Source organism: Xenopus tropicalis, chromosome 2 (assembly GCF_000004195.4).
Source record: "Xenopus tropicalis strain Nigerian chromosome 2, UCB_Xtro_10.0, whole genome shotgun sequence".
NCBI classification, from domain to species: domain Eukaryota; kingdom Metazoa; phylum Chordata; class Amphibia; order Anura; family Pipidae; genus Xenopus; species Xenopus tropicalis.
In genome coordinates, this window is record NC_030678.2 from 75,683,403 (window position 1) to 75,809,536 (window position 126,134).

Consider the following 126,134-nt stretch of genomic DNA (forward strand, 5'->3'; position numbering starts at 1 on the left):
CTCTATATATGTAGCAGTAAAATTATCAGATGGAATAGTTTGTTTACAAGTAAGAATGGCTGGCGTTTAACAGCTTTGTCCTTGATCAAGGGTTTGTTAAAATCACAGTGATTTTAATCTGTTATTTTGTTCCAAGGATCATATTCTATTTTCATACTCTGTACACTGTATTATCCAGGCATCTTTGCTGAGTATCAAATCAGCCTAAATTGATCTCCACATACCAAGAAAGCACAGTACCTATACACCTTTGTGTTCCCATGCTAGAAGCACCAGTTAATATATAACTGGGCCTTTGGTAGATATGGAACACTAGGTTTCCCTGTGGCGGTACAGCTGCATTTCTAACATAACATTCCACCCAAAGCCTCCCAAAGCACTGATTTATGAGGCCGATGCACCCTTTTTAAGAAGAGACATGAAAGGGAAGTGATTTTAGACTCCCTCTTTCTGCTTTTGACCATTGCATTTTTATTGTGTAACTGTATAACATGTAATGTTATATTGTAAGTCATATTACTGTCTTTTTCATCCACTCAAAATATTGGGGTGTATTTATTTATTTAAGACTTTTTCCTCTACGCGCAACAGTAATTTTTCCATTGCATCTCATTTATGCATTTTAGTAAACATGAAATCTAATTGAAAGAGAAAAGCTAAAGTGATTTACGCTGCATCTACAATGTGGTGGGAGCTTGGGAAGTGTCCGCAGTACTAATTTCTTGCGCTTAAATATGTCATCTGGAAGCTGAATATGCATAATTTTGTATGCTTTAGCAATAGTAATTTTTTGCATTAAAAGAGGACTATTGTTTTTGGAGAGTTTAGGCTTTGCTGCCAAGAAAAGTACCTTCTACTAAGTGGCCTTTATTCTGCTTTCATTTCAACAGATAGTCTCCCAAAATACACCCTTTCAGGGCTTTAGGTTAGAAAATGTGATCTGTTATGTTATGATATGATTATTTTTCTGGATTATAAAACACAATGTGAGAAAGTGATTCATTTTAAATACTTATCATCTCACCAGTATGATTTATTGTTTTTGCAGATTATCAGAGTGAGTATTATGGCCCTGGCAGCAACTATGACTTTTTCCCACAAGGACCCCCATCATCTCAAGCTCAGACTCCTGTAGATTTGCCATTTGTTCCTTCTTCTGGGCCTGCAGGAACTCCACTTGGTGCAATGGATCACCCAATCCCTGGACACCACCCATCTAGTGACGCTCAGAGGTTTACTGACATAATGTCCCACCCACCAGGAGACTCTCCAAGCCCAGAGCCCAATCTACCAGGTTCCATGCACTCTATGTCTGCAGAAGTGTTTGGTCAAAGTCCCCCCTTTTCTTCTCTATCGGTCAATGGAGCAGCAGGTTATGGCAACCATTTGTCACACCCGCCAGAAATGAACGAAACTGCAGTGTGGTAGCCTAAGTTGGACAAAAACAGAAACAAAAAATCAGAAAGGACTGGGTGCAATGGGCTACCATGTCAACGTTTCCTATGAAAATAACGTGGTGTACAGAACTGGTAAATAAAATTATATTCTGTCCTAAAGGTGTGTACAGTTTTGGATGGAAAAAAAATAATTTGCAAGAATATGCCATAATATGGATTCAAAGAAAAAAATATTTTCTAAGATGACAGAAAAATCAAACTGGTGACGCTGTAAAGTAGAGTTTTGTCATGCTAGGGGATGGAAAAGAATAGCCTGGTAGGTGGTACACAGGACACAATATAAATCTGCTTTCATTGTACACACAGTACACCTAAGTGCAAGTGATAATCTTGAAGGACTCCATAGGAAAAAAAATACCTTATCAAGAATTGCCTAGAATGTTGAGTCTGTCTAGAATGTTGAGCTTTCTCTTCCTTGGAGAAATGTACTGTAGCCAGACTGTTTTAGCTTCAGACACGCACCTGTATATTCAGGTGCGACACAACATTTGCCAAAATAACAAAATACAACAATGTAAACCCCTCAGCATCAACTATTCTACCTTCACAAAGCTACTCACACGAAAAAATAAAATCCTCATTATGAAGGTCTGTTGGAAGACCTGGAAGGAGACTTGAAACAAAAAATAGATTCTACCTTCACTAACAATGAAATAAAATGACTATGGAACTATAAGCAGTCAACTGTTTACGTCTGACGTCAAATTCAGGAGCCTAATGTTTTAGTAATAATCCTGTTTTAGAAACCTCTTTGTTCAAAAAAAAAAAAAAAATAGGCAAAACACTTTTGAGCAATTAACCAAATGATCCATTCTTCTTCTCAGTTTGGTTTTCTGTGGGTGTAACTGGACAGATTGGGCAAGGCTGTTTTTGGTACAATGTGCTAGTTTGTAAAGGTGTTGTTTACAGAAGGCCGTGAAAAAGTGAAGAAAAAAAAATATGAGGTGCCAAATATAACTTTAATAGCACAAAAAATACTCCAAGGTGCATTAGCACTGGATACCATAGAGATTGTTCCAAGCGTGTTACACAGTTGCAAATGTTTGCTATACTTTTTAGTCCTGTCGAACATTCATTGACTTGTTAAAGATTTACATAGACCCAAACAGGTTTTATTTTTGTGTCTGTAAAGAAATAAAATCCAAAATATTTAAATTTTATGATTAAATATGCAGCCCAGAGCTGCTTTTTTCCCCCTTTATATATGAAATTTCTCATACGTCTTTTATTGTTCAAATAAATCCTAAGCTTGTGTGACCTCCAGTGCATATTAGACCATTCACTGTATGAAAGGAAAAACATGTTGACTAATTTGTGAATTTTTAATAAAATAGAAAATTCTGATGTTTAGATAATTTGTATTTAATGATGTTTTTTTTTTCTTTTCAATTTTGTAATTTTTTTTTCAGGTCGTAAATGAATATGTTTAATTTAATTCTCTTTAGAAGAAGTCCTGGTCATGACAATTTTCTGTCATTGAAGATTTTTTTTTACAGTGAACAAATTTATAGATCTTCATTGGCACATTCATTTGGATATTAAACATATAACAAATACCATTATGACCTATAACAAACATTATTTCATGGTTTATTCCATTTAGGGTCTCAGTGCCCATTGCAGTGTATGTATTGTATGTGTGTTTTTGTGGGAATATATACACACACATTTATCTTAAAAAGATACATTTACTTAAAACATGCATATATATATATGTATATATGTGTTTTTGAAGATGCTGTATAGAAAGTGTCAACTGTTTTTTCCATTTATAAATAATTGTGGGATTTTTATATTTAAAACAGGGTGTATATACATTCCATTGTATCTAGGTTATAAAGAGAATGGATTGATTTGTTAATATTTTTATGAAAATAATATATGGATATGGGTCAGATTTCAACTTACACAACTAAATACATTATAGATCCTGTTGCAGTAAATGTACCCCAAAAATAACAAGTGGTTATATAGTCTCTAAAACACCGAAAAAAGTAATTAGGGCAGTGTAGTTGGAGGAATTTTTGTGCAGTCTGTAAGGGTAATTAGAATGATGTACTTGGAGGGGTGAGGAGGCTACACCTAGAGGGATTGTGGCATTGTCTGTATTTGTACTATGTTGCAGAGGAGGGATTTTAGCTCAGTCTGGGTTGTGAGATTTCTTGCATTCTGTACTGCTGAAGTCTGAGGAATTTCAGCATATAGAAAAGGTTTTGGTATACAAATTGGGGTACGTGGGGGGGGTTTGCACAGTGTGTTAAAATTGAAAAGGGAGTACTAAAATAATGCAGGCTAATGGATATTTGTACTGTCTGTAATGATGAGTATGGTGGTGCCAAGGCCTACTGCATAGACTCTGTAAGGAAAAACAGTTTGGGCCCCTGTGTAACTGAAATGCCAGGACCTGTTTTGGATCACAGACCTCGTGAAGAGGACATTTACAAAGAATGTTATTTGCACATTCTGCATTTTAACATTGACAGACTTTTAGTAATCTTTTAGTAAAATCTTTAGGCTTCTGGTAGTTTCAGTACAGCAGTGAGCATTTAGTAGGATTATAGTCTTAATTATAACAGCATGTTACACCCAGAATTTACTAGTGATAATTTACAGAGGTGTTGGGGCTGCCATGGAACTGCTGCCTTTACCAGGCACAGGCCCAGAGCTGAGAATCACTCCTTTACTCTTCAGCTTACAGAATATAGAATAACATCTAGCATACAAGCAAGATACATACTGAAGATATCTGCTGCTCTTTGTAATGTGCCATTTTATGACCTTACTCATTCTTTCATTTTTTTCTGGCCTTTGTACTATTTATTCTTATGCAAAGCAGAGACAAGACAGCTGCATTTCCATGGACACCTCTAAATAAACCTTGTGGTGTAGATGTTAGAGAAGCCTGACTGGTTGTCAGGAGATTAGCTTGGGTTTGGCTGGCACATTGTATATAGGCAGAAGGAAAGGCAGACAGGGGAAAGCCACAGCAAGTCCACTGATCAATCTGACAGCTGAAATGCAGGCAGGAGGAGGGAGAGAGTTGCAGGCTTGATCTAGCTCCAGTTTAACCAGCAGAGAGCCAAGAGCAATCATAATAGTTTGTGACTTCCGGCAGATAATGAATTAGTATCATCCTCACATGAATAGGGAAGCCTCATTTAAAGGCAGGACTTTCTATTGCTTATAATTTACTCTTGTGTTATTAGTAAAAACAACTTGAAAAATGTGGGTATACTATTTTTTTTATAATGATGATGGCATTATGTGCAGTATAACTGCCATGCTCGCCTGTGGAGTATTCAATTTCTCAAACTAAACTTACATTTGGCCTTGTGAAATATTTTTATTATGGATTAGTATTATAGTATTTCAACAGATGAAACACGATTTAATGGTGAACTACAGCATATGTTGAACCATTAAGTTAAGCACATTTATGCAACAGAAATATTATCTGATTTCTTTTCTATAACTGGCCCAGAAACCTTTCAGTTTTTAAAATTTTTGCTGATATAATATCACTGTATCTCATTAACTCTTTTAGTGCCAGCTACTGTAGAATCTACGGTGCTGACATAAAAGTACCATTGTTTTGATGTCATATATTTTAGGGATGTATTTTTTTCCATCTATGTCATGTTGCATGTTTACTGACAAAGAGAAGTGGCACAGGAATGGTTAAGCATGCAGATATCTGTTTTGAGTGGCCTGTTCTACCATGCATATATATTTTTAAATATATATATATCTAACCAAATAACACCAGCACTTAAAAATTGCAATAAGAATCTTATATCAGAGCATTGCAAAAATATCTGTTTTCTGCTGTTTCAATATAAAAAAATTATATCAATCCTTGGCCTAATACCTTTACATGGTCATGAAAACCTTGCGGCGGCGCGATTTCGGGAAATCGCACCGCCGCGTGTGCCATCCCGCCGGCGACTTACATGTTTGCCGGTGGGATGGCAGGTGAAGGCAACTCGGGGAGATTAGTCGCCCGCGAACAGGGAGATTTGTCGCGGGCGACTAATCTCCTCGTGTGCCAGAGCCCTTACCTGGGTGGGTGCCTGAGCTGAGAAACAACATAAACAATGCAGAAGAATGGCATTCACGGCTGTATGTGCCGTTCTTCTGCATTTTTATATATATATATATATATATATATAGCCCAAATATAGGAACCGCTCACTCAGGTCTTATGAAACTTGAAAATCAATTTATTAAGGTGAACAAACGACTAACTTGACAAAGGCTGGCACCCCAGCCGAAACGTTAGTCGTTTGTTCACCTTAATAAATTGATTTTCAAGTTTCATAAGACCTGAGTGAGCGGTTCCTATATTTGGGCTATTATCTACATACTGACTTTTTGAGGTATCTGCACCCAGGCAAAATATTTTTGATTTAACGTGAGTGCCGGCTTCCTATGATCAATATATATATATATATATATATGTGTGTATATATATATATATATATATACTGTATATATCCACAACACAGAAGTGCAGACCAATCAATGTTAATAACAGCTGCCTGTGTGCAAGAAAAAATAAGCAAATAAAGTTTTACAGGTCTTTAACTAAATCAAAAATATTTTTCTAATCATATTTTAAGTCAAATGTTTTAGTCACTACAGCATGACCTTTTTTCAACTGCCTGTGTATTCACAAAAAAAAAAAAATATATATCTATATATATATATATAGATATATATATACTGTTTTTTTCATAAAATGTAAAAGGAGTTACATGACCATCTAAGGCACAAGTCTACAGGCTTTTATAAAGATTATGAGACTCCAAGGTGACTTAGTTTTCTTTCAAGTAGGGGGTAAATTGTTCCTTATTGGTCAGATGTTTTAATGTGTAAAGTAACATCATAAAGTCACAGTTGTAATGAGGCCATAATAAGGCATCATTTATAGTATATACGTTACAGGTTATTCATGACTTTTATGTAATAAATGTAAATAATGATGTAGGCATCAGCCCATAGTATTTTAATATATACACCAACATGGTTATTGTTCAATGTTGCCTCTATGCTCTATGGTGAGTACACACAAGTTATGAAAAACGCACACACAATACACATAAAATTCACTACTTGTCAAAGCCACCCACTGTGCTGCACATACAGTCTTTACAAAAGTACATACAAATAGTTGGGTGCATGGCTTGCAAATTGTTTTCAGCACACACAGAATTTATACACAAATAACATTGTGTGTGTGGAGATTACATAGTAATAATAATAGTTACTAAATAATAATAATAGCAATAAAAAACATGGAATGCAATTTAATTTGTATATTACTAATAATACACCTTGCTGTAAGTCCCTGAATTAGCAGTCTGCTTTATTAGGAGGCCATAACACTTGCTTATGCACATCCCTGTTTTACACCATGCCCTGTGGCTGTACGTCATAATATTTCACTTCCTACCCTTTCTTTTCCTTTGAAGAGACCAGGTCTAAAGTTGCTAAGCATCATGTCTGTTGCAGGGAGCAAGTGGTAATTAATGATATACCTCTGCCCTCTGTAGGACAATAGGCAGCAGTGAAGCAGGCAGCTTGCAACGCTGTCTTGGTTTCAATACTCAGTTAAGCAAATTACATTGCTGTTCCTTTCCAGACCATGTCTTAATGTAAAATGAAGTGGGACAGGAAGCCAAGTGCATAAAATACACAGTGCCTACTACTTTAACCCCATTTGGGGTACAGGTGTCTGTTGTCAATGGACTAATGGCAATTTACATTTTTATTTCTAACATTTTGTCTAATAACTTGTTATAAAAGAGAGAGAAGCACTGAACATTTCTAAGGGTGTTCTGCAAAAATAAAGTGAATTATTTTAGCATTTTCTGTTATACATGGGACTTCTCTCTCTGTAAAAGTAATCTTAAGGTGTAGCATGTTAATGTTCTTAATTCTTTATTATTAAATTATCTAAGTACCAACATCTTCTGCAGAGATGTGTATAAGGGGACTTCATTTACATACAAACTGAGACAGTAAGTAACAAAAGCCTTGGCTGCAAATGCTAAGTACAATCTAAATGTTAATTTGCATTTTACTGAAATATAAATGCTATTAATTTTGAATAAATAAATATAATAAGGAACACCTAGAAACATATTTACTGCATTTTACAAGCACACTAAAAAATGTGTGTATGTAGCTGTACCATTCACATTTATACATGCACAGTAATAGTGGTAATACTGCTAATGTTTGGTGTGGCAGCAGCACCTCTAGTGGTTATAAAGAGATAATGCTGTTGCCATGATTCATGTCGAATTGTCAGACGTAGCAAGGATGGCTGTACATGGATAAAGCTACTGTCAACAATGGGCCATTGAAATGCCTTCACTCTCAACCTCTTCTGCTTTAACTTTTTGCAGTAGCTGCAGAGACAGTACCTAGTTTTCTTCATGGTGGGAGGAGAGAGTGGTTACTATAATCAGGTGCCTCTGGCTACGGAAGATGTATTCAGAGTAAAAGTCAGCAACATTTGGTATAGGCCCACTCAGTTCATAGGAATGTTACAGATGTATGAAAATGAATCATAATTTTCCAGCTACTACAGTAACTTTGACTCCTATATTTCATCCTAACTGGCTTCTGGATGGGACCTCATCCATTATTAATTAACATATGATAAAGCTCCTTCCGTTGGTAAGAAAATTATCCTTCCCCCACTGCACAAATTCAGACTAATAATATGCTTTATCCGTCCTTTCCACTGAAATGGGGCACAAGACAGGGATGCCAGCTGTCACCTTTTCTTTTCTTCCTAGCCATAGAGTCATTTGCAGAAACAATTCACAACACAACCAACATTGTGGGTCTCACAGTGGGCAAGCTCTGCAAAAAGGCTTTACTGTATGCAGATAATATGTCAGTGTACCTTGATAACCGTGGCTCTGCTCCAACCAGCCTTTTAGAGATGATTAATCATGACGGAAAATATTCCGGTGTCTGGGTGAATTGACCACCAATCTACCATACTTTGGGTTAGATCCTTGAGCAAAGGGAAACCCCCCCATCACCAACTTGTCCCTTTTGCTGACTCATTGCTATTAGTGATGAACGAATCTGTCCCGTTTTGCTTCGCCGAAAAAAAAAAAATAGTCGTAAAAAAATAGTCGCGGGCAACAATTTTTTTTGACGTGTGATATTTTCGCCGTTTTGCGAATTTTTCGCCATTTCGCAAATCTTTTGAAAGATTCGTGAAACGGCGAAAATGTTGCACGTCAAAAAAAATGGACGCCTGCGAATATTTTTTTGTCGCACGGCTATTCTTTTGTCGCCCGTGGCTATTCTTTTGTCGCGCAATCTTTGGATGCTCGCCGAATTTTTCCGCGCAAATTTTTTCATCCGTTTCGCGAAACAATCCGCCAATGGTGAAACGCGGAAATTTGCCTCAAATCCATGCCTGGCGAAACATTTCGCCCATCACTAATTGCTATACCTGGCTATTTATAATACATCTGTCACAGAATACAGGACTATCAATATTTACCCAATGCTTTCTGACATGAAAGACATATTTGTGCAATGGGCTCAGCTTATTCTATCACTATAAGGTAGAGTTAATTTACTGCAAATGAAATACCCAAATTTCTGTTCTGCGGCCATATTCATCCCATATTCATCAGATAAGAGCCTGTCAATTGTAAAGCAAAACTACATACATCAGTGGGAAGTGGTCCTGGTGGCACGGAAAATAATTTAAATAAGGGACTAATACTGCGGTCCGGCTAAAATAATTTGTCTGCTTGCAAAACCAAAATGGCATTGGGCCAACCACAGAGTCTTCTGAATGATTTACAACAACACCCCACTGACTCCAAGCTGGAGGACAGCACCTACACCCTGTCAAGGGAATTGATACAACTACACCACCAACTGCAGACCACTACAGATTTGCTTGAGGACATAGAAAACAGGCAGAGGGGATCAAATAGTAGTGGGCCTTTCCAAACACAGTAAAGAAATATCACCTGAAACGTTTGTGGAAAAATGGGTAAAAGAGCTTTTAAGCCCTGACATCTTCTCAGCCCAGTTTGTTGTTAAGTGTGCCCACCAGGTCTCGACAAGGCAGGGCACTCCAAAGTGCTCTCGTGAGCATGCACACTGATTTTAAGGCCAGCGAACACAACAGATAGTGGTGCACACAAAGAATTTTGTTCACCTATTCTGATCTGAGCACACTTTTTAAAAATGTGCACACTAGTTTAAGATTTATTTTTACGCACATAGCTGAGAATGAATTAGAGGGAACATTTATGGGTGCCACCATGTCCATTTTTACCATTAAACTCAAGGAACAGTAAATTATGTTACTCAGACGCAAATAATTCTCTCACCCTCTCTATTATTCAACAGCAGTGCAGAAGAAGAGAAACTCTTACACTGGGGTCCATGACCTGGGCATCACATACTATTTTGTTTTTAGCTAAATTGTGAGTGGTTGAGGGTGACAAGTTGCTTTTTCTTTGACTGGCCTGAGTAGCTATAGGAGTGGCTAGATCAGTGTCACAGAGGTAACCTTCATGCCTAGGCCCAGTGAGTATAGCCTTTAATACAATGCTCACTTATGTTTACAAAGTCATTCCCAGGTTAAATGTATTTAGGGACCAAACCCCCACTAAGTGCCTAAAAACCATGCACTTTAATTAGCCTGATGACAATGGCTACACCAGGCTGGCACACATTGACTTGCGGGCTCCAGGTACACCCTGACCACAGGACCTAGTCCTTCACCCAACCCATCTATGCCCAGCTGGCGCCCCTTCCCAACCCATTGACACTACACTACATTATGAGAGGGTGGGGGGGGGACTATGTTTGGGATGTTTTGTTACCCTTATCTCTTCTTTCTTTATTTTTGTTTGTCATAATGGAACCAGGTATTACTGTTTTTGGCTGCACATGTGGTACTATTCTGTCTGTATATTATGGGGGAGCTGCCCTGGTACCTGAGGCCCACAAAACCACTTAATATGGCTCCTCCCAATTATCTAATGACATGCTACTGTATTTAGCTAACCCTAACAGAGCCATTGATTCTGCACTATGTTATTCCTGTCCCAGTTCTTGTATGTCCTGCAAAATTCACCATAACACCTCTGAGTTCATATTTTAAAGGGGTTGTAAGCCCAGCCATGATGCTGTCCCAGAGCACCCCCTAGTTTTGCTATAGAAGTTGCCAAAAAACACAATTATAAATACTATAAAATTATTCTACTGATAAAAAAAAACTTCATTAAATGACACTGAAATCAGACATGAGGATTAGGACAGATTTGCTCAGTCCTGTGAGCAAAGTACTTAAAGGAACAGTAACACCATAAAAAGAAAGTGTATAAAAGTAATTAGAATGTAATGTACTGCTGCCCTGCAATGGTACAACTGGTGTATTTGCCTCAGAAAGTTTATATAAACAAAGCTGTGTAGCCATGGGGGCAGCCATTCAAAGGAGAAAAGGCACAGGCACATAGCAGGTAATAGATAAAATACTATTGTATTCTACCAAGCTTATCTGTTATCTGCTATGTAACCTGTGCCTTTTCTCCTTTTCTCCATCTTGAATGGCTGCCCCCATGGCTACACAGAAGATTATTTATGTAACTATAGTAGGGTTACTGTAGCAAACACACAACTTTTACCAGTGCATAGCAACAGAACATTATATTTTAATTATATTAACAAACTTTAATTTTTTGGTGTTTGTCACTGGGCGTGTGCAGGTTCAGTAGCCAGACAGATCTTGAGTGGAAATTGTGCTTTATTTTTTATCACATGCAGAAAAAAAACAGTTTTTTCAATGGTGCAATACCAACTTGTACCAGCAGGGGGTCAAGCACACTCCTGGAGCTCTATAACTACCTCTTACAAAGGCTTAACACAGACTCCCAAAAGAAACCAGTCTGCAGCTTTTATAGCCTCCAAACTGCTCTATGCTGCCCCCGGTGGTCAGCATCTACTCTATAAATATTCATTCAGAGAGGCTGCCCACCCCTTTAGGAAGTGGCTTCTCTGAGAGCTCCAGGTAAGTGCTTTATTCAACTTTACTTTATACATGCAATTGCAATGTTATGTATAGAAACAAAGTAGTTTTATGCACTCACTTTTATATACACTTATGGTAAACCTAGCTTTCTATAAGCAGTAGTTTCAGCACCATTTAAAACATACTTCCAGCACAGCTGAGGCACATGTTCCAAACAAAGTAGGCCTCAGTTTGTTACCCAAAGCTAATACTGTTGCACAGTTTGTACTTTCCACACATATATACCACATATATATACAGATTATACACATAGCTATTTACACAAATAATAAATTACTGAATTAATGAATTACTGGCCAGTAAAATTAACATTTAAAGACAGACAAACAAACAAAACATTTTTAGCTTAATTCACTCCTTCACATATCCCCCTCCTTAAGAAGAAGGTTACCTTCTTCAAGAAAAAATAAGGGAATTTTTCAGTACTGAGTTTCCTTAAGACAGCTTATTTTTCCTTTTCAGTTTCTGCACCATATCTAGATAAATAGTCAGCATTATGGTGTTGACTACCCGGCCGATGGTGAATTGTAAACCTAAATGGCTGCATTGCAAGGTACCATCTTGTAACTCTTGCATTTTTATCCTTCATTCTGTTTATCCATATAAGTGGGTGGTGATCAGTCACTAAGGAAAACTCTTGGCCTAGAAGATAACATCTTAATGACTCTAGTGCCCACTTTATTGCTAAACATTCTTTTTCAATCACACTATACCTAGTTTCTCTAGGAAATAGTTTGCGGCTTATGTAGAGCACAGGGTGCTCTTCTCCATCAATTTCTTGGCTCAGCACAGCACCTAAACCATTCTCAGATGCATCAGTTTGTACTATGAACTTTTGCTCAAACTTAGGACTCTTGAGAACTGGTTCCGTACAGAGCATGTTTTTAAGCTTCTGAAAAGCTTCTTCACATTGTGGACTCCATATAACCTGGTCTTTGCAATTCTTTTTAGTAAGATCAGTTAAAGGAGCAGCAATTTCAGAGAAATTTGGCAGGAACCTTCTATAATAGCCAACCAAACCTAAGAAAGAACGTACCTCTTTCTTTGTATTTGGTGGAAGAATTTCAGCAATGGCTCTAATTTTGGTTGTGTCAGGCTTTACCTCTCCATTTCCTAGAATATAACCCAAATATCTAGTTTCTGTAAAAGCTAGAGCACACTTTTTTGGGTTGATTGTAAGACCAGCAGACTTTATGAGAGACAGTACAGTATCTAGATGCTGAAGGTGACTTTGCCAATCTGAGCTGAATATCACCACATCATCTAAGTAGGCTGCACAGTAGGCATCATGCCCTCTAAGGATGCGGTCCATAAGACGCTGAAAAGTTGCAGGAGCCCCATGAAGACCAAATGGCATGGTTACAAATTGGAAGAGCCCCTGGCTTGTTGCAAAAGCTGTTTTCTCTCTTGACTCTGGATCTAAAGGTATTTGCCAGTAACCTTTTGACAGGTCAATGGTAGAGATAAATTTAGCTCCACCCAGCTGGTCAATTAACTCATCAATGCGTGGCATTGGGTATGAGTCAAATTTAGATATGAGATTTATTTTCCTAAAATCAACACAAAAACGAATAGAACCATCTTTTTTCGGAACCAACACCACTGGTGAACACCAGTTACTTACAGAAGGTTCAATTACACCAAGTTCTAACATCTGCACAACCTCCTGTTTAACAATTTGTTTGTATTTTCCAGGGGTCCTATAGGGTTGCTGACGAATAGGTTTGGCATCAACCGTGTCAATGACATGCTCAATAAGATTAGTTCTTCCGGGTGTTGTAACAAAAATATCACTGTATTTGTCAAGTAACGTGCACAATTCTTTCTGTTCATCTAGAATTAGCTCAGAAGATAAATTAATTTTACAGGCTTCAGAGCTCTCTTTGTCCAGTCTCTGATATGCTTCCTCAGCCATATCAGGTGAACATTCCTGCAATACCATCAAGGAAATATTTTCTTTCCTCTCCTTCCACTTTCTAAGGAGATTTACATGATATATCTTTTTGTTCCTTCTACCTGGAATCTGTATTTCATAATCTACTGGACCCACTTGTCTTAAGATTTGAAAGGGACCCTGCCACTTAGCCATTAATTTGTTCTGCTGACTGGGAAGTAAAAGTAGGACTTTTTCCCCTGGTTTAAATGTTTGTTCCCTTGAACGTTTGTTATACCAGGTACTTTGATTAACCTGAGCATCAGCTAAATTTTGCTGTGCCATCTCTGACATTTTGGACAATTTCTGTCTCATACAATCAATGTAATCAATGACACTCTGAGGACTGTGCTCATCACTTACCCAGTTTTCACGAATTACATCAAGGATACCCCTAGGTTGCCTTCCATAAAGTAATTCAAAAGGTGAATAACCAGTAGAGGCTTGGGGGACCTCTCTATAGGCAAAAAGAAGGTAGGGTAACCACCTATCCCAATGTTTAGGGTCATCCTCCACAAATTTTTTAAGCATACGCTTTAAAGTCTGGTTCATCCTCTCTACTAAACCATCTGTTTGGGGATGATAAGGAGAAGTTCTTAGTGCTTTTACTCCAAGTAGTACATACAGCTCCTTCAAAAGACTTGAGGTAAAATTTGTTCCCTGGTCAGTTAAGATTTCCTTGGGAATACCAAGAGAGCTGAATATTTTAATAAGAGTATCTGCCACAGTTTTGGCTGTAATGTTTCTTAGGGGTATGGCCTCAGGGTATCTAGTTGCGTAATCACAAACAACAAGTATATACTGATTACCCTTACTACTCTTTTCTAGGGGACCTACTATATCCATTGCTACCCTGTCAAAAGCTTTACCCACAGCTGGGATTGGGATAAGGGGAGCTTTGTCACTTTGCTTAACCGGTGCAGTTTTCTGACATACAGGACAAGAACTGCAGTATTCAGCGACTTGTTGATGAATACCTGGCCAAAAAAATCTGTATAAAATTCTATTCAGGGTTTTCTCTCTACCCATATGACCAGACCATGGTGTTTCATGTGCTAAACGAATTATTTCCTCTCTAAACATTTTTGGAACCATCACTTGCTCTTGTGTTACTCCCAATTTTTTGTTTTGTCTTACCCTCATAAGGATACGATTTTGTAAAACATAGCAAGGCTGTTCATCAGATATTTCAGAATTACTTACAACCTTTTTAAATAATGGCAGCAGACTGCTGTCTTTTCTCTGAGCTTTTTCAATGTCAATGTCCCAATTGGCTGTAGCAGGAAAGTCTTTTTTGGGCTCACTGTGTTCAGTTTTCCATTGAGCCTTTAAAAGTCTTTTTTCCCTTTTAGTCTTACCAGGCTTACCTTGTCCTTTAAACAAATCTGAAGAAAAAGGAAAAAGTTTCTCCCAGGTTCCTTCACTGGCATCAGCCTTCTTTGCTTGTGCCCGCGTAGTCACTGCTACCACAGGTCGCTCAGTTTTCTGACGTGGCAACAAACTTAGAAAATTAGGAAAGTCTCTCCCAATAATCAATGGATAAGGCAACTTGGAAACCAGTCCTGTAATCACTCTGTGGACAGTCTTTCCAATTTTAACTTGTATTTTGGCTAAGGCATGTTTTCTCTTGTCTCCATGGACACATGTTATAGTGGTGTTTCCCAAAGTATGAAGATTTCTCAGCAGTCCAGCTTTAAGAAGTGTCTGGGGACTTCCACTATCCAGTAGGGCTTGTATTTTCTGGCCATTTACACATGCTTCAACTAGGAAACCACCATTGTCTCCAACAACATTAGAAGGGTTACATTTGCTTTGTGTTTTACGGCAAAATCTCGCAATATGTCCAACTCTCCCACAGTTGTGGCATTTTGGATCTCCACGGTCTTGAGGATTTACTCTGAGCTGCGGCTCTTTTTGCAGAAGGGGTTTGTTTCGCACAGTAATTCTTTGCTCAGCTTCCCTTCTGGCTAGCAAAAAGTCCTCTGCTAGAGAAATGGCTTTTGTACTTGTTTCAGGACGATGCTCCTGTACCCATAACTTTACTTTATCAGGTAGGATTTCAATAAATTGCTCCAGTGCAATCATTTCAAGGATTTGCTCACCAGTTTTCCTTTCTGGCTGGATCCATTTTAAGAGCAGTTCATGCAGCTGGGCATATGCCTCACGAGGACCATCAAAGTTGCTGTACCTGTAGGCTCTGAATCTTTGTCTGAAGGTTTCAACATTTAGCTCATACCGGTGAAATATGGCATCTTTTACATAGTCATAATCCTGAGCATCTCTGGCATTTAAACTGCTGTATGCTTTTTGTGCTTTGCCAGTTAAATACGGAGCAAGGCGTACCACCCATTGGTCTTTGGGCCAAAGGCATGTTTTGGCAACTCTTTCAAACATGGTGATATAGGATTCAATATCATCCTCAGCAGTCAATTTAGTCAGACGGAGATCTTTAAGACTTGTAGTCTCTTGAGGTTTTGGACTCTGCTCTTTCCAGGCTTGAAGTATTTCTGCAAGCTGCTTGTGCTGCATCTGTTGTAGCCTGAGCATTTCCTCACGGTGCTCCCGTACCTCTTGTTGAAATCTCCTTTGCTCCTCCTCTCGCCTTTTAGCTTCATCTTGCCGCCATCTTTGCTCCTCCACCTTATGCTTCTGGTCTGATTCTATTTGCTTCAGAACCATCCATTTCAGAAGTTCATCTAAACCTGAAGGAGGTGAAGATGCAGAAGTCTCTGGCTCTGGCTGCTCTTCCTGTTCTGTTATAAAAACCTTTGCAATATGTGTCTTTGGTTTCACTGTAGGCTCAGCAGTAGTTATCCCTGTGGCACCAGTCAGAAGTTCTGCTTCACTAGTTATTTCCTCCTTTTCCTCAGGGAAATCATGTGAAGGGCCTCTGGAAGAAGGATCATCTTCCTGCTTGGACATTCTGACTTTCCTTGCAGGTTTCTTCCACTCGCCTAGCAGTTTTACTCCCGCTTGTGACCTTGTATTCACTTTTGCACCTGGTTTTTTCTTCTGGGTAATTTTTGGGGATTCTCTCCAGGCTTTCTTTTTCCACATCTGTTACCCTGGCACTGCCTTTTGCAGCACTTTACTATCCCACTGCTGCCACCATAATGTCACTGGGCGTGTGCAGGTTCAGTAGCCAGACAGATCTTGAGTGGAAATTGTGCTTTATTTTTTATCACATGCAGAAAAAAAACAGTTTTTTCAATGGTGCAATACCAACTTGTACCAGCAGGGGGTCAAGCACACTCCTGGAGCTCTATAACTACCTCTTACAAAGGCTTAACACAGACTCCCAAAAGAAACCAGTCTGCAGCTTTTATAGCCTCCAAACTGCTCTATGCTGCCCCCGGTGGTCAGCATCTACTCTATAAATATTCATTCAGAGAGGCTGCCCACCCCTTTAGGAAGTGGCTTCTCTGAGAGCTCCAGGTAAGTGCTTTATTCAACTTTACTTTATACATGCAATTGCAATGTTATGTATAGAAACAAAGTAGTTTTATGCACTCACTTTTATATACACTTATGGTAAACCTAGCTTTCTATAAGCAGTAGTTTCAGCACCATTTAAAACATACTTCCAGCACAGCTGAGGCACATGTTCCAAACAAAGTAGGCCTCAGTTTGTTACCCAAAGCTAATACTGTTGCACAGTTTGTACTTTCCACACATATATACCACATATATATACAGATTATACACATAGCTATTTACACAAATAATAAATTACTGAATTAATGAATTACTGGCCAGTAAAATTAACATTTAAAGACAGACAAACAAACAAAACATTTTTAGCTTAATTCACTCCTTCACAGTGTTACTGTTCCTTTAAGCCAGATTTACACAGATCAGATGGGATTCTCATTGGAGGATTTTTCTCATTTTAAAGCAGTTGCTGGATGTGGAGATTTGGGGAAAAAATTTTATTGTGCAATATTGCTTTAAGAAAACAACCCTGATGTTGCTGGACTACAGCTTCCAGCATGCCTCAGCCTTCATTATATGTTACATTATTCTAGAATTTGTAGTCCAGCAACAACTAAGTAAAGTTTGGTTCAGCAGTGCAGTGCAGCAGGGTTTATATCCCCTTTAAGCATGTTGACTTCATAATTTGAAAATTCCTATGGGCAAGGGGCCATCCATATACTGGGTTTAAAGCTTACAGGCTTCCACCACATGTGGAGGTCTGGCTCTTCCTAACTTCAGGGTGTATTTTATGGGCAGCCAACTGGCCACACTGGTGGCTTGTTCCCAAATTAGACAACCCCTCTACAACAGTCCAGGGCTCTTTGGAAGCCTTGCCTTAATTATTATATATAGGACCCTTTTCATTTTATATAACTACTACCCCAATGCTTAGGGGCTGATTTACTAACCCACAAATCCGACCCGAATTGGAAAAGTTCCAACTTGAAAACGAACATTTTGCGACTTTTTCGTATGTTTTGCGATTTTTTCGGCGTCTTTACGAATTTTTCGTTACCAATACGATTTTTGCGTAAAAACGCGAGTTTTTCGTAGCCATTACGAAAGTTGCGTAAAATCTTGCGATTTTTCGTAGCGTTAAAACTTGCGCAAAAAGTTGCGCTTTTTTCGTAGCGTTAAAACTTACGCGAAACTTCGCACCTTTTAAGTTTTAACGCTACGAAAAAGGCGCAACTTTTCGCGTAAGTTTTAACGCTACGGAAAAAGCGCAAGATTTTACGCAACTTTCGTAAAGGCTACGAAAAACTCGCGTTTTTACGCAAAAATCGTATTGGTAACGAAAAATTCGTAAAGACGCCGAAAAAATCGCAAAAGATACGAAAAAATCGCAAAATACCGATCTTTACGAAAAAAACGCAATCGGACTCATTTCGACCCGTTCGTGGGTTAGTAAATGTGCCCCTTAGAGTTGTTCGGGCATTTCAAAAAGCCCTTAAACATGTGCAGAAGGTATGCCACTGTGGGGGAATGGGTCTCTCCCACATTTTAATGTGGTTCCAGATATTAACTGTTGTGCTACCTAGAGGGGCGGGGGGTTGGTTCAAAATCTTATGATATAATTGAAAATGGGGATATAAAGCAGTTTCAAACCCTCAGACAACATAGCCAATTGCCTCAGTTTTGTTCTTTAGATATCTTCAAGGCACACATTCAATTTCCCACTAGGCCAATCGAATAAGTGGACTTTGCCTTTGAGGTATATCTGCATAGAGTGGACCTCTGCAAACCGATGTCCTGGTTCTACACCATCTTTTGGCAAGCCTGCCATGATCCTCTAGCCAAAGTACAAGAAAAATGGTTCAGGAATATATTGGGCCTTAATGAGGAACTGTGGGTAGATGTGCTAAAGCAGGTCCCTGATATTACTATGTCAGTGTGGGACAGATTCATAAAAGTAAAGTTACTTCTGATTAGTGTGTAAAGTGCTGTCCGGATGTGGGTTCTTACATTCATGTATTCTGGGACTGTTTCCTCATCCAGTGTTTCTGGGAAGAAGTGCTGCAGTTTGTCCCATGTTAAGTTCCCAGTGGTATTTTTACTGGGTGTAGCCGATGTGTCAAACTTTGTTCCCTCCAGCACCTCTATTATGCTAAAAAAGCTATTTTACTTGACTTAAAGTATACAGATCCTTCATCCCTCACCTTTTGGCAGTCATTGGTGACTATTTCCCCCCAGCCAAAAACTAACATACATGGGTCTGGGTCCTGTGGCTTGCAATGCAGGATTGATAGGTACTTTACTGGCTTGTATGGCAACCTACCTTTCCTTTTCTAAATTTCATCTTCATCTTTTTGTAGGGTGAAGACACACAGAGCTACTAGTAGCAGCTACTTGTCGTGGCTACAGAAATAGACAATGCTAATAATTTACTGATAATCATCTCTACGTGTGTTTTAGCAGAGGCAATTCTCAGCATTGTCTATGGCAGGGTATTTTCAGGCACTTAGTAGCCATGACAAATAGCTGCTACTAAGTAGCTTTGTGTGTCTTCACCCTTAAAGTTTAAAAATGCAAACCGATGGACTGATGGAAGGAGGTATTGAGGCACCTACTGCCATGTACTATATCATCCAAACATAAACTTATCCAGATGTTCTCCATTTCTATCTCCATTGTGATCTCCATATCCATATCTCTATAAACCCAACACAGGATAACAGATGTACTTGGTGTATGGTTCTATGTTGTCTCTACCTGCCCCAAACTTAACAGTTACTGGACCCATATCTTTGCACTCATTTCTAAAATTATGGTGCCCAAACTACAGCCTAACCCAGCCATGGCACTGCTAAAACTTGACCAGTACATTCTACGTAAAGTCAAACTTTATTACAGATACAGGCCCACCCCACCCACTTTAGAGGACTGGAATCCATCAATAAAGACTTGCACCAAGACAAAGCTACCTACATTTCTAGAGGTTCTACAAACAAGTTTATAAATGTGTAGTTACTGTGGGTTCTTAACCCTGATGCTAACAGTCCCCATATTCTATGATATGTAAGTGGCTTACTGAGATAGTGCTAGAGGTGAAGTAATCTTTACAGACAATCAACCCCATTCCCCTCTTTTTTCTCTTCTAATGAAGTTCCTAAACCTGACTGTTTTACCAACCTGACTGTCCCTTCTCACCCTGTCAGTTATAGCTTCTAATGCTAACGGCCTTCTGCTGCACAAATATGGCAGCCCCCTCATAGAGGAACATGGGAGATCAGATAGGTAATGTAAGACCATCAGGACATTCTTTTATGAAAAACATTATAAAGCACATGCAAATACATTGTTATGATAGATGTAAAAGAAAAGGCTACTTTCTAGTGACAGTATCTCAAAAAGTTTGATTTGTGGCATTGGTATCTCTTTAATGGAGGGAACGCTACTTATTGATTGGTGTTCTAGACTTCTCTCTTACGTTTCAATTTCTGCATCCTTTAAAGAGCTAATGCTGCTCTTCTCCACAAGGGATCTTTTGGTTCAGCCCCCCTCCAACTGTTTTCTTAAGTTCAACACTTTCTTTTTCTTTTGAATTCTCCCTAGTGTTGGTGTATACCACAGCCACCTTTACCCACAAATGCAAATATGCAGCTATCTCCAAGTTTTACCACATCACAGGGTAGCCCTTTTGAAATAAAAAATAACATAAGTGGTATAAAGGTGATACCTTTATTGGCTAACTAAGATAACCATAGCAAGCTTTCAGAACATTTAAGTTCCCTTTTCTAGCTTGAAAAATGAACTAAAATGTTCTGAAAGGTATAACTTTTGATATTTTTTAATTCAAAATGGTTACCCTATAACATTTTGGCTAGCACGGTACATCAACTTTTCCTACAAGTTTTACCACTGCACCTATTTTAGGAAAAGTGAAGCAGCCTAATTAGTTATGGCTACTGCCGAGAAATGCCACTAACTAATGCATTCAATTGTAACTGGCTCCTGCAAATAAAATCAAAACAAATATGCAGCTTCTCTTTCAAGTATTGCCACAGAAGATGACAATGACAACCCAAACAACATATAGAATATGACTGTTATATGCTATTTTCCTTACTATTGCAGACAGGGAGAAAGAAAGAAAGAAATTTGCTTATAGGAACAATAATATTGAGAGAGAAATATATATTTTTAGCACTTATATTGCAGTGTCACCCACTGTAACCTACAGCACTTATATTTGCCTATTTGTGTCTGTAAGTTACCCTCCCATCTAGATTGTAAGCTTTACGGGGCAGGGACCTCTATCCTCTTGTCTCTTTGTATTTATTGTTATACCTTGTATTTATCTATTATTATTTTAATAACCCCGTTTGTATTAATCTATTCTACTGTACAGTGCTGCATACTGTATAAATAAAGATATACATACATACATACATTTAATTTTTTACCTCCTGGTGCCATGAATTTCTTCTTGCGTTTTAAAAGGAACATCTTAATACAACAAGAAAATAATGACATGCATTTGTTGAGCAAACATTCTCCATGTTAATTTCTGTATGAAACGGTTGCTTAATTCTGAGAACAGGCTGCTGTGTTGGTTCTACTGTGCTTCATAGTGGGGTTTTAATACAAGAAATTAAGGTGATAAACCCAGGGCCGGATTTGTAATCTGGGCGGCCCGGTGCTGCCCCCTGTCCGCCGCCAACACCCCCTCCCGCACACATGCGCGAACGGTGCCCGCACCGCCCCCCACGCATGCGCAAACTCGCACGCGCGGGTCTTTACAATCGCATACGGAGCAGTGGGGGAGAGGTCTCCATTGCTCCGTATGCAAGAAAAACTTTAATATTTTGGTGCGGCGGGCAGCATGCCGCCCCCCAATTTGTGCCGCCCTAGGCCCGGGCCTTTGTGGCCTTTCCACAAATCCGGGCCTGGATAAACCAAGGCTTCCACAATTTTCCCTAGGCCATAATATACTAGCTTGTGCCAAAAGTTTGAAAGGCTCAGGAAGCCAGTACAAGCCATAATCTGCTGGATGGAGCTCTGGTCTGTTGAGCCCTGTCTACTGGAATGGCTTCTTTGAATGGGCCAATGCATCATTTTAAATAGTGCCAGGAATAAAATAAGTATTAGGAAGGCAGGGAGAGAGAGTTGTACTCATGCTGGGGAATCCAGGGCCCAGGGAGGTCCGTTATAACCCTGGCCCACAGGCTTTTTCCCCAGGTGTCCCAGTAGGCCAGTGACTCAGAGTAGGCTCAGTGTCAAATGTGGGTATAAAGGCTTCCCTGCCAGCATCTACTTTAGAACAGGAAACCAAGGCAGGGTATTGTAGTAGTAGTAACCCTTTTCCATAGTCTGGAGTACTATAGTAGAGTGACCCTTTTACTTAAGTCCCCCATTATTTTGCACAATCATTTAAATTTGGGTACTTAAATTTGTGCTTCTGAATTAACATCACAGATAAAAATGCTCTTTCTCGGATGTATTGAAGGAACAGTAATACCGAATATGAAAGTTGTTAAAAGTAATTCAAATATAATGTACTGCTGCCCTGTACTGGTAAATCTGGTGTACTATAGTTTATATAAATAAGATGCTGTTTAGCCATGGGGACAGACATTCAAATAAAAATGAGAAAAGGCACAGATTACAAAGCAGATATCAGATAAGCTCTGTAGAATACAATGGTGTTTGTTGGCTCTCATCCATATTGATATTTTTAAGAATATTAAGGCATTTTGTGCAAAAAACCTACTATGCTTTGTATTTAAACAAAACAGAAAATGTTTCTCCGTATATTATAATATATTTGGGCTGGCCAACTGCATTAGTCTGTCTTCACCTCCATGGAAATTGGGATGGAAAGTAACATGGCTAAATATGGCAGCACCAACCCCACTGTACTGCTCTGTATTAGGCCACTAGTTTCAGGGAAACTGTCAGGTTGATAGGTTCGGGAGGGGGCACTGCTTCACCGAATTAAAATAAAAAAATAATTATGCCACCAAGAAAAACATGCTCTACAATTTGTGGCCAGTTTACCAAAGTTGACCTTTGATTATATTGGTAAATCTTGCCTATGTAATGTAAATCTCACTATTATGTAATGTGACCACTCTGCTTGTTCTCAACAGGTAAGGAAAATGGGGCAAAATATAATTTTTTTTATATGGTAAAGTGCACTGCTATAATAATCTCTGCAAAAGATATGAAATATACAGTATCTGTGCAGAATTATAGCAGAAACAGCTACACTAAAGCATTGCAACCCCTATACTTTCTGATTTTCTCCTGCTGTGATTTGCATCTCCCTGTTGTTACACTGCAGTGCAAGGAATCTTGGTATGAAGGCTCCTATGAATGCCTTGGGGTTGGAGCAATGTGCAGGCTCCTTGCCCAGAGCCGTAGGGTAAGGGCTGTGGCACACAGGGAGACTAGTTGCCCGCAACAAATCTCCCTTGTCGCAGGCGACTAATCTCCCCGAGATCTTCCGCCTTGAGGGGAAATCGCAGCGCCGTGTATGCCATCCCACCAGCTTTTTACATACTCACTGGTGGGATGTTATTTCGGGGAGATTAGTCGCCCGCGACAAGGGAGATTTGTCGCTGGCAACTAATCTCCTTGTGTGCCACAGCCCTAAGAACAAAGCCAAAAGTGAGCAGGCCCGGATTTGTGGCGAGGCCACAAAGACTCGGGCCTTGGGCCGCACAAATTTGGGGGAGGCACACTGCCCAGCCGCGCCGAAATTTTGCTCCCATGCGGAGCCCGCTCGAATGCGCATGTACGTGTTCACGGGGGCAGGGGCAAATAGAGGCGGCCTTGGAGAGCCTGGATAAGAAATCCGCTCTGAAAGTGAGGTGATGTCACCCTACACTGACAAGCAAGCAGCAAGAAATTCAGGAGAAAGAGGGTAAAATTAAGTTTTATTAATTGCAACAACAGAAACTAGGGTACTTCTGTGTCTGTGTAGATAAAAGATAAAAACCCCTTTATATTCTACAGGGCTTATCTGTTATCTGCTAGGTAACATGTCCCTTTAAGGCTAATGTCCCACGGGAGATTAAAGGTGGCCATACACGGGCTGATTCTAGCTGCCGATATCGGTCCCTTAGACCGATTCGGCAGTTAATCGGGCTGTGTAGGGGCACCAACGACAGGCCTGCCCGACCGATATCTGGCCTGAAATCGGCCAGATATCGATCGGGCAGGTTAAAAAATTTAGTCGGATCGGGGACCGCATTGGCTCGTTGATGCGGTCCCCGATCCGACTTCCCCTATACCCGTTGTTCTAATTCGATCGTTTCGCCCCAGGGCCAAACAACCGAATTAGTCTGGATTCACCCAATATCACCCACCCGTAGGTGGGGGATAACGGGAGAAGATCCACTCGCTTGGGATCTGATGGTGTATGGCCACCTTTAGTAGCTGTGATTTTTAAAAAGTAAGTTCCAACAACAAATCCCTCCTTTTAACAAACGATTGCTAGAGATTTCAACAACGGAGCCATTCTATTTCCCACAAATCCAGGTGTCATATTCCCTGCCCACAATTAGAAATTACATTCTGTGCAATGGGGAGATCGTAGTGACTTCCTACTTAGTGGGTTTTATCAGTGATTCCAATAGTTTTGAATGACAATGCATTTTTTGTAAAACCGCTTGAAAAATGGTCTCATAGCAATTGGGAGTGATAAGCAGTTTGAAGTAGTCCCCTATTTACAGAATAAATCAACCAATCACAGTGTATTAGAGTTAATTGGATGACAGTTTAGATTGTAAAAAAAAGTGTTATAACAATGCAGTTTAGAAATCTGCCAAGATACCATAAGATAGTATTAAAAAATGTATTTACAAAATGTATATATATGTATATATTGAAGTAAAGCTTAATTTATTTATCACTATTTCTTGTTGTCCTTTATCAGGAAAATAGCACCATATAGGTAAAGCAAATGCATAGGAGATATTTATAAGAAATATATAATTAATTAGTGGAAAGTAACAAATATTTAAGTACATATTAAATATATCATATATATCACATATAAGTCCAATTTTTAAAGAGTACATAATTAGAGTATCCAAAAAGACTTAAAGTTAGAAGTATCAGTAAATAGTTATCGGACTATGTAAGTACTCTAAGCACTCAATTCTTTATACATAACAGGATACATCGTAGTCAAAATTTAAACCTTCTGGTTTGCGTGTGTGTAGGTAAAAAATCCATTTGGTTTCCTTTTTGATAAGGGCATTAATAATATTACCTCCTCTAGGACTAGGGAAGATTCTATCAATGCCTATGACAGAAACCCACCCTTACACCGCCAGCTGTCTACATGGACTTCTCATTGTCCATGCCATTAGATTGAAGACCGGAGGGTCTGGATAGTGACAGGCCCCTGATGGAGAAGCTCTGAAAATTCAACTGCAGCAGAGGACAAGTCGCTGATTCTCCCAACATTGGGAACCAACAGTGTGCAATTAGGATTATCACTACTTGTTCCACCACAACCCTCCTCAGAAGAGTTTTGAGTGGGAGGAATACATATCCCATCTAGCTTCTAGAGTTGTTATTGCATATGTTACCTCCTGTCGTTTGGAGTCTTGTCATGAATCTGCAGACTTTTCTGTTGGCCAAAGTCGCAAAGAGATCTATCTCCAGCATCCCCCAACAACTGGTAATAAACTGGAATGCAGTGTTGTTCAACTGACACTCTCCAGGATGCAAGTGTGCTCAGCTCAAAAAAATCTGTGCACACGTTTTATTTGGTCAGAAGATAAACCGCTGATAAGCTGATCAAGTTTTTCTCTGCCCATTCCATAAGTGGTAATAATTAATCTAGCAGAATGATACTCCTAGTACCTCCCTGTCTCTTTATGTAATGGACTGCCGTAACATTGTCCATTCTGCAAAGTAGGGCTTGTCCCCTGAAATGTGGAGCAAAAGCCTGTATTGCTTGCCACAATGCTCTTATTCCACATTCGATGGGAGAGCCGAAGTTCCACCTGAGCACATTCTGAGAGCACCCCAGCCCAGGGCTGATGCATCAGTAGTTAGAATCTTCCAAGACACCTTCCTTTTTGCATATGTCTTGACAAGATTTTCTGAATTTAACACCACATCAATTATTGTTGAAGCTGACTCTGTATTAAAAAAGTCTGTAGAACATATAACTTATCCCAACACTGTAAGAAAGAGATCTGCCAACCAGCTTCTCAGCAACAGCCCCCTTCTGGCCACCACAGACAGCACTGTGGATCTAGCCACCAGTCTCACCAAGGCCATAGATGCTTCAGAAAAGAATTCTGCTTCTAACTTCAACTCAGAGTAGCTACAACGTGTGACCTTTCCACATGATTGACTAATGCCTCCTCAATATTGGAACGCCATAACCTCATTGCCCTGGACACCAATGTCATAGCCACCACTGGTCTAAAAGCCACAGCTCCTGCTAGGAATGTATTTCTTAAAGCTGAATCTATTCTCCTCTCCATCGGGTCCTAGAAGGAGGCGCCATCCTCCACAGCATTTCTTGCTTGATAAGAAATCGCTACATCAACCTTGAACCTTGTACTTCCCAACCTTGAATCTCCAAATCCTCAAAATGATACCTCCTTTCAAACTTGGGAGATATAGAAATCTTTATTTCAGGCTTCCTCCATTCAGTAGAAATCATCTCCTTTCAATCTCATGGAATTGACAAAAATGTTTTTTGGCTCTCTTCCAAACATTTGCCTTTGAATCCACTGCTTCTTTCAACCTTAGGTGTCGAATAAGTGAACGATGAAATCCAGATTCACACAAATGCTCATTTTCAGACTCCTGTGAAAAACATTTAATGGCTCCAAAAAAAATTTCTTCCTCCTCAGACACCACTGACCTCCTGAATAGTAACCTTATTAGAGGAAGCAGAATTCAGAAAGGAAGATACAGAGTTTTTTCCATGAAGGGCACAGTAACTTGAAAGCTGAAAAAGTCAGCCATGTGCACCAAATCCCAGAACAGATAGTAGGTAATAATGTCACGTGTCCGACATCACAGCGCCCCACCACCTATGTGCCATATGGTTGCACCCAAGCAACCACATGTGCGAAGAGGAACTGAACTACAACAACCATCTCTTTATCTCTTTGTATTAGCCTTAACAGGCATCACCAGCCCTGGCCACATAACAGGGCTCCCAATTGTCCGCACCTAAATGTGGGGGTAAGAAGGGACTTCAGAGGTAGAAAGAGAGAGAGAACTGGCTCCAGCAGTGTGCAAGTGAAACCCAGATGAGTCAAAAAGAAAATCTCTGATGTCACAACACCTCTCCTAACCGCACAGGACAAAAAAAAAGACAGCTAGCAGTGTAAGGGGGGTTGCTTACATACAGTTTTAATTATGGGGGTGGAGTGGGGTGCCTGTCCTAGCCAATGGGGATCAGGATTTAACCCATGGTGTATGCTGTTTGGAGGAGTTCAGGAAAGAGGAGTTTCTGAGGCTCTAAAAAATATCCCAAAACTACTCAGCACACAGAAATACAAAATGCTATGCAGACATGCATGTACAGTACACGGGAAAAAAACATAGGGTAACACAAAATGTTTTCAGTCCTTGGCATCCTGTAGTGCACTCTATAAGCCATAACACTTGCAGAGGCCCTGGCGCATGGCCATATATGGTACACAAAAGACACGGTAGCGTACACAGTACACCAGAAATGTAGATGCATTATATTCCTGCGCATCTAAACCTGTACAACAGTTAGGGCTTTGGCACAATGGGAGAGCTCTCGCCCGCGACAATGTAATTCGCCGGTGGGATGGCATACGCGGCGCCGTGATTTCCCCGAAATCGCGGAAGTTGCCTTAAAGGAGACATATCCTATAAAAATGATGAATGTACCAGGGAATTATACTCCTCTAGATATAGAAGGAATGTGCTTAAAAAGTTGTGTTTCTGACTGATTTATTGAGAAATTCGCCCAAACCCCACTAGCCCCGCCCATCTGTGCCACTTCCTGCTGGCTGAATTCTCTGGATGAGCTGGGGAGCCGGCGGCCCTCCGTACCCTGCACTGTAGGATAGGAACCAATCAGCAGCTAGGCTGACCTGATAGGGAACTGAAGCCTGTCTGTGCTTGTGTGAGTGCAAGGTTGTGATTGGCTCTCCCCCTCCTACTGTGCTTCTGGCAGGGACCGTTAGGACACGCCCACTCTCCATTTCAAACTCAGACAGAGAAGTGAGAGGATCTATAGGGAGCTCCAATTAAGGGGCCATTGTTACAGATAGGGTTAATGTTTAGCCCAAAGGGAAACCAGCACCGGACATTATTCATAATTGCCTACAAAATTAGCCATTTTTCCCATTTATCCAATATGTCTCCTTTAAGAGGAAACTTTCGCGATTTTAGGGAAATCGTGGTGCCACGTATGCCATTGTACCGGCAAATTACATTGTCACCGGTGGGATGGCATTTTGGGGAGATTAGTTGCCCGCGACAAGGGAGATTTGTCGCAGGCGACTAATCTCCCCTTGTGCCAAAGCCTTTATACATAAATAGACAAATTTGTGTGTTCGCTACTTCAATAAGGGCAAAGACACACTGGGCAATTAGTTGCGGCGACTAATCTCTGGGCGTCTTAAAAATCGCGGTGACTAATTCGTGCCATGCAATTGTTTTCTAGGTCCGATTAGTCTCAATAAACAGTCGCGGCGACAAATCTGCACACTAGTCGCTGCAATTCGCTGCTTGCAGGATATACCGTACTCGGATTAGTCGCCAAGATTACACGCCAGCTCACATAATAGTCACCGCGACTTCTTAAAAAGTTCGTGTGCGTTCGACCCTTCAGCTAATTTTTACAAGGCGACAAAATAACTAAACAGCGTCTACACATATTTAAAGGTTACATCAAAGTTTGACTAGTAAGTACAGTTGAGGGCCAGAAATTGTTCACAAATTCCGACAGGAAGGACAACGGAAATCACTGAGTATATGTGCCACCGTAACAACATAAGAAGTGTTCTCCTGTGTATCCTACAAAAAACAAAAACGCCGTAGCGGAAGTCGCGCAGCACCGGCTAATGACGTCATTGTGAAAGGGGTGTATTACTTTGCTTGGCTGTTCGAAAATGGCAGCCTCCTTGTCGCAGGAGTTAGCTAATTTGTTAAACCCGCAGCCAAAGTTTAGGGATCCCGAGGACGATCAGGACGAAGGTATGTGAATATAGTTGTTTGTGCGACGTGTTCCTCCTAGAGGGCTCAGCATAAAGGCGCTGATGTGTGAGAACAGCTCTGTTACATAACCACGTGTGTTTTGTGTCGGCATCTCGATTGGTTTGCATGCTGAAGGAGCTGCCCGTAGTACTAGAAACTCCTATTAGGTAGGTGAGTGGAATTCCAAAGATGCCAAAGCTATTCACAAACATGGTGGTTGGGCACTGACCGAGTATGGCACACAGGCAGCATTGGACAGGCAGAGTGCTGCCTGTGTCTGCCATACTCTGCCTGTCCTATGCTGCCTGTTAAGCAAAATGCTGAAACTTAACCATAACAGTCGTAGTCCCTAAACCCAGGGATCCCCAACCTTTTATACCTGTAAGCCACATTTAAATGGAATACGTGTTGGGGAGCAACGCAAGCATGAAAAAAGGGTTTCTGGGGGTGCAAATAAGAGTTATAATTGCCTATTTGGTAGCTCCTATGTGGACTGGTAGCCTATAGAAGGCTCTGTTTGGTTTTACACTGGGTGTTATGCAACCAAAACTTGCCGCCCCAACCCTTCTGTTAAATTTGGTATTTAGGGCATATTCAAATGTAATGATGTCAGTGCTGGTTATACAATCTAAACCAAAGGTAAAATATTTCCTTCTAATTGTAATTAATTTTTGTTCTTAAACAGCCACTGTTGCCCGAGTCATTGACAGATTTGAAGAAGATGGAAACGAGGATGATGTACCAATGGTTAGCCAGCTCCGCAGAACTTCTGCAACACTTGTGGATACAGACAAACGATACTTGGGGAAAGCAACATCCCGAAAGGATTTGCAAGCAGATTTTGAAGGAGAGTTATCTGATGAAGATTCTGGTATGAACCTAATCAGTGATAATTTCCCAGCCTTACCACCCAGATACATTAACCCTGTATATTGATCTATGCTTTTGGCCCTTTTAAAACTGCATCAGACAAGTTCTGTGTAGAATGATCTAAATATTTTTGTTTAGTTGAGCAGCATGATGTGTTGCTGCCCCTGTTGTTACTAGGAATACACCAAATGCAGAATTAATCTTGGAATTGGATAAATGTAGTTGAATCGTAATCAAACCTTTCAGCTTTTAAGTCATGTGACTTAAAGCTTGAAACAACTAAATATACAGATTATTCACCCTTGACAAAAGCTGGCCATACACGAAAGATTTTAGTCGTATGAAGAACATTCAGATATCAATCATATATTTTAATGCTACAATCTAAAACCAACATTCAGATTTTAATTGTTGGATTAAAGTCAGAAAAATAACAAATCCGATGTTCTGGCCATTAATTGACAGAGAACAATTGTACAAATGTTATGTCCAGGAAATAGTAGTGACCCATGGAAACTTTTTATCCTAAAAATGATATTCTTGCTAAAACATATAGTATGTATTTATACCAGGGGTGGGCAAACTACGGCCCGCGGGCTACATCCGGCCCGCTGGCCTTTTTAATCCGGCCCGCCGACTCCGGGTCCCTTTAAATAATTTCTGGGCCCTGATTGGTTGCACTTCGTGCGTGCTCGTGCGCAGGGGGCGCAACCATAAAAAAGGATGCAGCGGGGAGCCGGGGAACAGACGCAGCGGAACGATGGATGGAGCTGCAGGTCGGAGAGATGGAGGATGCTGGTGGGGGGGAGCTGGTGGGAGGACGTTGGCCCGGCCTGGCCCGCCTGTGAGTAAATGTGGCCCCCGAGCCATAAACTTTGCCCACCCCTGATTTATACTAACAGGTAGCTATGATCAAGTTAGTTTCAAGCATTGGAGTAAGCAATGGCTTTTAAAGGATGAAACTTTGGCAAACATACATAAATTTCCTCTGTGGGTGTGTGTATTCTGTGTATACATCATAGGTCACACATGGAAATCATCGGATAGGCAATACATGCAAAGATATTATTATCTGACAGAAATTTTCAAATCCTCATGATACAAAAATTGTTGGGATGATTATTCAGAGCCCACACACGGTCCAAAAATTGTACGATTATATTGGTGCGTGTATGGCCAGTTTAAGAGGCCCCTGTGTCTAAAATGGAATGTGTATGGGAGCACTTACAAATATTTGTGTATACCCTGCCTGTCTTGCTACATATAATTTAGCTTTTGCCTTTTCTGGTTTACCTTTGAATGCATTTTAATCTCATCATACATCTTACTTACTTCTTCATATTGATAGATGGTGATGAGGCATCTTTGGATGAGGAACTGGAAAGTGCTGGTGAGTCAGATGATAGTGAAGAGGAAAGTGGAACCGACGGTGAGGAAGACCTTGAAGTAGATGATTCTAGCCAGAGTCTAGATGAGGAGAGTGATCAAGAACCAGCTGCAGATGAGGATTCACAAAAACAAGATTCAGGCAATTCAGGATTAGAAGATGATGGAGAAGTTTTGACATTTTCTAAAGAAAAAGTATCCAAAGACTTTGAAAAGGGCCAAGCTATTAAAAACCAAATTGGTAAGTAAAGAACATCTTGCTCTCCATACATGTGTGAGTGTTAATAGCATGATTTTGATTACGTCCAGTAATGTAAAGGCATGAGGCAGGGTGGCTTATAATTGGCCCCTAAAACTGGACACCTTTTAAAATATGCTCAATGTGTATTGTAGTGCTCCAGCACTTCCACCTAGTTAGTAAGCAGGCCCGGATTTGTGGAGAGGCCACAAAGGCCCATGCGCACGCAAACCCCTCTCCCCCTGTATCGCGCATGCATGCGCACTGGGGGGGGGGGGGGCGTGCGATGGGGGGCGGCCAATTTGGAAATCCGGCCCTGTTAGTAAGCACTTTGTAGTACAGGTATGGGACCCATTATCCAGAATGCCTGTATAGGGACTACCATCCTAGGGCCAAGTCAATATGTACATTTAATTTATTAGTTGAAAGTTGCTAGATTTTATTTTATGCCTGTAAGTTATTACATTTTAATCTAAGTTTTGAGTAATTACTGCCCTAGTACTGTACATGTTTTTTTTTTGTAAAGTGCATTTGTTTGGGAAAATCTTAAGAGGTTCATTGGTAGCTAGGTCCAAGGTTAGTGATAATAATCATTATCGCTATCCTTGGACCTGGGGCCAGTGCCCTTTACTAAAAAATGCAAGGGCTTGGGATAGTCCTGTTGCCAACACCATGTCACCATCTTTATGAACAAGTGCATGCACAGTACAGAAAAATCTACAATTCTTACTATGCTGCACATACACATGGTCCTTAACCAACACAAGGGACCCAGGACTTTAAAGGGGTTCTGCCATGATTATTATGGTGTAGTTTTTATTTCTAAATTACTCTATTTAAATAATTCACTCTACCATTTTAAATTTTATTCTCAACCAACAATTTTATTTTTTTAAGTTGTAATATTGGTGTGTAGGCAGCCTGATTTTGAGCTTTCAGAAAGAACTAGTGCTACACATTAGAACTGCTTTCATATAACCTATTGTTTCTCCTACTCCCATGTAACTGGAGGAGTCCAAAGCCGGACTTGGATTCCTTACTATTGAGTGCTATTCTGATATCTACTGGGAGCTGCTATCTTGCTACCTTCTCATTGTTCTGCCGATCACCTACTGGGAGGGAATACAGCGCAGCAGTAGGGTGTGACTGAAGTTTATCAGAGCACAAATCACATGGCTGTGGCACCCTGGGAAATAAAGAATATGGCTACCCCTAAGTGAAATTTCAAAATTAAATGTTAAAAAAAAAAAAATCTGTTTTGTTTCTGGAAAAATAGACTTCAATGCAGGATTCTAAAAAGCTCTATTAACTGATGCATTTTGAAAAAAACATGTTTTGCCATGACAGTATTCCTTTAAAGAGGATGTCAGTGCAGCACTGGAATACCCCAGGCAAAGTAGTTTACAACAAAGAGAAGCAGCGATCTAAGGTCCAAGTAAAATGATCATAATCACTGGTGCGAGGCTAACAAATAGGAATAACCCCAGTGATATACACTTTACTTGTTTGTTAAATGGATACTACTGTCAGAATAAGAACTTTCTACTTTAGTTGAAGAAAATTATTTTGTTCTTTTACTTAGGAAAATTGATTGTTAAATGCCATTAATCTAAGAGCATTACTGCTAATCAGCATTGCTGCTAAATAGCTGTTAATGAGGTACCTGCGCAACTTATTTTCTTAAGGTTTTTTGCTTTAGAAAATATTGTATAAATTCAAATATATACTGTGCCATTTAAAAATGGCACATTATTCACTAAACACCCCCAATTAAAAAAAACTACTGCCCTCCATCAGCCCTCTCACCTCTTCCACCTGCACAGTCAATTTAATAGAAAAGTGCCCCTGTTTGAACAACTAAAATTAAAATGCAGTGCAGCGTGGTGGAGATTGCAGGCGACTGCCATTTTTATTTCAGTTATTCAAATAGGGGCACTTTTCTATGGAATAGACTTTGAGAGGTGAGAGGGCCAATGGAGGGCAGTTGAGTGGGGCTTTTCTACTAGGGTTGCCACTTGTTTGGTTTTCGGTAGGGCTGTCCAGGTCAAAACTGATTTTCGAAGATTTCCCGATTGCAGCGTAACTGCCCTGCCCAGTGATGTCCTGGGCAGGAGAGGTGGCAACCTAATTTTCTACCCAGGGGGGTTTAGTTCTCCTGTAAACATAGCTTATTAGGAGTCATAAGTGCAGTTTCAAGCCAGTTTTTATTACCAACAATGTTTTTCGCACAATTCCAGCAGTATAATACCAGTTGCGTCCGATGTCTTTGGTGTCTGGATGCTATCCTTTCCATAATTTGAGACAGAATCTGATTCTTTTGGCTAATATAATAATGATTATAATATTATAAAGGTGTCTGGAAGAGGGAATATGAATAATGGTAACCCCTTTGATCCTTTATAGTGGCAAGCATGTGCCCCTACATTGGGTGAGAGTTCATAAACTGACTTGATCCTTGGGGAGATAAGAAATGAAACCCAGCTGCTCCTACACCCAAGTAATTTATGGCTCTGTAACTGGCACATACTGAGAGTTTATTTTGGAAAGTCCATACCTTTAAAAGACAAAACACCACGTATAATCCTTAATGCCATGGTATGTCCTGTTAGGCATATGTTGCACTGTGACATTTGAAGTCATCCATCATTTGTAGCTGGCTATAAAATATGTTTGGATTATTTCTTGTAGAACATAATGCCCTGCTAGCCGTACAGAAATGAAAATAACCAATTTTTTAGACAGCAGCAATTTCAGTCTTCCTGTGTGACATACATAGTACCATTATATTAAATAATATTAGCAGATTTTAATGTTGCCTATATAAAGTAATACTAGTCCTCATAAGCAATAAAAACAGTTTGTCCAGGTCCTGTAATACATACAAAAGTGAACAGAAAATGCTTCCTGCTGATTGGTTGTCATAGGTGATTGGACCTGTAAAACACTTGACACCTTTTTTTATTATACAACGCTATTAAAAGGATTTCCTCCAACAGTGTAAAGTAATTAAATATTGTTAGTGATATACAGTATATTTAGATTAATAGCAATGCTAGGGCCTATTTTATCTTCTTAGATTTCCCTGTGCAGCTGATTTTGTACGGGAATTGGGCATTTTAGATCCATAACTCTCATTTACAAATGCTACTACTTTGTTCACGTGAAATATTTAGGAATTGCTCAGGGTTATAGAGTTAAATGTAAGTTACTTAAAAGGTAATCTTTTTTTATAAGTTCGTTTGAAGGTGTCTTTGGAAGGTAATTGTTTTAAAGAATAAAATCATTAATTTTCTGTAGCCAACACATCCTGGGAGGTTTGACAAGTAATCCTGCTGGCTCGCCATACATAATGCACAGCCCTATGGTTCAGACACACTCTCTTTAATTACGTGATTTCTAATTTTGGCGAGTGCCCAGATGTGACTGTCTTTTAAAGCCATAGGAGATCATCTGAATTTCTTTTGCTAAAATGTTCTCCACTAAATGTAATAATAAATTTTATAAGAAATTTGTTGCATGCTAGTTGACAATGTAGTTTTTGAAAACTTTGGGAGAATTTGTAATTACATTGACAAAGCTTTTTTGATTACAGTAGTGCCCATCCCACCTATAATATAGGCAGTTATTTGTCTCTAAATATTGTCTCCTTCTTAAACTACGATAGTTTGTGTCCCTACCAAGTAGACCACCTTGCATTATGCCTATTTCCTTTTGCCTCCGCAGTAAAACATTGACCATGTCCATTTTGTATTACCATGGCTGTTTAACAAACACTCCCCCTTTTACATGAAATGTGAACATCAGAAGTGATGAATCTCTAGATGCAGGAGTATTTTATAATTTCATTACATGTTGTGCCCCCCCATCATGTCACAGTCTGACCCCAAGCATTTCCTTGACAGGGGGCAGGTAAGATCAAGAATTGTCCTGCAAAAAGTGAGACAGTTGGGATGTATGCTCTTGTCTAGCTGTCTATAATATCTCTTCCTCCAAAACATTCTTTTCAATATTAACTAGTGAAATAATGTACTATTTATTAGTTTTCTGTTTTGTCATCTCTTTTCAGCTATTTGGGACCAGCTTTTGGAGGGACGAATAAAAATTCAAAAAGCTCTTCTCTTGGCTAATCAACTCCCACAATCCAGTGCTTTTGAAACATTTAAGAAGGAAGGTGGTACAGAGTTCTTCAAAGCCCAAAAAAACAGTAAGAATAATTTGCTGTGTATATATCTTCTATATATCTATGATTCCCAGTAGAATTTTCAGATGCTACTATTTTTTTAGACTTGCCTGCTTGTTTGGTCGTGCATAGAACAGAATATTCTGCTTATATCTGAAGCACTAGAGTGCGTGATGATCTAGCTCTTTTGAATAGTGTTTACAAAGTACAGCATCCGTTATCTGGAAACATCCTGAATTACAGGATGACCAGATATTTAAACATGATTTCCTTTTTCTCTGCAATAATTAAACAGTACAGGGATGGGATCCCTTATCCAGAAACCCATTATCCAGACAATTCCGAATTACAGAAAGGCCATCACTACATTATAAGCAAATTATTTTTAATTTTATAAAACGATTTCCCTTTTCTCTATAATAATCAAACAGAACCTTGTACTTGATCCCAACTAAGATCTAATTAATCCTTATTGGGGAGCAAAACAAGCCTATTGGGTTTACTGAATATTTAAATGATTTTTAGCAGACTTAAGTTATGGAGATTCAAATTACGGAAATATCCCCTATCTGGAAAACTCCAGGTCCTGAGCATTCTGGATAACAGGTCCCATACCTGTACAATGTACTTGAGCTTAACTAAAGGTGGCCATACACGCACCGATAATATCGTACGAAACCTCGTTTCGTACGATATTCGGTGCGTGTATGGTATGCCGGCGAGTCGACCGATATTGCAGGAAGCTGCTGATATCGGCCGACTCGCCGATCGGACCAGTTTGAAAATTTTGATCGGGCGCCATAGAAGGCGCCTGACCAAAATCTCCCTTCAGCGCTGAATCGGCAGAAGGAGGTAGAAATCCTATAGTTTCTACCTTCTTACCTACCGATTCGGCCCTGAATGGTGTGTGGCGGATCTGACGATGTTTCGTGCGACCGATGGTCGCATGAAACATCGTCAGATCGCCACGTGTATGGCCAGCTTTAGATATAGAAAATCCTTAAAGGAGAAGGAAAGGTAAAAACTAAGTAAGCTTTATCAGAAAGGTCTCTGTAAATACAGCCATAAGCACTCACAGAAACGCTGCACTGAGTTCCCTGTCAAAAGATTAGTTGTGTCTGTTTTCCTGTGCCAGAGACACACAGCTCTTTGCTTTCTGCTCTTTCCTGCTCCCCCCTCCCTCAAGAATGCTAAGAACTCAGAGCCAATCAGCAGGAAGCTAACTCATAGTCTTACTAATTTAGCATGTTCACTTGGTCTGGGTGTGGTGAGTGAGGCATTATGGGAACTTTCTTTACACAGCTCAGCGTTTTTTCTTCCTGTTTGGCTTCTGATCATCTGAACAGGAGAAATATGGGGAGACTTAAGGGCACTATTGAGACAACTGAAGGTATGCCTGCAGCTTGAGATTAACTCTTTATTAGCCTTTCTTTCTCCTTTAATGGAGGCTTTCTTAAGGTAGACTCAGGTATGGGGGTCCAAATTATGGAAAGACCCCTTATCCAGAAGACCCCAGCCCAAATATTCTGGATAACAGGTCCCATACCTGTACCTTAATAATAATTTGTAGGTTTTTTTTATAATGAATGCAGCAGTTTGCTTAACCTCCAGTCATCACTGAGAATAAGTTGCCCTTGGTTTTATGCACATAAGCCAGGCACTTAAATGGGACATCTGTACATTTAGGTTGTTGTAACAGCATAAACATATGTTAAAACAGCAACTAAATGTAGCATAACCCGGATGCACAGAAAGTGCCCTCTTGTATAGAAGCTATAGGAAAAGAAATTAAAGCCTTAAAATGTGAAATGATGCAAAAAGAAAGATGTTTTTACATTTTGCATTTTATCTGCTAAAACTGCCATTTTATATGAGAGCTGCAGAGACAACCACTTAAAGGAACAGTAACACCAAAAAATGAAAGTGTTTTAAAGTAATTAAAATATAATGTACAGTTGCCGTGCGCTGGTAAAACTGGTAAGTTTGCAACAGAAACGCTACTATAGTTTATATAAATGAGCTGCTGTGTCAACACGGGGGCAGCCATTAAAGCTGGGAAAAAGGAGAAAAGGCACAGGCACAGGCACATAGCAGATAACAGATAAGCTTTGTGGAATATAATGGGGTTTTATCTGTTATCTGCTAAGTAACCTGTGCCTTTTCTCCTGTAAATGGCTGCCCCCGGGGCTACACAGAAGCTTTATTTATATAAACTATAGTAGTCTTTCTAAGGAAAACACACCAGTTGTACCAGTACAGGGCAGCATTACATTATATAGTAATTACTTTTATACACTTTAATTTTTTGGTGTTACTGTCCCTTTAAGTCTGAAGTCAGAGCAAAATGAGACATGGGAGTGTCCTTCAGCCTCCCACAGGAACTGGTCACAGCACTGACTGACAGGCTTTACTCAGCAGCAGCAGGGAAAACCCCTCCCTCCTTCTGTGTCTCTCTGCTTGTGCTGCTGCAGGGGAGGGGAGAGGAGCAAGTAGAGCAGGAATGGACTACCTGTGACATCGCTATGCCCCGCCCTCCCTATGCATATTTACTTCACTTTAAGTAGCTATGAGAGCCAGTGGCCCCAGCCAGGTACTGAAGAGTCTAAACCGGAAGCTGGCAAAAGGTCTGGGTAGATCACAGTTTTGAAGCAGCTATGGACATATTTTATCGCAATGGTATTAAAATAAAAGCACTTTTATTTTACATTATTTTACATGGTTTAGTGCATTGTAAACATTTATGGTATATGTCCCCTTTAAGTATAATTTCTAGGACATTGTTTTACTTCTTTCAGTCCAGTGGCTGTTAAATATGTTCACACAATAACAAGTAGCATGACAGTGGGCAGTTAATATGGATGGAAGTGTAACCAACATTAGAAACTAGCTTTAGTCTTTTTGACTGCATTCAGACAAGTATAATTGGCCACCAGGTATTTTTCAAAATTATATCGGTGTCACAGTATTTGACACATTAGTATTTTTTAAGTATATTTAATGTATCATCTCACAATTACATCTATACTGGATACTGTTCCATACATACAGAAAGCAGCCTATCCCAAGTACAGTGGGACATTGCATGCAGCCGGGACACAGCACAGAGAGAACCAAATTACACTGCATGGCCAGTCATTAAATACATGTAGCAAGTTATGCTGGCCACAAAGACACATGAGCACACACATACACAAGTAACATCCAAAAGGCTCCCTGGTTTTCATATAAGCAGGGCGGACGCGGTATGTGCACTGTCAGTGGATATCTGTTATACATTATGTGCAATGACATACGTGCCTAGCAAGCTCAGATGCAGAACGAACAGGATACAACTGGATAAGTAAAGTTGCAACTTGCCGCCCAGGCGAGAAACTCACCAGAGGAGAGCAACTGGGAGCCCGTGGCCAAGCTCCTGACCAAGCATGACCTCCATACCAGGCGGCACTCCTGGGCGGGACGCCGCACAAGGGTCACTGTACTCAGGGCTCTCATCATGCTCAGCAATCGCATCGGCATTTTGCTGAGCGCTGAGCTCCAGGTGCCGCGCCTATACAACGTTCCGGGTCGGTGTGAGATCAGGATAGGGGAGCACACATGATATCCCTTGAAACCCATTCTATCATCAAACTGCATTATTTATAATGAGCAGAAACACAAATTACTGTACTTACAAAGACTGACGTATAATGAAAGCTCCAAACTGAATATCGAACTAATCTTAGATTTATTCGACGTAAACAAAACCTAGCTAAAAGATGTTTAGTTAAAAAGCTTAATAGCTAAACAACTGGGATAATATATTATATAACAGGACATATGAATGTTGAAAAGTTAAGGCAAAAACCGAACATTTTGTAACTTGTGAAAAATCTGTGCTGCTGATTGCAAAACCCCATAAAATACCAATAGATACAAATAAATAATAGATCCAGTAAATAATAGATCCATTTCAGCTGCCACATGTAAAGCACTTTACACATCTGGATCCCAGGTAATCGCAAAGAAATTCCTTCTTTCATTTATTCATCTGATGACCCATGGTCACTGCATATAAAGTTTACTTCTAAAGATCTCATAGGAATGACTAGATCACAGGTGAGTTTTTATATATTAAGCTCAAAATTGACATTTTGATTATTCTTCCCCTACGGGGCAGATTTACGAAAGTGTGACATTAGAGCTCACTACAGAAAAACTCACCCACTTCCTATTCGTTCCTATAGGATTTTTACAAGCGTATTTATCAATAAGTGAAATGCAGGGGCAGATTTACGAAAACTATAGCATTTCTTTTTTTTTTTTATTTATTTTTTTTATTTTAAAATTCGAATAAACTAATTTCCACAAATGTCTTACATTTACTAAAAAGTCTAAACTAGAAAAGTTGCGAAATACCAAGTGAAGCATTGTATATAGATATTCTTCACGGGATACGCAGGTCTTCTAAGTTGCCACACAAACTACACGTGGTATTAAATTTTCTTTGTACAGTTTTGTTGTACCTGAGATTTAATTTGTATATAGATATCAGCAACACCAAGATGACTCTGGTTGTGTGTCCTGCTTATTAGTTTTAGAATTGAGTTCTGTAACTCTCTATGCAGGTCTCTTTTCCCTGCTCTTTAAGTGTTTCCTGCACTGTGCTATGTTACGTTAAATGAACAGTTCCTTGCAAATATATGCCACTGTGATTGCCTGCCATGTATTAACATTCACACTGAATGGCCACTAACTGGTTTTGTAAGTCTGAAAAGCATGAAAATCTTAAGCTCAGTCTGAGTCACTGAGTCAATCTCAGCCCCATATGTCCATGTGTGTCACCATAATGATATTATCAGTAGGTAGATTTTCTTGAAGACACAACATGAATTTCTTCAAGCCGCTTGTGTATTCTATGCTAAAATGCCAGTTAGAGTCCTGTGCAGAACCAGTTTTTGAAACCGGACCCACGACCCGAACCCACAACCCACAACTCACATGCTGAGTGCAGAGCCTGCTTGGACCTGCTACCTAATCCTACCTGCAACTGCGGTATCCGCAGTCCAATCTGCTGACCACCATTAATTGGGAAGTGCTTGTTGCTGCAGAAGTGACATCATCAAATGTGGGTGGGGGTAGAAAAAATGTTTAAAGGAGTAAAATATAGATAATATAAGAAATATAGATAGGACCCGTAACCCACATCTGAAAATCATACCCGCAACCTGCAGGGTACCCGTTTTTGGTTTTTTTGTTTTTAAAAAGGGCAACGCTTAGTTAGCGTTAGAAGCTATTTTTGGTGCCTAGAGTCACAGTTGGCAAAAACGTATCAACTCTGACTCTGATGAATTAAAATTGTAATAAAAACAAATACAGTATGTTACAATATCCTATTTCACAGATAAAAGTCATAATATGGTACTTCTTTCCTGTAAGAATAAAGCTCACTGCGTAGTTGTTTTACCAGTGTGAATTTCAGCTGAACAACCTTATTGTTTTCATTTTCTTTTACTTAAACTTTGTTTAAGGAATGTTTTGTAGTTTCTTTAATAAAAAAAATTTCACAATGACCGTCTTCGTTATAGAATTAGACCCAAACTTAAACAGTATCCTCATGTTGGTAGTGACAGTCTTGGATGGCCAATAGGGTAGTGCATCAGCTTCCTCGCCAGTAGTTCTTTGGTTTGTTCCCAAAAGCAGACACCATCTTCATATAGCTTTAAAATTTCTGAACACTGGCAGTGATGAAATGCCTTGTATGTTGTGTTCTTTCAGTCAACATGGAAACTACATTGCTATATATTAAAAAACAAAGGAGTCTGAGGTACCATAAACTGAGGAGTCGAAGTCGAGCGATTTATGTACCAAATTCACAGCCCTGGCTGCAGTGATGGCAGGCTTTCTTTTATTTTGACAGTTAAAGATTAAACACCTTTCAATGGCAACTAAACCTATTTGTGTTATATTTAATTAGTTTGTAACCTTGTTCGCTAAATTGGAAATTGTGTTTATTTTTATCGAGGTGTGCATTAACTATTGTGTAAATTGAACCAATGCAATTACCCATAGCAGCCAGTGAAATATTTGCTTCCATTTTTTAGCTTTTAGCAAGCTGATCAGTTGCTAAATGATTTCTGTTGGTAAGTGAAGTTTAGCGTCTTTGATTCTAAACTACATGAAATTACCACTGTATCCCTGATGAAGCATGATCAAATTTAAACTGCTTATCACAGGCCGATTTAGTCATATTGTAAGATCTCTAAAAGGCATATAATAGGCCATAATGCTCCTGTAATCAGTTTTATTGTGTATAAGTAATTATTTAATTGAACACAGACATGAATATTTAAATTTGAAGAGATGTTACTATTCTACAATGTGGGTTAATGCTTTTCTTGTATTCACAAAATACAGGTATGGGATCTGTTTAGATTTAGGTTTACTTTTTCTTTAAATTATTTTTTAGTGTTCTTAAGGCAGGGGTGGCCAGACTTTCCATTAGCGATCGTCCGATGACTCGTTCCCCGCGACGTAGCGTACGCACGCATTTACGCCGCACTTCTGCATCCCCCAGCTTTGTCGCGGTCCATCAGAAATCCACAGTGGATCGGCTGGTGGAACGCGATCAACGTTTTGCCCACCCCTGACTTAAGGTATGAAGATCCAAATTACAAAAAGACTTTTATCCAGAAGACCCCAGGTCCCCAGCATTGCAGATAACAGGTCCTATAACTGTACCAAGTATTTCCTAAGAAAAAAGGTTTTTTTTTATTGATGCTATTATTTAGCATAATTGTTCTTGAAGAGGTACTTTGGAGATTACAGGGCAGGCACAGCATCAGTGTTTCACTGGTAACTTCTAATTATATATTAAGAGGAACTAATTGGACAGTGCAAATTAACCCCAATTTTCATATGAAATATGGGAGAGAAAGTTTGTGCTGTGTCCATGCTGTGTTGAGTAATGGAAATGTGTATCTTCGTCACTTTTGGCCTAATTATTTCAAGTCAGTTAAAGGTTGGTTTCACACATGGTGGGTGACAATGCAGGCTTCTGCTGGAATTGCATGCTGTCCATTTTGTTCTAAATAAGCCAAACATCTGTATTGACTTGTGGTATGTTTCTTTCCTGTCTCTATAACCCTAAAAATATTTTGCACTATATAATTTTTGGAGAGAATGTTGTCCAGTTCCTCTGTATTATTAAAGAGGCAAAATAGGTGCTAATTTCAAATACTGTATATTGTAATATGTTGGGGAGATTTTAACAATAAAAAAAATCTATAATGTCAGCAATATCTGTGTGCTCATTTCTGTGAATCCACGGTTTGGACATAGATAAAGTTTTGTTAAAAACTGATGTGTGTTTTGTGTTCTGGTATCGTCAAAAACTGCTAGGAATACATCTTTGATGAAGAGGTTACCCTGCTATTCAACAATCCCAATAATTTATTAAATCATAATTAATTCTAACGGTTTATGCAGAGCTCTGCATGGTGCATGTTTCATAGGTTTCCACTTTTAAATGTCACAGTGCTAAAACTCTTTGGATTCTTTTTAGTTCCATATCTTTCTTATTTTACTGGTACTGATGTTGCAAAATATACATTTTGTTAGATTAATTGGCCTTTTGTGTGTATTCCCACTATTTGAGAATCAATGTTTGTGGTATAAGATTCTCGTTCTGAATTGGCTTTGTGGCCTGGCAATTGAGGTTTAGTTTTAACTTACTGGATTTACTAAGTCCAATAAGACTGGCAGTTTGGTCTAGAATATGGTTTCTGCTGCACTAAAAACAACTACATAACAAGAAGGTTTCAGATGGCCTGATGGCCCACGGGGAAAGAGGAAACTATGGAAAATGAAGCAACGCGTATGCCTTCCCACCGGCGATTCACTTTATTGGTGGTAGAAAGGCATTTCGGGGAGATTAGTTGCTTGAGGTAGCTGAGATTTTACCGTGGATGACTAAACTCCCCATAGGCCATTACCCTAAAGCCTTTAAGGGCAGCTTTTAAAAGTAGATCTAAACCCTAAGGCTGAAGCCACACAGGGTGGGTTTTCAGCCTGTGGATAACGCAAGCCAAGAATCCGCCCCTGTGCTTCAAAAATGTTATTGTTGTTCCTGCACATTGCATCTGACTAGTGCAGGCACACACAGTGGAATTTGGTGCAAAATGCTAGCTTAACCCCTGTGTGTTTATTGAAAGTGTAGCAGCGTTCAGGGAGGGATACACCCCCGAAATGTTGCTACACTTTCAATAAACACTCAATGGTTAAGCCCCGCTTGCATTATACCAGTTGTGCCAGTCAACATTTTCCACCTTTTGGTGAGGGTGCCTACCCTCAAGGCTGCGCACTGGGTTAGCAAGGTGTAAAACATGGTTCTTCCTTGGACTATAGGGCAATGCCGGATGCGCCCCTTTGTCTCCCATATTAAATCGCAGTCAGCAAACCTCCAACATGGTGTGCCATTGCCTACAATGCACATCACATCTATGGCATCTGAAGTAATTTATCCACGCTGCTGTGGGCAATGAAACCACTTCATACACTTTTTGTTGCCCGTGATATTATGCAGGCAGCAAAATGCCCTGACTGTCACTGTCCTATAGTCGGAGCCATAAATTATATTTTTCTACATATTTATAAAGCACTTAACAGAGTACTTATCTTTCACACCAGCCCCTGCCCCAGTGGATCTTACAATTTAAGGTCCCTGCCCTATTCAACTTAAACAACATTGCTATACAGCAGCTTGTTTTTATAAGCTATAATCGTGTTTCCACACATTACATTATATTTAAAAGACCCTTTAGTTTTTTATGGGTTTTTTTTGCTGTTACTGGTATTTAAAATACCCTGGTAAACAAGCAGGAATTTCATACCATTAATTCTAAATCATCTTAAAAAATTTGTAATCATTTTGCCAATCCGTTATGATTTTTTTTTTATGGTGTTGTTTGCGTGTGGTATTTCCATCCTAGAGTTGTTTTTACAATATTTTTTTTAGCATTCTATATATAGTTTCTGTATTTGATGTAGTTTATCAGTGTATTCCAATACTCCTAAGGGCAGCGGTAACCTCTCCGCAATGCCATCCCACAGGCTAGATTGTAAATTGCCTGTACGATGGCATACCCAGCGCCGCGATTTGCCAAAGGAAACTTCGGGCGACTTAGGCAAATTGCTGCGCCGCCCATGCCATCCCACCGGTGATGTACATTCTGTTTGCCAGACTTCAGATTTTCCAAAAATCTTTTTTAATGCCATTACAGGTATCCCTTATCTGGAAACCCATTATCCAGACAGTTCTGAATTACGGGAAGGCCATCTTCCATAGACTCCATTATGAGCAAATCATTTTTAAAAATTGGAAATATTTTATTATTATTTCCTTTTTCTCTATAATAAAATAGTACCTTGTGATCCCAACTAAGATATAATTAATCCCTATTGGAGGCAAAACAATCCTATTGGGTTTATCCAATTCTTAAATTATTTTTAACAGACTTAAGTTATGGAGATCCAAATTACAGAAAGATCCCTTATTTGGAAAACTCCAGGTCCCGAGCATTCTGGATAACAGGTCCCATACCTGTACTTAATTCTAATTTGATATTAAGACATAAATAATATGCCTAAAATGCTTAAAGTATTTTTTTTTATTTCTTATTAAAGGCACAAGTTTAACATAGTCATGTGACATATCAAAACACCATTTATAAGAATATATGTTGTAGATTATTTATAGCTCTTGTGTATCATATTCATACCATTTTAAAACCCTAAACATTTAATAAAATATATTGTGTATATTCTTTTTAGCTAACGGTGACTTTACTAGGTTTGGCTGTCCTTAGATTCCTGAGATCGTAAGTTCAGCTTGATGATTTACTGCAAAATTGCTTCTAAATTGAAGTAGAAAATGTTTTGCAGACCTGGCAGCTTTCAAGCTTTGCACCCATTTGTCACCCAGCATTTCCCTTTGTGTATGGAACAAGAATTAATTAGGCTGCTCGGCAGGAAAACTTTATGGCTATAATTTATATACTAGGAATAACCGTTAAAGAGACATCTATGCTTTGTTTGAACCCTTTTTTTGTTAACACACACTAATTATTATAATGTTATGTAGGGAAGATTTGCTTGTTTTTTAGCTATATATATTATTTTTATTTTTATATTTACATATGCACACAATTTGTGTATTGTTAAACACTTGACTCTTTGATGGTTTTCCATCTTCTTGTAAAAATAAAAAAATGAAAAAAAAATTAGTTATTTAAGCTTTTTCTTTGACCTGAAGAATACAATTTGGTTAGACATTAAAAAAAAAAAAAAAAAATCTAGGCAATTTATTGTTAGTTAAATAAGGAAATAATTTTGTAAACTTAAGGTGATTGTGTGGTATCTGTAATGCGTGCAATAAAAAAAAAAAAACCTGTAATGTCTTGAAAGACAGCATTTTTACTGTCTTTTACATACTCCTAGTTGATTTTTAAAGGAGAACTAAAGCTTAACTAAAGAAGTAGACTAGAAATGTTGTACATGCTTTGGGCTTCTGTACCACCCCAAAGCAACCACAGCTCTTTTGCATTGAAGATCGGTGCCTCCAAAGATGCCCCCAGTAGCTCCCCATTCCCTGCACATGCTCTGTGCTGCTGTCAGTTACTGAGCTTAGGGGCCAACGCACAATATACTGTATATATAGAATATAAATGTCACAAAATAAGGCTGATTAGTCATTAATACAAATAATTACTCCATGGCAACTCTGGAATATGTGCAGTTTGCATCAGAATTTTATAATCAGCCCTGTACCAACAGTTTATTTTAAAGGCCAGCCTCTTTTTCTGCTTGATAATTTATGACAATCCCTAAGTTTAGCTTCTCAACAGCTGCTCAGCACACTGAGCATGTGAGTGTCAGACACTTCTAACAATCCAAGATGGGGAGCTCCTGTGACAACTATAAAGACTTGGATCATTACTACAATATAGATGCTAAAATGTTAGTCTGGTACATTAAGTTCAGTATATAAAAGTTTATAATAGGAGGCTACCCTATTATTTTTCTAATAAACAAAATATTAATTTTGGTGTGTGATTTGTAGCCACAGACTGAGGGCAGTTAAACATTACATTAATGCCAGACTTTTAACATCTATATGTTGCTACAGTGGTGTACCTTGATCTGGCTGAGCCACGTCTGTTACACACCATTTCAGTCAGCCCCAACTTCCGCTCCCATCTGGTTGCCCACTTGAAGTTTAAACTTGGGAAAGTTAAAAGCTAGTGTAATATTTTAGTAATTTAGCTGTAGAAGAAAACCTGCCAAACATATGATCAGTATGTTAACTTTTTCAGCTAGTAACAACATGCAGTTTATTTGCGAATTACACAAAAATAATGTTTGTATTTGAAAACAATGCATAACGTTTAGTAAAATTGGTTTGATTTTAGTTTAGCTCTTTCTTTGGGTAGTGTAACAAAATAATTGCGCCCATCTTTTCTCTCATCAAGATAGTTAGAATGCCAAGATGAAGATAAAGAACTGCTGCTTTGTAGTGATGCTTACCATGTCTGTTTGACATGAATAGGAATGTGTGCCTTTAGGAGCAATCAAAACTTGTGCCATAGAGCTCACAGGGAATTCAGATGAGTGAGGTAATTGATCCTATTTGAAACTCAAATAGGACACAAAAAAAACTCTTGGTCTACCCTGTCTGCTGATTACATGCGAAAACTTTCTTGAATGAGAAGGTAGCGATCTGGGAGAAGGAAATGATACAAATGAAATAAGCAACTTTGTGAAAGCACCCTTTCCTTGTCCTTTAAATGCCTCTCTTCCGGTTTAAACAATACTTCAGTAATATAACACTGGTGAGGTGACCAAACTGCACTGCATAGTCCAAATGGGCCTTAACAGTTTTGGCCCTTCCTATTGCTGACTGGCATTGCTTGCAACAGCTAATTTCTTATAACATAAGCAAGTGGCTCACATATTGTTAATTTCCAACTTCATAACCATACCTTTATCAACACTGAATCTCATTGGTTAATTAGCAACTCTGCTTTGTCTAAACCCTGCTGCAAGGATCACATATCTTTGATGAAATGAACAGGCCTGCATAGTTTTGTTTTTTTTCCGGCGAACACCAATACATTGCATACAATAACGAATAAATCTAATGTTCGAGTTTGTTTTTTTATTCACAATTTAAATTTTTTAGCGCTAAACTCGCATGTAAAACTTCACAATCTAAAAGCTTGCGAGTTTCTATAAAAAACAATGGGAGTTGTTTTAGGCAAAGTCGAGCTATATTTGCAAACTCGAAAAATTTGAGGTATTCGAGTTATTTTTTTATTCTGGCGAGTTTTCCTTATTAATAAATAAGCAAGCATTTGATATGCAAATTTATTTCATGTAGAAAAACAAACTCAAACTCACAAACCCAAAAATTGATAAATAAGCCTATAAGTATTTTAGTATTCATCTGGAGGCAGATGACAAGTTGTAGAATCTTTTTTTTCTTTCTCCACAATCATTTCCAGAGATCACAGTTGATTTATAGTTTTTATCTTTGAAGGAATGTTTTTCAAATCTATACTGCCATTGCTTAGTTCTGATTAAAAAGGAATGTCATTTAATTCCCCAAAAATAAGTAAGGTAAGGCGTACTAAAGGACCACTGCAAGCAGTGCTCCTGTAATGTGTTTTGTGCTGAAAAGAAAAAAAAATCAGCCTTTTCAGATTTCCTGTACCATCTCTCCAGCTGTGGGTAATTTATTTAAATTGAACGAGGATTTTATTTATTTGCTTTTCTGCCAAGAGAAGGGGGTGAAGATTACTTGTTTGTTTCCATTTTTTGTTTAGCAGCACATTAAGTTCCTTGTCTGAAGCTTCTTGCTTAATAGAGGATTATATGTTGCATTTTGTCTTTCTTATGGCTGAGACTGCTGTCAAAACTAAGGGGTGTGGAAGTGATGGATTACAGTTCAGATGCCCTTCAGTACATGCATGACTAAAACCTTTCTGTAGTGCCTAAGCATAGAGAACAGCAATGATGCTTACACCAATATTCCTTAGCCTACTGGTTATTCTTATTATTTGCCATTGCCATGAACTTTATAGACAAGGCATTTCAGTTTCTTCTATCAAGGTATACAGTGTGTCCTAATGGATTTTTTTTTATTACTTTCTGGCTCTAGCATCAGAATTATAAAAGTAGAAAGCAGTTTTTCTATTGACAGTCAAAAGGATTTTTTAAACAAAAAATGTTGATCTGTTTTATTTAATAAAATCTAGGGTCTGTCCATTAGTATTCACGGTGAACTGAAATTCTTTAATTTTTTTCTTCCAAAATAATTTACAGGCTGACCCAGCATCCACTTTGGAATAAATGTAATACAGGTATGGGATCCCTTACTCGGAAACCCATTATCCAGAAAGCTCTGAATTACGGGAAGCCTGTCTCCTATAGACCCATTTTAATCAAATAATTCAGAATTTTAAAACTAATTTCCTTTTTCTTTGTAGTAATAAAACAGTACCTTGTAATTGATTCCAACGAAGATATAATTAAACCTTGTGGGATGCAAAACAATCCTATTAATGTTTTATTGATTTTTTTAGTAGACTTAAGGAATCGTGATCCAAATTTCGGAAAGACCCCTTATCTGAAATAGCCTTGGTCTCAAGCATTCTGGATAACAGGTCCTATACCTGTACAGGTATTTGTTTTGCCTCCAATAAGGAATAATTATATCTTAGTTGGATCAAGTACAAGGTACTGTTTTATTACTACAGAGAAAAAGGAAATCCGTTTTAAAATTCGGAACTATTTGATTAAAATGAAGTTTATGGGAGACAGGCTTTCCGTAATTCGGAGCTTTCTGGATAACTGGTTTCCGGATAAGGGATCCCATACCTGTACTACAATATAGGGTGCAGAACTGATCACTTTTTCATGTTTTTTTTTTTCTTGGAGCAACTTCCATAGATGTGCCACGCCATGTTTAATCTTACTGCAGGAAACTATGTGGCAGCACTGCAACATAGGATAATCGGTAGTAGTGACACCAGGCAGTAATTCTGTGTCTTAGCCTGGGGAAGCTAGCATTTCTCCTCACCAATGCTCATTCTGAATTAGCCCACATCTCCTGGCTGTGCAGTAACCACAGTTTAAGCTGTTTTTCTATCACTTTTGAACAAAGGGTCTCACAGAAATGGCGCTCCTATACTATAATGAATATACTGTAATATACTATACTATATTGATTTTAAAATCTCTCTAGAACATAATAAATTCGTATATAGTGTATTTTGTTAAGGGGAGATGTATACAACCCCTGTACCTTTTTTGTTTTGTCTAAAGTTTTTTTTAAATATTTTCAAATATTATCCAATATTTTCAAATATTATAATTGGAAAAACAGCTAGTTGCACACATCTACAATTCAGTGGTCAGCGTTGTTCAGTTGTTGGTTTATACACTTGTAAGTTAAGTCTTTTACCCTTAACCATTGAAGTATTGGCCTGTGTACAATGGTACAGAAATATTGAGAATTTCCTTTTTCATTTTTGTATGCACCATGGTTTCTCTAAATGTCAGATTGAGGATCTCGGTAAATCAATAAATTGTGTGTATAGTGAATGTGTTCTGGTGATTCCATCTATACTGTGTACTATGAATTGGCATTGAAAGAAAAAAACAATATTTTGTTTAATTACCCACAATAAATATAAAAAAATAAATAAATAAATAAATATATATATATATATATATATATATATATATATATATACACACACATATATATATATATATATATATATATATATATATATATATACACACACATATATATATATATATATATATATATATATATATATATATATATACACACACATATATATATATATATATATATATATATATATATATATATATATATATATATACACACACATATATATATATATATATATATATATATATATATACACACACATATATATATATATATATATATATATATATATACACACACACATATATATATATATATATATATATATATATATATATATATATATATATATATATATACACACACATATATATATATATATATTTTCTAACTTTTCCACATTTTGTTACATTACAGCCACAAACATGAATCAATTTTATTGGAATTCCACGTGAAAGACCAATACAAAGTGTTGTACACGTGAGAAGTGGAAGGAAAATCATACATGATTCCAAACATTTTTTACAAATAAATAACTGCAAAGTGGGGTGTACATAATTATTCAGCCCCCTGAGTCAATACTTTGTAGAACCACCTTTTGCTGCAATTACAGCTGCCAGTCTTTTAGGGTATGTCTCTACCAGCTTTGCACATCTAGAGACTGAAATCCTTGCCCATTCTTATTTGCAAAACAGCTCCAGCTCAGTCAGATTAGATGGACAGCGTTTGTGAACAGCAGTTTTCAGATCTTGCCACAGATTCTCGATTGGATTTAGATCTGGACTTTGACTGGGCCATTCTAACACATGGATATGTTTTGTTTTAAACCATTCCATTGTTGCCCTGGCTTTATGTTTAGGGTCGGTGTCCTGGCTTTATGTTTAGGGTCGTTGTCCTGGTCAACTTCCGCCCCAGTCTTTAGTCTTTTGCAGACTCCAAGAGGTTTTCTTCCAAGATTGCCCTGTATTTGGCTCCATCCATCTTCCCATCAACTCTGACCAGCTTCCCTGTCCCTGCTGAAGAGAAGCACCCCCAGAGCATGATGCTGCCACCACCATATTAGACAGTGGGGATGGTGTGTTCAGAGTGATGTGCAGTGTTAGTTTTCCGCCACACATAGCGTTTTGCATTTTGGCCAAAAAGTTCCATTTTGGTCTCATCTGACCAGAGCACCTTTTCCACATGTTTGCTGTGTCCTCCACATGGCTTGTGGCAAACTGCAAACGGGACTTCTTATGGTTTTCTGTTAACAATGGCTTTCTTCTTGCCACTCTTCCATAAAGGCCAACTTTGTGCAGTGCACGACTAATAGTTGTCCTATGGACAGATTCCCCCACCTGAGCTGTAGATCTCTGCAGCTCGTCCAGAGTCACCATGGGCCTCTTGGCTGCATTTCTGATCAGCGCTCTCCTTGTTCAGCCTGTGAGTTTAGGTGGACGGCCTTGTCTTGGTAGGTTTACAGTTGTGCCATACTCCTTCTATTTCTGAATGATCGCTTGAACAGTGCTCCGTGGGATGTTCAAGGCTTTGGAAATCTTTTTGTAGCCTAAGCCTGCTTTAAATTTCTCAATAACTTTATCCCTGACCTGTCTGGTGTGTTCTTTGGACTTTATGGTGTTGTTGCTCCCAATATTCTCTTAGGCAACCTCTGAGGCTATCACAGAGCAGCTGTATTTGTACTGACATTAGATTACACACAGGTGCACTCTATTTAGTCATTAGCACTCATCAGGCAATGTCTATGGGCAACTGACTGCACTCAGACCAAAGGGGGCTGAATAATTACGCACACCCCACTTTGCAGTTATTTATTTGTAAAAAATGTTTGGAATCATGTATGATTTTTGTTCCACTTCTCACGTGTACACCACTATATATATAACGTATATACTCGAGTATAAGCCGAGTTTTTCAGCATCAAAAATGTGCTGAAAAAGTAACCTTCGGCTTATACTCGAGTATAAGATGCATTGCGCTCGTGTCGACGTGCGCGTTTCATTGAATGTGTGCCCCATTGTGGCGCGCCGAGGCATGATGCGTGGCCCATTGGTTCGATAAAAGCACTAACAGAGCGTGTACGTACCTACGGCCCTTCAGCATCATGTGCGCTAACAGAAGCTCTAACAGAGCTTATACGTCCCTGCGTCCCTTTGGCATCATGCGCGCAAACAGAAGCACTAACAGCGCGTACGTCCCTCAATGGTGCAGCGCATGATGCCGTACACATGCGTGCTGCACCATTGAGGGACGTACGCACTGTTAGTGCTTCTGTTTGCGCGCATGATGCCGAAGGGACATACGCGCTCTGTTAGTGCTTCTTAAGCCATTAAGTTCAGTTCAACGGTATCAGTTTTGACAAGGTATGACTCCGTGTATATGTGTGGCTTGCAGATTACAGAAGTTTCAGTTTAGTTCTGTCCAGCTTTTGCATTTTTGCTACTGTATCTCTTTTGCTTAATGTTGATTTTACCTTTAAATACTAGGAGCCAATACTAATACCTGGAAACAGTTTTAGGTTACAGAGAATAAGAACTTTTACTATATTTTGTTTCCATATATGCGTGCAAAGCAAATAATTCAACCCCCAAGGTTTAAGTGTTTGATGTGAGTCCTAGTAACCTCTTGCAATGCCACTGGGAGGCACCTTCCCCATGTGCCACCCTTAGAGCATTTAACCTTTTTGCTTTTTGTTAGTTGCTAGTAGAATTTACAAACACAAATTATTAGTAGGTAAGAGAAATATTTACAATATATATCATAACATACTTTCAATAAGAATCTGCCCTTGCCCCCCACCTCAAAAAACATTTCACAATTGTGCCCATATATCCCAAGTGAGTTGGAAGAATATATATAACAGAGAGAGAAACAGAGAGAAAACAGCAGGATGGCAAGTACTTGATAATTAGTATGGCAGCTTCCTTAGCCTTCCCAAACTTGCTTTTGTCTGCTGCTGTAGCATTTTTCTTTCTCTAAAGTAATCTAATATTTATTTATCTGTTATTTGATTATTGAAACTTAGCAGTAGCGGCTGCATTTCCCACCCTAGGCTTATACTCGAGTCAATGAGTTTTTCCAGTTTTCTTAGGTAAAATTAGGTACCTTGGCTTATATTTGGATCGGCTTATACTCGAGTATATACGGTATATGATATTGAGGTTTAAACCTAAACTCTCCTCTGTATATTTGAATTTATACTAACCAACTACCAGGCTATATCTTTAACGATGATGAAGTCATTGTTGTTTTTGTTTTGTTTGCTAGCACCTGTACAAATAAACCTGAATTAGGTAAAACTACAGACACTTTAAGGGCTCTGGCACACGGGGGAGATTAGTCGCCCGCGATTAACTCCCTGTTCGCGGGCGACTAATCTCCCCGAGTTGCCTACCCCTGCCATCCCGCCGGCGAACATGTAAGTCGCCGGCGGGATGGCAGACGCGGCGGCGCGATTTCGCGCAAATCGCCGAAAAAGACTCGCGAGTCTTTTTTCGACGATTTCCGGAAATCGCCCCGCCACGTCTGCCATCCCGCCGGCGACTTACATGTTCGCCGGTGGGATGGCAGGGGTAGGCAACTCGGGGAGATTAGTCGCCCGCGAACAGGAAGTTTTATCGCGGGCGACTAATCTCCCCCGTGTGCCAGAGCCCTAAAGGTGAAGTAATGTTATAATCACTTGGGTTCCTATGTTAGGCAGCCCCCAGGTATTATAATGGCTGATCTGATACCCCCAGACTGGTGCAGAAAACTGCACTGGCCCAGGGAACTTCTGTAGGAGCACCATGCCATAGACTGATCATTCTCTACTGTTTCTTCATTTGTTGATGGCCCTGGACCAGTCTATGTACAGTAGAATGAAAAAGCTAGCTATTTTGCCTTAAGTTTGGCTCTTTGCTTTACTGCAGATCTGGCAGATGTGACATTGTTCTGTTCATTTGACAAAAAATAAAATAGCTTGAATATTGAAATTATACCTTTCATTGATTGAAGTTTGCAACCTTTTTTGAAATGTTTCACTTGGATTTTTTTTAGATATTCAGATTTTTTAGATATTTTGATTTTTTTTTTTTCTTATGAAAGGTTAATATTTTGGAAGATATGATTGCGTCTGTGTTATAAGTATCATTTCTAACTAACTTCCTAAAAATATTCCACAAAATTCTCGTTAGCACAAGCCAGCCATTCTGCTTTGGCTGCTTTCCAAAGCTGTACTAAAGAGCCAGGGCAGCCAGCAGGTAAACAGACATGGCAGGTACCTCAGGAACTCTATTGGGAGCTCAGATAAAGGTTTTAGTAGTATATTTTAAGGTAGAGTGTGTGGGGGAAAAATACATGTTAACATGTTATTGTCACTGCCTTATGCAAGAGAGACTCTTGTCAAATTGCTTACTAATATCACACATAAACTAAGAGGTTGATCCCTATATATATTTTAGTAATTAGAATACTAAGTACATCGTCTTTTTTTTTATTAATCATCAAACAATTTTATTTAGCTGTAGTTCTTGAAAGAGTTACAGCTAGGAAATAATAGATCCTGCTCTTAGATAGATTTTTCAATGCACAGAAAAAAAGGTAGGCTTGGCTTTGTTTGGTCTTCCCTGGGTCATTACTCCATCTAGTGGTTTAGGGGTCTGCAGTTATGGTTATATACCTGTAATCTAGAATGCTCTTGACCTGGGGTTTTCTGGATAAGGGGCCTTTCTGTAATGTGGATCTTCAAACCTTAAACCTACTAAAAGATTATTTAAACATTATCTAAACCCAGTAGGGTTGTCTTGCCTCCTGTAAGGATTTATTATATTGTAGTTAGGACCAATAAGGTACGGTTTTATTATTAAAGAGAAAAAAATTGAATTATTTCATTAAAAAGGACTCTATGGGAGATGGCCTCTCCATAATTTTGAGCTTTCTGGATAACAGGTTTCCAGATAACAGATCCCATGCCTGTATAGTGTATTTAATTTCTTGTTTCAGTGACCACGTGCCAAATGTTATAAGGTTTTGTAACTCAATAGTTGAACACAGTGAGGCCAAGAAACCTGTGATGTAAAACTGTACAGCTCTGAGATATAAAACTAATTCTTTTCCTGACGAATTTTGGGGTCTGAATATTATGGCTTATTGTTATTCTGAGTTTATAATCTCTGCCGTGCTTTAATAATTTTCCCTCATGCCTGGGTAGTCCGCGAGTTGCACAATAATCACTCTCACAGCTTTGTAATCAATGCCCACAGTAATAGGATTCCTCTGGCCACTGGCAATTAATAAATTTGTGTCTTTTTTTAAAACACTAGCAAGTCGGGTCTGAAATACGACTGACTGGCTTTGCTCATTTGCATATTTATTGCAGTGGAAAAATTCTTGCCGAATGATTGATGTCAGACCTGCCTCTTGAATTCCAAGCAGCACATTATTATGAAATGAAAAATGCCGGCCCTAGAGTTGATTAAAGTTGAAGACAGTGGAATCTGTGTTTTTTAAGATTGTGGGAGAATTAAAGGCATATTTTAATGGATGTTGACAAGAAGTGAGCCAACAAAAGCAAAGCAAAGGATTTGCTTGAAAAGATTTAATCAGACGTGTTTCTTGGGGGATTAATTGCTGGGGATGACTGGTGCAAGTGGCAGGCTTTGTGGATTTAAATGAGAATTGTTCTTGAGGGTAAGGAATGGAGATAAGTACTAAAAATATAGACTACTACAGTTTATTGCATTGCACATGTAGAGCCTTGAAGCCCCCATCCCCTCCCATAGCAATTTTTTTTTTGTAAAGCCACAACTTATTTTGAGGGTAACTGCCATTGTGTGTTTTTTTTTTAAATAACCTTTAGAATTTATGGCTATCTTTCTTTCAAAAAGAAACCAAATGTTAATGGATATACATATTCATTATCCCAGTAAAAAAAAAAAAATCCTGACTGCTGTATTTAGATTACAGTGAGACAATCAGATGAAGATGTGACCTTTACCAAACCCTTGCCATTTTCTCAATCTCTCCATTCATAGTGACCAGCAAAATTACTAGAGCAATTATAAAACATTTGCATTGCACATCAAACTTTTTCGTTATGTAATATTTAAAAATCCAGCAATACACACTGAACTGGATGATTATATTGTCCATTTACCAGTGTTGTTCTTGAGCACTGTTATTGGTCGAAGGGGTGCCTACTGCACATGCCTGATTGATTTTCATTAGAGCAGAAGCAGCAAGTATGTGCAGTAGACACCTTCGTTGTGCTTCAGAGAGCTCAGCAAAGAATGGGGGCGGAGCTTCATGCTAGACTAGGTAGTGCCTGAGAGACCTGAAGTTGAGCTGCTTGTGATACAGAATCTACAGGACACTGAGTGCAGGGAGAAAGGTGTATTATTCTGGGGGTCTGAATAGAGTAATTTTATAGAAAAAAGGTTTACTTATCCTTTACTCTGCCTTTAATATCAACATTTCTGATTTACTGCACACGCTTTATACTGCTGTCGATTACCTGAGCTTAGGGAAACTGACAATAATATTGTATGTAGAATATAAATGTCATAATATAAGGCTGATTCCTAATTAATTCATATTCTTATTACATGGAAGCTGAGAAACCAGTGCAATTAGTATCGGAATCTAATAAACAACCCTATAGCATCAGTTTATATGATGGACCAGACTCATTTTCTGCTTGATAATTTGCAGTGACCCCTAAGCTTAGATTCTTAACAGCTGCCCAGAGCGCACTGAGGATTTGATTATCACTGACACGTCTAACAAAACACAAGATGGGGAGCTCCTGTGATAACTGTGAAGGCAGTTATTCAGTGTAGAGATACTGAGGCGGGTGCAGTAAGTGTAGTATATAACATATGGTGTTTCTAGCCATATTCATTTTTAGGGTTTAGTCCTTCTTTAAAGCCTTCTAGAATTAACTAATTTCAGTGTTTATCCATGCAGTGGTTTGATCCACTCATTTGTCTGCTGGTCTTGTGAGCTGTAAGGCTAATGTTGGTCAGGTCCTGTTTGGACTCATAAATGTGGTGCTTGCAAGTAGAGTTCCTCTGGTACAACACTGGTTGTACACTGGCTGTACTGCCAAGAAAACACGTACAGTTAGAGCTAGGGCACATGTTTCATATATCCGCTTCTTTCATCCTTACGATTTTCCGTCAGGCTGAGAGAAGCGGATCCGCCTGCCTACATTGCACCATATGTCTGCACTAAAGACTATAGTAACCACCCTAGTGTTGGCACACAGAGCAGATCAAAGGTGGGCCTGGAAAACCTCTACTTTTGTGTTTCTTCAGGCTGACATCCGATCCACACTGTGTGACTGCACTTGGGTGATTACTGCAGTTTTTAGTGCAGGCTCACAGTGCAGTGTAGGCAAGCAAATCCGCTTCTCTCAGCTTGACGGAAAATTGCAGGGCTGAGAGAAGTGGATATACGCACCATGTGCCATTGCCCTAAAGGTTCCCTGGGCAGTAAACTGGTTGTAAAATAGAAAGACTGCAGAACCGGCATGGAAGAAATATTTTTAAGGGACTTTTTAAATAGGATTGAGGAATTTCTAGTTATCTTCTTGAAGAGCTTTATTTGTTTAAGGAATCTGTCATGCAGATCCTTATTTGTCTTCTCTAGTAAATTATAACAATCAATATAGCTTGTAGCCTGATATTTTAGAGGCTATGCCATATGAAGAAATAGTAGCTCTTGCTGTTTCTGTTATCGATTCAACAATCTCGGGCAAGTGTTACTAATGAAAAGTATATGAACTTTGCAAATTTAAACATTTTCCTTCTCTGTTTTTTAATGGAGAATCAAATTGATATTCTCATGCTTTTTAACCCTGTTTCTATTTATAACATTCTGTGTTCAAAGCGTATTACCACACTCCACATATTTTGACATATACCCTATTCACAGTAGTCTTACTAAGACCTGAATATAACGTTCTAAATGGTCCTCTGATGTCATTAATTTAAGCCTGTTATTCTTGGGTCAAAAAGTGGTCCTGAAGTGAAGATGCTTTGAATAGTTACATACATAGTTACATAGTTACATAGGGTTGAAAAAAGACCAGTGTCCATCAAGTTCAACCCATCCAAGTAAACCCAGCACACTTAACCCACACCTACCAATCTATACACTCACATACATACACTATATATACAACCACTAGTACTAACTGTAGATATTAGTATCACAATAGCCTTGGATATTCTGATTGATCAAGAACTCATCCAGGCCCCTCTTAAAGGCATTAACAGAATCTGCCATTACCACATCACTAGGAAGGGCATTCCATAACCTCACTGCCCTCACCGTGAAAAACCACCTACGCTGCTTCAAATGGAAGCTCCTTTCCTCTAATCTAAAGGGGTGACCTCTGGTGCGCTGATTGTTTTTATGGGAAAAAAGAACATCCCCCAACTGCCTATAATCCCCTCTAATGTACAGAGTAATCATGTCCCCTCGCAAGCGCCTCTTTTCCAGAGAGAACAACCCCAACCTCGACAGTCTCACCTCATAGTTTAAATCTTCCATCCCCTTAACCAGTTTAGTTGCACGTCTCTGCACTTTCTCCAGCTCATTAATATCCTTCTTAAGGACTGGAGCCCAAAACTGCACTGCATACTCAAGGTGAGGCCTTACCAGGGACCTATAAAGGGGCAAAATTATGTCACCTTTGCTCTTATTGGTAGGTTACCAAGGTACTGATAATAGAAAGAAGGGCCTTTACAGGTTGTATGTATACAGCTCAGGAGCCACTCCAACTTTACTCCACTGCTACCATTTAGGATAGAATTCCTGGTATCAGACATGACATTCTAAGCAGTTCAGATGTCTGCCCTGCTCTGTAACTCTGAATTATCTCCAAGTGTTCACAAAGCCCTTCATTGCATTCTTCTAACAGTTTTGCTTATTGGTGAGGTTTATGGGTTTTTTTTTATTATCAAGGTTGAATAAGCTACAGTATACAAAGTAATGTGCAGATATTTACAACTAATGTTACCCAATTTGATTTCTAGATTATAAAGCATTGAAAGAGTTAATGCGATCCTTAGTGGAACTGCAAGATGAACTGCTGTACCAGTTTCCAGAGACACAGTATCTAATTGATGGAAAAAAATGCAAATCGCAAAGGTAAGCACTAGTTTTTCTCATGGGGTTATATAATAAAAGGCACTAAGCTTGCCCAGAAGCAGTAACCCGTAGCAACTAGAGGGTAACATTTACTGGTCAGCTTTAAAACTAAACATCTTAATGGTTGCTGCTCCTGGGCAAACTTATTGCCTTTTATTACAAGTATAGGAAACAATCTCCTTTTACCTAATCCTTCTTCTGCCTGCCTTAATTCTTTTGATCCAACTTGCTATTTTGAGCCAATGGTTTTTTTTATTCAGTCTAGTTCTTAGAGCTAAAATACATGGGAGATTTTGTAGGATGGTGTCAGAACGACAAATCATATCCTACAGGTCGGATGTAGTAGTGTGGGTCAAAATAATGGGACTGATAAAAATCTGATGTTTAAACTACATAGAACTACATGGAACATTTGCCATTGGACAAAACATTCAATTTGGAAGAGAACACTGCATGCTGCGTCTGCATTTGACAAAATATCCTAATGGTGTCTGAAAGATTTCTGTCATTAAAATACATTGACTATTAGATGTAGATGCATGAACAAAAAACTTTCTTATCTGACTTGCTTAACAGCTATGGAAATCAGATTTTCTAGTATCCTACAAAGTCTTGTGCTGTTGCATTGCAACATCTGGTCAAAATCTCCCTTGAAGTTTAGCCCTAAAGGTGGCTATACACAGGCAGATTTAGGCTGCCAATTTGGGTCCTTCAGACCGATACAGCAGCTTATCTGCCTGTGTATGGAGCCCTCCAACAGACCCCCCTGACCAAATTCTGGCCAAGAATTGGCCAAATGTTGATTGGACAAGTTTGATTATTCTGTTGTATCCAGGACAAAGTTGGCTCATTGATGAGGTCCACACACCAGCTTTTCATATCCCCTTTATTGTAAAGTAGGGATGCACCAAATCCAGGATTTGATTCGGCCAGGATTTGGCCTATTTCAGCAGGGTTCGGATTCAGCCTAATCCAACGGTCCTGGCTGAACCGAATCTGAATCCTAATTAGCATATGCTAATTAGGATTTGGAAGGGTTAAATGTTGGCGCGTGAACATAGTTACATACGGTACATAGTTACATAGGGTTGAAAAAAGACCAGAGTCCATCAAGTTCAACCCATTCAAGTAAATCCAGCACACACAACCTATACTTACCAATCTATACACTCACATAAATAAATTATATATACTAACATTAATACTAACTGTAGGTATTCGTATCACAATAGCCTTGAATATTATGCTTGTTCAAGAACTCATCCAGGCCTCTCTTAAAGGCATTAACAGAATCTGCCATTACCACATCTCTAGGAAGGGCATTCCACAACCTCACTGCCCTCACCGTGAAAAACCCCCTACGCTGCTTCAGATGGAATCTCCGTTCCTCTAAGGGGTGACCTCTGGTGCGTTGATCGTTTTTATGGGAAAAAAGAACATCCCCCAACTGCCTATAATGCCCTCTAATGTACTTGTACAGAGTAATCATGTCCCCTCGCAAGCGCCTCTTTTCCAGAGAAAACAACCCCAACCTCGACAGTCTCACCTCATAGTTTAAATCTTCCATCCCCTTTACCAGTTTAGTTGCAGTCTCTGCACTCTCTCCAGCTCATTAATATCCTTCTTAAGGACTGGAGCCCAAAACTGCACTGCATACTCAAGGTGAGGCCTTACCAGGGACCTATAAAGAGGCAAAATTATGTTCTCATCCCTTGACCCTTTTTTATACAAGAGAGCACTATTTGCTTTAGTAGCTTCAGAATGACACTGCCTGGAATTAGACAACTTGTTATCTACAAAAACCCCTAGATCCTTCTCCATTAAGGATACCCCCAACACACTATCATTCAGTAGATAGTTCGCGTTTATATTATTCCTACCAAAATGTATAACTTTGCACTTGTCAACATTGAACCTCATTTTCCAGTTTGCTGCCCAGTTTTCCAATTTTGTCAAATCGCTCTGCAAAGCGGCAGCATCCTGCATGGAAGTGGAAAATTTTTACATTTAACCATTCTAATTAGCATATGCTAATTAGAATTTGGATTTGGTTCGGTATTCGACCGAATCCCTTATGATGGATTTGGGGGTTTGGTGCATCCCTATTGTGAAGTAATTATTTGGCCCTATTGTCCTGCATCCTGTCTCACTTCTTACTTTCTATGACTTTATCTTTTCTTATGCTTTTAAAACCTTATTACGAGTTCCACTTTATGTAGGGATGCCACAAGGTCTATTGTTGTTCTTCCTATACACTCTTTGGGAGAACTCATCCAATATGAAAATCTGTCAAGAAGGGCTGCAAACATTTAACTTGCTTTTAAACATTTAACCAGACCAGAAATGTCTTTGTTGTTCTGCATGTTAAGCGCATTCACAAAGTTGAGAAGAAAGGTAATGCCTTTTATTGTTGTTATAAAAGAAAACATAGACTCTGCAGCGGGGTGGCATGAGATAAAAAAAAAAAACCTAAAGGTTAAGGATCTGAAGGAGGTGATACATGTGATAAGAAGTGGAAACCAGTGATACTTTTTTATATTATTCCTGTGTAAAAGAGAGGTGAAGACACAGGGCTATACTTAAATTTACCTAGAATCCTCAATATGGCTTTCAAAAATCTGTTGTAAAGGTGGCCTTATGTAGGTGGTAAAAGCTGCTGACTCTGTTCTTCTGAACCGAATCAGAAGCTTATTGGACCATGCATGGTACCAGCCGACAGGCCTGTCCAAACCGATATCAGCCAAATATCAATTGGGAAGGTTTGATTTTGGCATTGCTCGTTGATGCAGTCCTTTTCTTGACAGCCTTCATAGGTTTAGGTATGATCTGATCCGTTGACCTCAGGAATATCTGTGAAAGATCCTCCCCAAATGAGCGGCTCTTCACATGTATGACTAGCTTAAGGCATATTTATTACTGAGTAAGGAAAGATTCTTTTTTTTTACAAGATATACAAGTCTTAAGATCAATGGAATTTATATCTTTTTTGAAAATGCTGTTTCTTTTTTTTAAGTGTAAAACTTTTGTTCTAGTGTCATATTCAAGCATATTTGCTTAAAAAAATGTACAGAAGTCTAGGTACTAAATTGTAGTCATGTTTAATTCTGCAACTCTTCTGAGTATGAATTACTATCATATTAGTGAAGACGAAATCTCCAGTGATGAAGAGAATGAAGTGGAGGAGGATACAGAAAAATTGAAAAGGGAAAGAGCTCCTAAACGAAAGCTGGAAGTGGATGAATACCCAGAATTCATGGAAAAACGTTTTGCATCATTTAGAACTTATCGGAATAATACGTTACAAAAGTGGCACGATAAGACAAAGTTGTCAGGAAAAATTGGCAAGGTATGTGAAATGCTCCTAAATTCAGTGGTGATATGTGTCGCAAGTTGTTAATGGTACTGCTTACCAATTTAGCAGTATAAAACTACTGATACAAGTGCCGACTCACTTGTGTGTCTAGGGGTACAATGATAATCTTTAGGCTCGTAGTATTTATAGAAAAATAAGTATATTTATTCCTTGTTAAATTTATAATATACAACATAAGTACAGTTACATAAAAATAGAAGCATAGGGAATCAGCATAAGATGTTACAAGGTTGTCCCTCAATCCTGACTGTCTGCTAAGTCTAAACATCCAGGGTCTCTTATCCACCTTTTCCTGTAAAAATCACACCTCCACAAAAGGTGGCTTTGATGTTTTACAGCCCCACTATTGTTTACACATAAGCAAATTGCATGCAACCCCCTAACAAAGTAAGCTATGTACAATACAATGACACAACTGTTTGCACAGTTGTGTAGCGTTATCCTTGTGTTAAACATTACCTACAGTATATTATCAGATATAATAATATGACCCCCGCACACTCCCTACAATATGTATGACTGAGGGGACTTCAGTAATATTTGAATCTGTGTTAAATGATTTAAATGAAGAATAAACTTGTTTTGGATTGTCTTATTTTCAGAGGTTATGTTGTTTTAGGGTTTTGGAGCTTTTGAGCGTTCCATATTGACTCAGATTGAGCAGATTATGATGGACAAAGAGCGTCTACTGAAGCGCACACAGACAAAGCGTTCCTTTTATCGGATTTTAGGAAAGCCTTTGGATTCACCAAGTGTGCCAGAGACTGTTCCTAATGAAGCAGTGGTAAGGATTTATAAAATTAATATCATGTTATGATTGTACTCCCCCACTAGAAATTCAATCTTTATCTTACTTTCACCATATTATCATATTTCAAAATGTTTCATCCCAGTGTCAATATATTGATAAATCTGGTCATTCTGTGCAGGATTTTCAACAAGAAGGAAAGTCAAACTCTCATTTAAAAGATCAAGATGAAGAAATGTTTGATGATGATGATTTCTACCACCAGGTATTATTTTTATAATTTTTTTTTTATAAATTAAGTGTATTATAATTATTGTAGTGCATTACAAAAGTATAGAGGCCTAGATATTGGTGAATTACAACAGCCTTCATTCTTGGACAGCCTCCAAATGCTGGTGGGATTATGTGAGTTGAAGTTTAACATCATGTGGTGACACCCTTTCTCATTCCTGGTATAAATTGCCCTTGGGTGCATAGTGAGCTTACCAGCCTTTAGGGATAGACTGTGTGAAGTAATTGTACATGTATTATAGGCATATTGCACTATATATTTTATATTATGTAAATGAAAACATTAAAATATCAAATTTACAGGGTTTGCATGGTTTACATCCACTGATAATATAGGAGTTTTTGCCATATACTCACTGTGTTTATTCCTTTGGTATGTTTATGTGTGTAGCACACTTCTGGCCAGTTTGTGGCTGTGCTTTTTCTATTATTCCAAGTTGAAGGAAAAGATGACGTCAACTGTAGAGGACACTATGTCTAGATTTATAGACATATTGACTCCTTGGATTTTATATATTGAACATTCATCATGATTCCCCTAGTTATTCCTTTTTTGTTGCCTCTTGAGGCATTTTCTCATTTATTTTTTTCATTTCACCTTCTTCTGATATCTCGAAATTTGAAAATCTTTAAAAATAAAGTAAAAAAAAAGATTACTTACAATGGTTTGCCCATGTTAAAAGAGAAGGAAAGGTAAAAAACTAAGTAAGCTTTATCAGAAAGGTCTATGTAAATACAGCCATAAGCACTCACAGAAAAGCTGCACTATCAAAAGAAACACAGGATTTCTTGTCTCATTTCTTTCTTAACATGTTCTTTGGTATTAGACTTCCTCTCTCAGAAAAATCCTTCATTCCCCAGGCCAGAGTCTGCTCGGTCTCTGCCTACTCCTGCTCCCCCCCTCACATAAGAATTCATAAGGACTCACTTCTAGGGATCTTTACTTATGTATGGTAAAGCTTTCTGCAGATTAAGTATATTGTTCTAGGTGGCACTAATGTGACTAATCTATTGGCAGTAAAATGCCACAATGACTTTTCTTCTCCTTTAATGGTCAGCTGGGGTCAATTTACTTTTGATGCAGGGGGAGTACAGTTTTGTTCCAAATGTAATTCATGTCATTAACCATTCTAGCTAACCAGTGCTGGTTCAGTGTTATATCATAGTAACCCTCAGCCAGTATGCATTGTCATATACTTCAGATGTTAGTGCATTATATTTGCTTTATGTAGGGAAGGGAAGAGGTGATTTCACTTGCTCAGCATATGTGCGTTCTTTTCACCATAACACAGTAGTCAAATATTAATCAGTGCTAGGCCAGCTAGCTACGAAATGTTGATATGTATTTAGTTTTTAAGGCTAATTGTGTACATGATGTGTGCATTTCAAGTAATACCTAAATTAAGGAGGCTAAAGTGTAGTGTCTGCCAATCCTACTTTCCCAAACACTTTCTACTTTCTAAAAATCCCTCTCACCCTCTGGGTCCATGAATTTGTATTTGTCTGACTTATTAAGTGCAGCTTGTTGGTATACCAATATATAATTCAGATAGGTCTTTCCATAATATACTGTATATAATTTCTCCTACCAAATTTATCAAATAGCTCCTCCAATTTTGTAGTTAGCCCTGTGAGCTCTGAAACTAGATAATGTAAATCTATTCACAACCTTGTGTTTTTGGGCTAGCATGTTCCTCTTCTCTTCTCTTCCCCCCCCCCCCCCCCCCCCTTTCCTAGTCATTTTTCATTTAACACTTGAGAACCTTCACTGTATATGCCAGTGCTTAGGTTACCGTTATATACTCCACTGTAAAATAGTGGCAGGATTTGCACTTATAACCAATTTAGATAAAGCCTTTGTTTCACAACAGTAACTGAACAGTTCAATTTACACTGCTAAATAAATGTTCTTCGTTTGTGAGTTCCCAATAAGACATGGCTGCAGTCTTCTTAATAGACAATTTTTATTTTTAATGCACCCTGAAGTGGTAAGTTCAGAGAAAGATAGCACCAGATGACCAGCCTTTTATGCCGCTTCATAATTTTAACTCTGATAAATTCCAAATTCAGAGTTATGAGTAGTAGCATCTTATCTTTTTTCCCCCCTGACTGGTTAATTGGGGTGGCGGGGTTAATCTAAATTAAAACTTAAACTAATAGAGGTCAGTAAGGCAACAGAAACACCTGAGTAAAACAAATGAGGCTGCCAGCCGCAACTTTATCTTGGCCGGCTCCCAGGAGGCGATTGGCAGAGAATTACAGTCGCTCTGGCATTCTGCAAAGGTGAATGATGGGCGACACTTGTCAGTGCGCAGCATCTCTACAAATGTTCCAGATTGCGGGACTTCCGTGCCAACTGCTGCCATCCGTGTCGAGTGAATGGGAGCAGGAGCAGTTGTCAACATCTGGCATCACAGCAAAGAATGGGTGCAAGGCTGGGAACCCTGCAGACTCTAAATATGGTGCTGGGAGCTGTGGAGGCTTTAATCACTTACCGCTCCTTGGCAGCAGGCTACAACAGCATATCCCAGCCTCGTTCATCACATGCAGACATCTGCTGAGCCGTAAGGCAGCTACACATTCATTTTCTTTCCTTGACCCCCCCCCCCCCATTATTTTTCTCTTTTTCTTTTTCATACACCTTCCACCACTCCTCCCTCTATTCCAGTCTCCCACCAAAACTGTTTATTGGGAGACATGATCTTTAAAGATTACCACTTCAGTGTGTGCTAGTAATTGTAGGGAAGAGGGGCCCCCTGAGAGACACCGCATCACACCTGTTCAGATGACCGGGTTAATTTCTTCTGTTGAGTGGGATTGGGCACAAATTCAAGTTGATGCCAATTCAACAATAAGGATAAAGAAAATTGCTGTTATGTTTTCTGTCATCTTTTACATTAAGCTGAATGTTTTTTTTCTCATTTGTCAGTAGAGCAAGCCTGTGTCGAGTGCCACACTTAGGTGCTGTCAAATGCACAGCAAAGGGTTTTTGTTGGGACTTGGTTTATACAGATCTTCGTTCCAGTGTTTCATATTATTTTTTTTTTGTTGCATTTTGGCACTCTTTGGTAAGAAGACCCTACAAAAATATTAGCAGGGCACTACACTCCTAGGCTGGGTGCTTTTTTTCACCTGTCTTTTTTTCAAGCAAGTACTTGATGTGTAAAAGAATAATTATGCCTGTAAGTGGCTGTATGTCTTATTTATGAATAGAAGGAAACTGAAGGACCTAATTTGTTGAAATAGTAAGGGAATGTCTCAACCATTACAAAGACAGGTATTTTCATATTCACAACCATCTGTTTGTAGAGAAAAAAAAATAGCTAATCACAGCTGAGAGGCACTGGAATGAAGGGGGTTAAATACTTAATTCATTCTTCACACATCGGGCTTAATGCTCAGCATGATTTACTGACACTTTCTAGTTAATTATTAGATTAGAGGGACACAATATATCATTCTCCAAAGAATATATTGGGTTTTTGACTAGAGACACTTCTGTTTTGACTATTTGAATCTCAAACCCAAAGCCAAGTGGGAGGATTTGATGAGTCTTTGGTACTAGTTTCCACGGAAAAGTAATTCAGTAACTGCTGTTTAATGTGGTACAAACACACTGGCAACAGCTGTTAAAAGCTATATTGTATGTTTTTTTTCCCACTGGTTGTGGCTTATTGATTATAGTAATCAGTGGATTGAGTTTGCTGAAAAACCATGCCAAATCCACTTATAGCCATTCCAAGTACTTTTCAAAAACAATCTTTTCAAACAGCCTATATAATAATTGTTCCTCATCCCTTCTTTAGATTTTAGCCTCAACCTGTAACCCTTGATTTTTACCAGAGTCCTCACCCAAAAACATTTTTTTTAATACTTAAGTTATTAGAAAACAAAAAAGGATAAACAAATACTTTCTTGAATTGAAATAACAATAACAAATTACTTGTTGCAAAATTGTAATTAATGTATATTATTAATGAATGCATATTATGGAATGCCCCATTATTTAATTATTGTTAGTTTTATGTTTTGTAGTTGTATGTGCAATATAAATAAGTGAATGATCATGGTGATGACGATTGCTTTGAGTAAGAATGTGGGAAGAACTGCATAGAGCAACCTCAACACTTTATTTTTTAATAAATAAAACAGACTTGTTCTCTACTGCTGGAAGAATTATTAAGATATACAGCACTAAGTCTCTCTTTGAGATGGCTGAGAGAAGCATCACCTATAAGAGCCTTCAAGCAACCACTCAAAACAGTCACAAGTAACAAATTGCTGTTAAGATAATAGGTAAATCTGGAGAGAAGAATGGCTTAAAACTTGAGAACATTAGGCAGTCAGGATATTGCCACTGCTGCCGAAATACATTGTGCCCTTCAGCACTGTGTAATAATACCATACATCTGCCCAACTAAATTCATATATTTTATGGCGAATGCTTATCCAAAACATCAGTTCCAATGCATTGGTTTCAAAAGGCAGGAAATTCAGCACCCAAGAGTTTTTTTAATATGTGCTTCTGCCTGCACTCACTGTTGGGGCGTAGACCAGATTTATGCTTTGTAGACCTTCTAGTCCATCTACTGTGCTCAGGCCAAATTTTAGGGATTTTTATCTGGAACTGACTTCTGTTCTATTGTACTTACTTAAGTACGATAGAATACTAGTACCTTTTCCCCTTTGCCTTGTGCTCTTCCTTCTCTAACAGAGTTCTGTTATAATGGGATGGTTTAATGTTTTCTTTAAGGTTAAGTTAATAGCCAGAAAAAAGTTGACTCAAGCACCTGAAATGAAGATAGAATATAGCTAGATAAGGGTGATGGAGTTTAGGAAATTCAGAAACTTTAAAAAGATCAAATAAGACAGCAGGCATGAAAATAGATAATGGAACAGGCCAAAAAAGAAAACAAGACCCTAAGACAGTGACCTTAAATACATTAGTGGTCACTCACTATGTTGCATTGCTATACTACTACCCTGTTTGCCCAAAACTTTGTAGAATTTGCATTAATAGTTTTGAAAGCCAAAGGAAATTGGTACAATACCCCTACAGTTCACCACATGTTTCAATCTGTGTCCTCCACCTGCTGGAGTAGCAACAAGACTGAAGGCGCACTATTCCACATATGGTGGTCATGCCCAGCACTTGCACCATTCTGGAAAGAAGTATCACAAGTACTTCAACAAGTCTACCTTCCCAACTCCCTCTCTAGCCCTACTTAACCGTGGATTACAAACTATCCCTCCCACCTAAGACAGGTAGTAGTCCATATACTTACCTCAGAAAGGCAGCTAATCCCCAGGAGATGGAGAGAATCTACCCCTGCCATTCCTTAAAGGAGAATGCAAGTCAAAATTTAAAAAGCATACTGCCCAATAGTCCTCCAATTTTTAGTAAAAATGCCACACTTTTGGCTCACCTAATCAAATATTTACTCAGTCACACTTAATTCACATTTTCTAGAACAGGCAGCCATCTCTAAAAAGGTATTCTCCCTTCCTTTCCCTCCTTGCTTCATACTGCACGTGTTTCATTCCCCCCCCCCCTCTCCTCTGCCAGAGCCGCTTCTGATTGGCTGGTGGGCATGTGTAGCTCAGAACAGGAGACAGGATCAAGTTACACACATGCTCAGAGAATAGGAAGGACAGAGAGATTTCAGTGATGTCACTGTAGTCTTCACACTGCTGTAGGCTGCCAGCACCATATCTCAGAGAAGCAAGCAGGGATCCTGGGAATTTAGATATGCAGTAAGTACTTAAAAAGAATGCCTTTAGACTTACCTTTAATTTATATTAACCTTTCATTGTCCTTTTAAAGGTAGAACATATAAAAACAAAAATTGTTATACAGTGACTTGTGATATATAATAATAATTTTCTTTATGGAAGCAGGGCTTTTGAGTTGAAGACATTTAAAGAATACTTTCAATTTAAAAAGGGTAAAAACATTGTAAAGTGTACAGATAAGAATATCTAATATGTTTAATTTCATTTTTCCCCATCAGTTTAGTAATGTTCAGCTAATTCCATGGAAGAAGTACTTGTCAAGATGTTAAACAGCATCTCCTTAATTTGCTGTCTCTCTGCCCATGCGGTATATTAAAGAATCTAGATGATATGACAGTAAATTAGTAAATGCATTAGTTCAATTGTTAGCGCCAATTGCTATACAGCCACTGTTGTATTATCCACAAACCATTATACGCACACACATAAATACAATATTCTTTAAAAGCTGCTGTAAATCTAACTCTTGCCCCAGTATTGGAATAGGATTTGGAATAGTATTTAATAAGTACCCTACAATTAAAGCTTTAAAACAGCTTGTAACAGTATATATTTGTTTAAACATTGCCTTTTGTTTAGTGATTAAGGTGTTGCTGCTTTTTTTTTTTTTTTTATGACTAGTTCTGACCATGAGGATTGTCACTATCTGCTGCTGTATGTGCATACTAGGGATGCACCAAATACACTATTTTGGGATTTAGCCGAACCCTTAGTAAAACATTCATCCAAATATAGAATCTTAATCCTAATTTGCAAATTACGCTATGGACAGGGTAAAGAGAACCGCAAGCTGTGTGTTATATGACGAAAAGTTTTTTGTGATTTTAAAGGAACAGTTCAGTGTAAAAATGTAAAAGGGTAAAATAAGTAGAATGTGCGAAATAAAAAATATTTCTAATATAATTAGTTAGGCAAAAATGTACTCTATAAAGGCTAAAGTGGGCAGATGTCTGACATAATAGCCAAAACACTACTTCTTGCTTTCAACTCTCTTACGTCTTAGTGACAATTGAAGGGGGGGCACATGGGAAAATTGGGCTTGTTTCCCAGTTACTCTAAAAAGATTCCTGAAGCACTTCAATGTTGCAGTGGCTGCATAAAGCAATTTGATGTAGAGCTGACCAAGGTTCTGAAACACACACCACATGCCATTGCCACATCCTATAATACAGTAGTCGCTGCTGAGAGAAGAATTCATCTATTTTGTATGTAAATTCACTTATTTAAAAACCATGTTATATTTGTTTTAGCTACATTGTGAGTCTGTTTCTGGGCTTCGCAATGCAAATAGCAGCATGTACAAAAAAATGCACATATTGTACAGAAAATATTTATAGGTTAATCACATTTGAATTAAGTTGGGATCAACCTCAAAAGACAAAAGTAAATCTATTTTAACTGTAAATTTCCTTTTGCCTTTCCAATGTCCATTCTTTTTGATGTTTTGCTTGTGATCTTCTGATGTTTTGATCAAAGCCACTGGTATAAGGCTCGGAGACAAAGTTGGAAGAGACATTCATATTTTATCTAAATCGCTTTGTTTTAACTGCTTTATTGTTCAGTATTAAGTAGGCAAAACAAGCATCAAAGAGAGATATCTTTGGCGATCTAAACAAATGTTTTACAGTAGTCGTATTCTTAACAGGACCAACTGGGTATTGTGAAAAGTTAATGTTTGCTAATAATGCAAAGCTATTTAGCGCCAGCCATGTCAAGAATATTTGTATGAATAATTTGCCTACCATTGTTATTACTGCCTGAACCTATTTAGTTATTTATGCATGAATATCTTGTTATTGATATTATGTTTTGGAATAATTTATGTAGGGCTGAGAAAATGGTACAAGCATGTGATCAGAAGGTGCAGCTACTTATGTTTGCATACAATTTCTATAAAAAGTATTCACCTCCTATAAAAATGTTCATGTTTTGACATAGAATTTTAATGAAGTCAATGAATTGCAAAAGTGCTCATTGTGGAATTACAATGGATTTTTTATAATCAGAAATTATTTAGCCTTTTTCATTAAAAATTTTATGTAACAGCATTCTTTTAGTTACATAGGGTTGAAAAAAATCATCAAGTTCAATCCTTCCAGTAAACACAGCACACACTGACGTATACTTACCTATCTATACACTTACATACATAAACCATGTATACCAACATCCTAAAGGCATTTACAGAATCTGCCATTACAACCTCACAAGGAAGGGCATTCCACAACCTCACTGCCCTCACCGTGAAAAACCACCTACGCTGCTTTAAATGGAAGCTCCGTTCCTCTAATCTAAAGAGGCGGCCTCTGGTGCACTGATTATTTTTATGGGAAAAAGGAACATCCCCTATCTGCCTATAATCCCCTCTAATGTACTTGTACAGAGTAATCATGTCCCCTCGCAAGCGCCTCTTTTCCAGAGAAAACAGCCCCAACCTTGCAAGTCAAACCTTTATAGCTTAAATCTTCCATCCCCTTTAGCGGTTTAGTTGCATGACTCTGCACTCTTTCCAGCCTATTAATATCTTTCTGATTTATTAAGAGTGAGGGGAGATCTACCATTTATGTTTTGATTATGTTCTTTAAATCCCTTTGAGCTGATTTACTAACCTACTTTGCTTTAGTACAGGTATTTATAGCAACCAATCAGGTCTTTGTGTTCATTCTCAAACTTGTAGTTGACTGATAAAACAAATTTCTTTTTGATTACTAATGGTGATTGCACCTGTGTTAGTAAAGTAACCCCTTATTATTTTATCAGTCATTGGCACTGGCCTATTGCAACATGTATTGCTACTGCACTGATAATTGAAAAACAAAGTATAAAATTAATTTTATCTGAGGTTAACCTTCAAAAATAAGTTGGCCTGTTCAAAGAAGTAGTATGGGATCACTTATCCGAAAACCTGTTATCCAGAAAGTTCAAATTATGGAAAGGCCATCACCCATAGACTCCATTATAGCAAATAATTCTAATTTAAAAAAATGATTTCCTTTTTCTCTGTAATAATAAAACAGTACCTTGTACTTGATCCTAACTAAGATATAATTAATCCTTTTGGAGGCAAAACAATCCTATTGGGTTTATTCAACATTTAAATTATTTTTAGCAGATTTAAGTTATGGAGATCCAAGGTCCCGAGCATTCTGGATAACAGGTCCCATACCTGTATTAGTATGTTTTAGAATGTTCATTTCTCAGCAATGTTTTGCTTCGTTTTAATTTTTTATTATTTGTTTTTTATTTGCCTTCCTCTTCTGTTTCTTACCATCTTGCAGTTTTTAATGCTAACTGCTCATTAGGGGTCTCTGCCACCAAAAGTTAGTATTTAAGTCTCCTATTATAACTACAGCCTGGTTGCTTGTATAACTTGGATTTTACCCCCTTAAAAATATTAAAATGAAGACAAATTGTCTGCATCATACTAAAAATTAAGTTAAAGATGAAGTGCCCCTTAATCTACATATCTATTTTTTTGATAAAGCAACCCCTATATTATATAATGACAGTGCTATAAAACCTTTAAATACAGTGTATCACAGAGAGCAGTATATTGCATATTAGATACTGAAACAGCCTGATACATCTACATAACATATTTTAGAAAAAGGTTATAACTCTATACTCTTCTTAGGCACAGAAAAAAAAAAAATATATATATATGTTATATAAAATATGTTATAATATCCTTTCTTTAAGAAAATAAGTTGTTTAGCCTCCCAAGTCAGCCGATAAAGATATTGTCTGTTATTTAATAATTCTGTTTCATCTATGGCTTGCAATTTTCCGGATTTCTTTATAACAATGCTTGTAGAAATTGAAAAAAATACAGTGTCAATATTTCCAAAGTCAAGCACCACAGTAAATTGTGAGGACATTTTGACACACAGAGACACAGCCTCTCAGTTTTATTTCTTCAGAGCTAAGGGAAAAAAAGAAATAAAATGGAACTGAAAATAATGTGCAATCTTTCAGTTTGCCTTACAAGTTGTTTGGCAGAACAGCAGTTTTTCTTTTTTTCCCAGGCTAGTGTCTAAAGGCAAACATTTAAATTATTAACTCTTTCCCAACTCCTCCTGGCATGTCTGGCTTTTAATTGGAAACCTCCATTTTGCAAAGGGATACTTTTTAGAAAGATTCAAGAGTCTAGATCAAAACAATTGGCCTAGAAAAAATAAAATCCCTATGTAGTCTGATTTCCCGATTAACCTCCAGGTACAGTGGTAGAATTCCTGCCACTAACTGCAAACAATTTAAATCACTTTATTTAACATTGGTACATTTTGCATTGCTCTAGCTTTTACCTTTTATGATTCAGTTTCCAAATGTTGCTGAATTATTACTCCCAGAATTCTACAAAATATTGTCAAGGGCTAAAGCATGTTGGAATTTGAAGTCTGGCAATATCAAGTGACCTGTGGTCACAAAACAGGGTTTTGTGGCAAATAATCAAATTGAATGCCTAGATTCAGATACTTAACTAATTTGATTTTTGACCACTTCCAGCTACAATTAAACCACTGCCTTACAAGTATGCAGTATGCTTGGAACCTGGGGTTTTCCAGTTAAGGGATCTTTCCATAATTTAGAGCTCCATACCTTAAGGGGCTGATTTACTAATCCACGAATTCGAATCCGAATGGGAAAAATTCGGATTGGAAACGAACATTTTGAGACTTTTTCGTATTTTTTGCGTTTTTTTCGTCGCCGTTACGACTTTATCATAAATTGTCGCGACTTTTTCGTAGCCGTTACGACTTGCGTGAAAAGTTGCGACTTTTTCGTAGCCATTACGGTTTGCTCTTATATTGTCGCGACTTTTTCGTATTGAGCGCTCGTAAACGGCGGGCAAAACTTTCAGACTTTGCATGATTTTGGAAGCCTCCCATAGGACTCAATGGCACTCTGCAGCTCCAACCTGGCCCAAGAAAAGTCACGATACTGAAGCTTGAATGAATCCGAAACTTTCGTACTCTGCGCGAAGGCTACGAAAAAGTCTCGACAATTCGCGCAAGTCGTAACGCTACGAAAAAGTTTCGACAATTTGCGCAAGTCGTAACGCTACGAAAAAGTCGCGACAATTTGCGAAAAAATCGCAAAATACCGATCATTACAAAAAAAACGCGTTTGGACGCCTTCGGACCGTTTGTGGATTAGTAAATCAGCCCCTAAGTGTACTAAGAAATAATTTAAGTGTTAAACTCAATAAGATTGATTAATTACATCTTAGGATCAAGTACAAGGTACTGCTTTATTATTGCAGAGAAAAGTTATTTGATTGCAATGGAGTATGTGGGATATGGCCTTCCCATAATGTGGAGCTTTCTGGATAACCATTTTTCATATGACAGATCCCATACCTGTACCATTCAGCCAATAGGATCAGGTTTGTTCACATCACACTAACCTCTTTGCACTTATGTATAGCAAAGAGTCTTTACCTTGTTGCTATTTAATTCCTGCAGTCTGTTTTGTGAAGCATTTTTTTTCACTGTGAAAAGGGAATGATATGGTTCCAACCTTAACAGCATGTTGACCAACCTATATTTAAGCAATACTCCATATTTTTACAATTTCTGATCTATTAGTGATATTTACCTATTGCTAGTTTCTCTTTGCCGTTCCGTATTTTATTTTCTTTTGTATTTTCATTAAAACTAAATTTCTTTATTTTTTACAGCTGCTTCGAGAAGTGATAGAGCGCAAGACCAGCTCTCTAGATCCCAATGATCAAGTGGCAATGGGCAGGTAAGAGTAAGACAGGCTGTCTGATGAACTGTCGCCAGCATTACTGTTTGTTTGTTTTTTTTCACACCGCAGGGTTAAAAAAAGCATAAAAGCTCAGAGAGCAAGCACAATTAGATGAGCCATGATTACTAAATGTAACAATCTCAATCGCATCAATCATGGCCTGCCATATTAACAGATGATGTCAGAACTGTTATTTATCAAACAAAAACCATCCAGCCCCTAGTATTGCAGTATGCAGTGCCTTTAACCTTTGCAATTTATTTGCTTCCTTATTTGCATTGTCTTGCTGAAAGATGGACGTTTTCAGCTTTTTAGAAATTTGAGTAAATTTGGGTATTTGAGTCAGTGGAGATATTACTTTAATGCAACAGAATGTAGATTTTAACCACGCATTCCATTAAAAGTAAAAAGGTACCTAAATGTAGATTTTAAGAATTTTCAGATCCGTCTGAAGTAGTATAAACCAAACTTTATGGACGTGTGTTACCCTATCATGGTGATAAGTACACTAAATAGTGATTCAACACATTTTATCTGACTTTATTTGAGTAACAAATGCATTACATTTGTTTAGTGAGAATATACTGTATGTTTGTCATTTTTCTCTGTAAAATAGATTAGAGCAATTAAGATTATATTAAGATTGTAGTAATTGGATTTTGCTAGATGGGTGTAGATTTCATTGTTTTGATCTTGTAACATGAAGTTTTGTTTGTTTCTCCTGACTGCCTTTTGGTTTGTGTGCATATTGCTTTTCTATCTCTGTGAAATAACAGTTAAGGCCATATAAAATCTAAGAAAGTGATCAATAGCGGAAAAATCCTTGCATATCTGTTAAGATCACATTGTTTCATCCTCCTTGTGCATTATAGTGTGCTAAATATCTGTTAGGGCTGGTTCATATGAGGAGCCTTTGACATTTCTTGCCATTGTAAAGGGCAGTAGTTATACCCTATATTGATTTACCATATCTCATCATTGAGAACATTAATTAAGGGGACAGCATCATCACAGTTCAATTTTCCTATATTCCCTTGATTAGCTTTAAACACATTTGAAAGTAGTGAGTAATTTTAAATTTCTTTGTATACACGCACATTCTCAACCATGGCAATTTATTAGAGATATTAGGACATTTCTGTGTGCAATGAAATATCAGTTTCCTAAACTCTAAGAAGGGATTTTTAGTTCAGTATATTGTAATATGTTACATTGACTGGCTTTGGGATTTATCATTGATATCACCAGTCCACCAGCCTAGCCCTCAAGTAAACAAGTTTTTAGAAGGTGAAAGTGGGGTTCTGAGGTGTCAGGAGTTATTTGTTACTGTGTATAATGTGAGTTATACCCACTGTCACTAATTGGGTGTGTTGTCTGCCAGTGGTCAGCAACACATATCATAGCTTCTGTCACTACTAATGATGATCATAAATGAAAATCACCTCTCCAGCAAAATACACTTGCACAAACATTTTTACCAAGAGGGTCATTTGTCACCATGCACCGTGAGTGTGGATTGACTGATCCCATGCCTGTCACCGCACACATTTCAGGGAGTAGAAGGCAGTGAGATTGTTTTTTCTTTGCTGGCATATATACTCCATTGGAAACTGACCTGTGTGCTATTGGCCTTATTGTGGTTATAAGGCAGTATGGGCAATTTGGGCCATTTTCCAAGCATAAAATGCAGGTCAGTTTCTCCACCAGCCTGTAATGTTTTAAAAAAAGCAGAACAGCAGTGAAACATGGAGCTCCTATTACTTGAGGCAGCTAAATCCTTCAGGCGATTGTCAATGAGAGCTGTTATCTTGTCTGGAGGCCAAGACCAACAGAAAAGGCTTTGTTTACATCAGCATATGTGTGGGTGTGTATGGGTGGGTATGGGAGCACAGATGCATTTTGAAAACATGTTTCTACATAAAAGTATCCCTTTGAATATTAAAACAATACAGTATGTTCGGCGCATGCCCCTTTCATTGAATAAGGGGTTATAATAACCTTTTAAATGAAGGCTAATGCCTTTGTAAAAGAGTAATACAGGTGTCTAACCTGTTATCCAGAATGCTCAGGACCTGGGGTTTTCCGGATAAGGGATCTTTCCGTAATTTGGATCTCCATAACTTAAGTCTGCTAAAAATCATTCAAACATTGAATAAACCCAATAGGTTTGTTTTGCCTCCAATAAGGAATAATTATATCTTAGTTACGATCAAGTACAAGGTACTGTTTTATTATTACAGGTAAAAAGGAAATCATTTTTAAAAATTAGAATTATTTGCTTATAATGGAGTCTATGGGAGATGGCCTTTCTGTAATTCGGAACTTTCTGGATAATGGGTTTCCAGATAAGGGATCCCATACCTGTATAGGAAAGAATCTTTTGAAATTGCCTGATAATGCAGAAGTTGCTTTACTCATGCATATGGCATTATGCTACTAGCAAATGAAAGGATTTCTCTAGACCTTTTAAACCTGTAAAGCTATTAGAGAAATAAAACAATTTTTTAAAAAGAAACATTCTGGATTCTGCTGAACCCCCGAACCCACCCTGATGGATTTGGGCGAATACCGTACCGAACCCTAATTAGCATATGCTAATTAGGACCAGGAAGGGTTAAAAATCTGCACGTGCTGCAAATCCCCCCCAGAACATTTACCCTTCTGAATGCTAATTAGCATATGCTAATTTATGCTAATTCGGATTCAGCCAGGACCATGGATTTGGCCGAAACTGAACCCTGCCCAAAAAGGCCGTATCCTGGCCAAATACCGAACCAAATCCTGGATTCGGTGCATCCCTAAAGCTATTATTCAGAATGTTTTGAACTTTCTGGGTTTTCCATATGAGATTTTTCTATAATTTGGATCACCTTAATTCTGCTAAAAATCATTTAATCATTAAATAAACCTAATAGGTTTGGACCCAATAGAAGTCCATGCAGCTTAGTCACTGTCAAGTACAAGCTACAATTTTATTATTACAGAGAAGTTTATTGAGGCTATGGGAGATGGCAATGCAATTGGAGCTTTGTGGATAAGTGGTTTGCACATAAGCGATCCCATACCCATTTTTGACCTGCATTTTTGTACTCTTAGGCAGTGGTTAGCAATTCAAAAACTCCGGAGCAAGATCAAGAAAAAAGTGGACACCAAGGCAAGCAAAGGGCGAAAAATTAGGTAAGTTCATAATCATTAGCATCCCTAAAATGGAATTTTAGAGGCAGATTTAATAAAAACCTATTTTATCTTTTATTTCTATTTTATTTTATTTTTTTTAATTCGAATAAATTCATTTCCACAAATGTCTGACATTTATTAAAAAATCCGAACTGAAAAAAACTTGTGCGGAAAAAGTCACAAACAATAAGACACACGATAACTGCAACTTTTTTTTTAAGGGGAACATCTGCCATTAATTTCTACATGATCTTGACAGGTTTTAGATGGAGTATTTTCAGATTCAGAATTGTCACAGTTTTGATACATAGTAAATCTCAGAAAAGTCGCAACTTTTTTTTTAGTGAATTTTAGTGCTAAAAAAATCCAGATTGAAAAAAAATCTGACCTTTAGTAAATGGGCCCCTAAGTTTTAGAAATGGAAACTTTTAATCTACGCCCTCAATGATGGCGTAGATTCGGCAGAGGTTTAATGGTCTCCAAGTTAGAGGTGCAGTTGTGGGTAGAGTTCCAATTGAAAAAAAGTTGCACTTTTGGGTTGTCCCTATGAACACACCTACACTTTTAAATAATTTATATGTTTAAGTTATTGCCAGAGCACCCTCTTAGATTACAGAATTCTCATGGTGAATGATCAGGAAGGGCAGTCCTGATACTGTTCGATTTCAGTGCATATTCTGATATGATCTTTTAGGAGAGAACTTTATATGTTATGTGCGCTGGCAACAGGTACAGGAAAAATGTAGCCGGACTCTCTACTGTTAATGTAAGTGTTCTTAATATGTCTTGCAGGTAAAGCATCATATAAACTTAACCATGCAGTTCACTACCTTTTTCAATGTTAGTTCAACCAGTAGGGTTTGTGCAGGACTTAATGTTTGTCTGTTATGTTAATTATAAAATATCTAAAGTTTTTTGTGATTTCTTGCATTGATCAGGACAAAATCTGAAAAGAAAAGTAAAGTCAGATTCTGTTTCTTGTCCATACAAGCAAGGTAAAAAAATCAGCAGTCCCCTCAGATGCTCTCTGAATAATAAATTACTTTTTTGTCTTATAGCCTAAAAGGCTGCAGCTGGGGGAAGAGAGGAAATCTTAATGGACAGCTGATTTGTGTTGCGTTTGCTCATAGGGACAGGAAGTAGAATATGACTTTACTTTCATTTTCAGATTTGTTCCTGTGCAAAAAATTTTAAAAAATATATTCTTTCATAAGGAAAACAGTAGGTTAAAAGTTTGTTTAGCACCTATGAACTTTCGTTGAAAAACTGGTGTATGGCCCCTTTTACACTTATAGCTACACACTCAGATACATGTAAGGTAACATAAGACCTTCTTATTTCAGATCACAGTAGGTTGCAGAGGAGAACACATCAGTTGCCTTTAAAATGCTTGTTCCACATAACTTGGATTCAGCTTAATCCTAAGTATTCAGTTAAACAATATCCAACCTCTTCAGAGGAAAAAATACCCCTGAACAATGTAGGTCTCTATAGAAAAACATTGCATAAAATAGCCAATATGTAAAACACTGCTTCATCTAGATCTAATAAAAATGGATAATCCTAAATTTTAAAAAATGCCATTATAAGTGCTAAGGTCCACCCCCTGGCTCACATGATTCACTCAGCATGCAAAAAATACTGTACTATATCCAAACAATAAAAACAATTATGACTTTTGTGCATCCCTAGGAAATTCATTCCTAGCACAGACATTAAAAGCTGTCCTCTACTCCAGGTCCATGGCCCTTTTTTATTATCCCTACAGAGCCATCTCTTCTCATTCATTGTAAAGCATTTTATGTTTAGCCATTAAACCTATGAAAATATTAACCTCTTGTATAATTACACAATTTTTCATTTTAATACAGGACTTACATTCTTAGCTGTTACTGTTGCACTCATTGCTCTTTTTGTCGAGTTCTTAATTTGAACTTAGCCAATGTAATTTTTTTCCAATATGAGGGCTTTTTTTTTTTGTTCTTATACAGTATTTTTCCAGTTTTGCAATAAACAGCAGAATAAGCCCTTGATAATCCTTTGGTTGCAAAGGCATCAGAGAGAAAGTCATGCAAGTCAGTCTGGGTCAGTTGTGGCATAGTAATTTTTAAGATTGATGTTCTAGGATAATTTATTAAAAGAGGAAAGAGCTGCTTTGTTGGCCTGAAAAGCCTGTAATTATTGGCTATCAATATTCTTTTCTGTCAGCATCACACATAATTGGATGTATTCATGATTCAGTCAAAAGCGGCTGACAACATCACACGACTGAGTCACACTCTCATAAAGCTTTTGAAATAATGCAACCCATCTCTGTGTGTGCGACATGGACTATTCTCATTCCGTCTGAGATCAAGGCCTGACCATGGCAATCTTATTACCCAGCTTTAGATAACAATTGAGCAGACTGGCCCAGATCAGCAGCAGCAGAGAGGTGAACAAAATGTTCAATTACAATCTGAGAGTAACAATCTTCTGCTGTTAGAAGTTTTAAGGGTGGTATTCTGCCTTACTTCTAAAAATGCATACAGAAGACAGTGTCAGATTTTCATTCTTTGCCATATATTTTGTATTTGGGATTACATTGTAGCCCTTTGCTTCTGTGCTGAATTGCCAAATATAATCACTTGTGGGTTACCTGCAAAGGTTTATGATACAAGTCAATAGGATAACTAAAGGAATTGCCTGCTAATCCTTAAAATACTACAAGACCTCTTGAGATAGCTAAATGGCAAATATTTGCACGTTAAAATGAAGAATCCATATAAGTATATTATGTGTGTCGTGTTATACCTTTTTCTCTGCTGCTGAGGAGATTTTCCTTTAGCTGTTCTTGTAAGCAGTATGTTCTAAGCTTCAGTAAAAGAAGCCAAAAATCAGAGTGATAAATATTTCATTTTTGCTCTTTATTTTGAAATTTGCAAGTAAATAATACAAACTTATTTTGACACTGAAATACAGCAATATTTAGGAACTGAAGCAGTTACATTTTGTGCTTTTTTTGTAGTGTGTGGTGTGTAGGCAGTGTGTGTGTAGGCAGCCATCCCAGTGAGCTGAGCTTTCAGAAATAGCCAGTGCTACACATTAGAACTGCTTTCAGAATAACTATTGTTTCTCCTACTCAGGAGGAGTCATGAACTGGACTTGGAGTTTTATATTATTGAGTGCTATTCTCATATCTACCACTTTTAGCAATACAGTTGTCAAGGAGCTGCTATCTTGCTACCTTCCCATTGTTCTGGTGATCGGTTGCTGGAGGGGGAAGAGAGGATGGTGGTATCAGTCCTTGTAGATCTTGTAGTGCAGAAGTAAGGGCTCTGGCACACGGGGAGATTAGTCGCCCCACGACAAATCTCCCTGTTCGTGGGCGACTAATCTCCCCGAAATGACATCCCACCGGTGAAAATGTAAATCGCCGGTGGGATGGCATACACGGCGGCGCGATTTCAGTGAAATCGCGGAAGTTTCCTCTCAAGGCAAGAAAAAGGGCTTAACTGCCAACGATGTGTCCCATACATCGTCAGCAGATGAAGGATTCTCTCTGCAGCGGCAGCATGTGCCGCCGCTGCAGAGAGTTTCTAGTGATGACAGCCCCCTGGGCAACGATCCAGGGGGGCTGTCATGTGGGTCCTGCGACGCGATCGTCGCAGGACCATCCTAGAAGCAGTAGACGCGATCGCATCACGTCTGCCGCTTCCTGCTTCCCCCCCAACACCGCCGCCCACTGAGATCCTGCAGCCTGGAGGACAGAGCCAAGCGATCGGTGCTTCAGGACAGGTAAGGTGTTTTTTGTTTTTTGTTTTTGCACTTACACACACACTTACATACATTTATACACGCTTACATACATTTACACACACTTACAGCACACAATTTAGCAGTTTTTTGGGGGTTTTTTTGTTTTAGTTTTTTTCATTTTTTACACTTATATACTCTTATACACTCATATACACACTTACACACTGTCACACAACTTTTACACATGAGTTGTGTATACAGTACACAAACACTTTGTTTTTTTTGTTTTGTTTGTTTTTTTTTCCATTTTACCACTTTGTTTTTACAAACCGGATTCCAAAAAAGTTGGGACACTAAGGACTCTGGCACACGGGGAGATTAGTCGCCCGCGACAAAACTCCCTGTTTGCGGGCAACTAATCTCCCCGAGTTGCCTTCACCTGCCATCCCACCGGCGAAAATGTAAGTCGCCGGTGGGATGGCACACGCGGCAGCGCGATTTCGCGCAAATCGCAGACTTGCCTTTGTACGCAAGAAATTGTGTGAGATAAAAGCGGCAAATTGCAACATTTTTAGGCGATTTTGTGAAATGTCATAAAAACCAATAACTTTAGGAAAGCTTTGCAGATTGGTACTTGGGTGTAGAAAGGACTCTTTACCCTTGTTGGATTTGTCAGAATGTGTACTTTCCAAAAATATATGGTCTCTGTATGGTCTCTGTATAGTTGGGGAAAGTTTCGGCACATAATACACTGACGGGGGCTCTGTATAGTTAGGGGTTGTTACGGCACATAATACGCTGACAGGGGGCTCTGTATGCAAAAGCTGAGTTGGCAGGCGAAAAATCCTTATGCGCTATTTTCATTTTGGGTTCAGTACATACCGCAGACTTGGGTATCTCTATGCATATTGGCCATCAAACTGTTCAGTAGGCCTTAGGTGTTCCTATTTGGGGTGATTTGCCTTTATCTGATCTTTATCAAGAAATTGTGAGAGATAAATGCGGAAAATTGCAACATTTTTATGCGATTTTCTGAAATGTCATAAAAATCTGCAAACTTAGGAAAGCTTTACAGCTTGGTACTTTGGAGTAAAAAGAAATGTTTACCCATTATAGATTCGGGGGAATGTGTAATTTCCAAAAATATATGGCTTTCTGGGGTGAGTGTACTTTTTTGTAGCATTATCCCACATAAAGGATGTAAATGTGTTGATTTTGCAGGAGCTGAAATGATAGATCATATGGGGGTATGTTCCCATTGGGGCCCCTACATGCCAAATGTTAAGGTAAACCTATACATATTGGGCATCAAACTGTTCAGTGGACCCCTGGTGTTCAAATTCAGGGTGTTTTATCTTGGTACCTAACACTATGTGGGAGATAAGATGCTGCAAAGTGGAAGCTTTGAGAGGATTTTTGGAAATGTCATCAAAATTGCTAACTTTAGAAAAGCTGTGCGGCTTGGTACTTTGGAGCAGAAAGACATGGATACCCATTTTAGATTCGGGGGAATGTGTACTTTCCAAAAATATATGACTTTCTGGGGTGAGCGTACTTTTTACTAGCTTTATCCCACATATAATGATGTAAATGTGTTGATTTTGCTGGAACTGAAATAACAGAAATGATAGATCATATGGGGGTATGTTCACATTGGGGCCCCTACATGCCACATGCTTAGGTAAACCTATACATATTGGGCGTTAAACTGCCCAGTGGACCCCTGGCATTCATATTTAGGGTGTTTTATTTGGTTACTTTATGACCTGTAGGAGATAAGATACTATAGACTGGAAGCTTTGAAGCGATTTTTTTAAAATTTCACAAATTTTGATAAAAACCAATAACTTTAGGAAAGCATTGCGACTTGATAGTTTGGAGAAGACAGACAGTTGTGCCTATTCTGGATTCCCCAGAATCTCTTCTTTCCAAAAATGTACAATTTTCTGGGATAAACCTTCTGTTAGTGGAATTTTTGTCCTTGAAATCTAAAGTATGCAGTTTTCTGAAGCAGTGCTGGGAGTTTTTGACATATACAAGTGAGAAATCCACATAAAATTATATATATTTGGTATTGGCACGCTCAGGAGACATGTGACTTTCCAAATCAGTTGTATATTCGTGCATAAAATAATTTTTGTTTCTGGTATGTGTGTTTATATTATGGAAAATTGGATTTTTTTTTTCATTTTTAGACATTTAGAAGCCTATATCTTGTTACAGAATTGGAATTACACAAAAATTCTACCATATTTTGAAAGCTTAGGTTGTTCTGAAAAAAACGATATATTGTTTTCCTTGGTAAACTAAAAGTCCCCCCGAGGAAAGGCCCCTAAAGTGAAACAGTGCAAAATGTTCAAAAACTGTCTGGCAATACAAGTTCCACTTTGACCAAAACAGCTGGCAGTAAAAGGGTTAAAGGAGACATGGTTTTCCTTTTTACAAAATATTTAATTGACTGCATTTTGGTTGCAATGTAAACACCACAGGAATGTGCCAGTCCATTGTCAGCCTTATGAATGCTCAAACCAAAGTCTAACTGGATAATAAGTGCTTTGAAAATTTTTCCTAGATCTTCCTCCAGTTTGCGTTCTTTCAAGAAAAAAAGTCCTAAACTGAACAACCGCATGATTAAGATATTCAAACTCAAATAGCGTATATATATATATTGCTTTATATCTCTGAAGTAATTTTAAAGTAATAGTGTTGACAATTTATTTCAGCTTGTATTTACCATGTCTGATTTCCTGTGGGTCAAAAGTTTACAAACACCAAGTTGACCTAATAAGGCCGATAACGCACAAGGAAAATAGTTGCCTCATAATTATTCTCCTCTATCGGTTGCGACTCGATTGCTTTGCTACTGGCAAGAATGTAAATTGCTGGTAGGAAAACATGCTACGCTCTCGACAGAAATTTTCAAGTCTTTTGCACAAAATGCCCATGCCCCCGTCCTGAGCCCAGCCTTTTACCCCAACCAGTTAATTTGTGCAGGCCCTTTAGAGTCACACTGTACAGATGATAATGTGATTCTCCTGGAGGCTGATGTGTTTTTTTCAGCCTAATATGACTAGCATATCTGACTTTATGTAGCTTGAGTAGTTTAGCTGGTCATAGTGTCTGACCCTAAGGTAATACTGAGCTGGGCTGGGGTAATTTGTGCCACAATAGGCATAGAGTGATGCCTTTTAACTGTCTCTGTATTATTCATATTGTCTGTTGTAGCTTATTGCAGACCTGGGATTTAAGAAAGCCCTTCTGAGCAGTATTTCTAAGCAGTCAAAATTAAAAGCTACTGGGCTGAATTTACAACCTGTTATTGGTTAGGACATGAACATGTATTGAATGAATTAGAGAAATTGAGAAACCTGTTATTTAAAATAAACCTTAGTGGCAAGTGCAAAGGCAACTATTTTAGACCTTGTTTTAATTATGGTTGATTTTAATTATCTGAAAATTGACAAGAGTAATAAGTGTACTGGCTCTGGTATTACTGTTACTTAAAGGGAATTATAGTCCTAACAAGATTTATTGCCCCTTGGGGAGTCTATATGCTGGACATGCATAATGCATTTCAAGGAACACTTAGATTTGGAGTAGACTTTACCATATAAGCATAATGCTTATGCTTAATGTATAACCACATAGCAGCTATTAGAAAAAAATATTGATCATCTCAGTCAAAAAATTAGGCAAGCATAAATAAGAAAAAAAACAAAGAACAATAAAAATAGATAATCTCTGTTTTGTGGAATTTAGATGCATGGCTGTATTTTTCTAGTGTGAAGTGTAGAATCTAAATGGTGTAGAACTTTCCACATAAAATGTTCGTGAAATTATTTGTTCTAACAAAATAGATAATATGGCTTTTACCATGAATAAACATATCAAACCTTGCACAATCCTTTGTCAATTTTCTTTTTTGGTGCAGCCAAGGAACCTAAAGCCTGTTTGATTTTGGTTGTAGAAAAACTTTTACAAGGATATAAGAGACATTTCAGGTCACAACTTTATTAGTTGTTATTATCTCCTAGCATGGTTTCATGTATAACATATCCTGTCAGACTATTCTACTTTTAAAAGGAGGTAAGTAGAAACCTAAACTCTGGATGTGCACTGGATATGGTTGCTAAAGTTTTTGGTACAATACCACAAAAATGGTTACTGATGCATAGAATGTTTTTTAGTTGGGAAAGTAGTGGAGTACTAAAAGGTCTGTTGGTCCATTGCTCTTAATATATACTTAAATAGCATAAAAGTTTGTAAATAATGTATCAATTGATGATTTTAAACCATCAGTGCAGGATATTTCCATATCATACAGGGACTAGGCAGCAAATTAGGGTCAATGTTGCTAAATGTAAGCTACTGAAACAAAATGAAAGTTAGTTATACACTAAATGGAATTGTATGTTGAGGTAATTGTATACTATAGGCTGATAAAGCTAAATAAGTACTTTCTTGTATTCAGTCGGCCCTTGACATGAGGGCCAAAAGGATCATTTTGCCTCTTTATTGATCCTTGGTAAGACTTCATCTGAAGTATTCAATGAAATATTAGGTTTGAGGTAGATGTTCATTATGAGGAAGTTAAAACAATGGATATTGCAGAAAACATGTTTATAATTGAGAATTTGAATATTGCTGAAAGATTCAACATTAAAGAGGAGCTTCACCCAAAAACAACTTTTTGTGTTATAAAGGAAAATGTAATTTTGAGCAACTTTCCTTTATATATTAGTTTCATTGGATTTAAAGATACAAATAAAGTACCTGTTATCCAGAATGCTCTGGGTAAGGGCTCCTAATAATTTGGATGACAATATCTTACATCTACTAAAAGTTAGGACAACAGTATATTATATTTTAATTACTTTAAAACATTATTTTTTGGGGGTTACTGTTACATCTGTGAATCACATTTTATGATTCTAATATAGAGCTCATGCACAAGTTACATAGTTACATAGTTACATAGGGTTGAAAAAAGACCATTGTCCATCAAGTTCAACCCATCCAAGTAAACCCAGCACACAACCTATACTAACCAATCTATACACTCACATACATAAACTATATATATACAACCAGTAATACTAACTGTAGATATTAGTATCACAATAGCCTTGGATATTCTGCTTGTTCAAAAACTCATCCAGGCACCTCTTAAAGTCATTGGCATTAAATTCAGTGGGGAGTTTCTAACATGCAGATTTGTTTCTAAATTCCTCAGACCGGAAGTAGACTGTAAAAGGATTCACTTAAAGGAGAAGGAAAGGCTAAGTCACTTGGGGGTGCCAAAATGTTAGGCACCCCCAAGTGACTTTAATCGCTTACCTTGTACCCCGGGCTGGTGCCCCTGTATGGAGAGAACAGCACCAGCCTGGGGTAGCTGCAGCGCTTCCTCCTTCCTGTTCGCTTGCGCGCGCATGCGCAGTAAAGGGAAAAGCCTAACTTTAACAGAGAAGTCGGCTTTTCACTCTACTGCGCATGCGACGGTCCTTTAGTCCCAGCAAAACGAAGCAGGAAGGAGGAAGCGCTCCGCTACAGGTACCCCGGGCTGGTGCTGTTTTCTCCTAACAGGGGCACCAGCCCGGGTTACAAGGTAAATGATTAAAGTCACTTGGGGGTGCCTAACATTTTGGCACCCCCAAGTGACTTAGCCTTTCCTTGTCCTTTAAAGGATATGTAAAGCCTACATTTGCCTACAATGTATATCACTTGGGCATGTCTCCCCCACCAAAATTGCAAAATTTGTACTGCATATATCCCCTCCGCTTGCCAGCACCATAACATTTTCCTAACGCAAATAGCAGCTTTCACCCGGTGGCCTTTTTTCCTCTGATACATAATCAGATGCATTTAAATTTGCAAACAGCATACACACACACAGACCCATATTCAGCATACATTTCATCAAGAATACAGGTTCACACAGGCACTGTCTTTGATAAAAGTTCTGCTTTGTTTGAGCTGAGTTCAGGAGAGGAGGTTAGGAGAAAAAATTGAAGCAGACAGCTAGAGCTCAATTTCTATGGCAACCAACTATGCCATCTCTTTACTAGCTGCTAGACTAGAAGGCGTGTTTAGTAGTCTGAGCTTATAACCACTGAGCATGACTGACAAGCCAGAAGTCAAAGAAAATTCCTGGGGGGGGGGGTAGAGTGGGTTACAGGAGGAGAAGGAAATCTAAGGAATTAAGGGGGCGCTGCAGCCTTACTATTAACCTCTGGACAGCCAGAGTGGCAGGTATTGAAAGATTTCAAAGAGGCTGTTCACTGATTACATTTTTGTGTGTGGGGTTTACATGTCCTTTAAAATGGAAACAAATTATTTGGTTACTTTTGCTGTAGCAACTAAAAAAAAAAGCAATAACAAACGATATTAAGCTGCTTATAATGTTAATTGTAAAACTTGTTGGATAACAAATTATGTTCATGTTGCTGGTTTGGATGTTTTTTTAAATACATGTGGCTAACAGTGTTACTTTTTAATGCAGGTATCATGTTCACAGCAAGTTGGTGAGCTTCATGGCTCCTATTGACCACAGCACAATGAATGATGATGCCAGGTGAGTAATAGGCTAATTATGTTTATCAAATAGCTTCATGACAGCATGATATTGACTTGTTCTTCAGACTGTCGTTGCTTCTGCTTTTTCTTATCAGTTAACTATTTGTCTCTAATGTCATAGCAAAGCTTTCTTTGCACATCTGTCCTAGCAATCTAGCTGACTTAACGTTTCTGTGATCACAAAAACACCTTGCATGTTCTGTAAATGAATCTGTTACCCATAAAGCTGACCATATGTAAACAGTTAAGCAGTTTTTTCATTTACTTAATGAAAAAAGAGTATTTCTGCTGTTATGGTTTAGAAGGATCCAACATATTCTGCAGCACAGTGGAGTAGCAGAGTGTATAACTGATTAAAACATTAAATACAAACACTGACTAATACAGAAGAGAAAAAGCCCTACTCATTGGAAGTTACTAAGCGCTAATTTATATAAGTATAATTTGCAGACAGAAAAGAATTATACAAATTTATAAATAAGCATATTATAAATGAAATTTCAATGAAGTCACCCACATATCCAAAATAACAGAAATAGCAAAAGGATTTAATGTGTGTAGGAAAAAGGAACAGATGTTTCAAGCGAGAGATAACAGCAGTAATACAAAGACTATTATCATGATAATCAATAAAAGGATTTCCTTCTTCAAAAATTATCCTTTATCTACCTAGTAAAAAGTCCATAACTTCTGTAACTTTGAAAGGCTAAGTGGGTTTATGTAGTAAAAGGCACTAAGTTTGCCCAGGAGCAGTAACCCGTAGCAACCAATCAGCAGGTAGAATTTACAGGTAACCTGTTTAATAGCATACATCTTTTTAGTTGCAATGGGTTACTGCTACTACTGGACAAACCGGGGGAAATATACTAAACATGCATGACATTATGTAGTAAAAGGAGCAAAGTTTGCTACTGATCTAGTCATCTATAAAAACCAATTAGCAGGTAGCATCCATTGGTTTCCTGCAGATATCTAATTGAATACTATGGTTACTGCACCTGGGCAATCTCTGTACTTTTTATTACATATGGGGGAAGCATTTCTGTTGACTTGTTTGTTCCCTTCTGATACAGTTGTGTATTGTGATCACAAAATTAAGTACTTAATTTAAAAATATTTCCTGGAAGCATAATTGAGTCTTGTTTAAGAATGTCTAGTGCTGTTGAAATAATCAATTAACATTTTTGGTCCAACAAAGTCTAATGTCAAGCAGAGTTAGCCTGTTATGTAGCAAAGTAAGGCCACATATAGCCTGGCCAGACGCACTGGCTCAAGTTTTACTGACCAGCTAGTAACAAAGCTTGACTTTTGTAAAAGGTGAGGACAATTTAAGACTTATAAGAGAGGTTTCTTGAATAGTTCAAACTAGACTCACCACATCACTTGGGTGGTCCAGGTGAGTATCAAGGCCAGAAAGTAAGTCTGCTGCTGTGTCTTTATCCACTGTATTATTAATAGCAGAGTGAGCACATAAGTTGCCTGCCACTTTTGTCCTATCCAGTTTTGCCAGTCTTATATTTTCAGTTACAGATGAAGGGATGAACGCTGCCCTAGAAGCTCCATCTGTCTCCGTAGCTTCCTGCTGCTGGTAGCTCAGATCATGCATTTTGATGGGAGAGGGAGTGAGTTCTTTTGAGGAGGGGGTGAGTGAGTTCTTATGGGAGGGGGGAGCAGGAAAAGGGAGAGAGGAGAGAGTTGCGATGACTCTGGCTCCGGGAATGAAGGATTGAAGTCTGATACCAAAGAACATCTTTACACAAAAGCTGGACTCTGCAGCTTTTCTGTAAATGCTTATAGCTGTATTTACATAGACTCTTTTAATAAAGCTTAGTTTTTACCTTTCCTTCTCCTTTGAATAGTGTGCAAGCCTACACACAGCCTTGTTATTTCTATAAAGAAATCAGCCCCTTTGGAATTGGACTACTAACTCTGCTTTCATTTTCTTTATAACATTTTCAGCAGGTCAGCATTCACTTATTCTTTCTGCTATATAACCTCTGCATTTTATAGTAGTCACATTTAGGATATTTGTGATTTAGACTTCACTCTCTTAGTCAAGGCATAACTCTATTATACTGCATATGTCCTTAACACCCTCCATCAAGTTTTCACATTCCTAAATGATTCCAATTTCCAGGGCCTTGTAAGAATGCTTATTGCAGCTGTCAGCATTATCCAAGTTAATTTCTCTTTCCCAGTGCTTTGTTGTAATGTACCTGGACATCTCCCAAGTTCTATATTTGGACCAAGATCAATGTCGGGGGAAACATTATTTTTTTTAAATAATAAAAATCCAATGTAAATTCCCTATGCAAATTCATAAAGCACCACTTGTTTTTGTTTTTTTATAATATCACCCCCCTTTTTGACATAAGCTCTTTCTGTTGAAAGGTGCATGAATACTGAATTTCTAGAATTAAATATAAATTATTTTATTTTACACATACATACCTGATTCCACAGATTGAAATGAAACCATAGATGTTGTCCTTGTGGCTGCAGGGACCAGCATCCCCCCCCTCCCTTTAGCCTTGCAGAGTGAACCAACCCCTCCCTCACCTGGTTCCATAGTGAAGTGATAGATTCTGACTATTAGGGGTATATTTATCATGCTGTGTAATAAGTGAAGTAAAACATTACCGGTGATGTTGCTCATAGCAGCCAATCAGATGCTTTGCTTTGGTTTTCCAGATGTTGAAATCTAATTGCTGATTGGTTGCCCTGGGCAACATCACTGGTAATGCTTCACTCCACTTTTTACTCAGCATGATAAATATACCTCTTACAGTCCCTCTTCTTTCGATAGTGGGTGGTGCACAGATTCTCTGAAAAGCAAAGACTTCAAGTTCTAGAATCAGAGTCGAACTGGGCCGCCGGGACACTGGGAAAAATCCTGGTGGGCCCCGGTAGCACAGATCCGACCCTTGCAACGCTTCCCCTGCCCAACCGTTTCTCCCCTGATGCGTTAAATTAACGCATGCTCGGGGGAGGACGCTGGGTGGGGGCCCCTGCGGGAAGTTAGGGGGCCCCCCTGTGGGGGCGGGGTTAGGGGACACGGCCGGTGGGGGCACCTGCAGAGCCCCGGTGGGCCCTACACCCCCCCCAGTCCTACCCTGTCTAGAATCCATCACTTCATAATAGAACAAGGTGGGGGAGGGGGTGGATTACTCTGTAAGCCTAAGGGGAAGCCAACCCCTGCAGCACAGACAGACTATCATGGTTTCCATTCAGTCTGTGGATTCAGGTATGTCTGTGTAAAATAAAAATAACATTCAAATACAACAAACTTGATGACATCAAAACCCACCCCCTCGTGTACAAACAAACAAACAATATTTGTTATATATACAATATATACATATTCTTGGGTTACATGGTTAACATAAGGGATGTTATTTTCCATAGCATGCAGCTCTTTTCATAGCCCTAATTGCCAGAAAACCCACCCCCTCGTGTACAAACAAACAATATTACCCATATCCTTAAAATCCAAATAGAAATCCAAAACATGGAGAAGATAAGAAATGAAAAATAAGAAATAAAAAATAAAAGTTTACATAAACTTTTATTTTTTATTTCTTATCTTTTCCATGTTTTGGATTTCTATTTGGATTTTAAGCATATGGGTAATATTGTTTGTTTGTACACGAGGGGGTGGGTTTTCTGGCAATTAGGGCTATGAAAAGAGCTGCATGCTATGGAAAATAACATCCCTTATGTTAACCATGTAACCCAAGAATATGTATTATTGTAATGACATGTAGAGTGATTAGTGGTAGAATATAAAAAGGCGATGTTGTTGTAATGATTTTGAAATATTATAATTTGTGCCCCTGGCATCTTTCAAGCCAAGGGAGTGTTTTATTTGAAACTAGAATGAAAAAGTAACCATGAGAGCGTTATGTCTAGGAAGAGTCCCAGGCAACGTTACAGAATTGGGTTTCATTCACCTTTTGGATAAAATGTATTTCAATTATTAATTTAGCATCTGTTTATACATATACATATGTTTATTTCTAATGAAAGGTATTTTATAATATAGGAGTCCCTCCTGCAGCAGAACAAAGTCAGGCAATGTGCATGTGCTGCCTCTGATTAATTGCTTCTTGCCTTCAGCAAAACTATTCAGTTAACCATGTAAGTGCCAATAGAGAAAAGAAGATTACTCCTGTCAGTGGCAGCTGACTCATATATCATTCTTACCTTTTTTTTACCTTTATTGCAATACAGAGCAGTAATAAAAAAAAAAATATTAATTGTAACAAAGATTAAGTGGAGAAAGGAGGTGCCCTGCCTTGCAGAGTGTATACAGTCTGTAAAATAAACATGCATAAAATAGAAACATCAGTAAGCTGGGGGTCCATTTGGATGGGTTGAATTTGAGACTTTTGTATTTTTTTCTACCAAATGTAAGTAAACTTTGTATGCAGACTAAATCTGTTATATTTATTAATATAAATTAACTTAGATTTAAACATGTGGTGAAATTATTAATGTACACTAAGCCCTTGATAAAACTTATTTAAACCTTACAAGCCATAGATTATAGCTGGAATATTTGATATTTGACAATGTGCTTGCATGCAGTCTGATAACTTTCACTGCTGTGAGGTTTGCATTGTTAGCACATAGTCTTATTTATCATCTTGAGTCACTGCAGAGATGCTGACACCTGAAATTGAGCATGTTTTTAAAAATATCATAACATTGTCTTTTGTATGCTATTTGTAATGTTGTATTTAAGTATTTTCCAATGCTATTCTGCTGCCTATCTGACCCCCCATGTTCCTCTATGAGGGGGCTGTCATATTTGTCCAGCAGTAGACCTTTAGCATTAGAAGCTGTAACTGACAGGTTAAGAATGGGCAGTCAGATTTAGGAATTCAAGTAACAACTAATAAAAGCAGCCTCTTCAGCAAATAATGATCAACATGACCTATAGGTAACTTTTTATGTACATTCATATTGTAAAAAAGTAATTTTTTTAGTGTCTGTATCACTTTAAACCCTTTGCAACAATGTAATTTCCAACATCTCCAATCTTGCAAGGTTCTTCTAAGACCTATTAGGAAAGTGCCATGCAGTCAGCAAGACAAGAAGAGTGACAGATTTTGACAGAACTGAAACATTTCTTATTAATCCACATTCCACAATTTCATGATGCAGTATAAAATACTTCATGATCCATGTAATGTTTTATTTAATTTTTGCATCCAGTTTTATTATAGTCACATACCTGTGCATGAGGTAACAAACAAAATCTGTGGTTCTCTACCATACCCAGGGTATTGCTGACTTTGTATAAAAATTTAATAATGAGCCTACCTTTTTTAAGCCTTCAATATTCTATTCAAACACAGGCGAGTCCTAACAGTGCTAGCCATTTATCTGCTAGGTAATATTGTTCAGGTTCTCTGTAGGCAGTAATGTATTTGCAGGTATGTGGTATCACAAACATATGAGAAATATGTGGCTAGAATCGCATAGTACCCTGGAGAATCAAGTACACCTTCTTGCACATTATGGTGCCAGTTAAATATTTGAGAATGTCAGATGCAGTGAAGCCAAAGCACTAAATGTGCATACTCTGCTGCTTCATTCCTTAGAGCTACAAATGAATAACAACTGTAGAGAAATTCTTAGGCAGCCCTGCTGAAAGTGATTACAGTAGCATCCGACATGCTTGCCTCTGCTGAGCAGCATTCCACCACTGCTCACTATGTGTATCCATGCACGCACATCCATCTGGCTGCCAGGTTTATCCAAAACCTCTCATGAGTGCCCAAGGACAACCCTGCTGGTTGAGAAGCTAATTCAGAGAAAGGCAAGGCATAGTACTTTAACTCCTGAGGTTTCAAGTATACATTCACAGTTGGCAGTCATTTTTTTTTTCTTTTTACCTTTTAATTGGAAATGTTTTGTGTGCATTTCTTAAAATACCTTACCTTTTTTAGTTTAAGCATATTTTCATGTGTAAGATTTTTGTAGACTAATTTTTCTCATTTCAAATAGTGTAGTGTTTTTAGCTATTTGAAGGTTGTGCAAAAGCAAGTTTGGTTTAGTCTTACGTCATGGAGTCCCACTTTGAATTTGTGTGATATGCAATTCTGCTGCCTTATATATTATAGTTTCATGACATTCTCCCAAAAACCTTGCAAGTTTTTTTAAACTAAAATATCAAGGTAAAGACAAAATCAAAAGTTTTCAAAATTTCAGATTAAGTAACCAGTATTTATAAACGCATGTAGGGCATTTTCATGTTCTACAGCAGAAATAGAAAACAATAATTTGTATGTTTTCCTTAGCTTTTAAAACCATGATCTTAGAAATACAGTAACTATTGTCTGTTTTGTTTTATGCTGTAAAGATTTGTATTTGTGACATTACCACAAATATACAAACACCACAGTAGAAATCCTTACACGGCCTACGAATCCAGCAAGTGTTGTCAGCCGCTGACAATTGCAGAACTTGAAAATGAAAAGTTAAGGGGGAATGTGAAAGTCAAGACAAGAGAGAAAAACCTCATATGACTGACAAGGACCTATAGAAAGGTTTAGCTAAAACAGGAGTGTTGGGACACCATTTCACAGTGCATCCTTGATCTTCATGGAAGAGAAACCTGCAGCCTCATTACAAATGTCAATGTCTGGAGTATGCAAAGTTTTGCTGGTAGTTATTGTTCAGGAGCTGATCAGTCACCACATTTTGACCATCCCTCTAGTAAATTTTTTATTTTTGGTGTGCTAAATAAATTGCTTATTGACTTACCAGGTCGACAACATAGTCAGGCACATGCAGTGAGATAGCAAACCACAGGCAAAAATACAAAGAAAGGGATTGGCAAAAACTTTAAAAAGAAACACAGAATGCCATGGGATATGACATGGGGGAAAAATGGACAAAAACAATTGTTACTCATAGTAGAATAAAAAGATTGATAGAAAGGCAGATTTAGAACAACCATGATACTAATAAGGAAAAAAGAGAAGCATTCTTACAATGAGGCTAAAAATACAGGCTAGTAATAAACTAGAACAGTGCAGAATATGGGTAAATACCAGGGCAAGTAGTACATGATGAGAAATCACCAAACAAGAAACTGGAAAATAGTTAGGACAGCAGCCTTTGTTTTGGGGCATTAGGACAGAATGAGATGCAGCCTTCATTCTCCAAATCCCTTGAATAATGGAATAAGCAACAGGGTAGGCTAAACAGTAATTATAAGCACATCTCCATGGTCAGAAGGACCTAGCAGCAACTGGAAATACTGCTTAAAAAAAAAGAGCAGTGCTATTTCAACAGCCATCTGCCTAAAGGGAGAGGATATGCAGTGGTTGTGGAAGGTTAATTGGGGAAAGGAAGTGTCAAGCAGGAAGCTAATTAAGGTGCATACATGGAGTTACATACGACATATAAAAAGGAACTTAACATTATTTTGGGAATGTAAAAACTACATGTTTGCCCAACTCTCCTGTTTTTGTCTTCTGCTTCCAGTGGGTTAACTGGCATTAATTTCTTAAAGATTCTCTATCATCTATGAAGGAAAGCTAATTCTGACAGGTGAGACAACTGCAAATATGCAACATTGATCTAATCGTTGGAACAAGAGCAATATTTTAACTGGTGCTACCTTTTAACAGCATCATTAAGGCCTCTCATTACTCTTTTATTAGAGGCTTGCTCTGTTTCTTATCAGATTACAGACTGAACATAACTCATGGCACTGATTTGATCTCTTGTTAAAGAGGATTACAGCTTTGCATTAACTCAGATTGACACGGTTTATAATTCGATTGTTGATACCCAGCCTGGCAGTGTTACATGTTTGACCCCCCAGTAGAGCAGCAGAAAAGGACAGCCATACATCATCATTAAAGATGGCATGCAGCACTCAGGCAGGAGGCGAGAGGTCCCCTCTGCTGGAATTACAGAAAGGACAAAAAAGACAATGTCTCAAGAGCAAAATTAAATCCATTTTGCTTCTTTCTGCATATGTATTGTGCTCCTCTTGCAAATGAACACCTTTATTGTGACTGTAAACAGATCCAATACAGCACAGATCGCAAGGATCATATTTCATGCAGCACTAACAAAGCTTCAAGATGTTCATTATTTTCCCATTCTCTGTTGAAATGGGTAACATCAGAGTTCCATTCAGCAGAAGAATGATACACAATATAGTTTGGTTTGATTACAAATAATTCCTCCCATGTAAAATATCTGCTATATCTTCTGTAAACATGTTAATGATGATTAGAGGAAAATGTCCTATTTACAAAAAGGGGTTTCATTCAATTTATTTTTTCTATAAATGCCCAGTAAATCAATGGAGCATAGGCAATCTGCTTAAATTTGCTTATGAGTAGGAGTAGCCATGATTGTTCTTAAAAAAAAAAAAAAAAAAAAAAAATATTGCCCTAAATGCCTCTATGACCAGATTATCATTGTCACCTAGGCACTGCAGCACCATGTTTTAAATAAAGACTACCCTTTTTGCTTCAGGAAAGCAGTTTAATGCTAAGTGCCTGTTTACTGTATTGTGTTTTTTCACTAAACTGCTGTCCAAGTCCTACCCACTTAGTCGCCATGTTCCAGTATCTAGCACTATAAATCTAAAGACTTCTAAACAGTGTGGCTATATGGCTCTAATTTATTGTGCTATATCTGTTCTATTAAACCAGTGGTTTTTAATTCATAGTTGACCACAAGTACATTAAGCAGTCATTTGCATGACTCCTCCCATAACTCCTTAAGTGATTGCTATAGCCTCTCATTTTTAGTTTTAACTAAAACTAAACCTCCAGAATGAATACCAACAGTTTACACTGTAACCACAAGAATTTTGCCCATTAATTGGCTCATGTGTCCTAACATGTATGTGTGCCCTTGGTTTGTTTGTGTGCACCGTAAATCATGTGATCTCAGGGGGGCGGCCCTTAGTACTTAAAATGGCAATATTCTGTTTAGGATTACCCAATGGCGTTTACTAATCAAGTACCGTATATACTCGAGTATAAGCCGATCCGAATATAAGCCGAGGTACCTAATTTTACCTAAGAAAACTGGAAAAACTTATTGACTCAAGTATAAGCCTATAGGGTGGGAAATGCAGCGGCTACTGCTAAGTTTCAATAATCAAAATAAATACCAATACAATTACATTAAACGAGGCATCAGTGGGGTATATGTTTTTAAATATTTATTTCAAAGAAAAACAGTAAACTAGCTCTGTAAGCGGAGAAGAGGGTCAACAAAAACAATATGGTATCAACAATGATACCTTAAGAGTACTACCCCCTTAGCTCAATCAGCAACCCAGCTAAAACACAAAGTTAAAATCATTCAAAACTATATATAGATTATATAGAATATAAAGTGCAATGTCTAGTGCAGAATGGGACAGGTGAGGATGGTAGGTGAAGATGAATTTGGGAGCGGGCCAGGTCAATGGAGGGTCTGGTTGCAGGTGGCCTAATTTGCACACAAAGGGCAGAGGGTGCTAGTCTGGAGGGACCCATGGCACACGACTCAAGTATAAGCCGAGGGTTACTTTTTCAGCACATTTTGGGTGCTGAAAAACTAGGCTTATACTCGAGTATATACAGTATATTGTTATGAAAATGTTTTATGTAGACTACACAGGGTTTTACATATGAGCTTGTTTATGCAATATATTTTTATAGAGGCCAACATTGTTCGGGGGTATAGGTTTCCTTTAAGACAGTGCTGTTTGTTTAGCATGAGGCAATTCCTTCTTTTTTAAGGCTGCTTTCACTGCATTTTTTGTGTGTGAATACTGTTGTAAGTAGGCTTTTATTGCATTCACTAAACTTATAACACACAAAGCTGTCTGTCACCTGTGGCAGCAAAAGAGGCAGGAATATAAGCAGCACAACAGTAGGGAACAGTGGACAGCTGGCCATGTGACTCTGCAGATGAGAGTTACATGGCGCTAATGAACAAAATCTTGATCTTTCTCGCAGAGAGAGCTACACAGAGTTTCTAGATTATTTTTAATTAAAAAAAAATATATATATTTGTCTTAAAATTTACGTCCAGTTTTTTTTTTTTTTTTTTTTACATGATATTGTTTACCACAGTGAAACTAGCCTCACGACTGATATACATGTAATAAGTGAGCAGCGATGATATGAAGTTCTTACATGGACCTGCAAAATCATAAGGCCTTTTTACTGTTGATTTAGAGTATTTTGTATTAAAACTATGCTTTCTAGCATGAAAATGTAGAAACCATCATTCAAATATTTATTTTCTAGGATCAGCATAATGAAGTTGATCTAGAAAGCACAGCATATTTACACTGTGTATCAGAAAGGACATGGTGACCAGAAAGAGTTAAAGGATGCATGGCGTTGGTTTAATTGTTGTGTAAGCAATTCAGCGTGAAAAGAAATGCTGGGACACTGAGTTGTGGGCAGCTTCAAAGCCAAGACATTCAAATGAATGTACATGTATTAAACAAAGCAAATAGCATCACCTTAAATAGAATCAATTGCTAGCAGACAATTGTGACTTGTCTTACTCCTCGATTGCTGTCAATACACTTGCTGATAGCTTGCTAGTATCTTGTCCAGTCCTGCGGTGATCTCATAACAAAGAATCAATCATTATTCCACAGTATTGGAATTCCCGCACGCTGCTCAGGGCGTAGCACCAAAAGAAGCTGTGCCATTTCTGTGGAACGAATTGAAGATGCTCTACTTGTATAGGTATTGATAATATTGACAGCTCGCACATACAAAGGAAGTCAACCCTGGCTGCATGAGTATTCATCATTGCAATCCACTCTTTACTTTGTATAGTACTTTATTATATAAGGGTTGGGGTGGAGCAGGCTTTCATTTCATGTAAGCTTTGAGGCGTCTACGGATCTAGGCAATTGTTGGAACCAGAATTCTTTTTTTCATATTGTCTACATATAACAATGCTGTTTTATCTCAGATTGTGTGTTGTAAATCCACTATACTGCATGTTCTCGGCTAAGATGATACAAATATGGCATATAAATAAGCTATTAGGGTTGCTATTCAGGCTGAGGTCTATATATAATTTTCTAACTGTGGACCTCCAATTGGGCAGTCTTATATATTGTAGGTGTTAGTAGAGTGTGGGGTTTAATGCAAAAGTGATATAGTCAAGAACAAAAAAAGTAATTGACCAAGATATTCAAACTGTGGGGGGAGGGGCTCAGCTAAAACCTACCCTAGAGTGGGTTTGTGTGGCTATGGCAGGAAATCCAGATTGGGGCAGTGGAATTGGAGAACAAGTTCTGTATAACATGTTAATACCTTAAGAGTAAGGGATGATAATGCATACATGAGCAGATGGGAATGGGCCCAAGACACAGGGGCAAATGTATAATTAGCAGTGATTACTTTTATTTGTAAAGCAGTGTCATTAAGATGTAACAACCAGGACCCACCAACACAAAATTGTGCTGTGACTTTACAGACATGCCTTTTATAACACTGTATGTCTAGTGAAAAAGTAGTTAAACTGCAGAGATGTCAAAATGGATGGACAGTGTTATCCAGATGCTACTGGAACAAATCTCTAAGACAGAATACTCAGAGGGAATCTGAAGAGCACCCTGGATAGGGAAATATTTCAACTGACAAAAACAAAGGTGTTAACTCAGATTACATTTTCACTCTTGCTGTATATCTACATATACTGTGTCTGATCTTTTACATTCCCTGCCTGTTATCCCCCCCTCCTTCTTTCTTGTTTTGCTCACAATCTGTCTTGACAGTGACAGAGATTTACGACAGGCTCCCATTCACTCTTCTTTTGCTTCTCTGTTCAATTCATTATTATCTGTTTTCTCTACCACTGTTGCCTTAACCCATCCATGCTCTTCTCACTTTTTCTCATGGTTTGGCCAATTCATTTAAAATGCGTTTTGCACACATTCATTTTTTAAATTGCACAATGGATTTTTGTATTAGGAAAAACCTATGTTTTATTTTTTTTAAAAAGTACCTTTCTTATCGATATATTCGATTTTGATATATTTGAGCACCCAGAATTGGCATCGGAACCCATGATTTCATGACCCCTTTTTGTTGCGCTATTGATAAATAATGATCAGGTTGATCAAGCAATAGTGCTTCCCCAGCGCCGTCTGTGAGACATCTAGCGTCAACTCCTGTCCTTTCCCCCTCCCCTGCTACTGGCATTACCCAAAACAAGCTAAAAGCTAAGATGGCAAATGTGCTGCCTTAGCCAAACACTGTACTTATGGCAACATTAAGTAAATGCGCTGGGAAGACCCATGGATTCTATTTAGACATATTGTTCTTTTAGTAAATTCAAATGCACAAGGGAGAATATGGCGCAAAAACCCAATTTATAGTCCTTCCTAGGCCTTTTTTTGTGGGTAGGTTATTATATGACAGCTTATTCAATACCTTATCAGGGGTTTGGTGGGGAAAAAATTGTTTTTAATGTTTCCCCATTGAATAAATAATGAGTTAGCAAGTGTGGTTTGTTCTCTTAGGGCTCTGGCATACGAGGAGATTAGTCGCCCGCGACTGTAATGTTTTATCATGTTTAAACAAGTTAAGGGCTCTGGCACACGGGGAGATTAGTCGCCCGCGACAAATCTCCCTTGTCACGGGCGACTAATCTCCCCTAACTACCATCCCACCGGCGAAAATGTAAGTCACCGGTGGGATGGCACACGCTGAGCAGGCGATTTGGCCAAATCGCCGAAAATGCCTCGCGAGGCAACATTTTCGCCGGTGGGATGGCAGTTCGGGGAGATAAGTTGCCCATGACAAGGGAGATTTGTCGCGGGCGACTAATCTCCCCGTGTGCCAGAGCCCTTAACTTGTTTAAACATAATAAAACATTACAGTTGTACTTAAAGGTAACTATAGCACCAGAATGAATACTTATATATAATTATGTTAAGTGACCTATTAAAGAATCCCTCTCTAACTGTAACAGGAAGTAATGTGGAAACGAAAGGCAGAACTTTGTCCATTAAATGATCCAGCATGTATGTGTGCCTTGGCTTGTTTGTGTGCACTGCAAATCCTATGACCCAGGGGGTGGCCCTTAATTCTTAAAATGGCATTTTTCTATTTACGATTACCCAATAGCACTAACTGCTAAAAAGTATATTTTTAAGAAAATGGTTTATTTAAATGAAGCAGGGTTTTACATATGAACTTGTTTATGCAAAATATTTTTATAGAGACCTACATTGTTTGGGGGTATAGTTTTCCTGTAAATATTGGAAAAGGCTTTGTGTTCATTTGGCAAGTTTTGTTCTGGTAGAGTCAAACAGAATCATTTAGTGCTGATAGAAAGTCTGGATGGATGGAGAAAAAAAATACATTTGTCTTTTGTTTTCATACCTATTTCCAATGTCAGTTGAAACACATAACTGATATGAGTCTAAAGTTCATAACCAGTGGCAGATTAATGAGATGTGAGGCCCCTAGGCTACACTTTCCACAGGCCCCCTTCTAGGCTACTCCCACCTGGAGATATACAGCATAGTCAGCAGGCAAGGCAAGCATCATTTGTTTCCCTAGGGGTCCAGTGTGATCAGGGGCCGCTCACTTAGCTTTTGCTTTAATTATTATTTCTATTTTTTTATTTTTCCAAATCTTTTAATATTTATTTTCATTTGCACTGGTGGGTTCAGTGCAAACTGTTGATGATAAGGCAGGCAAGGCGTTTGCATATGGCTGAAAGCGTTCAGATCCAGGCACGCAAGCTCTCTATGCCAGGTCGGGTTCAAAATGCGCCAGTGACATACCTGGCTCACGCTAAACTTGAGAGAAAATAGAGCTCAGATGCATGCATGCTTAGATCTGCACACATCGGGGCACACGCCTTGCCTGCCTTCTCGTTTCTAGTGCATATCAAACTCAACCTGGTTTAGAGAGCTTGTGTGCCGGAAACTGAACGCATCTGAGTGCAGCACAAGCACGCGCCTCGCCTGCCTCCTTCTTCAAGGTGCACCTGATCAAACCCAGCACAAATAAAAAAAAAAAAAAAACGTTAAAAGTTTCAGAAAGAGAACTAATGATTTTTTTAAAAAGTTAGATGGGCTACTAATCACACTGAACCCCTAGGCTATAGTCTGTGCATAAATCCACGCCTGATCATGGCATTGATTTGTTTTTCATGTAGCCCTTATCTGCAGCCAGCTGAAGGCTTAAGGATTCTGGTAGTTGTAGTTATACCTGAGGGCATAGTCCTAACACCCCTGCTTTACTTTACTGCACATTAGCTTTTTGTTCTGCTGATTTCATATTTGTTTTACTGTGGCTTTGATTCTCCCTTGATGTTTATAGTTTCCGCTTTGGTGATCCAATCTTCCGAATAAACCCCTTTTCACCCACACATTTTTTTTCCTGAATCTACTTCTGTCTTTCCCGATATCATGTTGTTTAGGGCCACTACTGACCTTAAATATTTATAAATCTTATGTCTGATCTCATGAGAGGCAAGGCAGGGGTCACATGTCATCTTTGATAATTTAAAGCCACAGGGCTAAAAGCATTTGCACAGGCTTAAAGTACCCAATCCTGACCTTACCAAAAGAGAGGGAATTGAAGCAGACCTTTCTGAATCTCCTCCAAGCACTGGGATGATGGTGATGATGATGGCAGGCTTGCTGTATAATTTATGGCCTTAGCCTGTGCAGCTTTCTAACCCCACTAGAAATGAATGCCACATTGCCACCTTGTGGCTTGATGATTTACAGCAGCCAAATTCAGATTTTTTTTTCCTCTTAGATATTCAGGTTTACAGGATTGCGAGCACTATTTGATAGCAAGCAATCCAGCACTATACTGTTAATATTCAGTTTTGTGCTAACTAATAACTATAGGTTGTTGAATTTAGACTGCAAACCTTTAACCATTTTGAATGTATTTAAATGTGTTACCCTGTTTTTATTATTAGTTATAAACCAGAATATCAAAGAGAATTTGGTGATAAAAATGATACCAATGTTAATTTAAAAATGTAATTTAATGAGCCATGTTGGTCAGAGGCTTATACAAATAGAAGTCAGGTTGCCTAGGATTTTTGGCCATATTCCAGGGCATGCATATGATAATGGGCAGTTTAGATCCTTGCCTCAAATAGCACTTTACCAGGGGGACTCATAACATTAAGATATTAATATCTGTTTTTGACCAGAAATTCAACTTTTCAATGCAGAGAGTGCAGTTGTGCTCGACACGACAATTCCTTGCCCTGTTCCAAACACAAGAGAAGTATATGGGTTGGGATTGGCTTTGGGTGCTTGCAGCACTAGAATAACACATGAACATAATATATTTTAATTCACATTGCCACCTTTTGATTGAAATGTAGTTCAATAATCCTAAATGCACACACAGTTTCTAAGAAGGTGTTAAACAAAAAGTATAATTATTATAAATTCTTTGATTATACTGTGGGCCTATAACCAACATGAAATATACTGTTAGTTATGACCTTTAAAAGGCCCCTTAAATCTTTCCTGTTGCCTCCACTGGCTAAAGCCTTTCTGGTTTTTGTACAAACAGAAGACATATTCTTGATTAAGCCACAGTTTTATTAAATATGGCAGCAGATAGAATTCCATTTCTTTTCTAGAAAAAAAAATAAAATCTTATAGATGAATATTAATAACATTTTGAGCTCTCTCTTAATGTTTGTATGCTAAGTTTTGCACTTTTGCCCTAAAAAACAGCAAGTGTTTCTAAAATTGAATAAACAATTCTGATGTGGGTGGGGGGTGTATGCATATTACAATAAGTCTTTAAGTCGTGTCTTTGGCCAGCTATGTGTATATATATATATATATATATATATATATATATATATATATATATATATATATATATATATATATATATATATATATATATATATATATATATATATATATATATATATATATATATATATATATATATATATATATATATATATATATACAAGACAGTGAGCTGCACACACCAGGACTTGGCAAAAAAATAAGTTTATTTAAGCAAAGAAATACAACGTTTCGAGCTCGAAACGTTGGATTTCTTTGCTTAAATAAACTTATTTTTTTTGCCAAGTCCTGGTGTGTGCAGCTCACTGTCTTGCTTTATATGTTTTTGCTAGCATCCTGGGCATTTGATCTTTAATAGGGTGTGCTCCGTTTGTTCTCTCAACCCTCTTGCTCCTGAAAAGCTAATTTAGTACATGCATCCTCTGGCTCTCAGGTCAGTAGTACAGCTCTGGAGTGGAGCCAATGTGTCGCATGTAATAACTTGTCCGGGGTATAATTTGTGAGAATTTGTTCTCTCTGGACTTGGATAGTTTCAATAATAAAGTGCAGGTAGTAATATATACACATGTTTAATAGCAAATGCCAATGTGATTCACAGTCATTTCCACACGCTCACCACCCCCCAGTAAGGAGTTTTATTATGCTACAATAAAATATGAAATTAAAAAATTCCTTTTACTTATTGGATGATTAAAAACACAATGTAGGCGGAGATAGATAATTATCCCTTTGCAGCCTAAATGAGCGTTCAAAGAAATGAAACTGTTATACATTTTTGCAGTCCATGAAAAAGTGGCTTTAATATAAAATATTTTCCTCTTTCCAAATTGAAAGATTAAAGACAAACATTGGAGGAACTAGACAACAATGGACTCAGGGGAAAAACTTGCAACTGGAATTCCCCTACCTTTCCCCCAGTATCTTACAAAACACTGTAGAAAAGATATATACAATCAGTGGCAAACTATGACATCTAAATACCTTATATGATTTCTCCAAAAAATATACATTATATAAAATTATAGCTGAGATATGCACCTTCAGTTCAAGGGGAAACTGTCCAGAATATGATACTGGTCCTCATAGATAAACCTAATCCCTGCATCTACGAGTGAACCAATCAAAATCACAAATTTTTCCAATAGATCCACTTCCCCACCTCAAGTAAAGCAGATAGGACAATTACAAGTAGTACATTCATTTAAATACCTGGGAGTTGTTATCAACAAGCAACATACCAAATTTAAGGAAGACAACTTGACCCCGATAGTCCACAACCTATCCAACAAAATAGATACATGGACACAGCTACCCCTCACCCTGCCGGGCAGAATCAACCTACAATTAATGGTATTTCTCCCCAAATTTTTATACATTTTTCACAACTCTCCTATACCAACCCGTGCCAAATGGTTTAAACGTATTGACTCCCTGATCCTAGGTTTCCAATGGGCAGGAGAACACCCTTGCATAAGCCTAAAAACCCTGCAAGCCCCTGTCACCCAGGGAGGCCTGGCCCTACCCAACATGAGATTATATTACCTCGCCAGCCAATTAATCTATGCACGCTGGTGGTTAACTCCACATCGGGACAGCACATCCACACTACTCGAAGCCAATATATTGGGTTCACTCAAAGCTCTAGCAAACTTACCATACAGAGGGAACTCGCAACACTACACAACCACTACCCCTATGTGCACAGTCATAACCGCTTTTCAAAAGGCCCGCAACAAGTATGGTCACGTTGGACACCATTATGGGGCAACTGTTCCTTACCTGACTTTACTTCCCTACCCAACATTGCCCAATGGGCTTCCTATGGGGTTAAACAACTGCAAGATATACTAGTAAATGGGAACCTCAAACAATACCAAGAACTCAAAGAAAGCCACCAAATCCCGCAAACAATGCACTTCAATTACCTTCAACTCAGACATGCTTTCCACTCCCAATTTCCCACCAAACCAGTGGAAATGAAAGACACCCCCCTAGAAAAATACGTACGCAGGGAAAACCTCATATATGCATGTGTTCTGGAGCTGTCCAACTGTGGAGAGAAATCATTAACTATATCTTTGACGCCCTAGGCTTTCCCTGGATTCTGTCACCAATTGTTTGTCTACTGGGAGTGGCAGAGGACGTAGGTCTTACACACCACTCCAGACTTTGCTACCTCCAGCTTCTCTACTATGCCAAAAAAGCCATTCTTTTACAGTGAAAATCCTTGCCCCCCCCCAACCCTACCGTTCTGGAGAACTCTAATCAACAACACCGTTACCAATCAGAAGCTGACCTACCACGCACGGGGTTGTCCTAAAACATTTCATGCAATATGGGGCCCCTGGTTGATCTTCCATGAAACCCTAGAAAACTCCATGGACTGCATACCACAACAATGAAGACAAACTGGTTCCAATCTCTTTCCTTTTTCCTTACTCTTTCACCCTGCTTCCCCTCTGATTTATTTTCTTTTTTTGTACTTTTATGTTAAATTGAAAAATGCAAAAATAAAAACTTTAAAAAAAAAAAGGTACCTGCATCCAAATGTGCTCTGTGCACTTTCATATAGTTACGCTCAGTCCTTCCTGCCTTCTGTTTAGAATTGAGTGCTGCTGAGCCTTTTGGTGCAAGGCGCTGTGCAAATCCTGGAGCTACCTTCCCATCCTGACCAGCTCCAGGTTTCCCTTCGCAGCCTGCACACAATAATGTATGAATTCTGTTAAAAACCCAGTGCATTGTGGTGATAGCATCCAAACTTGCACTTTGCTCACTGAATCAAATTACGTGTTTGCCCCCCTACTGTGTAGTTTTTTCATCAAGTGCAGTGCACTGGAATTGGTAAATGAGCCCTGATATCTGTGGCCTTATATACCTGTAGATACAGATGGGCTGTTAACGGGTAATGCCTGGGGGTAGTGTTGGGGGCATACTTTTGGCCAATACCACAAATTATATAGATTCTTGGAGCTACTACTCCCATGATGTGGCTTATAGGTACTTTAGAATATTTTTTTTTACCAACACAAATGCTCTAAAAACCTTGGCAACAATAATATATTTTTGGTACGTTTTTTAGTCATCATAATGTGCAAGAAGAAAGAGGAGCAAGATATATATGTTGCTGAGGTTTTTCTTATCTGGACACACACAGGAATTTCCTCTGTTTAAATGTAATCATTTAATTTTTGGTAACTGGGGCATCAGAAGATTGACTTGTCTAAGACCGCATTGAATTGGTTAAGACCTATGGTCTTTTGCTTTATAGTCGAGTGCATTTGCTGCAAAGCTATTTTACAGCTAGTTCTTCACTAAGTCCTGTTAAAACATGTCCTGGAAAGGAGAAATCCAATTTACATTTGCATGAATCTTGATTAGTTGGAGTGTATTAATGCCATGTAGTTTCCCTTATTCCGTAGACTCTTTTCTTGTCCTGTATTGAAATGCATGGCACAGAATCTCTAAGCAAATAAGATTACTGGTGGCTCAAGTATATAAAACAAAAGCATGAGACAGTAATGGAAGAATAGGATATATGCAAATCCTGGATATTTTTTCTTTCTTTGATTATATATTATTATCATCTGAGGGGAGAGATTTGAGCTTCAGAAGGACACTGTATTCTCACACAGAGAGGTCCTTGCTTCTGATGGTGGCAGTACATAGCAATTGTTCTGCACCTTCCTTATTGTTGCATAGAAACCCACTTCTCTGGGTGCTCAGTGCAGTGTGCAGGACGGATTAACTCTGATTGTTGGATTTAACATTTTCCTCCATTATGGGGTGTATAGAGCAGTGCCCTGCAAACCCACCAGCTGCAGATTTTCTGTGGCAGCCACTTACTGCTGATCCCTGCTGGGGACAGTGAGTGCTGCTTTCTCCCTATGAATTACACGGGCAAATCATGCATGTGAAATTTAGCTTCAAGGCAAAGTGGTAAAATAAAGATTTAAATGGTTTACCATATGGTGTGCATATTCCCAAGATTATAGTTGATTTCTGTGTTTAAAGGGGAAAAAAATAAACATTTTGTATTTAAAATTTAGATGCTAGTTATTTTTACCATAAGCAGTAAATTTGCCCATAAATTGATATTCTATTTTTTTTTAAGTGTAAGGGCATAGTGCATGCTTATTTTATGTATGTGTAGGGAACTTGCATGTGGATAAACAACAGGTAGTATTATTTAAACAAGCAAGAGTAGGACATTATCATAACATGTGTACAAGTAAGGAGTTATTATCCCTGTTTATCCTTTAAATAATGTATCATATTTTATACACAATGTCTAATTTACAATCAGACATTTTGAAGAGCTGCCGCATTATATTAAAAGTGGAATCAATAGGGAAATAGTTTCACTTGTTGTGTGCTGAAAGTTTGCAAGTCCTGCTTGCCATCTTGTTGGCAGAGCTGCTGCTTTATGGAACAGACAGCGGGTCACTAGTTTCTCTCGCCTTGATATATCCCCATGTACATGCAGCAGATATTGGGGGTCATTTAATTCTATACATTTAATGTGTATGCAAGCTGCTTCCCTATGCACAGTGCACCCAGGTAACTAATGTTCGAGAAGTGAATAAACACTCCTAAGCCCAGCGCTTCTTGATGAAGAGTCCGTGTATGAAAATCTTCAATGTAGTAGAAACTTGCTGCTTCCTCCTGGTATCAGCTCCCCTTTAGATGAGCCTCAAAGTATATATGCAGTGGTATTGATGGAAGCGCATAAAAGTGAAAACAAAAAATAAGAAATATGGTGCAGATCAAATGGAACAAAAAATATGAGTTAATAAATTAGGACGTGAGTGCTTAGTCAAAACACCAATATTAGGTAATGTGACCCCAACTCTATATATATTATAGAGATGTTATATCTGCTCACCAGAACATCATAAAAAGGAGCATGTAGATCAATCCCAGCCGGGCATTAATTGAAGAGGGATCCAATATCACAATGTACATAGGATAGAAGATAAGGCAGAAATAGTGTAAAATAGTTTAATGTAGAATAAAATCCTGCGCAATACAGGCTACTTACAATGTAGTAGTAGAGTAAAAACAATGAACATGAAGAGAGTCAGTGGTAGCTCAACGCGTTTCGCGTGCTCTCTGCACGCTTCCTCAGGAGCAAAAAGTATTCTGAGAATACTGCCTTATCTTCTATCCTATGTACATTGTGATATTGGATCCCTCTTCAATTAATGCCCGGCTGGGATTGATCTACATGCTCCTTTTTATGATGTTCTGGTGAGCAGATATAACATCTCTATAATATATATAGAGTTGGGGTCACATTACCTAATATTGGTGTTTTGACTAAGCACTCACGTCCTAATTTATTAACTCATATTTTTTGTTCCATTTGATCTGCACCATATTTCTTATTTTTTGTTTTCACTTTTATGCGCTTCCATCAATACCACTGCATATACACCCAGGTAACTAAGCTTGGGCACCTGTAGGAGTACCCCAAGTACCTAACATTTGCACATGCTATTTGTTTCCATAACATTCAGCTCACAGCAAGGGTGATTTAAATATTAAAAATCTCTGTTACCAAACATAGCCTGTAGAGTCACTATTAGGGTGCATTTTCTTTCTGTATGCTGTATTAAGCATTGATGGAAATTATCCATGAACATAGTGTGGCTTCTTTACTAATGCTAGGCAAAATTCCCTAAGTGCTGTAACCCATAGCAACCAGTCAGCTGCTCGGATCAGTCAGTTGCAGGTAAAATACTGAAACCAAATAACTGGTTGCTTAAAGGAGAATGCAAGTCAAAATGTAAAAAGCATACTGCCCAATAGTCCTCCTATTGTTTAGTAACAACACCGCACTTTTGGCTCACCTAATCAAATATTTACTCAGTCACACTTACTTCACATTTTCTAGAACAGGCAGCCATCTCTAAAAAGGTATTCTCCCTTCCTTTCCCTCCTTGCTTCATACTGCACATGTGTTTCCTTCCCTCCCCCCCTCCCCTCTGTCAGATCCGCTTCTGATTGGCTGGTGTGCATGTGTAGCTCAGAACAGGAGACAGGATCAAGTTACACACATGCTCAGAGAATAGGAAGGCTGCCGCTGGCAGCCTACAGGAAGGACAGAGAGATTTCAGTGATGTCACTGTAGTCTTCACACTGCTGAAGGCTGCCAGCACCATATCTCAGAGAAGCAAGCAGGGATCTGGGAATTTAGATATGCAGTAAGTACTTAAAAAGAATGCCTTTAGACTTACTTTTAATTTATATTAACCTTTTATTGTCCTTTAAGGGTTACTCTACTGAAGCAGTTTTGACAAGTTTTAGTAAATGAGCCCAACTGGCTCATTTTTATTCTCTTGCATACAATGTATCTTGTTCCAATTTGCATTTGCAAACAAATATTTCCAATGATTTTGTTGTGCTATTTTTATAGAAATTAATGTTATATCATTTGAAATATTTTTAAAATTGTCTCTCAAGACAACTGCATTTTCTGTCTCTCTCTTATGCCTTGCCTTAGAACAGGCTGAACTGTTTGTCAGCCAAGCCTGTATATACTACATAAGGTGCCATTAATAGTGTAATGCTTGCCTGTATACCTTTTCTAGCACTGCTTCTGCCGTAATGTGTGTATATTCAGGGTTAAATTCTCATTGTGATGCTCTCCTCGCGAGCAATATGATCAAGGCTTATGATATGTAATTTCTTCCCTGAAATAGCAATATGTAGAGTTATCAGTTAATAGAGAGGCAGGATACGCAGCAGTCTGGAGAATCCCTTTGCATTTGCCTGATGAAGATAATACTGTGAAAGATGTTATCATTAACCACATTAAAATGGGTATTTGCATGTTGTAATGATAGCTTTTTTTACCTTAGTCCTTTAAAGTGCATATTTTATGATAACCTGCCTTGTTTGCTTATTTTGTGGGCCGTAATCTTGATGAACTAACTCCGAATGAAAGTCATTTTAGAATTATGTTGCTGCATTTTATGAATGGTTTCTCTAAAACGAACTCCTGAGTGGCTGTTTTGTGTTGTCTGGCTGCAGGCATAGAGACTGGAAGCCATTCAGGCACAGCTTAGTGGTTTGTCTTTCCTTCCCTCTGTTAACCTTTAAAATATTCTGAATAAGTAAACACGGTTCATTGGTATAACCTATTGAATCACAACCATCGATAAAGAACCCTCATGTGCTTAGTATGAAAACCTCTGTTATCCTTCAGATCATATACAGCTTTGGGATCCATTATCTGGAAACCCCTTATTCAGGAAGCTTCAAATTTCGGGAAGGCCATCTACCATAGCCTCCATTTTAATCAAATAATTCAACTTTCAAACATGTTTTTCCTTTTTCTCTGTTATAATAAAACAGTACCTTGTACTTGACCCCAACTTAGATGTACTTTTTTAGCTGTAATATTGGCATGTAGGTGCCATGTCAGTGCATTGTGTCTGAGCTTTCAGAAGGAGCCAGCGCTACACATTAGAACTGCTTTCAGATAACCTATTGCTTCTCCTACTCCCATGTAACTGGAGGAGTCCCAAGCCGGGCTTGGATTTCTTACTATTGAGCGCTATTCTGATATCTACTGGGAGCTGCTATCTTGCTACATTCCCATTGTTCTGCTGATCAGCTGATGGGGGGGGGGGTGATATCACTCCAACTTGCAGCACTGCAGTAAAGTGTGACTGAAGTTTATCAGAGTACACGTCACGTGGCTGGGACACCCAGGGAAATTAAGAATATGGCTAGCCCCATGTAAAAATTTAAAATTGAATATAAAAAAATCTATTTGTGTTTTTTAAAAACTGATTTTAATGCAGGATTCTGCTGGAGAAGTTCTATTAACTGATGCATTTGGTTTTTTTTTTGTTTTTTTAAAACAGTATTCCTTTAAATGGTATTTTAGTTTACTTATGGTAGGGAGATCCAGATTATGGAAAGACCCCCTATCGGGAAAATCACAGGCCCCGAGCGTTCTGGATAACACGTCCCACACCCTGTATATCTATACATACTTATTAATGTAAAGCTGCATTTGCCATGTTCAGTATTAAAATTAGATATTGTAGACAGTAATAAAGTTTATCTTACCCCGCTTTACACAGGACAGGAGGATGTTGGGTGGATGCTGGGGGGAGCTGAAGGATGTTGGGGAGGATGCTGGGGGGAGCTGGAGGATGTTGGGTGGATGCTGTGGGGAGCTGGAGGATGTTGGGTGGATGCTGTGGGGAACTGTAGGATATTGGGGAGGATGCTGCAGTGGGGATTGGCCCATAGTATGGGGATACTGGGGGAGGACCAGCAATGTTTTAGAGGGCCCTGGGCTGGCTTGGCTAGCAATGTTTTAGGGGGTCCCTGCTCTGGCACCAATGCAAAACATAACACCTGGCTACCAATGTAAAACATAACACCTGGCTACCAATGTTTTAGGGGGGCCCTGGCTACCAATTTACAGGTGCCACAGTGCATAATGAAATTCTTAGGTCCACAATATGTCATAAAATGATTGGGGCTACTGTGTCTTTCTTCTGGTGCGCTTTTGTGTATTTTATACTTTTCCGGTGTGGTTTTGTAAAATGGGCCTGTTTGGGGGGGGGGAAGTGGCCACAAAGTGGGCGTGGCCTAAAAATGTTGCCGCGCTACGCACTGCAGATATTTTTGTCCCTCTTTCTGCTTTTCAAATGTTGGGAGGTATGTTAAAAGTGATCCTGTCCTGCTTCACCAGTCAGACTGGCTCAGGTGTACATGTGAGCATGAATGTATTGCTTTTGCTTTTCAGGCATACACAGGTTCCCCAGCCACTGGTTAAATAACATCCTTTTCCCTTTATGTATTCACCATTTTACTTTCAACATTATTTCCAACTATTTTTTTTCTTTATTATTGAATATGATTGTCTGGAACCATATTGCAAATCAGTAATATTTTCTTACACGTTGTTCCGATATCAGATGGCTGACAATTTATTGTAACACAAGTGCCTCCTCTTGTATATCGGCCTTACAAAAGAATTCATTTTCAAATAAAATTTTACACTTCAAATCTGCCTTCATACAAAAAAAATAGGGGAGTTTGTTTTAATTTGAACAATTAGGTACAATATAAGAGGTGGTGTTTGTGCAGCTGGGGATCATTCATGACACTGTCTGAATTAGACAGCACTTAGTGTCTCTGGCTCAGCCCCTGGCTTACATTAATACCTATCCCAAGCATACAGATCTCCCCATTCATCTCAAAACTGAGGTATATGTGATACTAATTAGAATGTTGTTGCTGGGTCACTTCTATTGTTTTTCAAGTATGGTGAAGTCCAACCAGATATAAATTCTAAACTATACCCACATAGCTTGTCTGATTGAATCCTTCATGTGGCTCTGCTGTTTCATACATTCTGATATAACAGTCAATTGTGTTTTGTGTTTTTAAGGGCCTGTCTGAGAAGATGCAGTTTATAGAAATACCTAATTTCACAGGGATACGGTATCCAGAAACACAAACTATTTACATAATTGTGTAGTGTATTTGATGGGGGCCTTCATCTCCGCTCCCATGTATTAGTGAAATGCATCTTTAATTAAAAGGATGCTTTTATTTTAACACTTCTGGCAGAGCTAAACTGTATCCACTGACTTAATCTGACCTTGAATTTCTGCTTCTGCTATAAAATAAGCAATTAACTGAGCATAAAATGCCTTTGTCAGGGCAATTGACAGTCGCAATCTCCTTACCAGACTTACAATCTTTATTACAGCATCCACAATCAAGGTTATGGCAAACCTTTGCTTTCACATTGATGTTATAAAGTGCATGTTGCATATGTGCTTCCTTTAATGGCTAGATATATCATGTTGCTGGGTGCTGATTATTGGGATACTAAAATATCCCAATATATAGCTTCATGGTTTTTAGTATTAAAGGAATACTGCCATGGGAAAACATGATTTTTTTTTTTTCAAAACATATCAGTTAATAGAGCTTCTCCAGCAGAATCCTGCATTGAAATCCATTTTTAAAAACACAAAGTTTTTTTCATATTTAATTTTGTAATTTCACATGGGGCTTGCCATGTTCTTCATTTCCCAGGGTGCCACAGCCATGTGACCTGTGCTCTGATAAACATCATTCACATTTTACTGCTGAGCTGCAAGTTGGAGTGATATCACCCCCTCCCAGCAGCCGATCAGCAGAACAATGGGAAGGATAGCACAGTAGCAGCTCCCAGTAGATATCAGAATAGCACTCAATAGTAAGAAATCCAAGTCCGGCTTGGGACTCCTCCAGTTACATGGGAGTAGGAAAAACAATAGGTTATCTGAAAGCAGTTCTAATGGGTAGCGCTGGCTCTTTCTGAAAGCTCAGAATCATTCACAATGCACTGAGATGGCTGCCTACACACCAATATTACAGCTACAAACATACATTTGTTGGTTCAAGAATAACATTTTAAATGATAGAATGAATTATTTGCTATGTAAACAGTAAAAAATTTAGAAATATAAAGTATACCATAAGAATCATGACAGTATCCCTTTAAGGTATTTTTAGTCAAAGACTACAAAAGTCATGGTTCATATGCATTCCATGGTTGTCCTTAATTTGTGCTTTTGTGGTTTTATATTTTAAAATCAGAAATAATGGCTTCCCTTTTTGTTTTTTAAGTATAAGGAAAAAAACCTGTTTATCAGCTATATCAGTGCTGTCCAACTGGCGGCCCGCGGGCCAGTTGTGTAAGCTTTAAATGGTATCAGTACTGAGATTAACTGGCCCCCTGCATGGTTCTCACCTCAGATTCAGGCTGTAATCAGGCTGTATTGTTTAAATATGTAATCCCCTGTGTTGTTCACCCCTTTTAATCTCTGCATTGTTCACCCCCTGCAGTGTTCACACCTCAGGCTCAGGCTGTAATCAACCCCATTGTTCCCCTGTTCACACCTCAGGAGCAGTAGAAACCCACAAATAATCCCTGCACACTACAAAAAGAACATATACTGAGGTGGTACTGCAATTAAAACGTTTTTTAATATATAGTTATTGTGCAGACTGTAGGAGCAGTGCCAGCATTGTGTCACTGTAGGCTGACTGTGTGTGCCATACACACAGGCAGCATAGGGCAAGCAGAGTATGGCACACACAGGCAGGGTAGGGCAGGCAGAGTATGGCACACACAGGCCAAGTTTGGCACAAACCAGCCAAGAATGGCACACACAGTGAAAGTATGGCACACGCAGGCAGGGTAGGGAAGGCAGAGTATGGCACACACAGGCAGAGTAGGGCAGGCAGAGTAGGGCACACAGAGGCCAAGTTTGGCACAAACCAGCCAAGAATGGCACACACAGTGAAAGTATGGCACGCAGGCAGGGTAGGGCAGGCAGAGTATGGCACACACACACAGGCAGGGTAGGGAAGGCAGAGTATGGCACACACAAAGGCAGGGTAGGGCAGGCAGAGTATGGCACACAGGCAGGGTAGGGCAGGCAGAGTATGGCAGGTTTTTGCTGTACTACAACCATTAATATGGGTATGGTCATGTGATAACATGGGTGTGGTTTCAAGTGGGTGCGGTTTCAAAAAGGGGAGTGGTCAAAACTGGCTTCCATTATCGGCCCTCCACCACGTAGGTCGGAAAAATTCCGGCCCTCGGTACAACAGAAGTTGGACAGCACTGAGCTATATGGAAGGAGAAAGACAATGTCGGTGATCCCCTAAACTTCCCCCTAATCTTGCTATACCCCCTTCTGAAACTCCATTAATGAGGGGTTAGTTTAGAGAGTAGATGTGCATTCATAAAGAAAGTTTTAAAGTTCTGTTAGATTGAATATTTAGGTAAGAAGCCAGGGTGGGAAGATGGTTTGGTGATGCATACCTGGGGGAAGGAGAAATAGGTTGTTACAGGGGTTTGAATCCAGGGGAGAAGGGGGGTGGGGGGTAGGGAGGCGTACTGATAATGGTAGCTTGCAAACATATGGCATACATGGTAAGAGGTTTATATCAGAGATGGAGGGTGGTGAGGAAAGCATACATTGTATGAAAGGCACAGCTGGAAAAGAAAGATAAAAGCAGCAAGCTCAGAAAGAGGTATGTCAGGAAAAGAGGAAAAGGTACATAACTGAATATAGCATCTATGCTGGGTGTAATCTAGCATCAGTACCACTGCAAAATCATTGGGAGATCGGCATAAACTGCTCGTGAAATTACACTGCATAGAATGTTCATGGGCTTTGCCTATTTTTCTACAATCTCCCTTTTAATTAAATTACGTAGCACAGAATGCTATGTATTATATTTATGAACTCAGCACTGCTTCTGGGGGAACCTTAGAGCGCTCCATTGCTTAAAACATAATGTATAAAATTGTGTCTGTAAACCTTTATCTAGCAACCTCTGCCCACTTCTGATTAGCCACCTAAAGGCGTTGTTCACCTTTGAATTAACTTTTAGTTTGATGTAGAGAGTAATATTCTGAGACAATTCACAATTTGTCTTTATTTTTTATTTGTAGTTTTTAATTATTTCAATTTGGTTCAGAAGCTCTTGAGTCTGGCATTACAGCAGCTATCTGGTTGCTAGGGTCCAAATTACCTTAGCAACCATGGAGTGGTTTGAATGAGATGAGGACCTGAATAGAAGCTGAAAAGAAAAATAAGTAATAAAAAGTAACAATAACAATAAAACTGTAGCCTTACAGAGCAATAGTTTTTTGGCTGCCATTTGAAAGCTGCAAAAAAGTTAGAAGGCGGTGGCAAATAATTCAAAAACTATTTAAAATAACATGACCATTTGAAAAGTTGCTTAAAATTAGCCATTCTATGGTAAACTAAAAGTTAACTTAAAGGTGAATCGCCCCTTAAATTGAATGAATAGGGCTTTTTCCCATGTATTTACTAAAATGCTTTACTGCCTCCCTGCTGCAGGCAAATTACAAAGATCTGAACGTGTAATGTGCATAAAGTGACAGTTTGTGTGACTCTACTCAATGTGAAATGTCATTGGATAAGGTAGAACATTGGACAGTGTGGATAAGAAATGGGTCTACTATTTTTACATTATGTAAGCCAAAATAGGGGACCCAGCCTGAAGGTGAATAAGGGTGAAATTGGTGGGTGATTATTTATTGAATATCTCCTGATCTAAGTAGTTATGACATTTTTTTCCTATACCTGATATGCACTAAGGCTTCACCAAATATTGAACTGCAGAGATAAATAATTTGATGACGTCAGCAATAGTGTGTTGTGGAGGTGTGACCCAGGCTGCTAATCACTGCCCTACGTTGGCCATTACAGAACAGACCATTGCTATTTACCCTTATATTAATAACATATTTATTTATTATTTATATATAAGAATTAAATACATTAAATAGAAAGCAATGATGCTGGTATATGGATGCAAAGCAGATGTTTCAAGCAAATGTTTGTGTTTTATCTTTGCCAGAACTGAACTTTATCAGTCGTTATTTGGAAAAACCAAGTGTCAAGATGAAGAAAAGCAAGTATAGCAGATGCTGAAGTTGGAAAGATAATCAGAACCCAGCCCTGTTGCTACAGATTGCTACACAGCTTTGGAGGAATTACACTACCAAACCATCGAACTGGATTCTTCCATGATCTTTACCTCTAAGTGATATCTGCCCATGCTGCATCATGCATATATACTTCCCGGGACTATTGCTGTTTATATGCTATTTTTGCAAGTCACTGTTTTATTCTTCTTTGAACCTCATTGGCAATAAATGCTGGTACCATTTTTGTTTGCTACATATCTACCTGTTCATATCCTCAGAGAATACCATAGTTGCAAGGCCATCACGTCTCTCTGGTAGCCTGTGACATTACAAATTCAAGTTTGGATATCAAACAGTTAAAGGTTTAGAAGGGATTATCTTCACTTGTGCAGCTCTTTAAAATGTCTTGCCCTTATTAAAAAAAATGTTCTTAATTCATAATTGTATCTTATGATACAACCAGTGCATCCCAGATTGTTCAGTCCTAAGGAAATTAATGTTCTTGGTGACATTATCATTGCAATCAGCAGAAATCCATTTGCCTAACAAACATTGTTATTTAATAACAATATAATACTGCAACATTTCCATTTCTAATAGTCTGTGATCACTTTGTTTTTATTACCATTACATTTTTTAGCAAACATTTCTAATGCAAATGAACCCCATTTTAAGTAATGTATGTCTGCATGACTCAAGGTAGTTTTACAGTTAAATATCTACATTCATTTATTTGAAAATGACAATAATCACAAAGTTATGTTAATTATCCAGTTATATTTTTCTTAATATACTCTATTATAAATAAATTCTGAACCCTTTTGATGATTTCAAGGCTTTAATGCCCATTCCCCCTCCCCAGCAGCCACATTCCTCTGCTCTGAGGGACTTTATTGGGTTTATTATGGAATATAAGTTTAACTGCTGGCATACATGTAAATATTTAATTGCGGATACATATTCCCCAGAACAGATGATCCTTCCCCTGTCTCCCTAAAATCCAACATTGGCTTAGACAAAAAATAACTGCTTGGATCCATTTCTCTACTTAAAACAGAATTCGATCAGTGCATGACTATAATGACAATTAAAAAGAATATTTATAAAACTACAAAACTTGTTGCATTTCATGCCCCTTTTGGTAACTTCATTAGAGGAGACTTTTTTTTTATTCTCTCCCATATAAATACATAAAGCAACACATGATTATCCATTAGTCCTTTTTTTTTCCCTTAAAGTGATATCCACCACAACTAATGTCTATTGCCCAATTAGAGTGAAATCTGATTGTGAACGTTTATTTATGGTCTTGGATCGGTAGGACTAAAGGAAAGTTACATTTGACCCTGTTTTCATATATCTGTAACCTGATCATGAGCTAAGGGTGTCTTGCTAAGGGGCATATATTTTATGGTGTGTAATTCAACATCACTGGCGCTGTTGTCCATAGCAACCTATTAGCATATCGATTTGAACGGTCACCTACAAGTTAGAAAACAAAAGCAAAGATCTGATTGGTTGCTAAGGGCAATAACACCGGTGACGTTGGCTTACACACTATAAGAAATATGCCCCTTAGTGATCACAAATGGGGCCACTACCAATAAAAGTCTGAAGTTCTTTGTGCTAGAGCTTTTACTCTTGTAAGTGTCCCGCTTCCAAAAGTCCATCTCAGAACTCTGACCTGACTAAGTCAAATTTTAGCAAGATCACTGACAGCAAACAGTTTAGTATTCTGCTAAATCCCATGCAGCCCACACACCAGCCTGTTTGCTGGAGAACATGGCTTCTGGGGAGTTTAGATGGGCATTAACCCTTAAAGGATTCCAATTGAATAGTTCTCTCCAATGGCTCATACATAATAATAAAAAAAAAAATCTTGATAGTTCCATTTTATTTCTTTCGACATCCCTTTGAATGGGTATCTACTCTGCAAAACTACTGTATATACTCGAGTATAAGCCTAGTTTTTCAGCACCCAAAATGTGCTGAAAAAGTCACCCTCGGCTTATACTCGAGTCGGGTGCCATGGGTCCCTTTGGACTAGCACCCTCTGTCCTTTGTGTGCAAATTAGGCCACCTGCAACCAGACCCTCCAGTGCCCTGGCCTAGGCTCCCACTAGCAATACTTATTTCCCCTTACATCTCCTCCGGGACCGGGTCTGCTGCTAGGTTGCCAACGTGCAATGAGCGTGGGGTAGTACTCATATTGTTTTTGTTGACCCTCTTCTCCGCTTACAGAGCTAGTTTACTGTTTTTCTTTGAAATAAATATTGAAAAACATATACCCCACTGATGCCTCAATTAATGTAATTTTATTGGTATTTATTTTGATTATTAAAACTTAGCAGTAGCGGCTGCATTTCCCACCCTGGGCTTATACTCGAGTCAATAAGTTTTTCCAGTTTTCTTAGGTAAAAGTACGTACCTCGGCTTATATTCGAGTATACTCTGGGACATCTATTTCTGTGTTGATTCTAGATCACTAGTGTAAAATGATATGTGTCCTGTTCATCCTACTTCGGTCTTCAGTAAGTAATTATATAGATGTTTAAAGGAAAAATATACAATATTTATAAGTAGCATTTTCATTTAATTTTTTTTGAAAATTGTACAGTAAAATATTGTTCTGCAAGAGGGTTATACATGATATATTTAACTACTAGCATTCAGGTCATCATGAGAAATAGAATGCTGCTTGCTTGTCACTCACCCTAATATTCCTCAGCAAGGAAAGCAATACTCACACATGTTATTTTCTAAAATTATATTTATAATAAATTAGTAATAAATCAATTGAATTTTGAGTCATAAGAGAGCTTTTTAAAACCATAGAGCCTGTGGTACATTGCTGTTAGCAATTTATTGTGGCCTCTGTGTCCCCTGCCTTAATATACAGCCTTGAAGTATCCAAAGCAGTACATAGCACTTGCCCAGCGTTCCTAGCATTGGACACACTCATTGTCCTTGTTCTTCTCCCTAATCCAGGCCAGATTCAGACAAACTGCCTGGTATAGACATGTAAGAATAAGAATTGTATGTGTCAAAAAGAAGCCCCTAGCAGATCATTCTGTTGGGTCGGGTTATTTGCATGCAGGGAAACACAACACAAGGCATACAGTAGATGTATGATAGTAACTTGCACATTTCAGTTACAATCTTCTGCATAACAAATATGTATGTTTTATAGATCAGATGTATTTATGGGTCAGGTTGTAGTTGTTGGCCTACATCTAGCTGTCACAAATAATGTCGCTTTCAGACAATAGGGGGCCACAGATTTTAGCTGAAGTGAGAGTGCAATTCTTTTTGAAATCATTATGGCTGACTGGCCACTTCTGGAAAGATTCAACACCGTTACACTGAGATAATGGCTCTTACTTTGGCTTGAAGGATAGCAACTTTTCCTTATCTCTTCAGGAATTTGATCCAGTCCCTGGATCAACTTGTACTAAGAGCTATCTCCCATAACCCTGTATTCCCCACTTGCTAAAAAGCCATCCAGCCCCTTCTTGGGTGTTATGGGAGATAGCTCTTAGTACAAGTTGATCCAGGGACTGGTCCGATTGCCATCTTGGAGTCAGGAAGGAGTTTTTTCCCCTCTGCGGCAAATTAGAGAGGCTTCAGATGGGGTTTTTTGCCTTCCTCTGGATCAACTAGTAGTTAGGCAGGTTATATATAGGCATTATGGTTGAAATTGATGGACATATGTCTTTTTTTCAACCTAACTTACTATGTTACATAGCATTCTTGTAAAAGTCTGAGTGACTACTTCACTCGCATGGTAAGGCATAAAATTAAACTGTTTTTTAGATCATTCTGTGCTGTATTACATTAAATAGATACCAAGTTTGGTTGACGTGTTTCAATCCTAAACCTTCATACATTAAGCATAGAAAGAGATGCGTAGAGGAGACATGTCAATCATTTAAGCAGGTTAATCATAACAAAGATGGGAAGGTTTCTGGTTTATAATCTATATATTTTACATGAATTTGTCTATGAAGATTTTCATTCATCCAGGTCATGGTATATCTAGTATAAATAAATTTAAAGCAACTGGACTTGTTAAGTAATCATTGAAGACGTTTGGATTAGTGGAAGAGTATATATGCTGAGGACTTCCCATACCCATACGTCAGTTGAACTGAAGAAGCTGCTCGGATGAGTAGTGAAACGTCTTCAATGATTACTTAACAAGTCCAGTTGCTTTAAATTTATTTATACGAGATTTACATGAATTTGTTATTTAACTTGTTTGTGTGTGTGTGTGTATATATATATATATATATATAGCAAGTGAAGATGTCCCGCACTCACAGGTCTTAGGTGAAATAAAGGTGTTTATTCAATCCACATCTAACGTTTCGGCTAAGTGGCTAATTGACCCAGGTGCTACCGATTCAAGCAATTTCAATAGAGTCCACAGGTATAGCGGTGCACACTGGGAATCCTTTAAAAGTTAGCTTTTATTGAACTATATAAAACTTAATACATGGAGAAATAGGTCAACGTTTCGGCCCAAGATTGGGGGCCGAAACGTTGACCTATTTCTCCATGTATTAAGTTTTATATAGTTCAATAAAAGCTAACTTTTAAAGGATTCCCAGTGTGCACCGCTATACCTGTGGACTCTATATATATATATATATATATATATATATATATAATTTTTTTTTTTTTTTTTATATATATAAACACATTGTACAAGTGGGTGGACTCTTGTACAATGTGTTTAAAAAAAAAAGTCACTTTTTTATAGGGTGTGACGGTTTAATATAATTTTTTGTATATTTATTGTAACACCCCTGCATAAATTGTTTTTGCATTTATGTGCAAATACATGTGCGTATAAATGATAGAAAATTGTATTACTTATATTTCATACATATTACTGACGTTGGCTCTAGGACCCAAGATTGTAGTAAATTTGTACCCTTTTACTTTTCATTTTGTGTTCATTTTACAGCATCCTTTTCTTTTTTCTCATTGACTTGAATATCTTGAAACATAAGTAATTTAGCATTCTATCTTTATGTGCTGTTCATATTGCATTGCTTATAGGTTTAAACATGTTAATAAATAACATGCAGGCAAACTGCAGGCCAGTATTTCCACTAGGAAGCTCATGAATTAGTCATTGGCCAAACTAAATCTGTGCATATGGCAGATTATAAATGGACGTTCACTGTAATGATCAAGTCATTTTTATATTTTTCCATTTAAACCAGCATCCAATGTTTTCTTTTGACAGATTTCAGATATAATCTCCTTAATAATTAGCGTGTTACAATTGTAATGAAGTGGACTTAATGAGGTAACATAGCTTTGATGTATCTCTATAAAATTCTGTTATAGTTCTCTGTCAAGCAAAGCATGGCTCTAGTAGCGCAAACCTGCTCTAGATTCTCTAAATCCTTCATTGTTTTATAGTTGCAGTTTGATAAGTGTTTTTTTTTATTAAATGATCTGTGCTTCATGTAATTGGCTCTGCTTCTCTTCACCCCATGAATGCATTGTCTGGAAATTAGATGGTTTCATGACAAACAGTAAGATTTTGGTTTGGGGTTCCTTTTGTAAAATATAGGTATGCAGCACTTGTTCTTCTGTTAGCATAAATGGCAAGGGTGCTTATCATCTGAAACATTGCCCTTTTTTGACCAGTTGTGTTATACAGTTTGTGGTAATAAACGCATTGGCTGCTGCCTGCCTTTATGTTTTACCTTGTGATGTTGCTGGGGTTGCTGCTTTTCATAGTTGTGAGGTCCGAACTGTGTTGCACTGATCAGTGATTGGCAGATCGCCAAGTCATTAACTGCAGAGTCCTGTTCAGATTTCCTTATTTGGGGAAACCGCCTTGTGAAAACCAGACTATCCAGTCCTAAACAGAATAGGCAGAAGCCCTAGTTGGAACCAAATCCAGGATTCTGTTCGGGATTCAGCCAAAATTCTGCCTTTTTCAGCAGGATTCAGATTCTGTGGAATCCAAGCTTCTGGCCAAACTGAATCCAAATTCTTAAAATCACATGACTTTTTGTCACATATACATGGCACGCACAGTGCTCTTTAACCCTTCCTGGTTTGGTATTCCGCTGAATCTTTTATGAAGGATTTAAGGGTTTGGCTGAATCCAAAAATGGTGGATTCGGTGCATCCCTACTTTAAAGAGGAGAATTAAGTGATCCATAATTATCTTGTGAGGAACATGCAATGCAATGATCGGCTAGACCAATTTGTTTAAAATGATTTCAGATTTTTTACTTTCTGTCTGAAAAAAGTGGACAGTCTGAAACAATGGAACTATTCATATGACCAAATATTAACTTTTAAAGAAGAAGATAACATTGAAACCCTTTTATTTCTTTATATAGCTGCTAAACAACCACACCATGGGCTGATTCCCTGCAAACAAGCTTTGCATGAATATCATTTGCTGATCATTCGATTATTGTATTAGCTAATGGCCCCACACAGAATATTTACTGGTTTTGAAGATTTTTTGCCTGAATTGATGACTTCTTTGTGTCACATATATTTAAGTGAATACATATATCATGTTGAAGGTAGGCACAAGATCACAATAACTATGCTGTAACACAGTACTCATTGGGAACCATTGGATGACCTGGTTGCCATTTTGGTGATGGGACAGTGAGCAAAAACTCTTGTCCAGAGGCCACATACAAAACATTTTTCCCATAGGTCTGCAGAGAAAATAGGTCTCAAATCATTTTTCAGCATCTCCCCCAAATTAGAGATATTGTAATCAGCTAGACAAGGTATATACTGTAATATATCATTGTTAGGGGTGATAAAACAGTCCTTGGATTATCTGGGGCTGAAACTCAATTTGTGAATGTCCCCATTACTTTTCAACTAAGTATATACAAAAATCTATATGTACAGAGAATATGGAGGGCGGTGTACTAATACCAATTCTAACACCCAGTGCAATATCTGCCCTTTCCTTTTTGCCAGATATCCAATTGTCAGCCTCTAGGATAAAAGCTCTTTGCCAGTATTCACTTTGACACTGTTAATATTAGCTCTATTTGAAAGGTTCTCTTTCTAGTGCTAACGGCACTAATTTCCTACAATATGATTTATAAGTTAACCCTTCCAATTCCCTGTTTATTTTTACAGTACATGTTTAAATGCTCCTTGATGATCAAAAGAGGCAAGCAATTCACATCCTTTCTTTATCTTTCCTGCACTAACATCTGCTAACTTTTGATGAAATAATACTAACAGTGTACAGAAGTGACAGGCTGGGGGAAAAACTTTGCTTCATAGATCTTGCCAAAATTTATTTTAAAGATATGGACATTTCATTTGATTTTGAAAATAATCAGAATATTGGACTCTTAGATGTCACATCTCTTTCCACTAGAATCACCCTGATGGGTGCAGTGATTGAAGTACCCTTTAAGTGCAATGGTAATAAAGTTGACTGATAGATGGAAACTCCATCAACTCTTAACCTGCTGCCCTCTCACGTGATACTTGAGCCAATGAATCACAAGATGATGATGTGGATTTTATCTGCAATTTACTTGATTTGCTGAGAAAAAAAGTTGTTATTTTGGGATTCTATAAATCTTTGCCTTGCTCTTACAAAAATGCAAACAGGTAAAGGTATGCAAAGGGTGTGCTTACATAGAATCCTCCCACCACATCATGTGACACAGGGTGAATGTGATTTGTTATTAACATACGATATACAAACAACATTTTTTT

General features: G+C 38.3%; 2 protein-coding genes across 2 annotated transcripts in view; both read left to right on the forward strand.

The window, feature by feature from the left end:
• lhx1 (LIM homeobox 1) overlaps positions 1-2,230 on the forward strand; it is a 10,879-nt gene extending 8,649 nt beyond the window's left edge. Inside the window, exon 5 of the mRNA NM_001100228.1 lies at positions 1,049-2,230. Within this exon, the coding sequence (NP_001093698.1) occupies positions 1,049-1,428 (380 nt within the window). The 3' untranslated portion in view covers positions 1,429-2,230. The remainder of the gene's footprint in view (positions 1-1,048) is intronic.
• A 26,738-nt stretch (positions 2,231-28,968) lies between these two features.
• On the forward strand, positions 28,969-118,639 carry aatf (apoptosis antagonizing transcription factor). Its single transcript, NM_001016308.2, has 12 exons — positions 28,969-29,107; positions 29,793-29,978; positions 31,326-31,604; positions 35,668-35,805; positions 59,533-59,647; positions 62,789-62,993; positions 63,640-63,804; positions 63,950-64,033; positions 75,533-75,600; positions 78,700-78,780; positions 89,018-89,089; positions 118,328-118,639. Exons 1-12 carry the CDS (start codon positions 29,023-29,025, stop codon positions 118,389-118,391), a joined length of 1,542 nt encoding a protein of 513 aa, NP_001016308.1. The 5' UTR covers positions 28,969-29,022; the 3' UTR covers positions 118,392-118,639.
• The last annotated feature ends 7,495 nt before the right edge of the window (positions 118,640-126,134 follow it).

What these genes read in the sequence shown, in the direction of transcription:
- aatf (NM_001016308.2), top strand. Translation starts at nt 29,023, where the DNA reads ATGGCAGCCTCCTTGTCGCAGGAGTTAGCTAATTTGTTAAACCCGCAG. An exon ending in GTTATCTGATGAAGATTCTG is followed by an intron (nt 29,979 to 31,325) that starts GTATGAACCTAA and finishes TCATATTGATAG; the next exon opens with ATGGTGATGAGGCATCTTTG. An exon ending in CTTCAAAGCCCAAAAAAACA is followed by an intron (nt 35,806 to 59,532) that starts GTAAGAATAATT and finishes TTTGATTTCTAG; the next exon opens with ATTATAAAGCATTGAAAGAG.